At 36.5% G+C, this 144,179-nt stretch overlaps 1 protein-coding gene across 1 annotated transcript; it reads right to left on the bottom strand.

The window, feature by feature from the left end:
- Nucleotides 1-53,041: 53,041 nt before the first annotated feature.
- On the bottom strand, nucleotides 53,042-140,797 carry LOC115435543 (glutamate receptor ionotropic, kainate 3-like). Its single transcript, XM_030158015.1, has 8 exons — nucleotides 140,776-140,797; nucleotides 134,379-134,582; nucleotides 100,378-100,601; nucleotides 87,965-88,083; nucleotides 66,518-66,735; nucleotides 59,303-59,528; nucleotides 56,445-56,695; nucleotides 53,042-53,366 (listed from the first exon to the last, which is right to left on the bottom strand). The coding sequence occupies exons 2-8, from the start codon at nucleotides 134,565-134,567 to the stop codon at nucleotides 53,172-53,174; spliced, it is 1,422 nt and encodes a 473-aa protein (XP_030013875.1). The 5' UTR covers nucleotides 134,568-134,582; nucleotides 140,776-140,797; the 3' UTR covers nucleotides 53,042-53,171.
- Between the last annotated feature and the right edge of the window lie 3,382 nt (nucleotides 140,798-144,179).

The raw sequence follows: 144,179 nt of genomic DNA, 5'->3' as shown, positions 1-144,179 counted from the left end.
CTGGTCCCCACTCTACTGGGAAACATGGAGACTAAAGTTGGGAGAAAACAGTAGAGTCCTGTCTGGGATTTATTTGAATATGACGGTGAAGAAGAGAAAAGATACGACAAAACTACCCCTTTAGCCCTATCAGCCCACCCGCGGGCCTAAAAAATTATATTAATATTCATCTATTATAAAAATATAATAAATCAGGACAATGAATGTTTTTTTCAACATTTGCTCAAAGTTTAGACCCTAATGTTAATAAAAGTACATCAAAAGTGTATTTTAGTGCAAACTTTAATGTTCAAACATGATTTTTAATCTTTGTGGGGGGAAATATACGCTATTAAAAATCTCCAACACGAACAATTAATTTATGCATATCATCGTCAATCCAGCCGAAAAAAAACAGGCAAGGATAAAAAATTCTAATTTCTCTTTTAGTTTGTTACAGTTTACTGAGGCATAGTAATAGATATAATATTTTAGACGATGGGAATAGATTCTGTGAGGTCTCCAAATGTCCATAGACACCAAGAACATCCATATGAACCTTATTATTGTAAAGTATTCTTCATTTACTTTGGGTATGTCTTTTTAGGTGTTTTACCCCTGAAAATATGGTCAGGGTTAAACAGGTTAAAAGTAAAACTAAACTAAAACTAAGCATTTAAAAAAAAATAAAGTAAAAAATAATAATAAAAACTAGCAAACCTGCTCTAAAAACTAATTAAAACTAACTGAATTAGAGAAAAATAGTCAAAACTAAATAAAAATAAACTATAATGAAAAATCCAAAACTATTAGAACCTTGCAGCGCATTTTTTCATTTGCACCATATTCTTCCTCTTTTTTTTTTTTTTTTTTTTTTTACCTCATTTAGACCTGTGTTTGAGTTTGTGAATTTGCATCATTTTTGTACTTGCAGTTGTTTTTTCTAAGTGAGACGCATTGGGCTGTTGCAATGTGTTTGGCCCTTGTCGGACACCGTACTATGTGTCTATAAAATTTTAGTGCTGGGCAGCGATTAAAATTTTTAATCACGATTAATCGCGTGGATTTCTGTGATTAATCACATAGTTATATTGGGGAGGGGGGGTTGCTGGCATCAACAGCCTTTCAGTGATATTTCAGACTCGAAGTACTCCGGTGATAAAAACTATCCACATTGCAGTGCTTATAAACAACTTTGTCCTTCTCAACCCCACCATCTGAAGACATTTAAAATGAAAATGTCCATTTAAAAGACAGCTACTTTTCTCGATGTTTATGTCCACACCAGTTTATTTCTGGTTGTGAGTGATTGACAGGAGTCTTAAACCCGCTAATCAGTACTAATACTAATAAGCCCAATAATATGTGATGTTCAGTTGTTCAAAGCAAGCAAAGGGGGCCCTGAAGTGGTCAGAATAAGTGTCACTAACGCATGTTTTGTCCTTTCGGTATTCCCGTAGCTAGTTCGGACATAAGAAGGAACTAACAGCCACGTTTCTTTCACTCTGTTTGTATGGCCCCAAAAACATTTGCCTGTGAGTATTTTATGTGCAGTTGTTGTAAGAATGAATAGTATAAAATACGTCTGATGTGAACCTTTGTTGCAGGATAAAAAGACGTTGTAAATTTTTAATTAATCTGTAAATGCTAATCGTTAGCGTGTCTATGGATTTTCCCATTCAAGTTAGCATCGAACTAATCACATCATAAATAAGTAAAGGTTAGTTCAAAGGCTGGCATATTATACCTAAACACAACCCATGGATTTACATAAAGTTAGCATGAGCCTGCATAAAGAATTAGCAACCCATCTGCGACTGATGGCATAAACCAATTTGTTTAAACATGTTAATAACACATTGTAATAAACACATCCAAATGTCATAAACATGTTTCTAACGGTACGTTTGCATGTGAAATTATTTAGCAAACAACAGAATGATTGATAACATACAGGCATTGCTTCTGCAGGAGTTACACAAAGTTTGATTCAGCATTTCTCGGAAAGTTCGCACACTTTTCTTCTCTCTGCTACACCGGCACCAGCGTTTGGTTCTAGTGTGTGTGGAGCGCCAAAATAAAAGCATGAGTTTCAAAATAAGAGTCCATATGTATAAATGAAAGGCAGAACGGCATTAACGGGAGATTTAAAAAATTGTCGGCGTTATTTAATTTAATGAATGCGTTAACGCGGTAATAATGTGTTAACTTGCCCAGCCCTATAAAATTTTAATAAAACATAAGCGCAAAAAAAAAAAAAAATGTCAGTTGATAAGTGAATGGAATAATGTAAACACTTCTTACTCTGTTGTTTAAATGTAGAAACCCATGTTGACAAACAGCACCATACTCCAACCTTTTAACCAAAGCTGTGATGCAGAGAGATGGTAGATGGCTGTCTCTGGTAGACATAACCAGACCTGACATGGAGGGTACGTTGAGCGCCGCAGAGAGGTGAGCGTCTTCTCCACTGTCTTGGGTCCACTGATTATGATCAGCCAGCGTCAAGCAGCTCCCAGCACATATCAGCACATTATCTCAGGTTTAGTACAGCCTCTTAATCACACCAGGCACAGAAATCCATTAGTCTCTGTCACTTTCTCCCCAACTCAGGAAGCTAGATCCTAATCTGCCATTTGAATGTTATGGTCCCTCTCTTTCCATTTTCACTCCAGATTTTTTTTTTTTTTTTCTCCCCCCTCCTCATCCTCTATCCTATGAGACCTTTCCAAATACTGTCATACCGTTAATGTTTCTGCATTTGCTGCATACGGTGTATTTCCATTTGCAACTTGGCAGCAATCTTCGCCATTCTATCAGCTTCATCCCCTCAAAACAATATTTCCCCCTCACTCCTCTGTCAAAAAGACATATAGCACCCACGGATTGCAGTTGGAGGGTTGACAAGTTGGTGTCATTGCTAAACCATATTTTATACATTATCCAGGATACGGACAGTAATTCTGGAATATGATTAAAAAAAAAAAAAAAAAAATGTGGTGCCAGGCACAACAAACCCCACCCCTTGCACGTATTGTAGCTTATTTTGGCATCGATCCAGCTGATGTCATCAAATTAATACAAAATTTGACCTTTGACCTACTTTTCCCAAAATGTAATCCCATCTATTCTGGGTCACTGGCAGTCAGTAAACCCAATTTAGAATGAATTTAACCAATAGTTTTGCTGCTACAGACATTTGAAATTTGACCCATTATAAGTCAATGGGGGAAAAAAAATTTTTTAAAAATTCATCAAAAAATTTGAACTTTGACCTACTTTCCCCAAAATTTAATCACATCTATTCTGGGTCACTGGCAGTCGATAACCCAATTTGGTATGAATTCAACCAATAGTTGTGCTGCTACAGACATTTGAAAATTTGGCCATTATAAGTCAATGGGGGAAAAAAAGAATTTAAAAATTCATTAAAAATTTTTTACTTTGACCTAGTTTTTCCAAAATATAATCACATCTATTCTGAGTCACTGGTAATCTATAAACCCAATTTGGCATGAATCCAACAAATAGTTTTGCTGCTACAGATATTAGAAATTCTGCCCATTAAAAGTAAATGGGGATTTTTATTATTTCTTTTTTTTTTTTTAGAAATTCCTAAAAAAAATTGAAACCTTTACCTACGTTTCCCAAAATGTAATCACATCTATTGTGGGTCACTGGCAATCTATAAACCCAATTTGGCATGAATTCAACCAATAGTTGTGCTGCTACAGACATTTGAAATTTTGCTCATTATAAGTAAATGGGGAAAAGAAGAATTTAAAAATTCATAAAAAAAAAAAATTAACTTTAACCTAGTTTTTCCAAAATGTGGTCAGATCTATTCTGAGTCACTGGCAATCTATAAACCCAATTTGATATGAATTCAACCAATAGTTTTGCTGCTACAGGCATTTGAAATTTCGCCCATTATAAGTCAATGGGGGAAAACAAAAGATTTTAAAAATTCATAAAAATTTTGACTTTTGACCTCATTTTCCCAAAAAGTAATTAGATCTATTCTAAGTCACTGGCAATCTATAAACCCATTTTGGTATTATTTTAACCAGTAGTTTTGTTGTTAGAGTGTTAACAAACAAACAAATAAACCGAAACAAAAACAATACCCCTTGCCTCCCCTTTTGGGGCCAGGGTAATAAAAATTTTTTTTAAAAAAAATGCAGTTATCTTAACCCATAAAGACCCAAACAGCCACTGGTGACCAAAAGCATATACAGATCTCATATGTTTAATATCTGTTGATCCACTATTCCTATCAATACATGCAAATAATTGATGTAAAATACCATTTATCATCTTTTTATGGTCATCAGAAGGTCCGTAGTTACCGTGGAAACACTGTCATCTTCTACAACATTGATTCACCAGTAAAACCCATAGAGTTGGATCAATGACAGCGGATGGAAATGCTTGTTTTTATGTTCTGTCATTGATATCTTTGCTTAAAAAGTCACTTTTTCTTCAGTTTTCTCTGTTTCTCATATAATAACCCTCAACGTTAATCTAAGTTTTTATAAACATCTACATGGTCAGTAAATTAAATATAGAAAAATACATGATGTTCACTGAAAAAACACAAAATACAGAGGATAATATTATCATAAATGGCGATAAATCATTTACGAGAGGTTAAATTTATTTGAGAACTACCACAAAAATAGCATTGAGTCTTTATTTGTTAATGTGTATTTCCTGCTTTAGAAGTGTCCGTTTTATACACACTGCAGTTTACAGAGTTACTAGTTCCTTCTCAAACAAACAATAACATTTAAATATTGATCACCTTAAAAAAAAACAAAAAAAACGTGGACATAACCAATATTTTTGTTTATGCCTCTGTGCAGACTATTTTTGCTTATACAAAAATCAATAGAGCTTGAGTTATCAAATCCAACGTGTGTGTTGGAAGAGAGCGCCAAAGGGGAGAGTGAGCGGCAGCAAAATCGATCCTGAGATATTGCCTTATTTAACAGGTGCCATAAATAGCAGCATTATGATGTTAACTATTGCTGAAGTTACAGAGAGGACAAGGAGAGGTCAGACTGGGAGCTACATTCACTTTTTGCCAACTCGACTGCATCCGATGTCTCATCTTATTATACAGTATACTTTGTAACCCAACTTCCCTTCACAGCGCTCTGGTATATTTCCAAAATACTGCAGTGTTCCATGCATCTGATAGCCTAATCATATAGGGGAGACCGGGGATAGTTGTAACACGGGTTAGTTGTAACACTCTCCATTTCTCCAATCTGGAACAAGTTACAAATCACCTGATACATTCTACACATGCTCAGTTTAGTCCTTGTCCCACATGAGAAAAAGTAGCAGCCTGTCTCTCACATAAAAAAATGGTATTGGGAAAAACAAATTTTTAGGTAAGAAAGTTTTTTTTTTTTTTTTTTTTTTTTTTTTTAATTATCTTTGTTATAGCATCACCTGGTTTACAGTTAAATGAATCAAACTTAAATCATGTGTATGTGTGTCTATGTAGATATTATTCATGCAAGTTGTCAGCGCTAATGTTTTAGTTGTTAGCTGTAAGGTAAGCTAGTTCATGACAACAGGGGTCTGGGTTAGTTGGAACTAAGGATGTAACGATATGAAAATTTCATATCATGGTTTTTGTGACCAAATTATCATGGTTATCATTATTATCACAGTATTGTTGAAATGTGGTCAAAATGTTCAAGAAGTGTTTATACACAACCTGAGATAATTTGAAAAAAACAAAACAAAACAAAACAAAAAAACAAATAAAATAATAAGCACAATGTACTTTCTGTTGCAGAAACATTCAAATATTAACATATAAACATCAAACATAAAAATGTGCATTAAAGATATGCATTTATGTGTATTTCTGCGCATCTTTTGTCTACTTTAGCATGTTTTTAGTGTATTTTTGCACATCTTTTGTCGATTTTAGTATGTTCTTACTGTATTTTTGCATATTTTTTGTATACTTTAACATGTTTTTAGTGTATTTTTGCACATCTTTTGTCGATTTTAGTATGTTCTTACTGTATTTTTGCATATTTTTTGTATACTTTAACATGCTTTTAGTGTATTTTTGCACATCTTTTGTCGACTTAAGTATGTTTTTAGTGTATTTTTGCATATTTTTTGCATACTTTAGCATGCTTTTAGTGTATTTTTGCTTACTTTAAGTATACTTTAGTATGTTTTTAGTGAATTTTTGCATATTTTTTTTATTTTAGTGTATTTTTGCATATTTTTAGTGTACTTTAGTATATTTTTAGTGTTTTTTCGCATATTTTTGTATACTTTTTTGTATTTTCAGTGTAATGGAGTGAGAAATATTTGTATTTGTCATTATTTCTAGTTTATTGTGTTCTTATTTGATGGATTGTGATCTACTTTAGCTCGTACTGGTCTAAATGTGGAACCTGAACGAACATGAGTCTAAAACAGTGAATGCCATGCCAAACATACAAATGTGCATTGAAGACGGCACCTTATTGCCATTGTTCGACCATTTTCCATTTAAAGTTCGTGTTAAAAGAGCGGTAATCAAAGACAGTTATCATGATAATTAGGATTTAGATGGTAATACAAACCGTCAGGAATTTTACCGCGGTTTATCATTATACCAGTAATCGTTACATCCCTAGTTGTAACAAAAATGAAAAATGTTACAACCTACCCCAACCAACATTTTAAATGTGCATGTGTATTTTTTAATTGAATTTCAGTATGCCTAGGAGTTGGAAGTAAAAGACTTGACCGGGGGGTGCCTCTCAGCATTTTGGAGAGGGCCTCAAATGATGTGAAGAAGCAGTGAAAGTCAAAAACAGCAGTGGCAAAACTGTATGGCATATGCCATGTCACTCTGTACCAGTGTTTCTCAAACTGTGGGGCGGGCCCCTAGGGGGGGTGCGAAGACTTGCTGGGGGGGGTCATGGGATCACTCCTGGGTGTTTTTTTTTTTCCTTCCAGTTAGGACATGTATCAGGTGGAACTAATGTTTTAGCTTTGGAGCACCCTGGACTCATTTTAGGGACATAAAACAAACCAATCTACTGCCATGGTGATCTGTCACTAGACTAGACAAAGAGTTTAGGTTTGGAGAACGGACAAGGACTGGACTGGAAATGACACGTGGCATGTTTGTGTTTTTGTACAGTTTGTACTTTAATGTTCTGAGATGTTCAATGTAAATGGGCTCATTGTAGCCACTGATATCGTTCAAATGTTTGTCTTTGTTACTAAAATTGGTTTGTTGTTCTAAAAAAAAGCAACTTTATTTTCACAGTTGTAAGATAATTGCACATTTCCTATTTTTATTTAGAAAAATATTGTCTCAGGGAGCAGTCTTGTTGAGTTTATTTGTATTATTCAAGCAAAAAATCTAAGTTATTTTTAACTTGCGCAACAAATTATTGAAGGAAAAGCAAAAAGTTATAGTTACACCACTGCTACAATGTTGTTGGGGTTGAGGGGGGCCTGGAGATTTTTCGTCCTCCAAAGGGGTGCCTGACAGAAAAAGATTGAGAACCACTGGTCTATACAGATTTTGTAAAGAAAGAAAGAAACTAGAAGAGAAGGGATCCAGTGAGCTTCCACGTGTTGGCTACCACAGCGGAAATAAAGTCTTCACCGCAGAGCAAGAAACAGAACTGACAGATTATTTGATGAGGGCTGGTCATTTAAAATACCTGGAACTAAAAATGATTCACAGTAAAAAGAGTGATTGACACACACACACACACACACACACACACACACACACACACACACACACACACACAAGTTATGGTAAACAGGAATGAAAGTGGTCAATAAAAAGCTTTCAAAATCAAGTTTTTGTTATAATACTTATTTAATAATGTTACATCTCACCCTGGAGTGTGTTACAACTAACCCAGACCATGGGGTGGATTGTAACATTTCTCTCCTTGTGTTTGAGACTAAATCATGCCTTTTCTGTCAGTGGTGCAGAGGTAACACCTATGCCATTTTATAGCAAACACTTGTAACTTGTTTGTGTCACATTTTGAACACACTGACTCCCAAGATACAGACAAAAATATCAAAACTGTTACAACTATCCCCAGTCTCCCCTAATATTGTTCCAAACCTAAACTTATTACAGTTGTCAGGGAAACAGAGCTCACTTGCCAGTTTATGATAAGGTAATCTACCGAAATCCCAGACTTGTTGGAAGGGCCCGTTAGTAAAACAGCTCTGACACACGTTCATACACAAATGAATGTACTGGCTAAATAAAGGAGACATTTGTGACAAGATAGTGAAAATTAATCAATGAGGATAATTAGAGGGAACACAAGCAGTTTATAGAAATCAGTCCATCAATAAGAGCAATACATCATTTTGAAGAGGACTGGCAGGGCTAAATGGATTCCATTAGGTAAATAAATGATAATCAAGGTGATTAATTGACAGATGAGGTACAGTAATAGACAAAAACTATTGTAATAAAATGAGATAATGGAGGGCACAAGGGTATTGTTAACTACACGGAGGCGCAAATCACAAATTTATGTGTTGCATAAATGCACTTCAGGACAAAAGCAAATGTGCTTGTTTTAAAAAAATTCTGTTTCATTCATTAACTCCACTTTGGATTCATATTAGCATTGTGGTGAGGCTGCTGTCAGCTACTGCTTTTCTACTAATTAGCACAGGCCTCCATATCCAACGTGTGACTCTGTGGCCATGCTCCAGCAGCATCTGCTGAACCTGCATTGCCACCCTTAGTGCACCCTCTTCCAAATCCTTCCACCTCCTCCCTACATGTCTCTGTGTGTGAGCAATCTTGGCAGAACTACAGAGAAAATAAGATTTATAAGGCTTTTTTTTTTTTTTTTTTTTCTTCGAGTTGCCCAGTACCAACATTGAGGCCTGCTCACAATCTATATACATTTCTCATCTCCTAGAATCAGAAATAGGATTAATAAATATAGACCTTAATAGGATTAAAACAGGAAAATGAAAGTGATGCAAAAGAACCAGTGGAACTCAATACATCCTCATACCGATACAGCTAAGCGGCGAACAGTGTCAAAATGACACATACACGTAATGGATACCACCATGACGACATAGATAATGCTAAAAATAATACACAACTGTAGGATCTATAGGCTGCAACAATACCATAGTTAATGTGTGGTTAAGTTCAGGCATAAAAACAGCTTGGTTAGGGTTAGGCAAAGACATTGGTTAGGGTTAAAGGAATGCTACAAAAGGAATACAGTGTTTACCCTCGGATGAATAGTTTCATAAACCTTTATAGGCCACTCATAGATTTACTCTGAAATTCAACATTCCAATGTCGTGAAAAAATTTACTGCCACAGGTGGGAGATGTCTTTGGTCCCTTTTGGAAGTCTTCCATACTATATTTCAGAAAAAATGTATATCTTTATAGCTTTGTCTAGCTCCGTTGAATAAATGCACACAGAGTCAAGGCAAAAGTCGGAGATCGAGCCGAATTTGAGCCGCATGAAGTGTTTATTCTTACAAACAAACAAACACTGAGTTGACATTTGCAGAAGCAACTGACTTTTTCACCCCGGGAGACCATTTTTATATTATCAGAAGTAGGTTGGGTTTAGCTACAAACCATGCCCGTTTTTTATCATATTTTGAACATTAATCTAGTCACGTTGGAAACCCCCCTTTTTAGCTTGTCTCCGATAGTGTACGGTTTTCTTGGTGTCTATCAGGATTGGTCAGAGAATATACATATGCAGTTGATTCCTAGAAGTAATTTATCATATATTAATATTAAACTTTTTCCCAGAGAATATATATATTATTTCCCAGAATGTCCAGAATTTTCCCTCACGTGTACTTCTCTTGTATACCACGTTCGCCGAAACTTACCATGAGCTCACATGCTCTTTCTTCCCGCCCCATTTTGTAACTTTCCACAACTTCACGTGTTCTTTCGATGGCTTCACGTGTTCGTTTTTTTCGAAGGTCTCCCAGGAAAAAGTCAGCTACTCTAGTACAATCCACACATTACACCAAGAATAACTTCAGGCATGCAAATGAGTATAGGTTGAAAACTTTTTAAACACAGGTTAAATACTTTTGAATACAAACTGAATACTTTTGATTAAAATACAGATTTTTTTTTTGACACCACACCAACCATAGTGTGTTATTGGAGGACAAAAGAATGTATACATTTTATGAAATTTTTCCTTTTTTTTTTTTTTTTTTATTATTGTTGAAAATCAATGTTAATGAAGTTACCATATTTGGTTCCTTACCCATAAGTGGCAAAAAAAAAAAAAAAATCCAAGAAGTACACTACCGGTCAAAAGTTTTAGAACACCCCAATTTTTCCAGGTTTGTATTGAAATTCAAGCAGTTCAAGTCCAATGAACAGCTTGAAATGGTACAAAGGTAAGCGCTGAACTGCCAGAGATAAAAAAAAAAAAAAGGTAAGGTAAGGTTAACCAAAACCGAAAAATAATGTACGTTTCAGAATTATACCAAAAGGCGAACAAGAAATGGGTTAACAACTTAAAGCAGTTCTGCAGCAGTGGAGGTTGATCAAGCCTCCAAAGTTGGTGCTACCCGTTCCTACAGGTGTCCCAACCTGTAGGATGGTGAAGTTTCCTTCACCATCCAAAGGCACTCGGAAACTGGGGGAAATGCTGACAGGAAGAGGTCTGGTAGACCCAAAGACACAACAGAATCAGAAGACAAGGTTCTGACAGTCAACAGCTGGAGTGATAGGAGACTCACAGGACAGCAGCTGAAAGCACAGTGAAGATAGTGGTCGTAGTAAGCAAGTCTCAGTTTACACTGTAAACAGAAGACTGAACAGTTGCAGGTTTGATGGGTCGAGTTGCAGCAGAAAGCCATTGCTGAGACTTCAGAAAAAGAGGCTTGGCTGGGCCATGAAACACCACCAGTGGACTACTGAAGACTGGAAGAAGGTGTTATGGACTGGACGTGTTATGTGTAATGGACGCCAACCCTTTGGTTACTGGATGATCCGCTCTACCTGCTGAGGTTCCTCCTCCACAGCCGCCCTTGTAATGTAGGTGGAAATGACCAAAAATAGTCACTTGCCCGATAAAGGGTTGATCCATCATATCATCTGCAGTGACTTTCTGATAAGGTTTCTCCATGAAATCCCATAACTGGCTTGATCATTATTTTTACCTCTGTCAAGTGTAAGTGTTTGTTTGTTTGACTGTTAGCAGGATAACTCAAAAAGTTATGGACGGATTTTCAGGAAATTTTCAGGAAATGTTGATACTGGCACAAGGAACAAATGGTTACATTTTGGTGGTGTTTGGGGGGGGGGGCTGATCTGCCATGGTGGAGGTCTACGCTCTATGAATGCTTTTCTACTTTCTTTTTATGTTCTTATTCACAAAACCACAAGAGGTTCATTCATTCATTCATTCATTTTCTGAACCTGCTTTATCCTCACTAGGGTCATGGGGGGCACTGGAGCCTATCCCAACTACTTATGGGCGAAGGCAGGGTACACCCTGGACATGTCACACGTCACATCACATGTAAAAACCAGCTACTTAAGCCCCCGAAAATGTAACCAGTATTATTTTTCTGTTGAGGTTGGGCTTTTTTTTTTTTTTCACTTGTAAGAATTAATTAAATATGAATCATTTGTAGTAACAGAAAATACCTCCACTGTAATCTGTCTAGTTCTACTAAATGATAACAACATATGTCTTGCTACATTTTTATGACCAGGCGTAAATTCCTTAGGTGCCAGTTTTGTGACCAGTCTATATTTGGTGCTTTGTAGCCAGAGGTGCTTGAGGCACCTGTGGCACAGTTAGAAACTCAGCGGGTGTAGCAGAAACTAACATTAGTCATTGCAAATCAAATCACTCCTCTATGTAATTTTAAAGCGGTGCAGTGCTTGCCATGGTGCACTGACAGCTCTATAATAGATAGTATGGTGGAGACCTGCTTCTGTGAAGATGAAACTTCTTTTGCATAGTTGCACAGTTTGCAAATATGCACTGCAACAAACTAAATGTAGGGCAGCTAAAACTTGCCACCAATGGCAGATGGTGTCCATTTCTGACTTGAAATTGCATTTCTGGAGGTATATATTTAAGCAACTAAAACATCACAACATCCTTTATATTTATGCGGCTAACCTGTCAAATCCATTTCGCACTATTTATTTATCATAAACATTGCAGCAGTTTGCCCCATAAAGTCTGTTTCTTTTTCCATAAAATGACACAGTCTCAGTTTGCATAACTTGCAGTCTGCTTCCCTTTGAAAATCTCAAACAATGTCACTGCTGATATTACACACACTGCTGCTGCCTAGACTCTGCGCTTTCCCGTATTTTGACATATAAATGAGCTATTCAGTCTGATACAAGGATGCAGTGATTGGGAAACGCTGGCAACAAAAAAACTGAACTCCTAACCTCGAGAATCAACAATATTCACTTGTCAAGATCTTTAGGGATTAAGATATAGATAAAAAATTCTGTACAGATGCACAAATACAAACTCCACGTACCTCTGTCAAGCATATGAATTGCAGCGGTAGTTCTCTGACTGTATGTTCAACCCAGACATTCATAAACCTGAGCAGTATTCCCCAGAAAGACTTTCTAAGTAGGCTGGAAGACATTTTGTTAGTGGCAAGCTGAATTGCACCTGTTTTGTGTTTTAGTGTTTTCTTTATTCAAGTAAGAACAAACAGTAGGATTAAACTGAGGTTCAACAACAAAGACACAGACAGGGAAAAGAAAGAGATATTTCCCACTCTGCTGGTCGTCGTCTTTGAGTTACGGAGGAATAAGAAGAGTCATCTGGGTTACAGGAGCCATGCTGCAAATGTCACACAAATAGATGAGTCTGCGGTGTCTCCTACGGTGAGACGGAGAGGGGGGATACGGGAAGGGTCAACCATGCAATGATGATGAAAACCAATACGGTACTCTGTACAACGCAGGGGGAAATCCAAAATCCTCACACGTTATAGGGAAGGAAATCGGGGATCAGAAGTCATTCATCCACATTTTTTCCTTCAATATCAAAACTAGAAGGTCACACATTCACACACACGCACACACACTTTACCTTTTTTGTTCATGCCTGTGGTTTGACTTTCTTTCATCATGGCAACATCCATGAGATTATCATCTTGAACGCTGCTCATCGGATTTACAATGATCAACATCAAAATATCTCATCGCACTGAAAATAAGATATCATCACCTAAAGAGTAACTTTTCAGTGAGGTATAAGAACTTATTTTTAGACAATAGATCTTGAAAATCTTATTTCAAGAAATCTTACCAAGATAACTTTCATTTGTTCCATTGGCAGAATTTTTTTTGCTTAATTCAATATTTTTGGCTTAATTCAACCCATAAAGACCCCGTGTGACTTTTGCGTCAGTTCCCAAATGAATTTTTCTCTAAATTTAGCCTTTCTTAATTGATTTATCAGCATTTATGGTAATATTATGTTCCTTATTTTGCACTTTTTCCAGTGTAAATCAGGCATTGTCATATATTTAATCCATTGATCATGTAGATGTTCATTAAAGATCAGATTAAAGTTGAGGATTACTGTATCAGAAACTGAGAAAACTGAAGAAAAAGTGACTTTTTCAGTCAAATCTAACCTAAACCCAGTGTGTTCATCCACTGTCATTGATGCAACTCCATGGGTTTTACTGGTGAATCAATGTTGTAGAAGATGATGGTGTTTCCGTGGTAACTACGGAGCCTCTGAATGTCTATATGGGCCATATCTGAAGACCATGAAAAGACAACAATCTGTATTTTACACCAATTATTTGCATGTATTGATAGGATTAATGGATCAACACGTATTAAACAGTTTAAATCAGTTGATGGTTTTGGTCGCCAGTGGATGTTTAGGTCTTTATGGGTTAAGCAAAACAAATCTGCTAATGGAAAATTAACTTGGCAAGATTTGGATTTTTGCAGTGTAGCACTTACCCACAATTACATTAACATTAATAGGAAAGCACACATTTACTCAGGGCACATAGTGTGTAATGTTTAACCCTTAAAGTCCAAAACAGCCACCGGCGACCAAAACCACACTGCAAATTATTGGGTTCTTACCAAGAAAAAAAAAAACAAAAACAAAACAAAAAAAATAGGAAAAGGTTATGTTTTCTGTTCATGGACAACCCAATTTTTTATTTATTTATTTTTTTAAATGTAATCCTTTTGTCTCTACTGTCAACAAGAGTGTCCTGCTGTCTCCTATGTCCTCTTGATGGAGAAATGTGTTGTTAAATTCAGATTCAGAAAACTGTATTTATCCCACAGGGGCAATTCATTTGCAGCTTACCCCAGACATCAGCCCACATCCAAAGTGCAATGTGACAAACATAAATAAATCAGTGCACAAATGCAGGGTTATTGAAAGCAACTACGAATAAATGTATTTAAATAATTAACAATAAATAATCAATAAATACCAATGCAGACTAAAAGACTAAAAGACCCTATTGGTTCCGCTAATATTAAAAAAAAAAAAAAAAATCATATGAAATGACTGAAATGGTTTCTGTCAGAGTTTAAAAGTGTGATAGCTGAAGGAATAAAAGAGTGTTAGTGTACATTAAATAAACTCTCAATCAGCTCTGAGCATTGTAAAGAGAGGTTAACAATATTTTTTTCTTTTTTTTGTTGTTGTTTTGGTTTTTTTGTATGATTTTGCTTTGTTTTGTTAAATAGGTTTGTAGGTTTGTTTTGTTATTTTTTTTTTTTGTATTGTGTTTGTGTGCTTCTTTATGTCTAAGTACATGTTTATGTAAATGTATAATTTAATACAATGAAAAAACAAACAAACTTAGATTTAGAAGTATTGGATAATTTATCTTGTTTTAAGAGTTAATTTCTTATTTTAAGTGTTCATACATCTGTAGACATGCTTATTTCTAATTCAATCTTAATTCAAGAAATCTTGTCAAGTGAAATTATCTTGCAGCATGGACCAATATTTCACTAGTTTTGAGTACCTTTTCCCTCAGATTTAGTGTTTTTATCTTATTTTTAGACACCCCTTTTTTGCAGTGCATCTACTGATCTAAAATGTTAATGTAATAAGTCTTGAGCCAATAATCCTATCGATATATTTTAATAATTCAGGCTGAATGAATTTTCTCAACTTCTCAGATATGACCCATTTCAGTGTGAACACAGAAATTCCATCATCTTCTGCAACACTGACTCACCAGTAAAACCCATGTAGTTTGATAAATGACAGTGGTTGTAGATGCTTGATTTTATGTTGAGTTATTCTTCAGTTTTCTCTTTTCTGATATAATAACCTGTGAATTTATTTAATGAATATCTACATGATCAGTAAATTAAATATAGGAAAATACATGATTTTCACTGAAAAATGCTAAAAGCAGAGGATGATATATATAATAAATGGTGACACAATACTCATTCAAAAGCCAACTCACATCTCACCTCTTCAGATCGTCATTCGAAAACTGACTGCCTGTTCCATCTCATCCACCCTCATCTACCTTCTCACATGTGTTTTCTTTTCCATATCTGTCTCTACCTTTTTGCATGAGTATTTATTCTTTGTTTGCCCTTTAGTATTAACTCCGTATCTGTTTTGCCTGTTTGCTGTGTGTTCATCCCTTGACTGTTAATTGTAAAGCATATTTGAGCACTTAGAAAAGCACTATATAAAACCGATGTATTATTATTAGTAGTAGTAGTAGTAGTAGGAGTAGTAGTATTGGTATTAGTATTAATAACCCTCCAGTATCCCGTCCAGCAAGGCCCTTACTGAGCACCAAGTGTGCCTTTTTGGCACACTTGTGGAATAATGTCCAAAAATTTTTCATACAGTTTGTTTTTAATTCTTTTACACTTTTTTTCTTTTTCATTAATTTGAGCTGTAAATAAAAATACCAAATACTCAATAGTTGTCAGATTTTTTTAACCCTTTAAATGCTGTGTTTGTAATGGAAACAACCCATTTTTTGGATGCAAAAAACACAAAAAAATATTTTTTTTCATTATACTACATAAAATCGGATCACATATTATTTGATTTTTGCAGCCTGGCATATGTCAATGATTAACAGCAACATTGGTTAATTTGCATTATTATTATTTTTGGTGCTAGGTCAAATGCACAAAAATACTAGCATCTGTCACCAAAGTGTGCGTAAAATGCACACCTATAAATCAAACTATTAAATATTATATATTCATTTATTTTTCTGCTCTAATTTGATTTTATTTTTGTAAAACAAGGTCAGCCCTAATCATACATATCAAATAGAAGAAATAGTGCATTTTAGGCACACTTTGGAGACAGATGCTAGTCTGGTAATTTTCTTTTGTTTACAATGTGCACATTTTAGTTGGTGGCCAGAATTTTAAAGATCATGCAAAAATGAACAACTTTGGAATTCTAACCTTATTTAAATTGTGAAAAATAAAACAAAGTTTTTTAAAACAAAGTGCAAAGTGTGCCTAAAAGGCGCACCCAGATACCAGAGGGTTAATATTATTACTTATGAAAGGTTTTATATATATAGAAAGAGAAAAATTCATTTTGAAGTTGCCAAAAACAGATGTAGGTGTTTAAGGGTTAATATGCAGTTGGTGATTTTTGTTCCGATGTAACATTCTGATGTATTCCATGGCTGAGTTCTGGTATACATTTATTTGTGGACTTGGAAATAAACTCAGAACGACTTAATCGTTCCGTTTTATCATGTTTTCAATTCACCTGCCTGTGGGGGGTTGTAAAAAGTTTGTTTGCTTCTTCCTGATTGGCTTAAAGTGCGTCTTCAGCCTCTGTAGACGATGACATGTTTACTGTTGTTTTTTGAAAAACTCATTCCACCAAAAGCATGACAGTGGACTAAATGACAGTCCCTCAGGGATTCACTTGCAACCTTCTCAGTCACTGTCACTGCTGTCACTTTTAAATGTACTGCAGTTCCACCAATTAATGGTTCACAGTAAAGCACTGCTGCGTCTTCCATAGAATACCTCTCATTATTTTGGAGCTGTTTGTTCGGTTACAGCAGAGTCACTGGTGGCTAGAGCTCAACAGATGAGGCCTCTCTCTCTGAGCAGCTGTTACAGGTTATTGATGACCTCATTAGAATGCTGCCTGCGGCACGACGGCTGACTTTGAAGGACTTCCCATATGCAATGGCACAAACCGCCAACGAAGCCTGTGCCACTCGCTTCATGCCAAACAGCATTTCCTAACGGTCTTTTAGTTGAAGGCGAGGAATTTCAATGTGGTGCAGTCGTTTTGGGGGTCCTAAATCCACTCCCTCAACTGCGGCTTTTCATTGCAAAGCATGACTTGAGTTGTTGTGAGAATTCCAATAAGCAGCTTTTTAGCTCCTTTTCCTGTCAAATGTTAACTTGTGTTTCCATCATTAAAGCGATACATAAAATCCGTTGTGTTTACTTTATTCAATTACACATTACATCTTAAATTACCTGCTATACATGAATTTAATTACATAGTTACTAAAGACAAGGTGATTTTCTGTCCCTTTATGCTCGGTCCGCCTACAGGTGCTGTCTTTATCTTTTATATCTGAGGCGCTTGCTTGCATTAACAGAGCTTCATTGAGCAATAATGTGTTGTAATTAAATATGACTTTACATTTGGCCTTACTCATAAACACAGACAACAGCAAGTCATGAAAATAAAATGCAACAGGAAGCATAAATTTATATTTTCAGTGGCTGCATTAACATTTTTGTAGCTTTGCATGGATATTAAAGCCAGTCTTGCACAACGGAAGTGATCTGCCATAAAAACTGGAAGCAAGACACATGTAAATCATGTGCTTTACTGTTACAGACTGTGGCTTTTTTTTTGCACCAGTAGAGTTATTGTTCAGCATAAGGTGATGTTAGTTAATTATAATGATTTGCATCCTGTTACTTAACAGTAGAGGTCACAAAGCCCTTTCATTTCTTAACCCTTTCATGCAGGAATTATGAGAACATTAATCAAGATTTTTTTTCTTTATTCCTCTTTGGACATTAAAAAAACAATGCGATTATTTATTCTTTTTTTTTTTATGAAGCTATTTTTCATGGAGTTGCAAAAATGTCCACTCAGCTGGACACCGTGTGTTTAATTTTTTGAAGCAAAGAAACGTGTATTTACTGATATACTGTGTGAAAACTATGAAATAAAAACATTAAACGCTGCTAATTTGATGTTTTCTCACATTTTAACAAACACGACAAACAAAAAGTTATGGATATTTTTAATTTTTGGGCTATTTTTTTTAGTTGGGATTCTTGCACAATGCTTTTTACTTTTTTGTGTGTGAATTCCATTGAAACACTTTTTTTTTTTAAAATGACCAGACATAGTTTTATTTACAAATGACAAAAATGACAAAAAAAGACAAAAAAAACCCCAAAACATTCTTATCTTTTGTTTGTAGTGTACTCTAATACTAGTCATTACTCACTTCATGGACATAATATGCAAAAAAGAAAACAACTTGTTAACCCTTTCATGCATAGTGGTCACTACAGCGGACAGCAGCTGTTCTTTTGTATACTTATGGATTTTGTTGTTTTAGTTCCATATCAGCCAACACAGTGGACGCTTATGTATCGTCCCATACACTGTAATTCATACCATTACTGTAAATTTGCTGTTCTAGATAAATCTGATCTGCAGTAACATGTTTGACTGTTAAAAAAAAAAAAAAAAAAAAAAAAAAAAGCTAATTGTTATTAAACTGTAATTAACCAGTTTTGTTTTGTTGCATATTATCTATATGCAGGCATTGTTAAAATGTGAGAAAACATCAAATTAGCAGCATTAAAAATAGTTTTACCTCATAGTATATCAGTAAATACATGTTTCTTTGCTTCTAAAAACAAATGCATGATGTCCAGCTGAGTGGACATTTTTGTAATTCCATGAAAAATAGGTTCATTAAAAAAAATTCAATCACGTTGTTTTTTTTTTTTTTTTTTTTTTCATGCCTATAGAGGAATAAAAACACTCAAGAATAAAATCTTGACTGAGGTTCTCATAATTCATGCATGAAAGGGTTAGTTACAGTCTAATAACAATAACAAGGAATTGATTTACACTCAAACATGTCAGATTGGGTTCATCAAAAACAGCAAAGTTACAGTAATGTTTTCAATGGCAGTGTATGGGATGGTGCATAAGCATCCAATGTGTTGACTGATATGAAACTAAAACAACAAAATCCATGAATATACAAGAGAACAACTGTAGAATAGCTGTCCACTGCAGTGACCACTATACTATACATGAAAGGGTTAAATAATGGTCATGTAGTGGAACACAGTTTAGACGTTAGGCTGTGAAAACAAAAGAACAAACAAAACTCACATTAAGTGATGAGTGTCCACTAATCTCAGCTTTTACCAAAAACACATAAGAACCAGGACAAGGTCGACAACAGACAATTAAATGCATAACTGAGTTAAATAAACCGTTTTCTTTTCTCTGTGATATACATACATGCATATTAACTAACATCTTTCAGAAATGTTCATTAATTAGCTCCTTAATTTACACGTAAATCCAAAATGCTACAGAAAAATTAATTAACAGCTACTAAATGTTTAAAATTATTTTCATTAAATGTCTGTAAATATCAACAGTACCAGTTAACTGTTAAATAATGAATGAATGAATTCATCTCATAACTAAATGAGGTCCAGACACATTAATTAACTGTTACATAATGTTTGTTTGTGCATTAATTGTGTGAATGTGAAATCATATAAGACAGTCGCACCGTTTGAAAATAATGACAATAATATTATTCATAGAGTGGTTCTGATTTTGGAAATATTCAAAACCCATTTAGAGATTATACAACAGAAAGCAACATAATAAAAAATAAAATAATATTGCAAGATAAATTTAGTAAATATCTCTGAGTACAATCCCACAAACCTAAAATATTTATGACATATGCTACAAAATGAATAGTGCACAAACATATCATTTATTAAATATATTTTTATTTCAATTCAACTTAAAATCTTTGTAATATTCAAGATAAGAAGAGAAGGTGAAATACTGATTTTAACCCTTTCATGCATAGTGGTCACTACAGTGGACAGCAGCTGTTCTCTTAAATATTTATGGATTTTGTTGTTTTAGTTCCATATCAGCCAACACAGTGGACGCTTATGCCCTGTAATTTATACCATTACTGTAAATTTGCTGTTCCACATTAACCTGATCTGCAGTAGCATGTTTGACTGTAAAAAAAAAAAAAAAAATTGCTAATTGTTATTAACCCTTTCATGCATAGTGGTCAATACAGTGGACAGTTATTCTCCAGCTGTTCTCTTGTAAATTCATGGGTTTTGTTGTTTTAGTTCCATATCAGCCAACACAGTGGACACATCATCCCATGCACTGCAATTTATACAATTACTGCAACTTTACTGTTCTTTATAAACCTGATCTGCACTAACATGTTTTAGTGTATTAGTGTATTAGACTGTAATTAACAGTTTTCTTAAACAAAAAGATTTTTTTTTTTTTTTTGCATATTATCTTCATTAAGTGAGTAATAACTACTGCTAAAGTATGCTAAAATGTGAGAAAACATCAGATTAGCTGCATTAAAAATGTTTTTATCTCATAGTTTTCACACAGTATATCACTTTCTGATGATGGGTTTTAAATATATGTTTCTTTGCTTCAAAAATTAAACGCATGGTGTCCAGCTGAGTGGACATTTTTGTAACTCCATGAGAAATAGGTTCATAAAAAAATTCAATGTCATTGATTTTTTCATGCCTAAAGAGGAATAAAAACACTCAGGAAAAAATCTTGACTAACATTCTTATAATTCATGCATGAAAGGGTTAAACTGTAATTTACAGTTTTGTTTGTTTGTTTGTTTTTAACAATTTGTTGTTGTTGTTGTTTGGTTGTTTTTTTTGCATATTATCTCCATACAGATATGCTTAAAATGTGAGAAAATGTCAGATTAGCAGCATTAAAAATGTTTTCATCCCATAGTTTTCACACAGTGTATCAGTAAATACATGTTTCTTTGCTTCTACAATTAAACGCATGATTTTGTAACTCCATGAAAAATAGATTCATAAAAAAAAAAAAAAACCTCAATCACATTGTTTTTGTTTTTTTTCATGCCTACAGAGGAATAAAAACACTCAGGAAAAAATTAAATCTTGATTAAGGTTCTCATAATTCATGCATGAAAGGGTTTATGTGTGACTTGAGGTGTTTTTTGTTTTTAGTCACCCTCATTATTTTGACACTGCCAAGCACCAACTGGCTCTTAGAAGTCCAAAGCAGCTGTTCCTTAGCTTAACCACCACATATTGGGTTAAACAAAGCGCCCAGCCATCACTTGCAAACCCATTAGAGGTGCCAAAAGCGCATGCCAAGTCCCTCCAACTGTCATTTCCTTATTTAATATTAATGAGCCATTTACGGTGCGTAAATCTATGCCACTACCTTTCAAAATGTCACATAGTATTCAAAAGGAGTTTTGTTTCCTTGGTGATACTGCCCACCCCCCACCAACCGCCACCCTAACGTTCTTTTTGCAGAGCGATAGAGAGAGAGGAAGGTGACATGGTGGTTTTGGATTCCATCTGCAGGCTGCTCAAATTGGCCTTCACAGCCCATAAACTTTCTCCCAGCCAACCAGACACTCTCCAGCACCTTCCCTGTGGACAGGCCATATAACGTCCTCTTATACAAGAGACATGAGAGACAGAGAGAGAGAGAGAGAGAGAGAGAGAGAGAGAGAGACAGAGAGAGTGGCTTCTTCTGTTCTTCTGCTAAGTAAAGGATGCAAAGGCCAAACATCATGGCATACTGGAATTTAGCTTCTGGGATAATGACTTGCTTATTTGCAATAGTAAAACAAAATCGGCTTTAAAGTCAAATAAAGCCTCCATTAAACTTCTCCTGATCATGTCTTTATTGCACATATGCCACACCAGGGCTCCTGCTGTTAGCTCACTTCTGCTCTCCACAGATAAGGCCGGGCAAAGAAACCAGAACAAACCCATTGGCCCATAATGGTCAAGGCTAAGTCAGGCGCTAATGCTAAAGGTTTTCTGTGTTACATCTTGATATTTAAAAAAAAAAAAAAAAAAAAAAAAAATTCACAATGTGGATTTTTTTTAAGGTAAGGTAAAGGCAAATTGAATGAATGAATGAAGTCTTTATTTCGAACATGTAGACAGTGAAATCAAAGCAAAAATCAACCAACAAAATATAAGTACTGGTACATAAATGATTGAGAAGCAAACAAACAATAAAAGATAAATAAATAAATAATAATAGCAATCCTAAATAATAATAATAATAATAATAATAATAATAATAATAATAATAATAATAATAATAATAATAATGAAACAAATGAAATGAAATTATACATGCTCGAAAAGGAGTAGAAAGAAGTAAAAACTTATGTACTCCTACCCCCAAATTTACACAACATAAGATTGTACAAAGACATTCTTGGACCCCTGTAAGACTGAATAGATTCTGTCTAATGAAGAACTCATTGTGTTGGAAATGTCAAAATGATAATGGTACTCTGAAACACTATTTGTGGGAATGTTCAATTATCAGACGTTTCTGGACGGTTGTTGTACATTGCAGAGGACCAAACATAAGGACCAGGACGAAGGTGGTAAAATTAGGAAAAATTATATTTTAATAAAGTTAGAAAATGTTAACACAAGCTCCAAAAAATGTCAATTAACAAAATGAACAAAGACGGGCCCAACTGAGGTCAACTAAACTGAACTGCAACAGAACAAAAACTGACCCAACCAGACAACGACCCAAGGTGGGCTTAAATAGAAAGGGACTAACCCAAATCAAACACAAAGGGGGGGGGGGGGGGGCATTACACTAAGACATTAAACCAAACCATTAACTTTGTCAAAATAACATAAAAAAACAAATAATCATAACTAGACACAAAATACTAACCGTGTAAAACCAATGTGATTTAAACCAAAAATTAAACAAGTAAATTAACACAAAGAACCAAACAGTGTTTCCCCCCCTCAGTCTTGTGGTAGTTGTTCCTTCCCCTGTCTTAAATGCTAGCCAAGCCCCTTTGTCTGGTCTTTTGTCTGCAAACAGAAGAACAATGTGAGTAAATAAATCAAACATAACCAATATGTGTGCACCCACATTAGAATGTTTAAATAAAATACTTAAACTAAACTGTGTTGTAATCATTAACTGTAACTTAAAGGTGCCACATGTAGGATTGTGGCCAAAACTGGTACTGCACTCACATTCAAAATACTGTAGAGCGTGGTATCCACTCCTCCCCCCCCCAAGCTAGGGGGTGCCAGATCCAGCATGAACATATACTACTAGTGTTTCCACTATTCCTTGCCACCACACCATAAATTTCATACAAAAAAATCATCACTGGACTTATTCTACATAAGGCTAATATAGAATAGAACAGGTCAAACGTCCTGCACACTCAAATGAAAGTTTCCAAACATTCAGGAGATAGGGAAAAGGGAAATGAGCCTTAAGTTTCACTTTTACGAAGTACCAGCAGCATGGATGGCTACCGTACCGCCCCCCCCCCCCCCCCCCTCCCCCCCAGCCGAACCACAAATGTGGGACTACTGAACCCCTGCCCCACCTTTTGGACTACACACCACTACATGAAGAGGTCACTTCCACAGAAAACACTGAACTACAAGGAGCTACCATGGCAAGAGACAAGTCCTACACCGGTACCCGGTCTGTTCACCAGTCCTGGACCGGCAGTCTCTTCACCAGGATTGCAGCCCGGCCCCGGGAGAAGACTCCAATGGTCAGGGACCGGGTGAAGAGGCTGCGGCCCTGGCTCTCAGTGGTTCTTACCAGGTGGTCAGACTGGCCGGCGTCGGTCTTCAAATTCTTCTCCGCTTTCAGTCGTCTCCATGTTTCAGAATCATCTCCTATACATCTCCTTGTTTTGTTTCTCACTTTGTCACGACGTATTTGGCAATAATAAGAGGCCTTTTAGGTTTATTAACGTTAGACATTTATGATCAGAAATGTTCCAGCTGCAGCTCAGTGGAACTGGCAACCTGGATGCTGAAAGGCTACTGACTCTGTGATTGGAAGACATTTGATGGGCGGAGCATCAGACATTTTTTTTTTTTTTTTAATCAGTTACTAGATATTTCAGGTGACCCCACATGGAGTCCCGACCCCAAGGTTGAAAAACACCGCTGTAACTAGAATCAAGCACTGTATTCATCCTGATGTCTTATACAGTAAATGTTTTTTTCAGTAATACCATCTAAATTTTAAAAACCTAAAGATTTGACAAAATAATTTTAAAAAGCAATTCAGCTTCAAAGTGTAATTTAAAAATTGTGATTGTGTTCCTTATTTATTTATTTATTTATTTATTTATTTATTTATTTTTATGGTGCAACAGGGTTGGAATGTTCATGGGTTTGGGTATAAAAAACTAAAAACAATGTCTGTATTATGCTGTTCTGTGACTCAGTATGTAATAAAAACACTTTGAACAACAACAAAAAAACTTGAATTCAAAAAAACCAAAACAAAACAAAACTGTTCCTTTGTTGTCGTAAGCAAATTTTGGAGAGGTTTACATGAAAGTGTGTTGCAGAGCGCACTGGCAGCTTCCCAAACTGAAGGATGGAAATGTAAGGATGGAGTTTGATAGAGAATAGCAAATCATCTGATGGTGAACTTCATCCCCCTCTGGAGCAGAACAGAGTCTGGTCCTGGGCCAACATCAAACAGGCTCGCTGTAGGCAGCAAGCAACCTTGGAATAAAACACTGACAGTATCTCCTCAGGTAGAAGCGAGCAAAGAGGTTTGGAATTCCTGTTTGATGAGGAACACAACCGGCCCTACACAACAAATCCAAACCCTCAAAACACTCACAGTAGTGGTTTTATTAAGTCCACCTATAGCTGGTCCCACTTACCCAGGTCCAAAGTGGGTTTTTTTGTAGATATAGAGCCACTCAAGGAACTCACTTGCACTTTTCAAACTGCAGATTCAACACAAATAAACTTGAACGTACAGTCGGTACTACAGTATAACCCCAACACCACCGTAAGACAGACAACACGAGCTGCTGTTCTCTAATGATCTGTTCTGGAGATACATAAAAAAAAAACCCTGCTTTGAATGGAGAACTCCCAAAGCCAGACTGGATTCATCTGGCACGGATTCAAAAAGACGGTGGGAATGTTCAAAGGCATCTCAGATGACTGGAAAGAACGAGCACTCCCGACGTAATTCAGAGAAACATTTACGCAGCTGGTTCTTTGTTCGTTAGCGTTCCGCTGTTTGTGCGGATACTTTGACAAAAAATAAATGGTCCTTTTGTTCATTGTTGAGGCTGCTGGACTCATTTACTTTTCTGAATAAAGGGTCTGAAATCACTACGTTTAATCACACTTAAATTTAGTCTCAGCCCTAGTTTTAAAGGAGTGATATTTTGCTTTTTTTTTTTTTTTTTTTAAATGGAATTATGCATTTTAAACATTTCCCTGTGGTCTACATAAACTGTAAATGCTAAGTTTGGGTCTGAATTCTTCATTAATTCAACTCCATAGGTCCATCTTCAACCCTACTTCTGAGTAATGACACCAGAAAGGTCGTTTTGAGCACTGGCCCTTTAAATGCACATGAGCCACTTCATGCCCCGCCCCTTCCAGGTTTTTGACTGTGTTGCTCTGTCCCTTTCAACCAACAACTGAATATTTGCATGGGTATGTATATGTGCATATATGCATATATGTACATGTATGTATATGTAGGTGTATGTATATATATGTATATGATGGTATATGTCAGGGGTGTCCAATCCTGGTCCTTGAGGGCCGGTATCCTGCATGTTTTAGATGTATCCCTCTTCCAACACACCTGATTCAAATGATAAGCCTATCATCAAGCTCTGCAGAAGCCTGATAACGACAGTCAGGTGTGTTGGAAGAGGGAAACATCTAAAACATGCAGGATACTGGCCCTCAAGGAATATGGTATATGTGGATGTGTATATGTGTATATGTATGCATGTGTACATGTATGTATGTATGTATGTATGTATGTATGTATATATTTATATGGGTGTATGTATGTATGTACGTATGTATGTCTGTATATATGTATGTATATATGTATGTATATATGTATGTATGTATATATGTACATACTGTTGGTTTAGACAAAGGGGTGAAAGCCAATAAGCTATGCTTCTTCTCACTCCTTTTCAACAATGACTTTTTTTTTTCTTTTTCTTTTTGCGTGCATCATTATTTTATGCTTCCTTGAATTTTCATTTCTATATTATGTTGTGCAAAGAAGTCAGTTAGTAGCAACCAGGAAGCTTGTATCATTCCCATATTCAAAATAAATCGATAAAAAAAAATAAATAAATTTGGTAATTGGCTCGAAGTTTGGACATATTTTCAGTATGGACTACAACCGCTGCTGCTGAAAAACAATTATGTCACACTTGGAGAAATGTTCGTCGGAAGTCTTGACCTTATATGTGCAAATCTTGTGATGTAACTAGTAACAAAATGTAACAAATTAAGAAGGATCTCAAACAGGTTGTAGAAATCCACTCGATTTTTGCCAAAATGAATATAAAGATAGCTTTGCAGCACCTGGAGGGTTCACATTCAAACTTTATGAACTATTCGGGTCCAAATACACAAATAAATGAACCAAAGACTAGGACTAGGCGATATGGAAAAAAATCATATCACAATATTTTTTTTCATATCAGACGATATCAATATGTGTCACAATATAAACCAAATCATTATTTTTTTGTCAAGCTTAAATTTTCTGTTACTCATAAGTTAGTTGTGGAGACGTCAGAGAGAGACAGATAGAGAAAAAACATACAAACTTTGTGGTACTTATGGAGAAGTCCCTTTGTCCGCTCTTAGAATTACCCCCCCCCCCCCCGCTGATATCATTTATTAAGCCCTGTTTTATAAGCATCTTACATTTCAGGTTTGCGTTTACTGGTTTTGTGGTAGGCACGGACCACAACACCCCATCCAACCTAACTTCACGTGGCTCTAGCATGATTGGTTTGGTGCAGTGCAACTTAATTATGATTGGCTGTTCTTATGTCTGTCAAAATGTGGATGAATGAATTCTATCAAAATTGTATCGAGCATATCTCATATTTCTATAAAGGAAAAGTTATATTGTGATATATATCGTTAATATTTTATCGCCCAGCCCTACCAAAGACTAAGAAAAGTGGGTTTAGCAAAATATGACCCCTTTAAACGCCTATTACTTTACAGAAAAAAACAAACAAGAAAAAAATATATATATATATTACTATAAATTAAAGTATCTTTTATCAGGAAAATATGACTATTATTTTCCAGTGAAAGCTGCATGAAGTTGCATTATTTAAGGTGGATCCTTTTTTCTTTGTTTACCTACTTATCAGAGCACATTCCAGATAAATAACTGATTTCTGATTCAGTGCTTGAGAATAAAATCACGGGGTAAAAAACCCATAATTATTTTTTCAGCCATTTGTAATAACTGTGTCTGAGTGTAAAGACTTCAACCCCTCTCTGGACTCTGCTTTTTGGGATGTAGCCAAACATTTAGGCTTCTCACACTGCAAAAATCTAAATCTTACCAAGTGTATTTTTCTAATTTCTGGTCAAAATATCTCATCACACTTAAAAAATAAGACATAATCACGTAAAGAGTAACTTTTCAGTGAGATATAAGAACTTATTTTTAGACAATAGATCTTGAAAATCTTATTTCAAGAAATCTTACCAAGATAATTTTCACTTGTTTCATAGGCAGATTTTTTTTGTTGCTTAAATTAAGCAAAAAAAAAAAAAAAAATCTCGAATTAAGCAAAAAAAAAATCTGCCAATGGAACAAGTGAAAATTATCTTGGTAAGATTTCTTGAAATAAGATTTTCAAGATCTTTTGTCTAAAAAGAAGTTCTTATATCTCACCGACAAGTTACTCTTTGTCTTATTTTAAGTGTGATGAGATATTTTGACTAGAAATGAGAAAAATACACTTGGTAAGATTTAGATTTTTTCCAGTGCATGACCATTAAATACATGACTGACACCTGGAAAAGACTCTATGGCAGGGGTGTCAAACTCATTTTCTTCCGGGGGCCACATTCAGCCCAATTTAATCTAAAGTGGGCTGGACCACTAAAATAATAGCATGATAACCAATAAATAATGACAACTCCAAATTGTTTTACTGCAAAAAATAACATTCAATTATGCCAATATTTACACTTAAAAACTATTCAAACAAAAAGGAAAAAATTGAATTTGTTAAGAAATGTAAGTACAATTTTATCAATAGTATGCCTTGATTTATCATTTATACATATGCATTACAGAGACGCAAAGACACAAAACAGGCAGAAAATCGTTAAAATTGCACTTAATTTTCTTCAGACATTTCAGGTTGTTCATATTTGTTCAGGTTATTCACATTTTATTGTTAAAAGGATAGTTTGTTAATGTAAGTATTTTCATAATTTAATGTTTTTTCCACTAAATCAAAGAGGAAAAATTGGTGTTGTCATTATTTATAGGTCATTATGATATTATTTTTGAGTTTAATGCCCTAACTTGCACTTTGCAAATTCATCCCGCGGGCCGGAATGGAACCTTTGGCGGGCTGGTTTTGGCCCCCGGGCCACATGTTTGACACCTGTGCTCTATGGCATGTCACAGGAGTCACTTTTCTACAACTATGTGAACAGTATCAGACTATCCATTTTTTTGTCTTTTGATTTGGACAGAGAGGAGAGAGCTGCAGAAGGAAGATGTCATTGTTTTTCCACCTAATTTCTTATCCTGTAGATTCTAAATTCTGAACTGCCTCTGCTTTGAACTGAAAATTTAGACATTGTTACTCTATTTTCTGATTTGCATGATAATCCAAAATGAAAGATGCATTTGGTATTTAGTCGGTACAAATGACAAAGCCATGTTTTGCATTGAAATGTTTTATTCATACAAAAAGGCAGAAAGATGACCCAGAACACAATCCAGTATCTATACACCACTGTTACATTTTTAGAGGGGGTGGGGATCATTGACAAACCTACCATGTCTTCAAGAATTCACAAAAAAAAAAAAAAAAAAGTCTAATTAAAATGCATGTTTTCAAGGACCAGGCAATTTCAATGTCACCTCGCTAATCATCATAAGGTACGGCCATATGTGTTTGGCACTAAAAGCTGCTAGCTCACGTCCCTTAGTGGTTTAAAAAAATAAAAATAAAAAAGGATTGTTTTCTGAGTGAAAAAGCAATGCGGGAGAAAACCCAATGAATAAAATAGATCATAGTGTTTATTGTCGCTGGTACAGGAACGATCAAAATGTGTTTAGCAGCAGATTCTTAAAGTTCACAAAAGTGATTCTGAAATTATATACTGAAAAAATACTGACAATATATAAAACTACAAAGAAATACTGAAAATATACATACAATACACTAAGGCCAATTCTATAGCATAGATAGAAGAAATATATGCAACATGGAAATGATTTTGATTAGGTTAGATTAGATTAGACTATATTAGATTAGATTAGAATAGATTAGACTAGATTAGATTATATTTGATTAGATCAGACTAGATTAGATTAGACTTGATTAGATTAGATTGGATTAGATTAGACTAGATTAGATACGACTTGATTAGATCAGACTATATTAGATTAGACTTGATTATATTTGATTAGATCAGATTATATTAGACTTGATTAGATTAGACTATATTAGATTAGATTGGATTAGATTAGATACAACTTGATTAGATTAGACTAGATTATGTTTGATTAGATCAGACTAGATTAGATTAGACTTGATTAGATTAGACTATATTAGATTAAATTGGATTAGATACAACTTGATTAGATTAGACTATATTAGATTAGACTAGATTAGACTTGATTGGATTCGATTCGATTAGACTATATTAGATTAGATTAGACTCGATTGGATTATATTAGACTAGATTAGATTAGATTAGATAAAATTAGATTAGACTAGATTAGATTTGATTGGATTAGATTCGATTAGACTATATTAGATTAGATTAGACTAGATTAGATTTGATTTGATTTGACTATATTAGATTAGATTACATTAGACTTGATTAGATTAGACTATATTCGATTGGATTGGATTGGATTATATTAGACTAGATTAGATTAGATAATATTTGATTCAATTTGATTAGACTATATTAGATTAGACTTGATTGGATTATATTAGACTAGATAAAATTAGATTAGACTAGATTAGAGTTGATTGGATTAGAGTCAATTAGACTATATTAGATTAGTTTAGACTAGGTTAGATTATATTAGATTTGATTCGATTCGATTAGACTTGATTTGATTCGATTAGATTAGATTAGATTAGACTTTAGTGATTCCACAACAGTTCATGGTCAATTCAACGGTCACGGCAGCAACAGAATATATTGCAAGAAAAAAGCGTACATGCATAAAGATTACTGCAACAAACAAGATAGTGCAAAAAAAAAAGAAGAAAAATATATATATACAAGGTTAAATTAAAACTTTGCAAGTATAAGATACTGAATGAATGTTGAGGAAATGCTACATTTGGATTCATAAATGCAGGCCTAGATGAGCAGATCAACATATTTACAGCCCTGGTTTTCTTTTTTAATGTCTCTTTCACTCAAGCAGAATTAGGTTTTTCCAGATATACTCTATATATTTTTATAAGAACAAGTGGACCCTCAGTTGCAAAAGGCACAGACATCCTGGTTTACATCATATTGTTGCTCATCAGTATGTTGCTGGATTTGTGGAACCTGGCAGTTTTTCTCCATCCCACTGCACCAGTTCAGCTGAAACTACTTTGCTGGTTTGACCTAACAACTTTCAGGTTCAGTGAGCAGTGTGTTAATGAGATACTCGCACACACACTCCAGATGTACCATAATACTCTTTGTGTACTGTCTGTCAGCTTGAATGAATCCAGTTATTTTCTGACAACTTCCATGAACAAGGTGTCTCAACACTGCCACTGACGGTGTGTATATTGTCTGCAGAACATTTTCTTAGTAATTTCTCAGACATTGCAGAAACTATCATTCCTTATTATTATTTTTTTTTTCAACTCAACATCACAAAATATAATATTGCATCATGTACACTGTGGATACAAACATTTCCCCCTGCAACAGGGGTGTCAAACATGCGGCCCGGGGGCCAAAAGTGGCCCGCCAAAGGTTCTAATCCGGCCCCTGGGATGTTTTGACCAAGTGCAAAAATTCCAGTCTTGAATTGAATTAAGCAAAAAAAAAGTATATTGAATTAAGGAAAAAAATCTTGAATTAAGCCAAAAAAAAAAAACTTAAATTAAGTAAAAAAAAAAAAAAATCTTGAATTAAGCAAAAAAAAACAAAAAAAAACAAAAAAACCAAACTTCAATTAGGTAAAAAAAAATCTTGAATTAAGCCAAAAAAAAAAAATTCTTCAATTAAGTAAAAAAATCTTGAATTAAGCCAAAAAAAATCTAGAATTAACAACTTAAATTTTGTTTCTTTGTTTTATTTCAAAAAAATTAAATAAAAAACAAAAAAAAGTATATTGAATTAAGGAAAAAAATCTTGAATTAAGCCAAAAAACAAAACTTAAATTAAGTAAAAAAAAAAAAAAAATCTTGAATTAAGCAAAACAAAAAAAACAAACAAACTTCAATTAGGTAAAAAAAAAAAAATCTTGAATTAAGCAAAAAAAAAATTCTTCAATTAAGTAAAAAAATCTTGAATCAAGCCAAAAAAAATCTAGAATTAACAACTTAAATTTTGTTTCTTTGTTTTATTTCAAAAAAATGACATTAAATTATGAAAATATTTACATTTACAAACTATCCTGAAACAATTAAATCTGAATAACCTGAACAAATACGAACAACCTGAAATGTCTAAACAAAATTCAGCACAATTGTAACTATTTTCTTCTGCCTGTTCCTCAGTGTTTAGTGTCTTTGTAGATCTGATCCATAATGCACATGGACAAATGATAAGTTGAGGGAGAATATTGTTAAAATTGCACTAAATATTCTCATGTTTTTTTTAAATTTAAATTTAAGTTTTTTCAATTTTTTTTTTTTTTTAATAGTTTATAAATGTAAGTATTTTCATAATTTAATATTTTGTTGAGTTTTTTTTTTACACTTAAACAAAGACAAAAATTTGGAGTTGTCATTATTTATAGGTTATTCTGTTCTTATTTTACTGGTCCGGCCCACTGGAGATCAAATTTAGCTGAATGTGGCCCCTGAACTAAAATGAGTTTGACACCCCTGCCATACAATATGTTTTATTTCTAGGCTTCATTTACACGTAACTTGTATTATAGCAGTGTAGTTTATTTGCAGGTGTCTATTGAGAATGCATGGTGATTTTAAACTGCAAAAGCGCAATACTGTCTTTACAAAGACTGAGGTACATTAAATGTTCAAGAGCGTTATTTTATGTACACTGGAGAAAATTGCCTTTCATTCAGTCCTTTATTTGTATTCATGAAAGCTTCTATTCCAGTCATTATCAGGGTCAGAGACAGAGTACAAAAAGAGCAAGTCGCTACGGTATTTCATGGGCAATGTCTCCATCAGGCTATTTCACCTAAAGTCAAATGGATAATTCAACATGATGGTGCGAAGATGAAGCTCTGATACTGTGCTGTCCAGTGATTTGCAATAAAAGAGACGAGACCCTGGAATAAACAATGCTTTTTTCTCATTCCGACACTGCCATATGGTGTCTCCCTGTACAAACATGATACATGTAAAGCCAAGCTCATTATGGGAGGTAGAATATGCATGAGTATTCCCTCTGTGGTCCCACTTCATTAGAGCATTGCGGTGTACTGTAATTACACACTCATTAATCGTTCATCAATTTTAATGTTATTGGGATGGACAGTGCTAGTGACCTTCTATTAGTCTTCTATTCAAGCTCCGGTAAACTACCCACATGTTCAAAAATAGTATTAGCATTAATAAACTCCTCAGGTCTAACTTGGGTAAAACAAATACATACGGCGCAATGAGTCTAAAGTTTTCATTCTGCCTGTAATTTGTGTCATTTCTGCATTGACTATGTATAAAACAAGTGTCTAGAGAACACAAACCTCCGCCAGGCACCCCGAACAGTGTGCATGTGTGGATCGACTATTTCTTTTTAAATTAAACAGTTTCCAGGTTGTTCCATACGGCAGAAAAAGTTGAAGCTTAGTACCAGTCATGTGTATGTCAAATTATATTAAATTCCAATGTCCATAGAGTCCACATTCCACAGTGGATGTGGACAATTTTGTGCCAGATACAAGATATTGTTATAAGCTACAGGTCTGGATCAAATTGGAGGCTAATCAGAAGCATTTTGAATTTTTTAGGAATTTTCAAAAATTGCTCAATGATGAGACATAGGAAAATTGTAGATTTTGTGACCTTGCTGTGACCTTGAACTTTGGCCTACTTGGCCCAAAATTTAATGGGTTCGTCCCAGGGCCTAGGCCAGGGGTCAGCGACCCTGGTCCTAGAGAGCCACTATCCTGCATGTTTTAGATGTATCCCTCTTCCGACACACCTGATTCAAATGATCAGCCTATCATCCAGCTCTGCAGAAGCCTGATAATGACCATCAGGTGTGCTGGAAGAGGGAAACATCTAAAACATGCAGGATAGTGGCTCTCTAGGACCAGGGTCGCTGACCCCTGGCCTAGGCCTATCTGTGGGTAAAATTTGGTAAAGATGGTTGGAATAGTTTTCCCGTAAAGTTGCTAACAAACAAACAAACACACAAAGCAAAGTGATCACAATACCTACTGGTGGAGGTAATAATAATTAGGGCTGTCAAAATTAGCGAGTTAACACAGATTAATCCATCATCATGATTAATCTGATTAAAAATTTGAATGCAGTTAAGCCATCTGCAGCATAGATTGACTCTGAACGTCTGTGCCAATACATTTGTGGCAGTTTGTCCAAGTAGAACTAGCATCACACATGAACAAATGGACAGCTGATCCGGTAGTGACAGACAGCAGAACTTCACTGCAAAAATCTAAATCTTACTAAGTGTATTTTTCTCATTTCTAGTCAACATATCTCATCACAATTAAAACTAGAAGCACTCGAAGAGCGCAGACCTCCGCCAAGGCAGATCAGTGCCCCGGATTTGGATGAAAATTTCAGGAAATGTTGATACTGGCACAAGGAACAAATAATTAAATTTTGGTGGTGATCGGGGGTGGGGTGGGGGGGCACTGATCTGCCTTGGCGGAGGTCTGCGCTGTCTTTTCTAGAAAAGCACTCGTAGAGCACAGACCTCAATTTTCCTGTCATGCTTGCCATTTCTATAAATGACAGTTTTGCTGGAAAAGACACACACCTGCAGTGACCAAAACTGGAAAACAAGTGGTGCCAGGCACAACAAACCCTGCCCCTCGCATGTATTTTGCCCATTATAAGTAAATGGGAAGATTTTAAAAAATCAAAAAAAAATTGAACTTTGACCTACTGTTCCCAAAATGTAATCACATCTATTCTGGGTCACTGGCAATCTATAAACCCAATGTGGTATGAATACAACCAATAGTTTTGCTGCTAAAATGTTAACATTCAAACAAAGAAACAAGTGGTGCCAGGCACAAGAAACCCCGCCCCTTGCACTTATTGTAGCTTATTTTGGCATCGATCCAGTTGATGTCATCATATCAAGTGCCTCTGTATATGAGCTAAGTTTGAAGCAAATTTAAACTTTTTTTTGTTTGTTTTTATATACATTTGAAATTTCGCCCAATTGTAAGTAAATGGGAGGAACTTTTTTTTTTTTTTAAAAATTCATAAAAAACTTGAACTTTGACCTACTTTTCCCAAAATGTAGTCACATCTATTCTGGGTCACTGGTAATCTATAAACTCAATTTGGTATGAATTGAACCAACAGTTTTGCTGCTGAAGTGTTAACAAACAAAGAAACAAACCAATACCCCTTGCCTCCTCTTTGGGGGGGGCAGGGTGATAACACTTCAGAAGAGTCATTTAGAATAACAAAGCAGAAAAAACAGACATATTACACTGTTGAATGCACTAAATTAAACTTGTAGAAGTATAGACTATACTTAACTGGCATCATATTATACAACAGGCTACAGAAGTTTTCTCCATATTATTTCGTACCTTCCTGTAATTGAGAGCTGGCTTTTATTTGTTCATGCTGACCTTGACGGCTATAGTTAAGAGACCCGACTTGTAACTGACTCCAGGTTCTTATTTGAGGAAATACAGTATGTACTTTCAATATATCAAATGTTGAAAAGAGTTCACTCTCAGAGCCATGTAATTTTATTCAATCTTAAGGTCGGTTTCATTTGTTTTTTTTTTGGGGGGTGGCATCACGTCCCCTTCTTAGGAACCCACAGTTGAAATGCCACAAATCAATCCATTGTATTTCATTTAATAACAAAAACAGTAATACTGCAATGACTTGGACACAATGCATTTTTTTTTTTACAGATTTGGATGTGTTGCATCAGTTTATATATGTATTTCAGTAACAACAACCAGTGACATAAATAAGTCAAACTAATATATACTGGAATATAATGTTGACAGTGAACGTATCATTTGATGTCACATCATCTAACATTAACCCATAAAGACCCAGTGCTACTTTTGTGGCAGTTCCCAAATGAATTTTTCTCTGTATTTAACCCTTTCATTCATACTGGTCACTGCAGTGGACAGGTATTCTACAGCTGTTGTCATATATAGTCATGGGTTTGGTTGTTTTGGTTCCATATCAGCTGACACAGTGGACGCTCATGCACCATCCCATAATACACTGACACTCATACCATTACTGTAACTTTATGTTCTTGATAAACTTGATCTGCAGTAACATGATTGAGTGTAAACTAATGGCTAGTTGTTGTTAGACTATAATTAACCCTTTCATGCACGAATTATGAGAACCTTAATCAAATTTTTTTCCTGACTATTTTTATTCTTCTTTAGGCATGAAAAAAAACAATGCGATTGAAAATATTCTTCTGAAAAAAAAAAATAAATAAAAAATAATAATAATAAAATATTTTTTTTTAAATGTAAAAATACATAAAAAAAAAAAAAAAAGAAAAAAAAAAATTCTCATGAACCTATTTTTCATGAAGTTGCAAAAATGTCCACTCAGCTGGACACCACACGTTTAATTGTTGATGCACAGAAACATGTATTTACTGATAAATGGCGTGAAAACCATGGGGAGAGCTCGTGATTCTGGGGGTTTATGCTCAGGAGAGATTTACATAATGTTACCAATTCATGTCAGAAAAGATATGTAGTGTCTTAAAACTTTAATAAAGATATGTGTAAAAAAAACAACAAAACCCCCCCCCAAAAAAAACAATGAAAAGAACCACAAAATCCATGAATATACAAGGGAACAGCTGTAGAATAGCTGTCCACTGTAGTGACCAGTGTGCATGAAAGGGTTAACAGTTTTCTTAAACAAAAAGGTTTTTTTTTTTTTAAATATTATCTCCATGAAGTGAGTAAGAACTAGTATTAGATTATGATAAAAAGGTGCATCAAAAATGCTTTTGTTTCATAGATTTCACACAGTTTCACTTTCTGATATTGCGTTTAAATACATGTTTCTTTGCTTCAAAATTTAAACACATGGTGTCCAAATGAGTGGACATTTTTGTAACTCAATGAAAAATAGGTTAATTAAAAAAAAAAAAAAAAAAAAAAATCAATCTCATTGTTTTTTTTCATGCCTAAAGAGGAATAAAAACACTCAGGAAAACAATCATGACTAAGGTTCTCATAAGTCATGCATCAAAGGGTTAACCTTTAAGTGATTTAACACCATTTATTGTAATATTATCTTCTTCGGTGTAAATCATCTGTTGTCCTGTATTTAATTTACTGATCATGCAGATCAGGGGTGGCCAAACCTGGTCCTGGAGAGCCACTATCCTGCATGTTTCAGATGTGTCCCTCTTCCAACACATATGATTCAAATGATAAACCTATCATCAAGCTCTGCAGAAGCCTGATAACAACCGTCAGGAGTGTTGGAAGAGGGAAACATCTAAGAGATGAAGGATAGTGGCTCTCCAGGACCAGGGTTGGCCACCCCTGATGAAGATGTTCATAAAAACTCAGAGTAAAGTTGAGGGATATTTTATCAGAAACAGAGAAAACTGAAGAAAAAAGTGACTTTTTCACCAAATATATCAATAATTGAACATAAACCAAGTGTCTCCATCCTCTGTCATTGAGCCAACTCCATGGGTTTTACTGGTGAATCAATGTTGTAGAAGATGATGATGTTTCCATGATCACCACGGTTACTACTGAGAGGTCACCCAAGGTCAAAAATAATTTTGCTAGGTACAGCTGTGATGAACATTGTAAATCTAACTTTAGAGTAAAATGTAATGTTAACACCTCAAAACTACAAGGAATCAATGTTGTAGAACACGGGTCTCAAACATGCGGCCCGGGGGCCAAATGCGGCCCACCAAAGGTTCCAATGTGGCCCCTGGGATGAATTTGCGAAGTGCAAAAATTCCACAGTCAAGGCTGTTGAACTCATTTTAGTTCAGGTTCCACATACAGACCAATATGATCTACAGTCAAATAATAAAAGAATAACCTACAAGAAATAATGACTCCATATTTTCTTCTCAGTTTGATGTGAAAGAAATATTACATTTTGCCTATAAATAATTCAAACTTTAAATTTTTGTCTTCATTTTAGTGCAAAATATAACATTAAATTATGAAAATATTTACATTTACAAACTCTCCTGTTACAATGAAATGTGAATAACCTGAACAAATATAAACAACCTGAAATGTCGAAAGAAAATTCAGCACAATTTCAACAATTTTCTGCCTGTTACTAAGTGTTTAGTGTCTTTGTAGATCCGATCTGTAATGCACACGTAAAAATGATAAATTGAGCCATAATATTGTTAAAATTGCACTTATTTTTCTAGAGGAATTTCTGGTTTTTCAGGTTATTCACATTTTTTGCGTAGTTTATAGAAGTACGTATTTTTATAATTTAACTGGGTTTTTTAGCCCTAAAACAAAGACAAAAATTTGGAGTTGTCATTATTTATAGGTTATCATGTTATTATTTTACTGGTCCGACCCACTTGAGATCAAATCGGGCTGAATGTGGGCCCTGAAAGAAAATGAGAAGATGATGGTGTTTCCATGGTAACTACGGAGCCTCTGAACGTCCCAACAAGTCATATCTGATGACCACGAAAAGATGACAAACTGCATTTTACACCAATTATTTACATGTATTGATAGGATTAGTGGATCAACAGATGTTCAACATTGTATATCAGTAGATGATTTTGGTCAACAGTGGATGTTTGGCTTTTTATGGGTTAAGCATTTAAGCCTCTATTTTTGTTTTTCTGGGTAAAATAATATCTACTTTCATTCCTTCACAACAATTTTTATTCAGCTGCATCCTTTACAGCTACATATCCTGTGCTTTCTAGTGGGAATTCAGTTTTCTGGGATGATGACATTGCCTATAATAAGGTTCAGCGCACACTGGCCCTCCTATCAAGCCAATCCACTGCTGCAGCTTCAGCTTAGATGGGTCTCTCACCCAGTGGGTCCACAGAGATGGGCATGGTATGGGTCCGGCATTCATTCACCCCCCGGTGGGTCAATGATGCACAGCCGTCGGGCTCCAGTACATCGGCCCGGAGTGTCAAGCAGAACATCACCCACTGACGGCCCTGTCAAGGTCATCAAATAAGAGGACTGGTCTGAACGTGTGCCACCAGAGATAAAAAAAAAACAAAAAAAAAACTGCCATGAGTGTGCATGGTCGATGGACCAAAGCTGCCCCCATAACGGCAAAGACGCTTGAGGTCAGTACTCAGCTTTAGGTTGGACTTTTTTTTTTTTTCCAACTTTATTGAAAACATTTAAGTGTACAGTACAAAAATTTGAACAAACAACAAGATGTCAAAAGGGAAAAAGCATTTGAACATATAAGTTTAAGAAAGTAATGAAAGATACAAAGCATAATATACAAATAATAGTATAAAAAAGTAAGTAAATTAATAAAAATAACAGATCTAACAAATATAAATAAATAAATACAACAGAGAGTTCAGTCAGTATTAAGAAATTGTTTATAAATAGCCAGAGTGTTAGAGCTTTTTTTTTTTTTTTTTTTTTTTATGGATAAATTCTAAAGATTTAATGTAATTTTCAAGTTCCAATAAGAAGATTTTAAAATTTGGGTGTGTTTTAGTATATTTATTTTTATATATATGAAATTTTCCAAATGAGATGAACAAATTTACAACAAATTCTAAATTGTCAATATCATGCTTAAAATATGTAATTACATTTTGGGATGTTGTAGTTATCTTACTATTACTTTTAGATATGATATATTTTTCAACTTTGGACCAGAAATTAAAAGAATGTTCACATGAAAAGAATAAGTGTAGACTAGTTTTGGAGTAAAAATGACAGAAGTTACATATTTCTTCCACATCAGAGAATCGAGACAAAATAACATTGGAGGGATATATGTTATGTAAAATTTTGAGATGTAAAATTCTAATTTGGTTTGTAATACAGTATTTATACGGTAATGTCCATGCTTTTGACCACCCAATTTTAGAGAAGGTTGAATTCCATAATGCTTTACCTCTGGGGGAAATTTTCCTCTTTTCACGCAATGCATTGCGTATATGCTTGTTATTACAGCTTGAGCTAAAAATATTAATCAATAAACAAGGTGTTATCTGTCTGTGATGTTTGAAAACTAAGATGACTTTTCATAAGACAGAAAATACCAGTAGGGATTGCTTTGAATACATAGTTGTATTCTTTATTTGGAATTGGAAACAAATGTATTGTCATAAATAAGGCTACCCATAGCTGCCCGCATCAAATTAAAATCTTTAATCCTAGCCCACAAAATTCTCAGTGGGTCTGCTCCTACCTACTTAGGTGCACTGATAAAAGCTTATGTTGCCCCACGACCACTCCGCTCGTCTGGGGAACGTTGTCTGGTGGTCCCCAGACCTTGTACAAGACAATCCAGGCTCTTTTCATGGGTCGTTCCACATTGGTGGAACGTTCTACCGAGCACTGCGAGAACAGAGGTGTCCCTGCCTATCTTCAAGAAGCTCCTGAAGACCCAGCTCTTCCGAGAGCACCTCCTGTCCTAGCACTTTCAAACATTCCATTTTAAATATTTTGATAAGGTTTTTCCCAGGATTATCACAGATTTTCCCAGGATTATCTCTGGACCTGCTGCGGTGGTCCTGCCTCTCTCCTGCCTTCATCATCACCACTCACTTATCCTCAACTGTCTCCATGTGTCTCCCCCTACTCCCCCCTTCTCCCCCAGTCTCTATCTCTATCACTCTCTCTTTTTCTCTTTCTCTACTCTCTCTCTTTAACCCCAACTGGTCAAGGCAGACGGCCGTCCTCCAGGAGTCTGGGTCTGCTCCAGGTTTCTGCTGTTAAAGGGAAGTTTTTCCTTCCACTGTCACCAGTCACAAGTGTTTGCTCCTGGAGGATTCTGTTGGTTTCTGTAAACTGGCTTAGAGTCTGGTTTTGACCAACTCTATATATAAAGTGTCATGAGATAACTTTTTTGTTGTGATCTGGCGCTATATAAATAAAATTTGATTGACTGAGTGATTTGATTGGTTTTCCCCTGAAAGTCGCTTTGGAAAAAAGCATTTGCCAAACGCATAAACATAAATAAAAAATTCCCATCTTTGGCAAAGAGGTCATTAATGGAAGCTTTAGGTTGGACTTTCTATAAAGGAACCACAATGTGCTGATGTCATCTATTGTTAGTCCCGACATTAGAAACACAGTGTAAAACCACTCTAGATAAATACTTAATGGTTCCACATTAGGCTGATGCCCATTAAAATTAAATCAAATTTAAACTTTGCATCATTAAAAAAAAAAAAAGATATATATATATATATACCTCCTTTTTTCTTAAAAGCTAGTTTAACACAATTAAGCCCGGCCACATACTGCTACCTCAGAATGGAATAATTCTTTTTATTATACTGTATGGTTTATTTTCAAAAGAGGCCCTCTTCTTAAAATAGTCCATATTCATTGACCTACTTCCACAGATTGTTATCCACATTATTGCACCACCAGTCCAGCCCCAGAGTTTTCCAACTAAAACACATACAGTAGCTAATCTTTAAAAGCATGCGCACAAAGTAGCTCAAAGTGTTGTATCAGCCTTCCATATTCTGTTTTATGTTCCCCAAGTCTCCCATAGACATCGTGGCTTCTTTTTTTATCTTGTGTGGTTCAACTCATTATTTGTTCTCCCTTATGTTTCCAAGTTATTGAACTCAAACATTGACTTCCTATATCTTCTGTTCGCTACCTCTTCTTTTTCTTTGTCATCAGCCGACTGTTCTTTTCTCCTCACTATCTTTACACCTCTCAAATCTCTCTGGCTAGTGTCTTCACATCATTCCCTCCTTCTCCTTCTCATTCTCACCCCTGCTTCTTTTCATTTTACCCCTCCGCTCCAGCTCCCTCCACCTCTCCCGTCCTTTCACATCTCTCTGCCTTCATCCGGTTGACTTCCACCCTTCCTCCGTGTCTCTCTTTTACATAGTCCTGATGCACTCCTGCTGGCCCCGGTCTGTCCGAAGGGATTAATTGATAGTGAGAGATAATAAATCTTCCCATTAGGAGTGAAGCCCCTGCTCATCGCTCATTATGCGCCTGCTGCTTCTTAACGCCGTGGCCCGGGGTTTCCCCTGCTTTTTTAACACACACGTCTGCCATCTCAACGGCAGCAAGGTTAATCTTTCCGTATTGCAGTGGAGAGTCTGCCTCACGCCACGGCACACGTTCATTCAACTGTGAACATCATTTGAATCACACGTGTTTATTCCTTTTCCCTCTCTACTATTTAGTGTCTCGTAACACGCACTGATTTGAATTTCTGGACTCCAAAAAACAAAACAAATCTAAAACATCTTGGTGAAAGCTGTGTACGTTTGTGTTTTTCATCCCTATTATCGTGGTGACGGTAAAACAGGATATTCTGTAGAAATGGTTGGCAAATTGAAGTAGGAAAACAGGAAATAACTCCCTCCCTTTGTCACTAGTAACGACAGCAGAGGTGATAATTATTTCATACATACACACACACACATACATATATATATATATATATATATATATATATATATATATATATATATATATAGGCTCTTCATTATCTTTGTTTTTTCAGGAATGAAATGACCATGCATGTTAATTTCTCATTTCCTTTTCTTCAGATACAACAAGAAAATACAGGAAATATATCCACAACCATAAAAGACACACAAAAAAAGACCTAAATGGGTTCTCAAGAAGCAGAACAAACACTTAGAAACATGTGACGTGTTGAATAAAACCTGGTGTAAAACATCAGAAAATAAATGCAACAAATCTCATATTGTCTGAACAAAAGGGTTGAAGACACGTTAAAGGGAAGTCACACTGGATACTACCGCTTTGGTTTATAAAGGCTAGGGATGCACCGATACCACTTTTTTCCAGACCGAGTACGAGTACTTACATTTGAGTACTTGCCAATACCGAGTACCGATACGAGTACTTAATAATCCCATTCCAGTTCTTAGTTCCTTTTGTAAATGTGCTTTATTGTCGTTGTCATTAGTCTGACTGGAACAAAGTGTTGTTACTGACATTTAATGTGTTGGAATGAGTGTTTCTCAATTAATCCACCAGGGGGCGCTGCTCTGAATTAACCATACTGGACAAATACCACGAAGAAGAGGAAAGTTTTATAAGAAGAAGAAGAAGAAAGTCAGTAATAACAAACATGGAGACGACTGAGGTAACACTAATGTGATACTAATATTGCAGCGTTTTCTCTGGTAAGGTTTAAAAGCGAAGCGTCAGGTAGATTAAAAGAGAAATGAGTGAGAAGTTTCATTTTCACTTCTGCTGGCGGCGGTCCACACTGCTCCATACTCCCAGTGGTATTCTCTGTCTGGGTACGCATCTGCCAGCACTTGGAAAATGGATAGAATGTACGCAGAGGACGGACAGAACGCTGCGTCCATATCTGTCTGTGTCTTTAACGGCCATGGCTCAGGTGGTAGAGCGGGTCGTCCAATAACCGAAGGGTTGGCGGTTCGAATCCTGCTCTGTCCTAGTCAGTCCGTTGTGTCCTTGGGCAAGACACTTCACCTTCCTTGCCTCCAGTGCCACTCACACTGGTGTATGAATGTTCGGTGGTGGTCAGAGGGGCTGTAGGCGCGAATTGGCAGCCATGCTTCTGTCAGTCTGCCCCAGGGCAACTGTGGATACAGGTGTAGTTTACCACCACCAGAGGGAGAATGTGAGAGCGAATGAATAATGGATCAATAATGTAAAGCGCTTTGGGTGTCTAGAAAAGCGCTATATAAAATCCAATCCATTATTATTGTTATTTAACGTTACTTGCAGTCAGCGTTACTTTTATCACCGTCATTTATTTAGAAAAATCTCCACACTCTTCACACTCCACACACATTATTCCTCCTCCTCGTACCTGCTGCACTGAACTGTGAATGTCACACGGCTGTAAGTGGTATCGGTGCATTTGTATGGGATGTCTTTTACGAGTACGAATACAGGTACACACACTGAGTATCGGAGCCGATGCCTGATACTCGTATCGGTATCAGTGCATCCCTAATAAAGGCTGTTCTCTTCCCTGTGACTTTTGTTTTTTTATTGCTTCTGCAACTTTTTTACTGCTACTGCTTCCCTTATAATCAGATTGGATCTAAATACAGAGACTGAGAAATGCATGTGGTCATTAGAACTTTACTAAACCTAAAAACTAGTACTGCCAAAATTAACGCGTTAATGCAGATTAATCCATCATCATGATTAATCGGATTAAAAATGTTACCGCAATTAACTCATTTGCAGCGTAGAATGACTGTGAACGTCTCTGGCAACACATTTTGTTCAGTTTGTCCAAGTAGAGTTACTGTCGTGCATGAACAAATGGTCAGTTGATCCGGTAGTGACAGGCAGCAGAACCAAGACATAAAGATGGAAGACTCTAAACAGCACGTTGGCCCTCTGGGTGGAAATATGAGGACAAAAAAACCCAAGACGGAACAATTGTTTCAAGTTGTTTTGGTGAAACTGTTGAAGGTGTTTAATAAACATGATCCAGTAGTGACAGGCAGCAGAACCACACTGAAAAAATCCAAATGTTACCAAGTGTATTTTTCTCATTTCTAGTCCAGATATCTCATCACACTTAAAATAAGACATAATCACCTTAGGAGTAGCTTTTCAGTGAGATATAAGAACTTGTTTTTAGACAATAGATCTTGAAAATCTTATTTCAAGAAATGTTACCAAGATAAGTTTAATTTGTTCCATTGGCAGATTTTTTTTTTTTTTGCTTGAATATAGCAAAAAAATCTTGAATTAAGCAACAAAAAAAAAAAATCTGCCAATGGAACAAATTAAACTTATCTTGGTAACATTTCTTGAAATAAGATTTTCAAGATCTATTGTCTAAAAACAAGTTCTTATATCTCACTGAAAAGTTCCTCTTTAGGTGATTATGTCTTATTTTAAGTGTGATGAGATATTTTGACTAGAAATGAGAAAAATACACTTGGTAAGATTTAGATTTTTGCAGTGCAATGCATAAAGATGGAAGACGCTAAACAGCACGATGGCCCTCTGGATGGAAATATAAGTACGAAAAACCCAAGACAGAACAGTCGATCGACATAAAGTACTATACATGCTCTACAGGAAAGTGTTTTCTTTTCAGCGAAGCATTTCCATCTTAAAATACCACATAAACATGAAGCATACGATAGTCTGGGATTTTGCTAGCACTTCAGCTAACACGTCACCCAGCTTGCGACAAACACTTTATTTGCATATATATTCCCGTTTTTCTTGAGTCTGTTTACTCATGCAAAATGAAATGTGATTAATATAGATTAAAAATGAATGATATTTAATCGCGATTAATCAAAATTAGTCCACAGCAACCCTGTTATTAATCTGATTACAAATTGAAATTGTTTGACATGACTACAGGAAAACCCAATGTTGGCATGAGACTGTATATATTTTATAAATACAGAATTTCAAGTGATTTTATGAAGAACTTTGTCAGTTGAATGAGAGTGAATGAGTTCAGTAAGATACACACATACTTCAGTAACAAAAGTAGAAAAACCTGATCAAATTTGGGTAAAAAAAAATCAATCAAAAGGATTCATTGGCTGTAGTTTTCAAGACGGTACTAAATTCTATGAATAAGAAGAAAATGCGTATTACTCTTAAGGAATGTTTGTCTCTGAGCTACAACAGTTCTACTTCAACACACTGTCTGTACATTAGAATTCAATCACTTCTCAGATTCCTTGTGATATAAGATTTATAAATGTATTACTATTACTATGTGTTATGACTGCATATGTAGAGGCTAAAATGTGCTTAGAGGTCTTATTTATGTCTTTGCGCATAAGAAATCAATATAAGTGAATCCCCAAAGGAACTTTGTGTTGGTAAATACAACTTATGCAAATTTACAGGATTTCAGTTCTGTTGCAACATGTTGATGGTCATATGAACTATGTTTTCAGGTCAAAAATGTCCAATTTCATCACAATTAATGCTATATTTTCATGTCACAAATGGCCAAGTTATATTTTTACTGAATTTACCTGAAAAACAAATATTCTATTCTTTTAGATTCCCCAATTTTTCTTACAATATTATATACTACATATCACGTTTTATTTTTACAGGTTGCAATATGGAGTATGGTGCTGATCCATCCTGCTTATGTTACGCCAATACATACATTAAGAATGTCACACGTCACTTTTTAAATCAACAGTTTTCTAATAATAAACATTTTTATAAAGAAATAACAGTTCTATATTGTTATTTACTCTTTAGTATGATGATAAACTATACAATAAATAATTCTGATCCTAGTTTTTGCACAGGGATCGTTTGTGGAAACGGTGACATGGCTGCCGAGCATCAGTATGATGGGATCTGTAACAACCATGTCACATCCGTCCACTGCCACATTTTGTGTTTTTGTGTCAGCTGTTATTGTTTTAGATCCACAATACTAACATTTATGAATAAGAGGAGAATTAGCAATAGTAAGTATATAAGTTTATTACTAATAAAGTACTGGTACTGACCAGATCATCATGGGTAATGTCACGTCCGTCCACCAGCAAAAGTTTTCACATACACGTGCTATTCAAAATCCAATATTTCTGAAAATATAGCTTCCACTGTCAAATAATATCAGTAGTCTGTGCACAAATGTATTAGCATTATTTCAAGACAGTTCTATGCATTTCTTACAACTTTTTTTTTTTTTTTTGACAAAAATGGCCACTCATTTGACCCCCTAAGTACATGTTTGCCGACAAGCCATGATAACTTTCACAGAACCTTTAATAGTATTTACACATGAATAAAACTGTGAAACGTTTTTAGTAAAAAAAAAATACAAACCCAGTCAAGAGGAGTTCACCAGGAGATGTAAGTAGTTTGTCTTTTTTATTTAAAACTTCATATAACCCATACAGCAAACTGTACAATTGAATTATTCACAGTGTGTTAAAAAGAAAATATTTCAATAGCTTTTCTATAATATTTTGAATTTCCCCATGTTTTACTCAGATGTTGGTTATTCTAATGTTCTCTTAACACATACAGTTACTAGGAAAACAAAGTATTTTTTTTCTTCTTTTTTTTACAAAACCTTACAAAAACTATATTCATAGAAATTCTGCATGTCCACAAAGAAAACCCTGGTTGGCACCAACATATTTATCATATTGTTTGAGAGGTTTTCTGCCATATGATAGAAGCTGTGCAACTTAAAACAAAAGGTATACATAAAAAGGCATACCGTTGTGACTGCTGGAAAATCAAAACTCATATCACACACTGCTAATGGAACACAGGTTATGTAGCTTACATGTTGCATTACTTTTCTCTCACATTTCATACAATTTTTGTGTAAAATGACATTATTATTCACATTAATTCATAAAAAAGATGTATATATTCAGTAACCAAACTGACGGAATCAGCCAAATCGGGAAACCCTGTTGCAATTCCAACTAATTTTGATTCTTATGACTTTTTTTTTTAAATTACTTTTCACGTTACAGAAGGGAAATACAAGCAAACGTGAGTCTTCAAATCACCTGCATGAAAAGCTACAGTACACATGAGGGAAACAGTAGAGTATAACCACGCATCTGACGCAGTCATACTTTAGATCAGGTCCTAACTGGGTTTTCAACAGGGACTAAGAACCAGTTGAAGTGGATCAACCCTACGCTAAGGGAGTGTCCCCTAAATACTTGGGGAAGCTCAATATTTCCATTTCATATTCACCTTGTAGAAATATATTTACCATCTCAAAAGAAGATTTACATACATTTTCCCATCTGAAAGATAGTAATCCAGTATACCATAATATAATGCATTTCCATTAAATAAACAGACACGGTTTGGGGCTGTGGAACTGGGATAAAGTGAGGAAGTAGGTTAAAGTGACCTCTCTAAGGAAATAAATATCATCTATAACATATTTGAATGTGAACAGAATTCATTTATAACGGTATAAATTTAGCAAAATACATTTTCTCCCGCTGATCTTATCTACATACTCTACTTTTCAGAAGGGATTCAATAAACAATTCTACAATTAAACTCTACTAAACCGACGCTAAATTTTACAGACTGGAGTTCCTTTGAATCGTACATAGTTTGGATTTTTGATCAACGGAAACCTCACAGAGGTTTGACGTTCACTTAGCTCCCAGATGACAGCAGCTCCTTGGATCCTAATATGGCATTTCACTCGCTGAAGACACAGTAGAACCTCCTCTATAGGCGTTAAAGTCAAACAGGAACACACAATATCATCACCTGTCTTCTGTCAATTCATATTATTGTCTTTTTAGCTCCTTCAGACTCTTTAACTTGGAACGCATCTGATATTTCAACGGGGAACATGTGTCTAAGGCTACGTTCAGACAGCAGGTCTTACCGCACAATTCGGATTTTATGGGTGGAATCCGATTTTTTTGTGTGCTTGTTCATATTACACATTATATGCGACTTCTGTCAGTTTGGAGTATGAACTGAATGCGACCTTGAAGTGACCCGCATGCGCAAAAGAGGTCCTGATGTAATACGAGACCAGTAAATACGTTTTTCCTGCCACTCCTCCTCCTGTGACGTAGAATTTTGACGTTTGTTGCATTACAATGACCTTGAGGTCGGATAAATGCCACCTGGCCTTTCAAACTGAAGTCACATTGCTAAAAATATCAGAAACGTATCGGATTTAGGACCACATGTGAAAGTAGCCTGGGTCGGATTTGAAAAAATCGGATTTGTGCCATTCAAACTGTCTTTAATAGGTCAGATACAGGTCAAATAGCGGCAAAAAATCGGATTTGGGCCACATTTGAAGGTTTGTGTTGTCCAAACTGTCTTTATCAAATCGGATACAGGTCACATACAAGCAAAAAAATCGGATTTGGGCCACATTTGCCTGTAGTCTGGACGTAGCCTCAGTCGCTTTTTCCCATTTAGATCTGCACTGCATCATAGTCTAAGGCTACGTTCAGACAGCAGGTCTTGGCACACAATTCGGATTTTTTTGTGAAATTCGATTTTTTTCTGTGCTTGTTCATATTACACATTAACTGTGACTTCTGTCAGTTTTGAGCATGAACTGAATGCGACCCTGAAGTGACCCACATGCGCAAAAGAGGTGTTTTTCCAGCCACTTCTCCTCAGACACAGAATTGTAATGTTTGTCGCATTTCAATGACGTAAAGGTCGGATAAATGCGACCTGGCCGTTCAAACTGAAGTCGTACTGCAAAATATTGGATATGTATTGGATTTAGGACCACATGTGAAAGTGGCCTGGGTCGGATTTGTGTTGTTCAAACTGTCTTTAACAGATCGGATACAGGTCACATACGAGCAAAAAAAATCGCATTTGGGCCACATTTGCCTGCAGTCTGAACATAGCCTAAGTCGTTTTTTCCCATTTACATCTGCACTGCATCATAGTCTAAGGCTACGTTCAGACAGCAGGTCTAAGCGCAAAATTCTGATTTTTTTGGTGAAACCCGATTTTTTTTGTGTGCTTGTTCACATTACACATTATTTCCGACTTCTGTCAGTTTTGAGTATGAACTGAATGTGACCCTGACGTGACCCACATGCACAAAAGAGGTGTTTTTCCCACCACTTCTCCTCCTGTGACATAGAATTTTGATGTTTGTCGCATTTCAATGACGTAAAGGTCGGATAAATGCGACCTGGCCGTTCAAACTGAAGTCGCACTGCAAAATATTGGATATGTATTGGATTTAGGACCACATGTGAAAGTGGCCTGGGTCAGATTTATGCCGTCCAAACTGTCTTTAACAGATCGGATACAGGTCACATACAAGCAAAAAAAAAATCCGATTTGGGCCACATTTGCCGTCCGTCTAAACATAGCCTAAGACGCTTTTTTCCCATTTACATCTGCACTGCATCATTGTCTAAGGCTTCGTTCAGACAGCAGGTCTTGGCACACAATTCGGATTTTTTTGTGAAATCCGATTTTTTGTGTGCTCGTTCATATTGCAAATTAAATGCGACTTCTATCAGTTCTCAGTATGAACTGAATGTGACCCTGAAGTGACCCAGATGCGCAAAAGAGGTCCTGATGAAATACGTGACCCCACAGCACACACTGTGTTCATGAAAATAACACTCCTGGGACACAGAATTGTAATGTTTGTTGCATTTCAATTACGTAAAGGTCGGATAAATGCGACCTGGCCGTTCAAACTGAAGTTGCACTGCAAAATATTGGATATGTATCGGATTTAGGACCACATGTGAAAGTGGCCTGGGTCGGATTCGTGCTGTCCAAACTGTCTTTAACAGATCGGATACAGGTCACATACACGCAAAAAAAAATCGGATTTGGGCCACATTTGCCCGCGGTCTGAACATAGCCTAAGTCGCTTTTTTCCATTTAGATCTGCACTGCATCATTGTCTAAGGCTTCGTTCAGACAGCAGATCTTGGCACACAATTCGGATTTTTTTGTAAAATCCGATTTTTTGTGTGTTCGTTCATACTGGAAATTAAATGTGACTTCTATCAGTTCTCAGTATGAACTGAATGCGACCCTGAAGTGACCCACATGCACAAAAGAGATGTTTTTCACACCGCTTCTCCTCAGACACAGAATTGTAATGTTTGTCGCATTTCAATGACGTAAAGGTCGGATAAATGCAACCTGGCCGTTCAAACTGAAGCCGCATTGCAAAACATTGGATACGTATTGGATTTAGGACCACATATGAAAGTGGACTGTGTTAGATTTGTGCAGTCTTTAACAGATCGGATACAGGTCACATATGGACAAAAAAAATCGGATTTGGGTCACATTTGCCTGCAGTCTGAATGTAGCCTAAGTCGTTTTTTCTCATTTCGATTTGCACTGAATCATCGTCTAAGGCTACGTTCAGACAGCAGGTCTTAATGCACAATTCGGATTTTTTTGTGAAATCCGATTTTTTGTGTGCTCGTTCATATTACAAATTAAATGCAACTTATCGGCATGTATCGTCTTCTCTACTCCCTCCACTGCCCACTTTCCATTCCGTCCTCTGCCATGGCTGTTGTTTTTCGCACTGCTGCTCCTCCTTGGACGCAGAATTGTGATGTTTGTCGCATTTCAATGACGTAAAGGTCGGATAAATGCAACCTGGTCATTCAGACTGATGTCGCATTGCAAAATATCCGATATGTATCGGATTTAGGACCACATATGAAAGTGGTCTGGGTCGGATTTGAAAAAATTGGATTTGTGCCATTCAAACTGTCTTTAACAGGTCAAATAGCAGCAAAAAAAATCGGATTTGGGCCACATTTGGCTGCAGTCTGAACGTAGCCTTATTAATGCAAAAATAATCCGTTTCTTAAGAGCCTCCAGGTTACACCAGTTGTGTGTTCAGATAATACACGGGACATTCGTTGGCCACACATGGACATGAAGACCGGCATGGACTTGAATGGATGCGTCACACTCAACATATGCACATTAGTTTTTTGAAGGTCACAGTCTTTCCCTTTTGTCTCTGTGACTCACATTTCATTACTAAGCTAACATAAAAAAAAAAGAAATGCCTGGCCTAGTGCCCTCTGGCCCATTCTACAGATTATGTTTTACCTTCAAAATAGATTAGAAGTGAGCATAAACTTCAGAAACTGGTTGATTGATACAGGCAAAGGCATCGGATCATGAGATTTATCCATTTGATTATTGTCGGATCATGATTGTTTCACATTTACAGTAGTCGCTTTTCCATTGGACATCTGCGCAAAACTTTACCGATATTTACTAAATGTCGAAAAAACAAGTGCGTAATGTCGGTTTTTCCATTAAATCACAAATGCGATGATTTGTTTATTTATTATCACGAGATGACACGAGAAGTCATTTCATAAACATGGCAACCAACATAAATGGTGTTGATTTACAGATATATTCATTATTATTATATGTTACCCCTCTATCTCGTACTAAATTAAAAAATAATTGGGTTTCCTAGTGTGTCCACACATACTGCGACATGTTCCTGCTTCTTCTTCACTTGTTGTAAAGTATGTCAACATCCGGTTTTTTAATTCACCTGACTCTAGTTGCGAAAAAAGGTCTTTCCATCGCAGTTTTGCGTGATATACCATTTGCCCAAAAAAACACCTCTTGCCAGCGCAAAAACTCTTAATCGAAAAATGAGACTTTTGGCAAAATTGTCGTTTTTTCCATTAGGCATATTTTAATGCGCAAGTTGTATTTGCACAATTTGAGGGTCAATGGAAAAGCGTCTATTGTTAACAGCAGTTGAAGTGGTTTGAACAAGTCCAAGACTGTGCCAAATACAATTGACTTCTGATACTTTTTACCCTGCACGACTGGAAAAAGAACCCTTTATGGTCTTATTTAAGCCGCTCCAATTTATTTCGAATTTGTACACGAGACGTAAGTGAACAGCATTGACCCATACGGTACTGTGTGTATACTTGTGTTGAACGGTCAGATCTTTGGCAATCGATATTTCAACGGACTTAAAAGTCGATCACGTACAAAATTACTCGGACATAAAATGGTGTTTCTGCTCAAATAAATCTAATCCCAGAACAATATGATCAAACGGTCCACGGCGGTCGTTTTCGACGTTGGCGTCACCTGTTCTATGTCGACTTCGATGATTAATTGCTTGCGTGTAACGGTATAGTTAATTCCACATCACGAACTTCAACAAATGTATATTTAATGTCGAACAGCTGTATCTATCCCCCCCCCCACCCCACCCCCCGGTTAACAATACCGCACACACTGATTGCGCATTCTTACAGGTTATCATATCCTGCAGCTTGTGACTTCTAGATAATCATTCAAGGCCTAGACAACACGTTTGAGGTAACATTATTTTCTGTCGTCAAAAGCCGTTCAGGAGTTTTGAGTATATCAACAAGAAACTTTTTAAATGTGACGACACTGATCTCCGCTGTGTCCTGGTTTGTATTTGTATCTGTCTTTTATTGCCATTCTCAACACAGTCCTCCCTCTGACTACGAGTCTGTTAAAATTCCCAGTCGCCGATTCAGGATTCCTCGAACGAGTATTTTCTTGTGATTTTTGTGTTTTGCGCACATAAACATCAGACTTGAGACTGATTAGTTGGGTACGATGTCTTCCTTTGTTTTTGAATATAGTAGTGAATGTTGTCATACCTGTGTGGCTGATGCTGCCATTTTGAGTTGCCCGTGTTTTGTTAGTGTCCCTATGTCACTGTGGTTAATGGTGAATCTGGTGATCCCGTCTATGCCATTGTCTCTAGTCTCTGGCACCGCTCCCGATACGTTACTCAGGAGGCTCTTGCCCTGGGGGGAACACATTGTCACGGGAACACGGGGGTCATCCCAGTGCTGCAGCTCATGTTGTCCTTTCCCGGGAGTCGTCGGTCGTTGTAGGCGTGCATGTTGATCACCGCATCCGTCTTCACCATGACCGGAGGCTGAGGCTTGTGTTTCACCCGCCTCTCGCAGGTGAACGACAGTCTGATCTCGTCCACCATGGCACTGCACAAAGACCTCTGGGCGAAAAGGGAGAGATGGAGGGGAGGGGAGTAAGAAGGAGACGAGGGGAGAGAGGGACGGGGGGTAAATGCCTTAGCTTTAAATTGTTCTGACAGCAGAAAGTGTTGACAGACTAAAGAGCACAAAACGCATTTAGAACGCAACATTCATGTCGGGTTAGCGTAGTGTGTATGTGCGTGCACGTCTGTAGCCGTCAGCAAAGTCAAATCTCACCATCACCACATGCAGCCTGTACGCACTTCATTATGGCTGCTGTGTCGGAAACAGTAAACTAATATGGTTCATAAGTACGCATGCGACTACTCACTTAGCGAATTAGTGATTTACAACAGTGAAAGGTTCATGCTAGTCTGACATCAGCAATGACTAATAATGGATTAATTCTCTATGCTCCAATTTGCAATTATGCCTGTTAAAATAAGTAAATGTTGTGGTGTTATGGCCAAGTATTCCTAGGGATTAGCCCAAGGCATGCAAATCCTTTTATATCATGTTTAAACTAAAAGCCATGACTATAGCAGAGATTTGTTTACAGGCTAAGTGAAATAAGTATCCTGGAAAAGTAGGCACAGGCACCAACTGTGGGCTCAAAGTGCACTAGTACAAACAAATGGAGTCATTTATAACGGAATTTGTGTTAAAGAAGTTAAAACATAGCATAATATGAAACTGAAAATTAAGTTATGATACCAATGATAAGGTTTGGTTGATGCCATTTGAAAAGTATGGATATAAAAGCTGAAATAAACACCTGTGATGTGCCAAATGTGGGTGGGTTTTTGTTTAGTGAGTAAAGTGCAATAAACCGTATCCCTATCCAACCTGTGGAATGAGCAGCATGTGTGCACAGCTGTAAATAGTATTTTATATATATATATATATATATATATATATATATATATATATATATATATATATATATATATATATATATATATATATGTGTGTGTGTGTGTGTGTGTGTGTGTGTGTGTCTTTATTTTGATTTTGCACTTCTTTTGCTCTTGTGCGCTTTTATACTTTACTGCTGTAAACCTGGAATCTCCCCTTGTGGGATTAATAAGGCACATCTTATCATATCTTATCTTCTTATCTTATCTTATCTTATCTTATCTTATCTTATCTTATCTTAACTTAAATTATCTTATCTTAACTTATCTTAACCTTATTTAACTTAACTTGTCTTACCTTATCGTATCTTATCTTGACTTTAATTATCTTAACTTATCTTAACTTATCTTATCTTAACCTAACTTATCTTAACTCATCTTATCCTTATTTAACTTAACTCATCTAACCTTATTGTATCTAATCTTAACTTAAATTATCTTAACTTATCTTAACTTATCTTTCTAAACTTAAATTATCTTAACTTATCTTAACTTAAATTAAATTATCTTAACTGATCTTAACTTATCTTTCTAAACTTAAATTATCTTAACTTATCTTAACTTATCTTTCTAAACTTAAATGATCTTAACTCATGTTATCTTAACCTTATTTAACTTAACTTATCTTACCTTACCGTATCTTATCTTAACTTTAATTATCTTATCTTAACTTGGATTCTCATTCCGTTCCCATGAATTAATGTCTTTTAAAATGAAACTAAAAATGATATCAGTTTAATTTTTTTCTAACAAATTTTTAAATGTGCGTTTTTAAAGTTGTTTAGTGTAGTTATTATGGTAGTATTTTACTGGTCTAAGCCACCAGTATGTGAAATCTGAAATAAAATGATTGTTAATATATTCAGTGTCATTTTTGCGTTTCACAAATTCTATGAAGTAAATCTCTCTCATCAGATTTTGAATTATAAAGGCTACTGAATTTCTACCACTGAAATTTTTGCGCTGAAATTAAGTATCTGAATTTGTTTTTGCACTGAAATTAAGTATCTGAATTGGTTTTTGCACTGAAATTAAGTGTCTGATTTTTTTTTTTGCACTGAAATTAAGTATCTGAATATTTTTTTGCACTGAAATTAAGTATCTGAACTTTTTTAGCACTGAAATTAAGTATCTGAATTTTTTTGTCTCTGAATTCAACTATGCTTATAAATTTAGAATTTAAAAAAATTCAGATGCAAAAAATTCAAAAGCAAAACATTCAGATGCAAAAAAATTCAGATCACACGTGTCTTCTTGCATCGGCGTCACATGACCAACCTCAAGTAACTTGATTGGCTGGCTGTCGGTTCGATCTGAGATAGAATTGATTGCTTATCCTTGGTGTCCCGGATGTGTGATCGGAATTTTTTGCATCTGAATTTTTTTGCATGGCATAGTATTGCTAAAATTGCAGTCGATTTTCTTAAGATGTTTCCAGTTGTTCATTTTATTCAGATTTTTGTCAATGTAAATATTATCATAATTGAATTTGACTTTTTTCACTGTTATTATTTTACTGGTCCGGCCCACTCGAGATCATATTAGGCTGAAAGTGGCCCCTGAACTAAAATGAGTTTGACACTCCTGATCTAAATAATATTTAATATTCTTTTTTGTAGATGTAAATTATCTGTAAATAGAAATAAAATGTCTGTAAAGCCTTTTTGATGATAAAATCTCAGATCTCAAATAATCTCAAATAAATGTATTGCACCTTTAAAATAAAGTAATATAACATACGACAACAAAGTATGGCTGAGCAATAAAACCCAACATCATTTTTCCCTTGTATTGTGATCATTTTTCATGACGGTCAGTGGCTGTTAATCACAAATACTCAGATTGCACTCATTTTCTTCTTATTAATATATAAATAAAAATGAGCAATATCCACAAAAACAAAAACAAAAAAAAAATCAATATCTATGGCATTGTACTGACAAAAACAGTGCTTTTAGGCATTCCATGTTTTCTTTTCTGTCTGTTTTAGTCACATGACACACACAGGAGTTAGTACTTGATTGCATAACCATTGTTTTTGATGACTTTTGATGGTTTAATTATTTTTTCCACCACTGTATATTTCTATCCATACACAACTTATTGGCTAAAACCATCCATCCAAATCATAGAGTCAAATGATTAAACAAAAAGGGGTATATGTGAATTTGTGGGGATATATACCTGCTCGCGCTCTGCAGTCTTCCTCAGCTTGTAGATGAATTCAGCAATCGCCACAAAAACAGACAGCACTAGGCCAGACGCCAGCACAATGAATATGCCACCCAGGTTCTGGATACCCATGGGGCCTGTCTCACGACGCTCTTCATCCGAGCAGCTGCTCCCACTCCACCACTTCTCCTTCAGCATGTGTAGGCGCCCGTCCTCTATGATGCTGAGGATCGCTATGGTGATTTTGTCTCTGTATGGGGAGCCTGGAAGGAATAGAAGGTCTGTTTTACTTTGGAGGAAACGCCAGCTGGATTCTGTGATAATAAGGCTCATAAACGCGCTGTGGCATACTGTCTGACTAAACAAACTTTATGTGCCACTGCACTGTCGAAAAAACACAATCCCCTTCCCTCTGTCCATTAAAAGGCAACACATGCACTGTAAGCCTGGACTTTGGATTTACTAAAATGTTTTATTTACAATGTATTTAAATGATTTAAGTTTTATTCCATTACTGTAAAATGTTCAGTGTATTCTACTAATTTGTAGAAATAGTCGAAAGTACGAAAAAGTTCAAGTTGAATGGATTTAAATCACTAAGTTTTAGTCATGACCACACCTTTTTTTTATCTCTGCATTGCATTATGGGTATTGGGCATGTTTTTGAAAATGTGTTATTTTTACGTGCAGGGGTTCAGTAGCGTTGTTGGCAATGCTTATTGGCCTTTTTGTGTTTGTTTTTGTATTTTTGTAGAGCTGCACCATGAATGAGAGCCACACGCCGAACAATGGCTTTACTGTTCAGATATGATCATTCTTTTTTATGTGAATCTTTATGCTTTGCCAAATTAAAAGCACTTCCTGTACTGGCAAATTACACTGAACTGACTTCTATAACTTCCATCCACGCTACAATATATTAAGTTGAATAATTTCATAAAGCAATTTATATTGCAAAAGATTTTAATTTAAATCAACTTGGAACTGAGTAAAATGAACTGATATTAAGTCTAATGATAATACAAAGCAACTGACATTACAGCAAATTTTAAGTTAAATTAACTTGGCATTTAGTGTGTTGTACTTAAAATAGCAATTCTATTCAAATCAAGCATTGAAGTTTAATACACTCAAGTTTTCATTACTCATTACTTACATTTTTTTTAGACAACTGGTTTACTCAAATTTTTTAAGTAAACTCAAATTATCCGGTCTGAAATGCTTTAATTACAGCGTATTTAAATGATTTAAGTTTTATTCCATTACTATAAAATGTTCAGTATATTCTACCAATTTGTAGACATAGTTGAAAGTACAAAAACAGTTTAAGTTGAATGGATTTAAATCACTAAGTTTTAGTCATGACCATGCCTTTTTTTTTTTAAATCTCTGCATTGCATTATGGGTATTGGGCATGTTATTGAAAATGTGTTATTTTTCTGTGCAGGGGTTCAGTGGGGTGGTGGTGTTAGTGTTAATTTAGACTTAATCTGTGTATGGCAGTGTTTATTGGTCTTTTTGTGTTTGTTTTTGTATTTTTGCAGAGCTGCACCATGAGTCAGAGCCATTGGACGAACAATGGCTTTACTTTTCATCTCTTATTATTCTTTCCCAAAGTGAATCTTTATGCTTTGCAAAATTAAAAGCACTTCCTGTACTAACAAATTACATTGAACTAACTTCTGTAACTTCTATCCACGCTACAATATATTAAGTTGAATATTTTCATCAAGCAATTTCTATTGTAAAAGATTTAAATTTTAATAAACTTGGAATTGAGTACAATGAACTGATGACATTAAGTGTAATAATTATACAAAGCAATTGACATTGCAACAAATTTTAAGTTAAATTAACTTGGCATTTAGTATGTTGTACTTAAAATAGCAATTCCATACAAATCAATCATTTAAGTTTAACCCTTTCATGCATGAATTATGAGAACCTTAATCAGATTTTTTTCCTGAGTGTTTTTATTCATCAGTAGGCATGAAAAAATAGCGTGATTGATTTTTTTTTTTATTTATTTTTTTTTAATGAACCTATTTTTCATGGCGCTACAAAAATGTCCACTCAGCTGAACACCATTTGTTTAATTTTTGAAGTAAAGAAACATGCATTTACTGACATACTGTGTGAAAACTATGAAATAAAAGCATTTTTAACCTCCTGAGACCCAGCAATGCATTTGTGTTCTCTGTAGGGAACAAACGTTTCACAGTTTTACTTGCTGTCCATTGCAGAGGACATTCCATTAAAAAAAAAAATAATAATAATAATAAAAATAATTAAAAATAAATGTATCTGGAAAAAACAAAACAAAACAAGGAAAACTGTTGCATTATGTAGTTTCCAATCAAGACAATTGTTTAATGGAAAAAAGCTAAAAATTTTCATTTCCCTGGGTCTCAGGAGGTTAATGCTGCTAATCTGATGTTTTCTCACATTTTAACAAACTATAATACTAGTTATTACTCACTCAGATAATATGAAAAAACCCTTTTTGTTTTTTGTTTTTTTAAAAACAACAACTCTAAATTACAGTCTAATAACAATTAGCAATTAATTGAGGTAAAAGAACAGGAAAGTTACAGTAATGGTATGAATGTCAGTGTATGGGATGATGCATAAGTGTATACTGTGTTGGTTAATATGGAAATAAATCAACAAAATCCATGAATATACAAGAGAACAGCTGTAGAATTACTGTCCACTGTAGTGACCACTATGCATGAAAAGGTTAATACACTCAAGTTTTCATTACTCATTACTCAACTTATTTAAGTAAACTCAATCTATCCGGTCTTACAGTGTGCAAGGTGGAATTTTTCTATTACTTGAAGAGCTTGGGGTTTTTCAGCGGGTCTTACCCAGGGGAGTTCCGATTCCGTAGCCTTTGCTGTCGATGAGTCCTCCCACCTGTGTCAGGTTACAGTTCCGTCTGGTGATGTAATCGATAGTGGTGGACTCCATAATGAGGGCATAGTCTGACTTTAGCACCCTCTGAATTCCATCTTCAATAGACTTCACCAGTGATGTGCTTGGCTTGCTACTCATAAAGGCCCACATCTTCTCAAAAGTGGAAACCTTGGATTTCTGCAAAGAAAGGAAAGAGCCCCGCTTTGAACATCATTTTTTGAACAGTCTCCCTTGCTGCAGGTGAGTGAAAAGTTGAAAATATATATACAATGCTTTCACAACTGAAAGGGGTGAGCCTGAACAAAATAGCTTTCAAATCGTATAGCCCAAGGTGTTAACGCTGAAAAAACTACCCACCATGAAGTCCTCCTAGTCGCTCTCTCTGAATAACTTTAGACCCACTGGGATTCATTTGATGTCCAATATGACACTCAGAGTATTTAACAGTATATAGGATCATATACAGATTTTGTGGCTAGTAACCAAATAGATTTATGCGATTACAGATCTTCAGTGTCACGGGATTAAAGCACAATAATAAAAGCTTTGCACACATCTATTCTCCTAAGTGCCACCGAAGCAGCAGTAATAGAATGCCGTTCCATTAGTCTTGCATCAGGCTATGTGGTATTTCATGCAATTTTATATGGGGTCACATTTATGCCATGTCTAATCCTAGATAATTACTGTCTAAAGACTATAAGCCATTTCAAATTGTGAAAAGTACTACTGGAAGAAGCCCTCTATTATATGTAACACAGTCAGAGGCAAAGTCCTGTTCGAAAAAGTAGGAAATGATAGTTTGATACAAAAACATAAAGGTAGCAATTACAGGGTACTGCATACGTTGTTACACCTTCATATATTTCTTTTTTTTTTTTTTTTAACTTTCTGATGAGTAGGTGTAGCCAGTAAGAAGCAAAGACCATATGGTGTCTGAGTACAACTGATGCTGTTAGTTCAGTAAGGTCGCATAATAAACGTGTTGTTTATTCAAAGAACAGCGCTTCATAAGAGGGATTTCAGCTCATGTGACGACCTCTGTGGCGGCTTCAGAACAATAGCGGTCGGAAACTTTGATAAAATATTAAAAGCAACATCTTTACAACATGACGCTGCATGTTTGATGCGATTTAGATCAACTATGTGTCAAAGAAACGATGCACGTAGAAAACAAAATTGTGACCGGAAATATGTTTGGCCAATGCATGAGGGGTCATATTTTGCTAAACCCACTTTTATTAGTCTTATTAGTCTTACTCTCTATATTCATTCCGACAAAAATCGAGTAGATTTCAACCTGTTTCCTTTTTAATTTGTTACGTCTATAACTAGTTACGACATTTGCACATATAAGGTCAAGACTTCCGACAAACATTTCTCTGAGTACGTCATAATTGTTCATCAGCAGCAGTGGTTGTAGTCCATACTGAAACTAGAAAAGCAGTGGGAGAGTGCAGACCTCCGCCAAGGCAGATCTGCCCCCCCCATTACCACCAAAATGTAATGATTTGTGCCTTGTGCCAGTATCAACATTTCCTGAAAATGTCATGAAAATCCATCCATAACTTTTTGAGTTATCTTGCTAACCGACCAACCAACCATCCATCCAACCAACCAACCATCCATCCATCCATCCATCCATCCATTCATCCAATCAACCAACCAACCAAAAAAACCAACCAACCAACCAACCAACCCTGGCAAAAACATAACCTCCTTGAGAGGTAAATATGTCCAAACTTCGATCCAGTTACCTAAACTGTTCAGTTGTTGGTTGTATTAACAAACACAAGTGGTTGAACGGGACAGAGCAGCACAGCCAACAACCTGGAGGGGGTGGGGCCTGAAGTTGCTTATTTGGATTTAAAGGGCCAGCGCTCAAAATGACCTTTCTGGTGTCATTACTCAGAAATAGGGATGAAGATGGACCTGTGGAGTTGAATTAATGAAGAATTCGGACCCAAGAACAGCATTTATAGTTTATGTAGACCACAGAGAAATGTTTTAAAATGAATTTCATCTTTAAAAAAAAAAAAGCAAAACACCACTCCTTTAAGAAATATCGCCTTATGAGCTAAAATCCTGTTTTGTATACAGGGTACTTGCTCTTTATCCAAATAAAATTCCAGACTTTTTCAAACTGCAATTTTTTTCCCCCCAAGACCTTGACTTTATGTACTTTTATACTTGCATGCCTACTTTTTTGGTTGAAACTCTACCTGTTTGTAATAGAAAAAGTTCATTTTCATAAATGTATGAATGAATGAATGGAAAATTCACAGTAAATTATGTTTTCCAGACAGAAACATTTTCAAAACCTATAAAAATCACAAAAGTGCATGAATATCAAACAAACAAGCTTCACTAGAATCATTCCAGTACTGACCAGTTAGTGAAATCATATCTAGTTTTTTTTTTTTTTTTTTTTTTTTTTTTTTTTTTTTATGCTTTTCTCATGTATTTCTTATCTTATAAGATTATGTGACTTTGATCATACTCTCAATTTCAACTATGAGAGAATTTTTTTCCATACTTTATAAAGACTTTCGCACAAAATTCCAGACCTTTCAAGGTCTGGAAAACAGTGAAAAATTAAAAGTTGAAATTCAATACTTTTAAAGACTTTCAAGACCTGCACATGCACCCTGTGTATATAATGTTTTAAACGTTTGGGTCCAGCTAAATGACACAAGTGTTTACTTTAACCACAGCCCACTATACTATCTGATATAAAAGCCCTTTTGTAGTTCTGCCTTTGGACAGTCAACTCAGAAAAACAGCGCAGCATTCCCAACATCAAGAGCTGAACCTCTCTATCAGTGCAACACAGGGCCATTGTTTTTTTCTGAAGATATTTTCTGTTTTCTCATCTTTACACAGTGTATACTAGGCTTCAGCTATTGGAGAACAAACCCACAAAGTGAGCGAGTTATTGCAGAAAACTAATCCATGTCTCCTATATATATATATATATCTCCTATATAGACACCAGTTTACAGGATATCATAATGGATTTACACAACCAAACAATAGTGAACTCAGAAAGTTTCCTTAAAAAACAGTACAGATACAAAATAAATCTTACATAGTGAACCTTTTACCAAACTCCAATCTTCTTCTAACCCCAGACTAATGCCCCTTTTCCACTGCATGGAACCAGCTCGACTCAACTTGACTCTACACAGTTTGGTACAGTACCAATGCTTTTCCACTGCAATCGGTATCACCTCGACGCAAATAAGATGGGTGTGGTTAGCGGAGTCGAAACTTTCGTGACGTCGTTTTTAGGTGACATAAGTCTAACTCAGTATAGTAAACAGTAACAACAATGGATGACATTGAGGTGATGCTGAACTTGTTGCTTGATCTGTGGCTTTTTGTCCAATGAATAAGAGCTGCCAAGAGATGATGTCTGATGGTAAGCTAATGCCTTGTATACAATAGATGTTGCATTTGTGTTGCGGTCTATGCAGACCAAGTCGCGAGTAAAATGACAGAGAAAAGTGTTTTTCATCAATATACAGACTGATCTCATGAAATTGCGCTGTATGTGACACCAGTTTATTGCATTTGGTGTGTAATATGTACCTATTTTCATCCTTTAGTGTATTATTTAACGCCATTTGATGGCACGTAAATGCGCTAGCTGCTAATCACGCTAGCCACTAATCGCACTAATCGCTAACCCTAACCGCTAATTGTGCTAGCCGCTAATCGCACTAATGGCGTGCTATTTTACACGGTGTAAATATACATGGATAACTCGCCAGTTAAAAGTGATGTGTTATCTGTACGCAATTCATGATACTTCATTGTAATATAGGCTATCGGAAGATCTTCTCTGCTACAATTCTTGTCGTGTTTGTCGCACGTGTAACAACACTTCCTCTGACTAATCAGTGGCTGGCAGTGAAATTTCAGTGCCGACTCAGCCCAGATAGAACCTCATTGGAGGTGGTATGAAAAAAATGTACGGTTATCAGGTACAACCCCCAGTGGAAAAGCGCTAAAACCGTGTAGAGTCAAGCCGAGTTGTGCTGGAAAAAGGGAATAAGTGCCATTATGACCTAAATCTATGGGAATTGAGAAACCTTAACTCAAAAACTTTACTAGATTTGCAATTTATCTATCTAATGCAGTTTTTTCTCATTGGCTTTTAATCAATGAGTGAGATGTTTCTTTTTTGTTTTTTGGGGTTATTTTTATATTTCTTATGCTGTTTTTTTTTTAATCAGATTTTTATTTGTCTTCATTTTTATGATGGTTGTATTTTGTTGTTCTTAGCCCGCTTTGCACCCCGTGTTATCACTGTTTTTACTTATTTACTTATTTATTCCCTTGTTTTATGTACGGCACTTTGGCCAGCTGTAAAGTTCTTAAAGTGTTTTATAAATAAAGTTGGTATGGTATGGTATTTAGTTGTATATAAATATAATTTCTTTTGAGACAGTCAAATAATGTTTAACTAGTACTGTGCAGAGTGACTGATCAGTCATCATCCACTTCTACAAGCAGTGATGTAACTATCACCAGTTTGAAGTAAATGTTTGTTATATCTAATAAAATGTGGAATTAACCCATAAAGACCCAGTGTTATTTTTGTTCAGTTTCCAAATGAATTTTTCTCTCTTTTTAACTTTTCTTAAGTTATTTATCACCATTCATTATAATATTATCCTCTGTATTTTGTGTTTCTTCAATAAAAATCACATATTTTCCCATATTTAATTTATTAAGCATGTAGATGTTCAGAAAACCTCAGATTAAAGTTTATTGTCATAATATCTGGAATGGAAAAATGAAGAAAATGTGACTTTTTCACCAAATATATCATTAGCTGAACAGAAACCCTGTGTCTCCATCCACTGTCATTGATCCAACTCCATGGATTTTACTGGTGAATCAATGTTGTAGAAGATGCGGTGTTTCCACGGTAACTACGGAGCCTCTGAACATCCAAACGGGTCATATCTGATGACCATGAAAAGATAAACTGTATTTTGCACAAATTATTTACATGGATTGATAGGATTAGTGGACCATAAGTTATTAAACATTTTATATTGGTAGATCATTTTGGTCGCCAGTGGTGGTTTGGGTCTGTATGGGTTAAATTATTCTTGAGGATCTTGTTACACAGTAGGAGTTCTGATAAAAAAAAAAAAAAAGATACAACAAATGTGCCCATAAAACTGGCTTTGTGCAGATCCATGACCGATACATGCAATAGTTGTCTAAAACATCATTGTTGTTTCAGATTACAGAACCACATCTGGCTCGATGAGACGAGTATTTGGCTCCAAGTGGGACATTATCATTACCACAGATTGTTTCCTGCTCTTCTCATGCTATTAGTTATTGTGGTTTAAAGCAGATTCCAGGGCTAAAGCAAAAGGCAGATAAGTACATAAGCGTGGCGTAAGTTTAGAGCCAAATTCTTCCAGCTACAAGCATCTCCACAGCGTTTATCTATTCCTGGCTCTCCTTAGTACTTTTCATGCCTCTCTCCATCATCCAGTCAACATCATTAGGCGGTTCTATAAGAGCATGAGTAGAGGCCACTTAAGCCTTGTAACTCTGATGAGGTAATTAGACACCTGTGTCTCCTTCTATTTATGACGCTACAATCATATCTGTGATTTATCAAAGTAGAAGGACTGAACCGAAATAACTTCACTGATGGGTCAACGAGCTGAGATTCTGCTCTTGGTGTCTTTAGATGGCATTTTATATTCATGAAATTCAGCGCAATAAGTAAGCAGTGTTATAATATATAGCCGTGATTAGAAACACAATGCTTTTCTGAATAAATGCAGTGGGGTTCAATTCTAGGACAACACATTTGTTTTAAATGTACAAGGTATCAGCAAAAATGTGGATTTGCATTACATAATCACAACAAGGGGATCCAGTATAAACACCATTCAGCACATTCAATAATGAAACGTACAGTATTTACGCACTACTCAACTATGAACTTTCGGGTGCATAAAAACTAGGGCAGACTGATGCCCTGGTAGACTCATTTTTCTTACTCACAATTGAATGTCACAAACTGGTGGACTGTGTTTTCAATAGAAATGTGCAGTGTTTTCATTTTCTCCCTCGGAGAAACTGTAACTCTGTTACATGTGTTATTCTGCACCAAGGCAGCAGCAGCAGCAGCAGCAGCGGCATCTAAAAGCACGGCTCAAAATAATAAAATAAAGTCAAAGACCCTGCAGGCAAACGCCGAAACTTTGGAATAAAAAAATCATTATGGATGAACACATCAAACAGTACGCAGAAGTGGAGAAGCTGAAGAATTTGCCTTTGCTGTGGGAATTAAGATCTTACTGGAATGAGAATATATGAATGGTATTGATATTTTTTTCCTTCGGAAATGTAGGCCTACTATATATATATATATATATATTTTATATATATATATATATATATATATATATATATATATATATATATATATATATATAAAGTAAACTAGAAACTCAAAATCCAACAGCTTACTTTAATTTGTACATAAAATACATGAATTTTTCAAGATGGTTCCACTGTGGGTTTGTGTTCATTGTGCACCACGGCTACTCTCAGACTGTGACATGAATGAAGTTTATGACCTTTTTCAGGGTCTATGTTAAGGTGAACATTTTTAATGATTCCATGCTTGGTTCAATCCACCTACATTATGTACAACATGGATTTTTTTTAAACATTTATTTATTTATTTATTTTGTATTATTAACTTTTTATTTTGTTTTTGAGAAAACCATAACACAAATACTTACACTAACAAAACAATACAAAACAAACAAACAGGGGGGAGGGTCCAGCCGTAGAGCAGCATCTAGTCCACACATACATACATCACACACGTATCAATATACTCGTACACCCATATGATTGATTGATTTCTCCTTTACAATAAAGTTTGAGGGTCCTTTGAGATTCTACAAAGTCTGGTCTCACAGTTATAAGTGAGCCACTTTGACCAATTTTCTGTAAAAATATCAGTTTTACATCTTGAATTAAATGTGATTCTCTCCATGACATATATATTGTACACTACATCAGTCCAGTCATTTATAGAGGGTATATCTCTTTTCAGCCGTTTTCTTATTTATTTGTTTTTTAAACTATGGCTAAGACACATTTTTCTAACGTACCTTGAAGAAAGACATAGTTGCACCATCCTTGACGACACCGTATTCAATCTTGGTCTGTTTGGCAATGTCGTCAGCCGAGTCCACGGGTGAGTCCATTCTCTCCACAGTGAGGAAAGCGGCTAAATTAGCTGTGTAGGACGAGATGATGATGAGGGTGAAGAACCACCAGATCCCACCAATGATCCTGGTCGACAGAGCTTTGGGCATCAGCTCTGAGCCTGTGTGAACACAAAGTAATGAAGAATTACAGACATTAATTATGTAAAACTCTACCTGTTATTGAACCCATCCTATACAGAGACCTGGTCTATTGCAGGGGTGTCCCACTCATTTTAGTTCAGGGGAAACATACAGCCTAATGTGGCCGAAGCAGGAAAATACCATAAATAATAAAAGAAGAACCTATAAATAATGTCAACTCCAAAGTTTTCTCTATGCTTTAGAGTGAAAAAGTAAAATTCCAGTATGAAAATGTATACACTACAAACTGCACCTGAACATAACATGAACGACTAGAAGCACCCCTGCTCTATATTTTGTGGTTTTTTTTTTTCTTTCAATGAAAACCATGTATTTTTTTGTATTTAATTCACAGATTATGTAGATGTTCATAGAAACTCAGATTAAAGTTGAGGGTTATTATATCAGAAAGAAAGAAAACTGAAGAAAAACTGACATTTTCATCAAAATATATCAATAAATGAACATAAAACAAGTGTGTCCATCCACTGTCACTGATCCAACTCCATGGGTTTTGCTGATTTACTGATTTATCACCATATATTATGATATTATCCTCTGTATTTTGTGTTTCTTCCATAAAAATCATGTATTTTCCTGTATTTTCACTAATTATGTAGATGGACATAAAACCTCAGATTTGTCATATCAGAAACAGAAAACTGAAGAAAAAGTGACTTTTTCACCAAATCTATCAATAATTGAACATAAACCAAGTGTCTCCATCCACTGTCACTAATCAAACTCTATAGGATTTACTGGTAAATCAATGTTGTAGAAGATGACAGTGTTTCCATGTTCACTACGGAGCCTCTGAAGGTCCAAATGGGTCATATCTGATGACCGTGAAAAGACGAAATTCTGCATTTTACACCAATTATTTACATGGATTGATAGGATTAGTGGTTCAGAAATTATTTAATATTTCAGATCAGTAGATGGTTTTTGGTCGCCAGTTGCTGTTTGGGTCTTTATGTGTTAATCTGAGCTTTTATGAACATCTACATGACCAGTAAATTTGATATGAGAAAATACCTGATTTTTATTGAAGAAATGTAAAATACAACGGATAATATTATAATAAATCATGATAAATCACTTAAGAAAGGTTAAATAGAGAGAAAAAGTGCAGCAAAAATCACACTGGGTCTTTATGGGTTAATCACATGGTGGGATCGTGTGCAATCGAATCATTGGTCCAGTTTTCTTCAATGAGAGATCAATTATTGTGAATTTTTACCTTTGACCTTTTGAATGAATACCTGTCACCACAACTGGATGACCTTCAACCAACCATCCTTTTCCAGGTAGATGGTGCACCACCATGTTGGGGACTGTATGTTGGTGGGTTCCTAAATCAAACACTTCCAGACCAGTGGATTGGAAGGGATGGTCCAATTCCCTGGACACTGTCACCAGATATCACTGCACTGGATTTCTTTATATGGGGTTATGTTAAAGATATCGTGTATCGAACAAAGATACGGGACATCAACGACTTGAAGTAAAAGACCACTGATGTCATTGACACCACTGATGAGTCTATGATACAGCCAACATGGAAACAAATCCAGTACAATCTGGATGTGCTTCATGTAACTAATGGTCCCATATAGAAGTGAATTAACCCTATAACATCAAAAGTAGCATATTTGATGCATGAGATTTGAAGCCCTCTACATGATCGGTGTGATTTTTTCTTCCTGAAAAACCTGATGTATACAATTAGATACATGCAATACACAGATAATCCACCAGAGGGGAGGAATTCTTTCACCAGAGGCCTTTCCAGTGACACTACAAAATTGTCATTAATGAGGAAGGAGGAAGAACTTTGCCAGTTTTGAAAAGAAATTACCAGTTTGTTAGACATGTTTGTGTAATATTATGTTTTTGTTTGTTCAAAAATAATAATATTTGAGCATTGAGACCTGATATATCAAATATGATACAAAATTTAAATTAAAAAAAAAAAAGTTTTTTGGTTGTTCGGAAGGACCAATAAAGGCTTCAGTTTCAAAGACCTGGAATTTTCGATCAATGATTTAATGGTTCAGGCTTTACAGGGTTAAATACGACAACAGAAATTTAAATATCTACTTTTCATTTTGTGCACAGATTGGATGAGTCTGGGATACAGCCAACATGGAAACAAATCCAGTACTGTCTGGATATGCTTCATGTAACTAATGGTAGTGTTCTGACCATTACTGGTATGGGCTGTTCTTTACCATTAGTGATACTGTAGTTTGTTTTGTTTCTTTTTTAGCATTGTATGAAATTATTATTATAATGCAAAATAAAGGTTAGCTGTTACCCATGGTAACACCAACATGAATGTACTTTTTTTCTATTTTTCACACATATTTTGGTTAAATAATGTAAATACTGTTGAATGACTTTGTTATAATTTGGTACAGGCTTATTTTGTTCATTGTCTCGGTTTGAAGTTTAAAGACAGGAGTGAGTACTTGAAACAATGTTAATTATTGATGAAAAATGGAGGTGGGATTAAATACGTTTTCTTCTTCCCACTCCTTTTTGAGCATAAATGAATGTATTTGAAGTATTGTACCTGCATGTATTCTATTGATTGTTTTGTTGTATGCAGGTTATTTGTGTTGTAAATGCTTACTCACTCAAATAAATGAATAAATAAATGAATGAATGAATGAATTAATCAGGGGTGTCAAATTTATTTTAGTTCAGGGGTCACATTCAGCCTAATATGATCTAAAGTGGGCCGGACCAGTAAAATAACATACTGTAAATAATAGAATAAGAACTTTTGAGTGAGTAAATTCTATTACAATGAAAATGTTTAAATCTACGAATTGTACTTGAACATACCATGAACAAATATGAACAACCTGAAAATTCTTTAGTAAAATAAGTGCAATGTTAACAATATTACACCTCAGTTTATCATTTATACATGTGAATCACAACTTAGAGATCACAGTGGATCTAAAAATACACAAAATATTAAATAACAGGCAGAATATTGATAAAATTCCACATACTTCTCTTAAGACATTTCAGATATATTAATATTTTTTGTAAAAGACTAGTCTGTAAATGTCAACATTTTTGTGTAATTTTACTTTTTTTTAATACTAAAACAGAGACAAATTTACAGTTTTCAATATTTATAGGTTATTATGATAGTATTTTACTGGTCTGATCCACTTTAGACTGAAACTACCTAAAATGATTTTAACATCCTTGATTATTAATATCTTCAGTAATTTTTTCATTTCACAAATTCATCCCAGGGGCCGGATTGAACTCTTTAGCGGGCCGGATTTGGCCACATGTTTGACACCTATGGAATAACTGAATGAATGAAAGAATGAATGAAACTAATGGTGGCCATATAGAGTTGTATTAAATGAGGCAAAAAAAAAAAAAAAAAATCAACATCTACTTTTCATTTTATAATAATTTCCACTGATTTGTCTTTTCATTTGCTTTGGTAATAAATTTGTTAAATTTTAAAGAGACTGTATGGACACTCTGTCAGATGCCTGTCATGTTTTGCAAAATAACCCATAAGATCTAAAAAAAAAAAAAAAAAAATCAAGATGTCATAACCAGCTGGAGTGACAGCACACCTCTGCATCAGCCTTGACATTGAGTGGTCCTCTGCTGAGTAATACTATGTTTACAATGGCTCACTGACTGGTGTTAAAGTTACTTTATATCTCATCTCTGACAACCTTTAAAATACCCTTGTGCTTTGTGCACTCTGTTACTTTACTGGGAAGATTTATGAGGGCAATTCTGAAGAGTAACAAGCCCACAGAAGGGGGGCAGAGTGGTCAGCTCTTTAACCTCTTCTACCAAATTTGATTGGATTTGTCCTTTGTGGTTTGACAAAGACTCTACATGGTTACAAACAAGGCAAGACAGTACAATCCCTTAATTCGCTGTGACTTCAGAGAGGAGAGATCCAGACGCATTCTCTGCTTGCACTAAAAATGAAGTGAAGCAACGGGTAACTCAATTGGATTCCACACTATAAAGCCCTGTTGTCAGCAGGGAACAGTATATGGCACCAGCATCAGAACACTCTAATAAATACAAAACGTAGATCAGTCATAGGGTGCCAGGGAAATAAAAACCATGTCAATATGACGTACATTTCCTTGAAGACGGACTCATATCTTGTAAACCACGGAAACATAAATGCTCTTTCAGGGAAGACAACACTGATACCCTTTCAGTAACCAAAACGTCACATCTGTCTCAATCTGAGCAGCAGTAAACGACCCCCTACGAATACACATAGCACGACTTAAACTACAAATATGTGATTCGTGCAAAACAAAACAGTTTGAACATTTAGTTAAGGGTCAGTATGTGAGACTTGTGCATTCTGGTGGTATGTTGTGCTGGAAGCCAGATGCTCCAGAGTAACAAACTAACAAATGTGCAACACTGGAAGTTTGTTAACAAATCGACTAACAATCTTATACATCAGGAGTCTCAAACTCATTTTCTTTCAGGGTCCACATTCAGCCTGATTTAATCTCAAGTGGGCCGGACCAGTAAAATAATAGCATTATAACCTATAAATAATGACAACTCCAAATTTTTGTCTTTGTTTTAGTGCAAAAAAAAAAATTAAATTATGAAAATACTTACTTTTATAAACTATCCAAATAAAAAAGATGTGAATAACCTGAAAAAAAAAAGAAATTTCTTAAGAAAATTAAGTGCAATGTTAACAATATTCCGCCTCAATTTATCATTTCTACATGTGTATTATGGATCAGATCTACAAAGACACTAAACACTGAGTAACAGGCAGAAAATAGTTAAAATTGTGCTTCATTTTCTTTAGACATTTCAGGTTGTTCATATTTGTTTAGGTCAGTGGTTCTTAACCTTGTTGGCGGTACTGAACCCCACCAGTTTCATATGCGCAGTCACCGAACCCTTCTTTATTAAAAAATACAATATGATTTTTTTCAAATTCAAGACACCGGCATATGTTTTACTGGTGCACAAAATGAACCGTGCATTAACATCACTGTGCTCAAAGAACAAAACCAATACAGTGCATGAACTTACAACAAATTACATACCTTTTCACAAAGACATGATCTTTTTTAATACTACCACACTGAAATGGTTTTAATTTTTAACCTTATGTATTCCAATAATGAACTTATTGTATTTATGCTATTTATCATTTTTAACATTTTAACACACACCCATCACCTAATTTCCATCAAGCTACAATAATAATGACTATTTACTGCAAATCAGTGTGACTTCTGCTGTTGTGTATATGTATGTGTAGGCCGTCAGGTCAACCCGGTTTTCATTTCATCTCGCTCCAAACTTTCCGAACTAACACACCCGACTAATGAGTCGAGTGTGTGTCTTGACCTCCGCCGAACCCCTGAGACTGACTCACCGAACCCCTAGGGTTCGATCGAACCCAGGTTAAGAACCACTGGTTTAGGTTATTCACATTTTATTGTTTCAGGATAGTTTGTTAATGTAAATATTTTCAGAATTTAATGTTATTTTTTTGCACTAAAACAAAGACAAAAATTAGAAGATGTCATTATTTATAGACATAATGTAATATTTTTTTCCACATCAAACCGAGAAGAAAATATGGAGTCAATATTTTTTGTAGGTTATTCTGCTGTTATTATTTGACTGTAGATCAGATTGGTCTGTATGTGGAACCTGAACTAAAATGAGTCTGACAGCCTTGACTGTGGAATTTTTGCACTTTGCAAATTCATCTCACAGGTCGGATTGGAACCTTTGGTGGGCCGCATTTGGCCCCCGGGCCGCATGTTTGAGACCCCAGTTACACATGAACCAAGAGGTAGAGCCAATTTGTTGGGTTGCAGACAGTGAGTCCATTTACATGCACACCAATACTCCAATCAGTATCTGATTTCTGGAGTTATCAGATTATTCAAGTGATCATGTAAACAGGCTTTTATCTGATAACAGCAGTAATCTGATTAGGAGAAATCGGATTAAAACATCTACATTTCTCCACGATATTCTGATGTCTTTACACGTATACAGGTTAATGTGATTTCTTTCATTATTTTTTTTTTACATCTACGTATGTATAAATTTTTTTTTATATAAACGGAAGTTACGCAGCAATAACATAAGCCTAGGGAAATAGGTAAACAAACAGTAGCCACTTTTTTCTTCGGAGCCTGAAGTGACCACATTTATGCCCTGTTCACACTAATACAGATATTTCCACCCTCCATCATTAAAAATTAAAAAAATCTGTCCATGTGACTTTTATTTAAACATCCCACTAAAATGCAAAAATGTTAACAAAGCGGTGCAGAAGTCTGAGCAAAACTTCAAACTTTGGGCACTGCAGATCTTCACATGAGTGTTTAAGTGTTGATACGGGTTGTTGAAATGTTTTTTTTTATATTTTGTAGATTTTACCAAAGCACTAGTACATGCTTTTGTGTACAAAATGTGTCCATGTTTCCTCAATGTACTGTGGGTAACACATTGCTTTATGGCCTATATTTGATGTTTCAGGTACAGGTTCATGACATAAGACAACAACAGGTATGTACACACAAAAAAAGAAAATCTGGAAAGCATAGTGCAGAAATCTATTTTTGCATCTTAAAATGCAGTTTACGTGTGGACAAAATCCCAAACACAAATGTGTTTTTTTTCCCTAGATATATGTATTAATGTAACTGGGGCATTGGACAGTAGACCAACAATCTTATACATCAGGGACTAAACTGAATCAAATACTCACATAACGAAGTCATTGAACAGTCTTGTTAGTATCACTAATTGCCCTCAGTTGAAAAATAACGTTTTATTCATCAGACTGAAGCGCCAAAGGTCTGGCACTGGCAGGAGAGCAAGTAGTCAATTGAAATATTATGTTTGACCCAAAATCTTATTAAATACTATTTTTTTTAAACGGTCAGCCAGAACATTTGATTCCAATTGAGACAAAAATGACCTCTGGGAAAAACAAACAAAAAATGACTGACTTTCTATTTTTAGAGAGAAGTTGCCGGGGCTTTTTCCATGCATCATCTAGTGGCCATAAGCGGTATTACACTTCAAAAACATTATCACCTTTACTTCACTATGGAAACACGGCCTTGTTTTACTGTACTGTGATCTGTTTTTCTTGCCATGTTATCTTGAAGACATCTTTGAAGTGTTGAAATTGCAGCAAAAAATGCAGATCAATGAAACATGAAACAGAACCGACTGTAGAAACGTATGTTAAAAAGACGACTTCTTACTCAAGGGCCAAGTAAAACTGACTGCTGCAGTTTTAATTTAGTTGATTTTTTTTTTTTTTTTTTTTTTTGGGGCTTTGATTTATTTTCGTATGCAGTGTTATGATTTATATATCAAGGTGAACATGGAGCTTTTATGCTTTCGATTTCCATTCTGTGATTCTACAGTTTCTCTGTAGTGCATAAATATCCGTCATTAACCAGCACTAAAAGGATGTGTCAGTGTTTTTACAGTTCATGTTGAATGAAAAAAAAAAAAGTAGCCTGTTCATGTCTTACATGTGATTTTAGCTGCAGTATCTGTAAATAGTTAATAGAGAAGTCTGATTAATAATGCATTCATGTAGTACTATGAGATACATGAGAAGATCATAAAGTAGTCGCTCTGACAGTGTTATTCTCCTTTGAATGAATGAGCGCAATGTTTTGCATTTAATGACGCTTTTTGAATTGTCAGACGAGGCAAAAAAAAAGAAAAAAACCTTTTCTCTGTGGAATCAGCAGTGCATTGTGCTGCACATGATGCCCTGGTTTTCTGGAGCATTTCTCCCCAGTAGCAATGCCTCACCTTAACATGAGAAAACCAGGCTTTCCCATGAGAATGATTACCTGCACTTAGTATTCTCGCTGTGAAGTCACCACAAAAAAAAAAACAAAAAAAAAAAAACTCCCTTTCAGAGCTGGTGGCTTTTACTTGCCGTTAATTGCTTTTAAATAATGACACTTGTAAATGGAAATGTTTATTCAGTTACAACCCAATCTTGATCCGAATCTCAAAAAGGGCCACAGTTACAACTACAGTTTCTTTTTAACAACAAGCGAAATGCCTCCGCTGATTAGTTCGAACATAAAGTACCACTTATATAATAGAATGCATTGGGCTCTAATTACACTTGTGCATTATTTGTCAAAGAAATGTATTTTAGAAAATGAAGGAGTAGTGACACTGAGTAGGAATAAACTGGAAATAAGCCAACTGCTAAATCAAACATAGTTTCAGAAATAATTTTTTTATGGGGAAACCAATTTTCGGGAAAGGATCCGACATATGTTTGTTGTGAGCGAAAGCCTACAGAGACCCCCAGGAATGCATTTGAAGTACAAAAAAAAAAAGTGTTTGCTTTTGCACCTCTTCATATTTTGTGTTCTTTGTGTTGTCTATGACACCTCCCTCCCACAGACAAGCTGCTAGTTTTTTTTTTTTTTTTTTTGGATCTCCTCAAACACGTCCATTTGCATTTTAAACATGTCAACGAAATGGCTTCCATCTCAGCTGCTGTCACCGTGTTTGGCAGACAAGCATGGGATGTCTGTTTATATGACACAGACAAATTCTGCCGCCGTGCAGCATGTGTTACAAGGTGCTGTAGCACGAGAGGGCGTCGCAGGAAGTCACAACCAGGCGTTGTCGTACGGACTATATGTTCAAAAATACTGCCAAGATGCTTTTGCCAGTATTTAACTGAAAAAAAGTGTAAACAGCACTGCAGAATATACAGTAAGAGCATGTACTGTTAATGTTTACAGCCTTTGCATGGCAGAGGCTCAATTCATAGTGATTAACAGTGTGTGTGGGCCAGGAGGTAGAGTGGGTCATCCAGTAACCACAGAGTTGGTGGTTCAAATCCAGCTCTATCTTTGTCATGTGCCGTTGTGTCCTTAGGCAAGACACTCCACCCACCTTGACTCCAGTGTCACTCACTGTATGACTGTATGTGTATTAGAGCCCGACCGATTAATCGGCCGATTACAGCGTATCACCAGTTAATCAACATCGGCCAATATGTAGTCGATATTAACTTTTTTTGCTGTGCAGAGATTCTGTCGCTCGCTGCTCCCTTGTGTGTGTGTGATGTGCTGCCCGGAGAATAAGAGGAACTTTAAAGCGAGTTAGTTTCACTTTCACTCCTGCTCAGACAATGACACTATCAACCCCCCCCCCACACACACACACACACACACACACACAATCACATAATCACGGAGCTACACCCCCCACCCCACCCCCACGCGCTCTGACAAGGATGGACTGCTTATCCGACCCCCCACCCTGGCGAAAATCACCGACCGCTACCGCGCGCTCTGACAAGGTTGGACCGCTAAACCCCCGGCCCCCTGCTCCGAACATCACGGACCCCCCCACCCCCCCTTGTCTTATGAAGTATTCACCCCCCCACACAGACCCATGTCCGTCCACTTCCTGTCTACCTCACAGTTTCATTCTGCAGGCAGGCCTGGGTGTTAATAGTGTAGGGGAGACCGGGGACAGTTGTAACACGGGTCAGTTATAACTCTTGCAATTGCTCCAATCAGGAACAACTTAGGACAAACTTAAACAAAGATTTATGCAACTGTTTATCCACCTGTCCACAATTATCTAAAATAGGATTATTATATCCTGTGTAGATCAGTGTTCTTATTTCATATATCGGCCAATCTTGGATATCGGCCGATATATCGGATATCAGCTTTTTTTCAGCCCCCAATATCGATATCGGCATCGGCCCCCAAAATCCCATATCGGTCGGGCTCTAATGTCTATGAATGTCATCTTAGTGTTTGGCACTACAGATGTAGTTTACCACCAGCAGTGAGTGAAGAATGGATCGAAAATGGAAAGCACTGTAGAAATCCATTATTATTATAATAGTTATTATTACATATTTATATAGCACACCACATATTCAACAGTTAACACACACATTGGCACCATGTTATTATAAACCACCTATTATTGCCTTATATTGCACAATTATGTTCTGCAACTACTAGACCCAATGACTACATTTTCCTTTTTTTTTTTTTTTTTTTTAGGAAATCATGCACTTCATAAATAAAATATATAAATCTCAAGGTCTTTGAAAGGATTAATTGTAAAACAAATGATAAAAGTCCTGCTTTTGATGTGATATGACACAATACTGTATCCACAGCCAGCTACTGCTGTCCATATACTATTATAGTATATAGTACAGACATGCTTAGATTAGGAAGATTATTTCTGTTATTAATTGTATAAGGAGAAGGGGTGGGAGTTTATAAGTTATGCTGCTTCTGACTCCTTTTTGAATATGTATTATATATCTTATGTCTAAGTTTCTGTTTATTTATTTTCTTCTGTTTTGACATTCATATTTGAAATCTATCTATCTATCTATCTATCTATCTATCTATCTATCTATCTATCTATCTATCTATCTATCTATCTATCTATCTATCTATCTATCTATCTATCTATCTATCTATCTATCTATCTATCTATCTATCTATCTATCTATCTATCTATCTATCTATCTAAAAACAAAGTAGTTGATGGTGTTACTCTGTATTAGAGTGTGTTCATAAATCTGAATGAAGTCTTTCTGAATGTTCAGAAGTGAGGTCTTGCATGCAACTTATTTAGAAAATATAGCTGGGAAAAATGTTGTTGCTCTATGTTTCTACAAACCACAGATATGTAGTCCTGTACTGTTTGTGTAACATTTAGAAAGCAACATTTTATATTCACATTTTAAGGAATTTAACTTTTTTCATAAACATAAATATCACATACTCTACCAGTCAGAAGTTTGGACTCAGCTGGTTTTTCTTCATTTTCATGACTATTTACATTGTAGATTTTCACTGAAAGCATCAAAACTATGAATGAACATATATGGCATTATGTAGTTTAAGAAAGTGTGACATAACTCAAAGCGTGTTTAATATTTTAGATTCTTCAGAATAGCCACATTTTGCTTTTATTACTGCTTTGCACATTCTTGGCATTCTCTGGATGAGCTTCATGAGGTAGTCACCTGAAATGTTTTCCAACAGTCTGGAAGGAGTTCCCAGTGATGCTGAACACTTGTTGTCCATCTGTGGTCCATCTCATGTCATTTAAATGAGAAGGAGAATCCAAACTTTTGATGGGTAGTGTATGAACACAACTTCTGCACACCATGATCAGTTCAAACACTATAATGTCCAGTACATATGTATCTGTGGTTAGCAGAAGCATATTAACCCTTTCATGCATACTGGTCATTACAGTGGATGGCTATTCTACAGCTGTTCTCTTGTGTATTCATGGATTTTATTTATTTTTTTTACACATATCTTTATTAAAGTTTTAAGACACTAATTGGTAACCTTGTGTAGAGCTCCCCTGAGCATAAACCCCCAGAATCACAAGTTTTCACACAATTTATCAGTAAATACATGTTTTGTTGCTTCAAAAATTAAACGCATGGTGTCCAGCTGATAATAATAATAATAATAATAATAATAATAATAATTATTATTATTATTATTATTATTATTATTATTATTATTATTATTATTATTATTTATTTATTTTTTAAATGTTTTTTGTTTTACTTTTTATTTATATTATCTGTTTATTTATTTATTATTTTTTTATAAGAATTTTTTCAATCACATTGTTTTTTTCATGTTTAAAGAGAAATGAAAACACTCAGGGAAAAAAATCTTGATTAAGGTTCTCATAATTTGTGCATGAAAGGGTTAATGTCCACACTCCTGCTAAAGGGAATATTAATTAGTACTAATGAATCTGCTGATTTTGACTATTTTTACTAAGTCCAATTAACTATTATTACTGTTATGGTTCAAGTGTAACCTTTCACTACTGATAAGCAGTTATTTGCAGGTTACTAAGGGAAAACTCTTAGTTATTGTCCAGATTAAAGTATTAATATTTGCTTTTCAATCGCTAATGACTCATCCATATGTCTAGTAATAAGCAGGTAGTTAAAAGTTAATGCTGGTAACATTAGCAGTCAGCAAAATCTGCACCAGCATATTGTAGAGCAGCATATTTTTATGGTCTTCCTAAACACGAGAAAGGAGCTTGAGCACTGACAGATAACACCGGAAGGCATGCTTCAAATTCTAATGAATTCTCCCCTGTTTAGTTTCATAATAAAGGCTACTAACTAGCTCATTTCATTCTGATTCCCTCCCTCCCTCCTCCTCTCTTTCTCTCTCTCGGCACACTGGTTTAGCCTTCTGCCTGCACCGGTAAATTGGCAGAGTTGCTATGCAGTTTCACAAGAGCGCTGCCGTGCTTCTGTGCTTAATGAAATGCTGAATGTGTTTGCTATCCTTACAGGCAAAGATCCACTGCCGACTCTCACTAAGCCTCCTTGATTTGTCTTGTTACATTGAGGTTAAACATTTTATTACTTGGGTCTTTTCCTCCACACTTGACTTCATTATGTTATTTCTGGGCCTTCATTTGCTTACCTATCGCTTTAAGGGACACTTTGCAAATGAAAATCTATTTGTATCTTGTTGCGTTTATAGACTAAAGGTAAAATTAAATCTGTGCTTCGGGATTTAGTACGACATGGTGAGTACTTATGTTGAAAGAACAGCAAAAGGCGGAAAATCTATTCTTCTTCTTTTATCGCCTGTTTGAAACCCAGTGTTGTGCCAGTTACTTCCAAACTGTAATACATTACAGATTACTTTTACTGTTATTTAAAAGTAATTCCTTACCATACAACAGAGGTTCCCAACCTTTTTTGGCTTGTGACCCCATTTTAACATCACAAATTTCTAGCGACCCCAGACATTCAAAATGGAGACATCTTTCTCTTTCAGACGTCTTTGAAAAGCGCTATGTAAATCTAATCCATTATTATTATTATTATTATTATTATTATTATTATTATTATTATCATTATTATCATTATTATTATTATTATTATTATTATTATTATCATCATCATCATCATCATCATCATCATCATCATCATTATTATTATTATTATTATTATTATTATTAGTGGGGCCAGGCAGGCGAAGAAATCTTTCCATTCTCTGTTCGTCCTTGTTTTCTGACTGCGACTGTGTCCGGGCAGGTTGAAGCGTAGTAACACACGTGGTCACATGATCAGGTCAATCAAGATATGCCCTCTCAGATATTATATCCTGCATTTTATTTGAACTTGATTTTTAGTAGGAAAAATGTGTGGTGTTTTAATTATAAGGAAAAATATATTGAATCATTAAAAAATATTTTTTATTAGTAATTTTTATTTTTTTGTTTTATCAATTACTAGTAATTTCAGGCGACCCCATTTGAATTCCAGGTGACCCCACATAGGGTCCTGACCCCAAGGTTGCCATACAATATTACTGTATCAGAACTGTAATGCATTACTTTTGAGTTATGTACAGGGTGAGTCAGAAAAAACGCTCTTTTCATTTAAAGAAATTGTACCACTGAAATGGAAATGCTTATTTTTCTTTTGATTATACAGTCATATTGATGTGGTTATTGAGCATGTCTGGCGATTGAATCATTGATTTATGGCATAGCATAACAGAGGGAATGTCCATTGTTTATTGTGCACCGAAATATCTGCCAACACAGTTTATGCCACCGTGAATGAAATTGAAATTGTCAACCGTTACAGCATGTTTACTCGCCATCAAAATGTTTTGTCTCAACGAAGTCGTCTGGCACGACCTTCAACCTGGCTACCATTCAGATTGATGCAAATCTGTGCTCGTTGTCGCATCTCTAACACAGCTCTTCTCGCCATTCGTGTTCGTCGTAGGGCTTGGATTTCAGCCGTGATGCGATTTCAGAGTTCCTGAAGAGTTTGTGGAACAGTCTGATACACACGGTTTTTAAGATACCCCCACAAGAAAAAATCAAGGGGGGTCAAGTCCGGGGATCTAGGTGGCCACTCTCTCTCCTGACCCAAACAGACAACTCGATGAGGAAATAATACCTGCAATCGCTGTGGTCTTGCCATGATGAAAACTCCCTGAGCACTGTCATGTAGGCCTATGTCCTGAGTGTGAAAGCAAAGTCCCGACTCCTGTAATTGTTGTCAATTTCAAGTTTGTTCACTGTGGCATACATTGTGTTGGCAGGTATTTCAGTGCCCAATAAACAATGGACCTTCTCTCTCTTATGCAATGCAATAAATCTATGACTACATCACCAGACATGCTCAATAACCACATCAATATGACTGTATGGTCAAAAGAAAAATCAGTGTTTCCGTTTTAGCAGTACAATTTCTTTAAATGGAAAGAGCGTTTTTTCTGACTCACCCTGTACAGACCCTCGTCATAAATGTCTCTTTTCCATTTTCGTAAAGTATGGTGAATTGCCCTGTGTATGAATTGTGCTATACAAATAAATTAGCCTTGCCTTGCCTAAATAGCGCCCCCCCATACAAGTGATAGGAGGGCCTTGGGATGCATAAATTTGCACCGCGAAGTATATGTGGATGGATAGCTCAGTAAGTAACGCTACGGTCTACGATATTTGAATCCCAACAGGAATGCTTGCATTTTTTTCAACATTTTACATGTTGAAATGGGGGGCGCCGGTAGATAAATCTGCAACTGATGAAGAATTCGAACTAGTCATAGAAACGTTAGCTTACCTTGTCATTGCTGATCACAGGGATCACGCTAACTAGCTTTTGTAAAGCAGCGTTAGAGTTAGTAATGAACATACGTCCATGTGGACAATGGACTGTCTTCTGCCGTCTTCACTCATTGGCTGAACACCAACAGGAAATAGAACTGGAATGCAAAAAATCTAAATCTTACCAAGTGTAGTTTTGTCATTTCTAATCGAAATATCTCATCACACGTAAAATAAGACATAATCACTTAAAGAGTAACTTTTCAGTGAGATATAAGAACTTATTTTTAGTTTAGTTTATTTCAAGAAATCTTACCAAGATAATTTTCACTTGTTCCATTGGCAGATTTTTTTTTTGCTTGAATATAGCAAAAAAAAAAAAAAAATCTTGAGTTAAGCAAAAAAAAATTATGACTTAAGCAAAAAAAAAATCCTGAATTAAGGCAAAAAAAACAAAAAACAAAACCTTGACTTAAGCGAAAAAAAAAAAAAAAAAAAGAAAAAAAAAAAAAAAAGAAAAAATCTTGAATTAAGCAAAAAAAAAAAAAAAAAAAAAAAATCTTGAGTTAAGCCCAAAAAAAAATCTGCCAATGGAACAAGTGAAAATAATCTTGATATGATTTCTTGAAATAAGATTCTATTTAATTTTTTTTTTTTTTTTAAATTTAATTTATTTGCACAAAATAAAAACAGCAATAGAAAAAACAACAACATTCAAACAAGTAACAAAATTGTGCAGGAGAGGTTAGAAGCCAAAAAGAAGGCTTATATGAATACCTCCCCCGAAATGAACACTACACAAAAACAAATAAAAAAAAAAGAATTAAAAAATACAATACAATTCTCAAGATCTATAGTCTAAAAATAAGTTCTTATCTCACTTACAAGTTACTCTTTTGGTGATTATGTCTTACTTTACATGTGATGAGATATTTTGACTAGAAATGAGAAAAATACACTTGGTAAGATTTTAATTTTTGCAGTGAAGTTCTATTTCCTGTTGGTGTTCAGCCAATGGGGGAAGACGGCAGAAGACAGTCCATTGTCCACATGGACGTATGCTCATTACTAACCCTAACCTTGCTTTACAGGAGCTAGTTAGCATTAGCATGATCCCTGTGATCAGCTATGACAAGGTAAGCTAACACTTCTATGACTAGTACGATGAGATATTTTGACTAGAAATGAGAAAAAACACACTCGGTAAGATTTAGATTTTTGCAGTGTTTACAGACGTATTTTTGATTCTTTAAGGCAGGGGTGTTAAACTCATTTTAGTTCTGGGGCCACATTCACCCCAGTAAGATCTCAAGTGGGCCGGACCACTAAAATAATAACAGTAAAAAAAGTCAAATTAACCCTTTCATGCATAGTGGTTACTACAGTGGACAGCAGTTCTTCAGCTGTACTCTTATATATTCATGGGCTTTGTTGTTTAAGTTCAGGGGTGTCCAATCCTGGTCCTCGAGGGCCGCTATCCTACATGTTTTAGATGTTTCCCCCCCTTTCAGCACAACTGAAGGTCATTATCAGGCTTCTGCAGAGCTTGATCATCGGCTTATTATTTGAATCAGGTGTGTTGGAGGAGGGATTCATCTAAAACATGCAGGATAGCGGCCTTCGAGGACCGGATCTGGACACCCCTGTTTTAGTTCCATATCAGCCAACACAGTGGACACAGTTATGCATCGTCCTATACACTGCAATTCATACCATTAACCCTTTCATGCATAGTGGTCACTACAGTGGACAGCTATTCTACAGCTGTTCTCTTGTATATTCATAGGTTTTGTTGTTTTAGTTCCATATCAGACAACACAGTGGACGCTTACGCTTCATCCCATACACTGACATTCATACTTTTAGTGTAATTTTGCTGTTCTTGATAAACCTGATCTGTAGTAACATGCTTTAAATCAGTTGCTAATTGTTATTAGACTATAATTAACAGTTTTCGTAATCAAAAAGGTTTTGTTTTTTTTTGTTTTTTTTGCATATTATCTCCATGAAGTTAGTAATAACTAGTATTGGAGTATGTTAAAATGTGAGAAAACACCAGATTATTTGCATGAAAAATGTTTTTGTTTCATAGTTTTTCTTCTTCCAACTCCTTTTCGAGTGTAGATGAATGATTTTGGAATTTTAAATTTGCATGTATTCTGTAAATGCTCAAAATAAACAAAAATAATGAATGAATGAACAGTTTTCACACAGTATATGATGGGTGGGTTTTAAATACATGTTTCTTTGCCTCAAAAATTAAATGCATGGTGTCCAGTTGAGTGGACGTGTTTGTAACTCCATGAAAAACAGGTTCATAAAAAAAATAAAATAAATCAATTGCATGTTTTTTTTTAGCCTAAAGAGGAATAAAAACACTCAGGAGAAAAATCTTGACTAAGGTTTTTATAATTCGTGCATGAAAGGGTTAATATAATTTAGCTGTTCTTGATAAACCTGACCTGCAGTAACATGTTTTAGTGTAAATCAATTATTATTTGTTAGACAAAAAGGTTTTTTTTTTTTTTTTTTGCATATTATCTCCATGAAGTGAGTAATAACTAGCATTAGAATATGTTAAAATGTGAGAAAACATCAGAGTAGCAGCATTAAAAATGTTTTTATTTCATTGTTAAATTAAATGCATGGACATTTTTGTAACTCCATGAAAAAAAACAACAAACAAAAAAAAAAAAAAAAAAAAAAACTTGATTGCATTGTTTTTTTCATGCCTAAGGGGGAATAAAAAAAAAAATTGACTAAGGTTCTCATGATTCATGCATGAAAGGGTTAAATTCTGATAATGTTAACATCTACAAAAATCTGAATAACATGAACAACTGGAAACATCTTAAGAAAAACAAGTCCAATTTTAACAATATTATGCCTCAGATTATTAGTTTATCCTTTACACATGTGCATTACAACTTACATTACAATTACAAATACACAAAACATTGAATAACAGGCAGAATACTGGTAAAATTGCATTTACTTATCTTAAGACATTTCAGGTTATTCACATTTTTTGTAAAGTAATTTTTTAATATAAACATTTTTATATAATTTTAATTTTTTTAAACTAAAACAAAGATAAAAATGTGCTGTTTTCATTATTTATAGGTTTAATATGATAGTATTTTACTGGTCTGACCTACTTAATGTCTAATTGGTCTGTATGTGGAATCTGAATTAACCCTTTCATGCATGAACTATGACAACCTTCATCAAGACTTTTTTCTTGAGTGTTTTTATTCCTCCTTAGGCATGAAAAAAACAATGTGATTGAGTTTTTTTTTTGTTCTCTTCATGGAGTTACATAATGTCCATGCATTTAATTTTTGAAGTAAAGAAACGTGTTTAAAACCCAATATCAGAAAGTGAGATGAAAACAATGAAATAAAAACATTTTTAATGCTGCTAATCTGATGTTTTCTCGCATTTTAACATATTCTAATGCTAGTTACAGGGTGGGGAAGCAAAATTTACAATATTTTGAGGCAGGGATTGAAAGAAAGTGTATGACCAATTAGTTTTTTGAAAGTCATGAGAATTTATTTGCCACAAGAAAATTGACATAATAGAAAATGTTTTTATTCTATGTGTCCTCCTTCTTTCTCAATAACTCAAATATTCGGGTGACAACTTCTCCCATTCTTCTTTAATAGTATCTTCCAGACTTTCTCGTAATAGTTTTGCTCATAGTCATTCTCTTCTTTCCATTATAAACAGTCTTTATGGACACTCCAACTATTTTTGAAATCTCCTTTGGTGTGACGAGTGCATTCAACAAATCACACACTCTTTGACGTTTGCTTTCTTGATTACTCATATGGGCAAAAGTTTCTGAAAAGGTATGGATAATAGTGTTAGGTATGATTATGACATCAATATATGTTTGGTTTCAAAACAATTGACGTAGTGCCTGCTGAGAAAAAACAACTAAATGTTCATTGTAAATTTTGCTTCCCCACCCTGTATTACTCACTTCATGGAGATAATATGCAAAAAAACAAATTTTTGTCTAACAAATAACAATTGATTTACACTCAAACATGTTACTGCAGATCAGGTTTATCAAGAACAGCAAAGTTACAGTAATGGTATGAATGTCAGTGTATGAGATGATGCATAAGTGTCCACTGTGTTGGCTGATATGAAACTAAAACAACAAAACCCATGAATATACAAGAGAACAGCTGGAGAACAACTGTCCACTGGAGTGACCAATGTGCATGAAAGGGTTAAAATGATTTTGACATCCTAAATTCTTAATATCTTCTGTGTAATTTTTGTATTTCACAAATCCATCCTACGGACCAGATTGGATCCTTTGGCGGGCCGGATTTGGCCCCCGGGCCACATGTTTGACACCTGTGCCTTAAGGTCTCATGCTCTTGTTGTTTTTTTTTTTTCATTTGAGCAATTAAATTATGTTTTTTTGTTTGTTTGTTTGTTTTTTTTTATTGATATTTTGACAGACAGTGCAACATATGCCATCATCAAAAAAAAGAGAAGACATACAGGGTGGGGAAGCAAAATTTACAATGAACATTTAGTTGTTTTTTCTCAGCAGGCACTACGTCAATTGTTTTGAAACCAAACATATATTGATGTCATAATCATATCTAACACTATTATCCATACCTTTTCAGAAACTTTTGCCCATATGAGTAATCAGGAAAGCAAACGTCAAAGAGTGTGTGATTTGCTGAATGCACTCGTCACACCAAAGGAGATTTCAAAAATAGTTGGAGTGTCCATAAAGACTGTTTATAATGGAAAGAAGAGAATGACTATGAGCAAAACTATTACGAGAAAGTCTGGAAGATACTATTAAAGAAGAATGGGAGAAGTTGTCACCCCAATATTTGAGGAACACTTGCGCAAGTTTCAGGAAGCGTGTGAAGGCAGTTATTGAGAAAGAAGGAGGACACATAGAATAAAAACATTTTCTATTATGTACATTTTCTTGTGGCAAATAAATTCTCATGACTTTCAATAAACTAATTGGTCATACACTGTCTTTCAATCCCTGCCCCAAAATATTGTAAATTTTGCTTCCCCACCCTGTAAACATCATTCACACTCTGGTTTTCAAATATGCACTTAAGACAAACACTAACAAACACCAGCAAACAAACTACAAAAACAAAAAAAAAAAACAAAAAAAAAAACACCACTTGTGCCTTACATTTAAGTTCTACATTAGTCCTCTCATTCTACCTCTCAGTCAGTATACTGGATTAGGTCAGACCAGACCCGTCGCCTTACGTTTATATAGACATCCTCTCTATTGACGTCAGAAAGGAGCCCCAGACTTTACTGAAAATATCTACTCTCCCCATTACTCTGTACACTCAAAAAAATGATTCTTGGCTCTAATAGACATGAAGTAATATTTTAAAGTAAAATGTAACTGAAATATATGAAATTTTAAGTTTATTTATCCAAAAAAGTCAAACATAATGTGAATATGCTTAGTATATAGTGAATCTAAACAAATAAAGTAAACTTTTATTTACTAGATCACATAAAAAGGCTGAGCGTCACAGTCAAACACAGTTTATGTAAAAGTTTGCATTAACTAAAGCAAATCTGACTGAAGGTATTTAATTTATTCAGATTGACTCAATATGATAGAAAAAAACATTGTATTAAATGCAACTCTTTACATTAAACTTATGTAATCAAATTACACGGAAAATTTACATGTAATTAAAATACATAAAGTCAACATTTTTGGCCTAATTATTTTTTTGAGTGTATGTGACTCGCTCAAAGGTAGCCATTCTTGTCATCAATTCAATCCATTCCTTAAAACTAAATTATGGGTTATTGAACGCTATTGAACATGTACCGAGTAAAATATTACTGAAAATGGATTAGTAATGCCTTACACTACTGCGTTACAGCAAAAAGTAATCTGTTACTGTAACGCATTACTTTTGTAACATATTACTCCCAACACTGTGTAAACCCGCCTTAGCGTTCGATGCAATCGCAGTGATTTAATTGGCGTGTGACTCGTTGGGCGGTTCTAAATAAGACATATGGATTCTCTACAGCGGGTCAGTCTGAAGCGCCACTTACACAGCGCTACGAACATCACACCAGCTCGCTGTAGCGTGGCTGACAGCTGGCATTTGTCAGACATGTTCCTCAACTTACCCTTTATGTCCCAGCACTCAAAAAAAACTCTTGAGCGGGGCCAGCGACTGCGTTATGGGAAAATAAATGCAGCAATGTTTTCCATCCTTACCTGCCAATCTGTGACAAGTGCCTGGCACCTACTCTTCCTTTCTTAAACAGCAGGTAGGTGACAACAGCCTTTCGTTGTCATGTAAGACTGAGCTCTCCAGTTGTTCTTGACAGGTAAATGTCTTATGAAACAGTCACAGAATGGAAATCATGGAGCTTGTCAGTTAAAGAGGCAGAAAGTGGGAGCTAGCAGTGCACAGGAAAAAAGAAAAAAAAGGTGGTGTGATAATATTGTTTGTGACAGGGAAGGGGAAGTGTGCAGCGCTGTACCTTGTTGCATTAAGGAACCGACTCCAAACCAGAAGCTGTTGAGTAGAGTGAAGTTGTTCTCCACTACATCAGATCCAGGGTTACAGGGGTGGGCGTCGTACCATTCATAGGGGCTGAATCTGCAAAATGAGATGCAAAGTTTAGACTCTGGTTTCTGATTTTTATGTTCAAAGAAACTGGAGGAAAGTCAAGTGTTGTTTTCACCCCGACATAAGAAGACTTGGAGTCATTACACATGTATTGTATGAACCAGTGATTCTCAACCTTGGGGTCGGGCCCCACGTGGGTCGCCTGGAATTCAAATGGGGTCACCTGAAATTTCTGGTAATTGATAAAAAATTCAAACTTACTAAAAAAAATTTACATTATATAGCCTAAAATTAATGTTTATTTGCAACATACGTTAGCAAACTATTACACGATCAAAAACAAATTAATTTTAGCAAATAAAATGTCTCTATTTTGAACGTCTGGGGTCGCCTGAAATTTCTAATAATTTATGAAAAAAAATTAAAAAAATTAAAACTTACTAATAAAAATTTACATTATATAGCCTAAATGTTGCCTAAAATTAATGTTTATTTGCAACATATGATAGCAAACTATTACACGATCAAAAACAAATTAATTTTAGCAAATAAAATGTCTCCATTTTGAACGTCTGGGGTCGCCTGAAATTTCTAATAATTTATGAAAAAAAATTAAAAAATTAAAACTTACTAATAAAAATTTACATTATATAGTCTAAATGTTGACTAAAATTAATGTTTATTTGCAACATATGATAGCAAACTATTACACGATCAAAAACAAATTAATTTTAGCAAATAAAATGTTTCCATTTTGAACGTCTGGGGTCGCCTGAAATTTCTAATAATTTATGAAAAAAAATTAAAAAATTAAAACTTACTAATAAAAATTTACATTATATAGTCTAAATTTTGCCTAAAATTAATGTTTATTTGCAACATATGATAGCAAACTATTACACGATCAAAAACAAATTAATTTTAGCAAATAAAATGTCTCCATTTTGAACGTCTGGGGTCGCCTGAAATTTCTAATAATTTATGAAAAAAAATTTAAAAAATTAAAACTTACTAATAAAAAATTACATTATATAGCCTAAATGTTGCCTAAAATTAATGTTTATTTGCAACATATGATAGCAAACTATTACACGATCAAAAACAAATTAATTTTAGCAAATAAAATGTTTCCATTTTGAACGTCTGGGGTCGCCTGAAATTTCTAATAATTTATGAAAAAAAATTAAAAAATTAAAACTTACTAATAAAAATTTAAATTATATAGTCTAAATTTTGCCTAAAATTAATGTTTATTTGCAACATATGATAGCAAACTATTATACGATCAAAAACAAATTAATTTTAGCAAATAAAATGTCTCCATTTTGAATGTCTGGGGTCGCCTGAAATTTCTAATAATTTATGAAAAAAAAAAAAAATTAATTAAAACTTACTAATAAAAATTTACATTATATAGCCTAAATGTTGCCTAAAATTAATGTTTATTTGCAACATATGATAGCAAACTATTACACGATCAAAAACAAATTAATTTTAGCAAATAAAATGTCTCTATTTTGAACGTCTGGGGTCGCCTGAAATTTCTAATAATTTATGAAAAAAAAATTAAAAAATGAAAACTTACTAATAAAAATGTACATTATATAGTCTAAATTTTGCCTAAAATTAATGTTTATTTGCAACATATGATAGCAAACTATTACATGATCAAAAACAAATTAATTTTAGCAAATAAAATGTCTCCATTTTGAATGTCTGGGGTCGCCTGAAATTTCTAATAATTTATGAAAAAAAATTTAAAAAATTAAAACTTACTAATAAAAATTTACATTATATAGCCTAAATGTTGCCTAAAATTAATGTTTATTTGCAACATATGATAGCAAACTATTACACGATCAAAAACAAATTAATTTTAGCCCCCCCCCCCCCCCCCCCCCCAAAAAAAAAAAAAAAAAAAAAAGTCTCTGTTTTGAACGTCTGGGGTTACCAAAAATTTGTGACGTTAAAATGAGGTCATGAGCCAAAAAAAGGTTGGGAACCACTAGTATAAACTGTCTTGGTTAGTTCTATTGAAGATTTGAGCCCAGTAGTTTTTACTTGTATTTTTTTCTATGTCTGGTTTGCAATTACACAATTATTATTATTTTTTTGTATTTTACTTTTTTAAAATTATTATTCCCAATTATACATTTACATAAACATGTACTTAGACATAAGAAACCACACAGACACAATATATACAAACAAATTATACAACAAACCTACACACCTATTAAAACCCCCCAAAAAAGAAGAAAAAAACCCCAAAAACAAACAAACAAACAAACAAAAAAAACACAACAAAAAAACCAACAAGATAAATAATGTTACCAACTCCTCTTTACAATACTCAGAGCTGATTAAGAGTTAATATAATGTAAACTAACAACACATTTCTACATCAAGAGGAGAAATTACACAATTAGCTTATTTATCTACTCATTTATTTATTTTCATTTATATATTTATATTTGTTTATACATTCATTTTCTTGCTCCTTTTTTTTCTTCTTTCTCTTCTTCTCATTCTATCTTTTAAATCTTATTCTTACTCTAGGAAAGTTAGTGTATTTTTAGAATATGTTGTATTTATTGAATGTATTTCATGTACTTGGATGAAGCCGTTCAATCTGAGCAGACTTTTCTATACCTGTCATGTTTAACAATTTTCTTCTTTGTTATCTAAGTGATGTTTGTTATGGTAGTCGTTTGTCCGGGACAACAGATGGAAATTAGCTTCTCTGCTAAATCTGGTGCATGCATCTTGTTCTTTGTAACTAATGCCAATACACACTGTCCTGTAACTAAATAAATAAATACAAATACAAATTACTAGTAGTGATGCACCAATACCAGTATCGGCTATCGGGGCTGATACTCAGCGTGTGTACTTGTACTCGTAAAAGTACTCCGATACAACCACACCAATACCACTTCCGGCAGCGTGACATTTGCAGTTAAGTGCAGAAGGTATGCAGCGCAGGAGTAATGTTAGCAGTGTGGAGATTTTTCAGAATAAATGATGGTGACAAAAGTAACGCTGACTGCAAGTAACGTTAAAGACACAGACGGATACGGACGGAGTGTTCTGTCTGTCCTCTGCATACATTCCATCCATGACGATGACGATGCAATACAAATCAAAATAAAATACTAGGATATATATCACGATACTAATAAGGCGGTATTTTTACCTCCGCCAAGGAGGTTATGTTTTTGCCAGGGTTTGTTTGTTTGTTTGTTTGTCTGTCTGTCTGTCTGTCTGTCCGTTAGTGTGCAACATAACTCAAAAAGTTATGGACAGATTTGGATGAAATTTTCAGGGTTTGTTGGAAATGGGATAAGGAAGAAATGATTAAATTTTGGTGGTGATCGGGGATGGGGGGCCCACGGGGGGGCCCACTGATCAGCCTTGGTGGAGGACTGTGCTCTCCGAGTGCTTCTCGTTTATAAAAGATTATTTCTTGGAAAACTAACATCTGCTTCTTTCAGATGGCAAAAAGTGCTTTTAAGACGCTTGAAATAACTGTTATTTAACAGAAAACTACATGTATGACCTGCAATATCGCAATAGTACTTTTGTTGTATGCAAAATACTCATGTGAATATAGAAATAAAAGAGCTTCCCAAAAAAACAAAAAACAAACATGAACCTCTGCCCTGTCTGCATTTGAATAAATACCTAAAAATATCGACACAGTATCGTGAAATGAAATATCATGATATTTTCTTACACCCCTGCTAACACTGGTCTACAAGGAAAATGCTTCCAGGATAAAAGTAATGAAATTTTACCACATGAGAGTCACTGATAAAGAAAAATCAAGTCAAAAATGCTGGTTGGCTGAAGTTTACAAGATACAGCCTTGGGTCAAAATGTGAAATTCAAGAATTAACAAGAGAATGGGTTTGACTCAAAAGGAATATTTGTCTCAGAGCTACAAGATCTACTTCAAAACACTGTCTGCACATTAGAATACATTCACTTTACAGGTTCTATTTAGTGGAAGATTTATAAAACTTTTATATGAATGTACATAAACCAATATATGTGTGTAATAACACTTTATCATATACCTTGAAAACATGAGCAAACCGGCACTTTTGTCATTTATTTTCCAATTAATCTTATTAAAATACGTAACATTTAGCACATTTAATGTCTGAAGCAAATCATTTCTAAAAAATTGTAGACCAGTGTAATTAGCCACTTTGATATGCAAATAAAATTCAAATTAATATCATTTCTAACTGGCAAAAACGTTGATAAAGATCATAAATGCAAACAATTTAAAGACTGTATTTTTGTTTGTTTTCTTCCAAAAGAACCACTAACTCAGGTGACAATATCTACTGGTTGTGACCAAACCAGTATTTCTTCCTCACTATACACGTTTTTCTTACCTGAACCTAAACTAGATCTATCATCTATTATCAGGATCAGAACATTTCAAAACGAGCCGATCTGTACCGAGCCATATCTGTCGATGTCTTCTCACCAATTTCTTCTAAGCTTTGTAGTTAAAGGTGACGAATGAAGCACAAAAGTATCATTTCTCAGATGATATAAATGTCATGTTTAAGAATGTGAGGCTGGAAGATGCCTCTTAAAGCCACAAGGAACTATAAAGCGTGCGTCGTTCTAAATCTGTGTGACACCTGCTGAAATCGCTGCACACCATTATTTTTTTTTTTTTAGACAGATCCTGAGATAAAGCACACTAAATGTCACTACTCTCCCTGTTTAAAATGCCTATTATGTGAAAAAATCATGTTCAAGTCCCTAATGCTGGGTGTTCCGCTGAGGAGAACTGGATCCTCAGACTCCAGATAGGATCATCTCCTTGTAAAGTGACATATCTGTAGCTGTGTTTAAGTTCTAATGACTGGAGACATTTAAACGTATTTTTTTCTTAAACTAGATAAGGCCTTAGTGAGAATAATCTGAGACGATTAAATCAGATGGATTTTAGTCTATTTTTTTTTTTTTTTTAGTATTCGACAGATAGAGACACTTTAATTATACGCTGTAGGATATATTCTGATATGTCAGCGCTGTATTTTAATCAGATCTGACAGATGGACGGTTGTGATACAAGTTTATGATGGTTTCCTTCGGGTTTATCTGACCTGACATCTGAACTGATCAATACAAGACGGGAGAGCAGTGGTGTAGTCCAGGGTATGCGGCGGTATTCGGAGTATACCTACTTATTTTTCAGTCATCACTGCGTATATCCACTTCTAATTCCCCCTGATGTGCACCATTCAGTAGTATTTCAGTCAAATTGCCTATGTTTTCCATGACCCGCCCTACTCTGCCTGTAATTGGCTCATACTTGGTACCTTCACTGATTAGATTGGTTAACTTTAGGCATGAGGACTGATGAGCCAATCAGAGGCAGAGTAGGGCGGGTCATGCCGAGGAAAATATTGCTAATTTAGTGCCAGAGCTTAGCGCTGTCCACCTCTGGAACCTGATTGGCCACTTCAGGTGCCAGTGCCACCCCAGTTGATTGACAGGTCACTGCACGTCTCGTTGAAAGATGACGATTATTGGAAAGGCAGAATAAATGTCTTTCAAATGAGTGACACATATTGAAAGAACCGACTTTCATGGAATACATAATTCTGAGGTAAGTTATAAGGTGGTTTCAGAATGAAGTCCCTTTTCCATTGGACATCTGTGCAAAATTTTACCGATATTTACTAAATGTCAAAAAAACTAAAGTGCGGAATGTCGGTTTTTCCATTAAATCACAAATGCGATGATTTGTTTATTATCGTGAGATGACACGAGAAGTCGTTCCATAAACATGGCGACGAAGGTAAATATGGTGTTGATTTACAGATATATTCATTATTATTATATATTACCCCTCTATCTCGTACTAAATTAAAAAATGATTGGGTTTCCTGGTGTGTCCACACATACCGTGACATGTTTCTTCTTCTAGATCAGGGGTCGGCAACCTGCGGCTCCGGAGCCGCATGCGGCTCTTTCATCCTTCTGTTGCGGCTCTGCGTGGCTTGGGAAAATAAATTATAAGTGTCCGATTGAAGTGTATGTTATTTGTCTCAAAAACGTGTATCATGTCTTCTTATTAAGTCAAAGTTTTTAACTTCTTTCTTCACACCTTGTGCAATTTCGGTGATCAGCATTCGCCTTCTTCAGAGACGTTTGACAGCACTTGACGTGTCAGCTGGCAGCCGGCAAGCGCAGAATGCCCTGCGACACCAAAACTGCACAATATCTGAACAAAGTATTTTATTTGTGATTGTTCGTTTGTTTAATTGTAGTTGTAAATTGTAAGATTATTGTGCGCTGTTTCCTCATACGATCTATGGTCGATGCATTTCCCCGTTGAAGCCTGGCTTCTATGGGAGTCTATGGAACCGAGTGGAACCTTTTTTTTCATTGCATCAAAACTGGACGGTAATTGGATAAAGGTTTTCTTTGAGTTCAAATGAAATTATACCCTGTATGTAAATGGGTCTGATATGTGTGAGCTTGCTGTCTTATCTATAGGTTGATTCGTTGTTAATATGATGATTTAAAAACAAAAGACAAAAAACGAGGCAATAAAAGGATAGTAATAAAAGCACATTTTCTCTTTCTTTTTTTTTATCGGTGGATTTTTCGGGGTTTCCTTTGGATTCGTGCCGATACGGGATTGACTTGCTTTTTCGCCGGCTGTGGATTCACGGACTTAAAATGACTTGAAAGACACTTGAAAGTGAACAAATGTTTGTTTTTCGTTAGAGTAGGACTTTTAATTTATTCTTAAAATATAAAGATTAAAAAGAAGTAATTATGTCTGTCGTAATATCATTTTCATTTAACATTACGCACGACGTGCAGTAGGGACGAGATGCCACAGTATTTGGCACCGTGCTGCGGTACCTGGTACCAAGCCGTGGTACTGAGCTGAGCTGTGGTACCGAGCCATGGTGCCATGGCACGACCAAGGTGCCGCGGCACCTCGGGGCCAATGCTAGGTGCTGTGGCACCGCAGTACTATGGTTCGGTGCTGGGTGCCGTTGCACCGCAGTGCCACTGCTCGGTGTCAGGTGCCATGGCACCGCTGTGCCACAACTGGGTGCCACCAGTGCTGCGGCACCACCGGCACCTTGAGCCGAGGCACCACTGCGGTGCCACGGCACCTGGCACCGAGCCATGGTACGGCCGTGCAACGGCACCTAGCGTTGGCCCCGAGGTGCGCCGCGGCACCATGAGCCGAGGTGCGCAGCACCAAGCCATGGTACCGGTAAAATCGTTGTATAAGCCGTGTCGGAGTATAAGCCGCAATGTTTAAAGTGTGGGAAAAAAGTAGCAGCTTATAGTCCGGAATTTACGGTGTATATAGGCTAACATCTTCATTTCAAGTGTCAAAAAGTGTTTGCGGCTCCCAGTGTTGTCTTTTCTGTGGAAACCGGGTCGAAATGGCTCTTTGAGTGTTAAAGGTTGCCGACCCCTGTTCGAGATGATGATGAAATTCTTTATTCAGTCATCACATCCACAACAACTGTCAACACTACAAACATTGCCAACAGGATAGTGACTGAAAAGGCACAGGCAGAAGCAGAATGTTTATTTTAATGCCTGTCCTACATAACAAATTCAGCTACCCAGTGTTCAATATAGGAAAAAGAAAAAATAACATTGCATACAACCAAACAAACAAGCAAAAACATAAAAAAGTGAAACTAAACCAGAAAAATAGAAAACATAACCAACCAAATTAATGGTAATTTAATGTAGAATCGAAAATAAATTATTTACTTATTACTTATTAGCTCTTATCAATTGTATCCTTCAAAAATTGCCCCACATACCATTTTTTTTAAATATCAAAAATGAGCTACACATTCTTAAATCCATGCTGGCCTCATTCCATAGTTTAACTCCAGTAACGGATATACATCTTCTTTTAGTGTCTTTTCTAGCTTTTTGTACAACAAATTTACAAACATCTTGCAAATCATATTTAGATTCGTGTTGAGAAGAACCTTTGTACACAGACAGGGAGTAAATTTAATTTTGCTTTATACATTATTAGCATTATTTTAGAGTAAACCAAATCATAAATTTCATAATATGGGATTTCATAAACAATTCATTGGTATGCTCATAGTAACTGGCCTTATTAATAATTTGCTTATTGTAACATTCTTCAACATCCATTTTTTAATTCACCTGACTCTAGTTGCGAAAAAAGGTCTTTTCATTGCAGTTTTGCGTGATATACCATTTGCGCTATGCCTGAAAAACTACCTCTTGCCAGCGCAAAAACTTTTCATTGAAAAATGAGACTTTTGGCGAAATTGTCGTTTTTCCATTAGGCAAATTTTTATGCACAAGTTATATTTGCGCAATTTGCGGGTCAATGGAAAAGCGACTTCAGTTACTGTTTTAAACTACTGGCCATATGACTGCACATTTAGAGAAGAGATGTTGTTGCCATTAATTTAACTATGTGAGTAGGCTAACATTATGAAAGGCTAATGTTATCCTATGTTTCTAAAACTGTTTCTAAAACGGCGTTTTTCTGGACTACTTGAAAAAAAAAGGAAAAAAAAGGGCAAAAATTGAGTATACTCACTTCTCCAGGGACCACTACACCACTGCGGGAGAGGTTATGCCCGATTAAGTCTTGTGTTTTGTGGATCAAAGTATTATAATAAGCAAGTTTTGTGCCGTTTATAACATCTGCAGACCTACCAGAAAGGCTTCGGACAGCTGCTGTAGACTCAATTTTCTGAAATCCTTCAACCTCATTTTGTTTTTTCTTAAATTGGAAGCCAGGGCCAATAAAATATATGGCAGTGAAAACAAAACAAAAACAAGATTGTACGCTCATCATCATCAGAAAAAATAACTAGAGTGTCTTGTTTTCTTTGCAATTTTGACTGCACTTTGTACACAGAAAATGTAACAGTGCTGATTTAATACCCCTCTGCTTATGGCTAAAAAGGTTGTGCAGGAAAGCAAAGCCACAAGCTTGTTTCAGACTGGCTGCAGAACAACTATATACACAAGTGTCTGCTAAACGCATTATTACCTGTCAGACAAGAGTACATCCTGCACATAAAGAACAGCTTGGCATCCAAACATGACATAAAGCAAATAAAAAGCAACATGTTTGCGTTGCATTCTACTGTATTTGCACTTACTCCATATGAGTGGTTTAACATGTCATATAAGGTTTCAGTGTCCGCCACTCATTAAAATAACATACAGGGTGTCCACAAAGTCTCTTTACAATTTAAAACATTTACTATAAAAGCAATTAGTGAGATATGTTCATCAGATTTGTTCTATGTACTCAGTGGTTATCAAAGTTTTGTACAATCGAATCATTGGTCCATTTTTCGTCAACAATAGATCAATTATTGCAAATGTTTACCTTTGACCTTTTGACTGAATATGTGTCACTACAACTGGATGACCTTCAACCAACCATCATTTTCCAGGTAAATAGTGCACCACCACACTGGGGACTGCATGTTGGTGGGTTCTTAAAGGGGTCATATTTTGCTAAACCCACTTTTATTAGTCATTGGTTCATTTATTTGTGTATTTGGACCCTAATAGTTCAAAAACTTTGAATTTGAACCCTCCAGGTGCTGCAAATATATATATATATATTTTTTTTTTCATTCGAGGAAAAATCGAGTGGATTTCTAGAACCTGTTTCAATTCCTGCTTAATTTGTTACGTTTTTTAAGTAGTTACATCACGACGTTTGCACATATAAGACTCCGGAGAACATTTCTCCGAGTACCCCCTAATTGTTTATCAGCAGCGGTTGTAGTAAAAACTGAAAATATGTCCAAACTTCGAGGCGATTACCTAAAATGTTCAGTTGTTGGTTGTATTAACGAACACAAATGACTGAACGGGACAGAAAGCACGACCAACAACCTGGAGGGGGTGGGGTCTGAAGTGGCTCATGTGTATTTAAAGGGCCAGCGCTCAAAACCACCTTTCTGGTGTCATTACTCAGAAATAGGGTTGAAGATGGACCTGTGGAGTTGAATTAATGAAGAATTCAGACCCAAGCAAAGCATTTACGGTTTATGTAGACCACAGGGAAATGTTTTAAAATGCATAATTCCATTTAAAAAAGAAAAATATCACTCCTTGAATCAAACATTTCCAGACCGGTGGATTGGAAGGGATGGTCCAATTCCCTGGACACCTCGTTCACCAGATATCACTGCCCTGGATTTCTTTCTATGGGGTTATGTTAAAGATATCATGTATCGAACAAAGATACGGGACATTAACGACCTGAAGTAAAAGACCACTGATGTCATTGACACCACTGATGAGGCTATGATACAGCCAACATGGAAACAAATCCAGTTACGTCTGGATGTGCTTCATGTAACTAACGGTCCCATATAGAAGTGAATTAACCTATAACGTCAAAAGTAGCATATTTGATCCATGAGTTTTGAAGCCCTCTACATGATCAGTGTGATATTTTTTTTCTTGAAAAACCTGACGTATACAATTAGATACATGTAATACACAGATAATCCACCAGAGGGGAGGAATTCATTCACCAGAGGTCTTTCCAGTGACACTACAAGATTGTCATTAATGAGGAAGGAGGCAGAACTTTGCCAATTTTGAAAAGGAATTACCAATTTGTTAGACATGTTTGTGTTATATTATGTTTTTGTTTGTTCAAAAATAATAATATTTAAGCATTGAGACCTGATGTATCAAATATGATACAAAATTTAAATTAAAAAAAAAAAAAAAGTTTTTTGGTTGTTCAGAAGGACCAATAAAGGCTCCAGTTTCAAAGACCTGGAATTTTCTGTCTGGTGTTCAGGCTTTACAGGGTTAAATACGACAACAGAAACTTCAATATCTAGTATTCATTTTGTGCACAGATTTGTCTATTCATTTGTTTTTGTAATAAATATGTTAAATTGTAAAGAGACTTTAAGGACTCCTTGTATATCACTGTTTATCTCCTTTATTCTATATGTACATCATCTTATCTGTAGCTTTTCTGCAACTGTGTAAAGATTTTAAAACCACATTAATAGGGAAAAGTGTTCCCAAAGACATAAATCTATGCTGTAAAGCTGTAGGTAGAAAGGACATATAAGAAACTGTTTAAGTACCTGCATATTTTCATGCTCATTCTCTTATTCTCTCTATATCCCCTATGTCAATGCAAAGGTTACGATTAAGACTTAATAAGGGGTAGCTATTTTCCACTGGGATTTAATTTTTTCTCAGGCCTGTAAGGATAATTGTATGTTTTACATGTTGTTTACTGTATATATTTGACGGCTACATCATATCATATAGTCTAATTATTGTGACATGGTTTCCAAAACTATGTACAGTCTTTCAAATATCATGACATCTGCATCCAACATTTAAAATGACCCATTTATGCAGAAGTGGCTCTTATTGTTTACCACTGACTTTATATCCACACCATACAGCTTTTATAGATGCAGCTTTTCAGCTATCTAGGCTGGCCTCCAAAACACTGATGCAACATTTTAAGACGATTTTGTACTTGTGTGAAGCCACTCCAGAATTTCTTTGGGAAAAAAAAAAAAAACCCAGATGAGGATAGAGGAGTGCAGCTGTTTGCTCTCGAGCCCCTGAACTCTTTAACGCCTGCTTTTCTAGAACTTCATCAAGCACCACTTTGCATGATAAGCAGCAGGAAACACTGACAATGACGCTAAAAGGATATTCATCGCATTTGTGATGAAGAAAAAATTTAGAAGGGAGATACTTTTCCGCCAATCAAACAGATTATCCGTAATAATTTGTGACTTTTGAACAGCCAGGGCTTTCATTTTTTATGCAAATGCTGATGATCTTCTATAAATAGCATCGTCTAATGAAATTTCACATCAGGTGTGCGTATTATTTCTTTTCTTTACTCCTCAACATGATGATTACATAAGTTAGTCTCTTTGGTTTAGCAAGTGTTTTATTTCTGTTTCTTTTAAAGGTGTATCATTTGAGGTGGCATTGCCAGTTCCAATAGAAATCACACAGGAAGCGAGAAATTGCACCCTGTATTGGACTTAGCAACTCAAGTGGAGGTTTTTTTGTATTCCTCCTCCCACTGCTGGGTTGCAGAAGGCACATGCAGACATAACTGCCTTGATCACAACCCAGCATCTAACACAGTATGTGAAACCGACTTGAGTACCGTTGTGAATCTCAGCCTGCAACAATAACGGAGTAAATTACTATGTCTATTGAAAGACCACATGGAGGAAAAATATGGAGTGGTTAGAAGGACAAAAAGTGTGCATCTGATGCACTTACCGAGCAATGACAAAGAGGACACAGCTAACACCCAGGTAGGCCAGGAGGATGTAGACCCAAATGTCAGGAGTCATAGGGTTCAGGAAGGAGAAGAAGCCGTTGTTGGTGGCGTTGGGTTTGCGGTACAGGATGCTGATGCCCATGCTCATGAAGGGTTTGGTGAAGTCGATGACTTTTTCACGCATGTAGGTGATGGTGAGAGGTGCCACGGCCAGGTCTGCCCTCTGGAAACAAAGACACACAACAAACTTTTATGTTAATTTATGTTCAATTACCATTCACTGCGTTAACTCGGTGGACATGAAGCACTAAGCAAAATTAAACCTTTATCGGGCAAGTGACTATTTTTGGTTATTTCTGCATTTATTAAAAAGACAGTAGTCGCTTTTCCATTGACCCTCATATTGTGTAAATAGAAGTTGTGCGTAAAGATTTATCTAATGGAAGAACGATAATTTCGCCAAAAAGTCTCATTTTTCGATTAAAAGTTTTTGCGCTGGCAAGAGATTGTTTTTTGGGCGTAGCGCCAAGGTTATTATCATTAACGAAAACTAACGAAATGACGAAAACTAGAATTGAAAAAACATTTTCGCTAACTGAAATAAATAAAAACTATAATTAAAAGAAAAAAGAATAACTAACTGAAACTGTATTGTGTGCTTACAAAACTAACTGAAATGAATAAAAATTATGGATAAAATTCACTTCGTTTTCGTTGCTGTCAATGTCGGATTGATACAAAATCGATTTATTTCACTCGAGCAATTTTAGCTAGCGGCACCATACGGTACTTCACGGTCCGTCACTTGTGGTTTACAGTCGTCTTCTGGTCCCCACGCTACCTGGAAACATGGAGACTAAAGTTGAGAGAAAGCAGCAGAGTCCTGTCTAGGATTTATTTGAATACGACGGAGAAGAAAAGAAAAGATACGACAAAATTAAAACTAAGCATTTAGAAAATAATGAAAACTAATTTTAAAAAAATTGCAAACCTGCTCTAAAAACTAATTAAAACTAACTGAATTAAAGAAAAAAAGTTAAAACTAAATAAAACTAAACTATCATGAAAAATCCAAAACTATTATAACCTTGCGTAGCGCAAATGGTATATCAGGCAAAACTGCAAAGGAAAGACCTTTTTTCACAACTAGAGTCAGGTGAATTAAAATAACGGATGTTGATGGACGTGACAACAAGCGAAAAAGAAGAAGAAACATGTTGCGGTATGTGTGGACACACCAGGAAACCCAATCATTTTTTAATTTAGTACGAAATAGAAGGGTAATACATAATAATAATGATGAATATATCTGTAAATCAACATCATATTTACATTTGTCGTCATGTTTATAGAATGACTTCTCGTGTCATCTCGCGATAATAAATAAACAAATCATCACATTTTTGATTTAATGGAAAAACCGACATTACGCACTTCTGTTTTTTCGACATTTAGTAAATATCGGTAAAGTTTTGCGCAGATGTCCAATAGAAAAGCGACTAGTGACAGCAACAGTTCCAGTGAGGACAGTGAGTCTACAATCTCAGGTCCAATGTGGTCTTCAGGGTCTGTAAGGTCCACCTCTGCATGAACAGTGAGTGTACCTGCTTTGTTAGGTACCATGAAGTAATGGTACTAATGTAAGGAATGATGTTCAAAGGGAGAATGTGGATGTGGACAGGGGTCTGGACCAGCACTTATGTTGGTCTACTGTTCTAAAAATACATGTTCCTTTTACTTTACATGTGCTTTCCTTGTATTTTTATATACAGTGTCCCAAAAAATGTGACATCATTTCATTACCTAAAAATTGTTTGCTCTTTTTGCTCAAAAAAGTGTAATCATTTGTACTGTTCTGCTTTCAGGAATAGACATGCTGTTTACTGCAACAGAAAAGCTGCTCTGTGTACTGAAGTACGCCCAAACTCAGTCAAATTTGAATGGGAAATTGTTAAAAAATTTCATAAACAAGCACCAACAGGAAAGCAGATTTGGACATGGTACAAGAAGTTTCAAGAGAAAGACTGTGTTGGAAAAAAAGACTCCACTACCGACTTGATTTGTGCCGTGTCACAAGTGATGCACACACTGATCATTTGTAATTACTTTGGAACTTTACAAAATTACCACCCCCCAGAATTTTTAGTTAGAAATTCGTAGAATAAAACATTTGATGCCCAAAATAAATCCTATCAAGTATAATTTCTCCTGATCATGTAGTCACTCCGATATGGACATCTCAAATGATGTCAATTTTTTGTGGGCACCTTGTATACTTCTTAGATTTTTTTTTTTCTTTTTTTTTTTTTTTGCCACTTATGCATAAGGATTCAAATATGGTAACTCAATTGACCTTGATTTTCTACATAACAAAAAAAAAAAGTTGAAAAATATCTCAAAAGTTATAAAGTCCTGTTATGTCCTCCAATAACACACTAAGGTTGAAATGTTGTATTTCTGAGGATTTCTATGAGTGACCTATAAAGGGTTAATGTGCTTTGTTCGAGTTTTACCTCAGGCCCCTCACTAAGACGTGATCTTCACCTGAAGTCTGAATTTGTTAGGAAAAAAAACTGTATTTCACAGTTTCATCAGAGAGAAAAACTAAACTATTTCACACAAAAACCAGATATTACTTTACGATCTTTACAAAACCTGTGACTCTTCGTTATTGTTTAAACCAGGGGTGTCAAACTCATTTTAGTTCAGGGGCCACATACTGCCCAATGTGATCTCAAGTGGGCCGGACCAGTACAATAATACGCATAATAACCTTTACCTAATAATTGTAATTTTTCCACTTAATTTAAGTGTGAAAAAAGTCAAATTGCATTATGAAAATATGAAGGACCTGAACAACCATGTGCAATTTTAACAATATTATGCCTCAACTTATCATTTATACATGGACATTACACACAGTGTTACACAAACATTTGGTAACAGGTATAATATTGTTAAAATTTTAGAGTTTGGAACTTAAATAAGAACCATTTCTACAATAATATGTCTCAGCTTATTATTGACACAACTTGCAGATCACAGTGAATCTATTATTTTGTTCAAAATGTAACTATTTTTTCTGAAAACATTTCAGGTTGTTCATATTTGTTCAGCTTATTCACATTTTATTGCAAGGATAATTTATAAATGTAAATTTGACACCCTTGATTGTTAACCCTCCGGTATTTGGGTGCGCCTTTTAGGCACACTTCTTACTTCTTACTTCAACTTCATATTATTTTTCACAATTTAAATGAGGTTAGAATTCAAAAGTTGTTCATTTTTGCATGATCTTTAAAATTCTGGCCACCAACTAAAGTTTGCACATTGTAAACAAAAGAAAATTACAAGACTAGCATCTGTCTCCCAAGTGTGCCTAAAACGCACTATTTCTTCCATTTGATATGTATGATTAGGGCTGACCTTGGTTTACAAAAATAAAATCAAATTAGAGCAGAAAAATAAATCAATATATAATATTTAATAGTTTGATTTATAGGTGTGCATTTTTGGCACACTTGGTGACAGATGCTAGTATTTTTGAACATTTGACCCAGCGCCAAAAATAACAATGCAAATTAACCAATGTTGGAGTTAATCATTCACATATACCAGGCTGAAAAAATCAAATAATATGTGATCCACTTTTTCTGTAGTATATTGAAAAAAAAAAATTTTTTGTTTTTTGCATCCAAAAAAATGGTTTGTTTACATTACAAACACGGCATTTAAAGGGTTAAAAAATGTGACAATTATTGAGTATTTGGTATTTTTATTTATGGTTCAAGTTTATGAAATAGAAAAAAGTGTAAAAGAATTAAAAACAAACTGTATGAAGTTTTTTTTTTTTTTTGACATTATTCCACGTGTGCTAAAAACGCACACTTGGTGCTTAGCTGGATGGGATACTGGAGGGTTAATATCCTCAGCATAATTTTTTTTCATTTTGCAAATTCATCCGTTGGGCCGGATTGGAACCTTTGGCGAGCCGCATTTGACCCCCGGGCCGCATGTTTGACACTCCTGATTTAAACTGACAAACATCATATGTGTAAAAGGTGACACAATCCAGATGGGATCAAAAAATTATTTGTCATTGTATGTTTTTTTTTTTTCCTGAAGTTTCTGGAAGAAGCATACTTCGCCTCTCTACAGTTTTATTGTACGATTTGTCATTTCTTTGAGGTACTATAATACATCGCTGGCTGCCGTTCTGTTTAAATTGCACTGTCCACCTGAAAAATACATTTCTGTCAATATGATGTTGTGTGTTGGTAAAAAGTAGACACTTCAATTCCAATGTATCAGAGGAAATCAAATGTGGTCCCATCCAAAAAGCCATTATCTAGCGCCACCAGAATGACATACGACACCATACGGCATTATGCAACGGACACGGGTGAGCATGACGGATAACTCGCAGTCTCCTATTATATGCATATGACTGCATATTCAGAAGGTTACCATTTATATTAGCGGCCTCCACAACTCCCCTGCACAATGGCTGGACAGGAGGTTAATGAAACCAGCTGCTTGGTTCACGCTTGGATACCTCTTTCCTCTAAAAAACGACACAACACACAATGGAAGGCTTTCTTTACTTGCTGCCTACTGAGGGATGGGAGAGGAATGGGCCTTTTCATACGGACATTGTCCCTATAGCATTTTCACTCCTGAAATGAAATCCTATGTTTCCGAGATGGGATGCCACAGAGTTTATGTGGATTTCATTTTTGTGGTTGTAGAGTTATATACACAATACAAACAAACAAACAATAAATAAATAAATAAAATACGCAATTTGATCATGAATTGCCTCATTTCTTCCAACAGCCCACAGAGCCACACCAAGGTTCCCATTATTAATTTATTTATACTGACATACATGGTGTAGTTTTATTCCATTTGTTTATTTTTACATTAATCTGACAGCATCATGCTATGTTATTTCTGCCCTCTCCACTACGATACATTCAAATTTAGTCATGTTTTCGTATTTGCTGTACTTATCTTTTTTATTGTCTAGTGTTGTTTTTTATGTTTTTATTCTGCTGTTGTGCACTTTTGCTTTGTCTGTCAAAGCACCTTGTATATTCAGTTTTTAAGGTGCTATATAAATAAAGTTATTATTATTATTATTATTATTATTATTATTATTATTATTATTATTATTATTAGGCAAGTGACTATTTTTGGTAATTTCCACAAACCTCAGTGAGGTCAAGAAGCATGTTGTTTTTATAACATTATACAGTGATTCAGAGAGATTTTATAGACATTTTGAGGCTGCAAATAGTGAATATGAGTGATTTTTGTCAGTTTATGACCTTATGGCAGTTGTTTTGTTGCATGTTTTTACTTTTTATCCAGTGCTGCAGGGATGTTTTATGGTAAGAGGAGGGAGACTGTTGTCACAGCAACCGACGAGGAGGTAGATGACCATGTCCAATTACACACTAAGGTTGAAATTTTGAATTTCAGAGTATTTTAATGAGTGTCCTGTAAAGGGTTAGGAATAAAGTAGAATAAAATAAGTAATTTGATCATGAATTACCTCATTTCTCCCAACAGCCCACAGAGCCACACCAAGATTTCCATTATTAACCCTTAGGGTTAGGGTTCAGGCAAGTGACTATTTTTGGTAATTTCTGCAAACATTAAACATGGGACCAGTCCCATGTCTTAGTGAGGTCAAGAAGCATGTTGGTTTTTTCTAACACTATACAGTGATTCAGAGAGATTTTATAGATATTTTGAAGCTGTAAATAGTGAATATGAGTGATTTTTGTCAGTTTATGACCTTATGGCAGTTGTTTTATTACTTGTTTTTACTTTTTAGCAAGTGCTGCAGGGATGTTTTATGGTAAGAGGAGGGAGACTGTTGTCACGCCAAATGTCAAGGAGGTAGCCAACTATGTCCAATAACACACTAAGGTTGAAATTTTGAATTTCAGAGTATTTTAATGAGTGTCCTGTAAAAGGTTAAGATTAAAACTAAAATAAAATAAGTAATTTGATCATGAATTACCTCATTTTTCCCAACAGCCCACAGAGCCACACCAAGATTTCCATTATTAACCCTTAGGGTTAGGGTTCAGGCAAGTGACTATTTTTGGTAATTTCCGCTAACATTAAATATGAGGCCAATCCTTTGTCTTAGTGAGGTCAAGAAGGATGTAGTTTTTTATAACACTACATAGTGATTCAGAGATTTTATAGAAATTTGAAGCTGTAAATAGTGAAAATGAGTGATTTTTGTCAGTTTATGACCTTATAACAGTTATTTTATTGCATGTTTTTACTTTTTAGCAAGTGCTGCTTGGATGTTTTATGGTAAGAGGAGGGAGACTGTTGTCATGGCAATCGGCGAGGAGGTAGATAAAGATGTCCGATAACACACTAAGGTATTTCAATGAGTGTCCTATAAAGGGTTAAGAATAAAACTACCAACAATTCAATTATTTCACTGGCACTGTGCTAATGGGATAGCTGGTGTTGAATAATGTAAAAAAAATAAAGAACTTTTTTATTTTTTTCTTCACTTTGTAATTCACATTTTCATGACATGAGTTTTTTCACAGCACGAATGGAAGCCGATAGGTCAGGTTCAGGTCGACCTATTTGTCTGCTTGCTGTCTTCCATGTACAAATACATGCAGATAAAACAACAGACTGCACTCTTCAGAATATGTTGTTTACGACCTGTGACCTTGTCCTTATTAGCGTGGAACAGTTTCAACGGCAGGAATAATTCTTCTCTGCTTCTTCCTATTCGATAGGATCATTACACACTGCCTTTACACCACAATCTGATCTAAGATTTACCTACCAAATAGTGTATAAATACTGTGAAGACAGGAAAGGCTTCTGGATTAGGACTCTTCTATAGTCTCTGAGCTCATATTCCAGTAAATACTTCTGTGTAAATCCATCTTAGTCTTCCGAAACCTCATCAGTATTCAGCATCTACCTACACCTGCTCACCAGCATTTCCATAACAATATTTGATGTCATGCATTCTTGCATCCTACTTTTTTCAGCTTGTATAAATCAAGGCTTTCCTCATAATAACCAGAAAAAATACATAGAAAATAGTCAGAATGGCTTGAATAAAACTACTAAAATCAGTAAAGCTCAAATAAAAAAAAACTGTAGCTAAAGGAAAATAGAAATTAATGAAAATGTCCATGCTTTCAGAGATAGTTTTAAGGTTTTTTTTCCATAAATAGATGCTCATTTCTTAGAACCTGAGGCAGTTCTTAGCATGACTATAGCTCTTCTGTGGTTTTTGACAGTTCTTTTCTCAGATTTATGTGATAACACACCAGTAAGTAACACAACAGGTCAGACAGAAAACATTTCCTATTTGCATGCATGACTGTGGATTAGATGCTCTCGCCGTCAGACCCACGGTGGCTAAATAAACGGTGGCCCACTGTAGCGATGCAAAGACGGGAGAGGCCGTGCGTCCTGCCGTGCATCTGCCGCCTTTCTTTGACTATTCCCATTTTCACATCACATTCTGCTTCCTCTGTTCTCCCTCTGCCAACTGCAGCTTTGAACCGACCTGCCACTCAGCCGGAAGATCAACCAGCATGCAATTCAACACATCCCTATGGTGAGCTAATATACATGCGACACGTCCTTGTTCTCCTTGTTGCTTAGGCACATAAACCGGGCAACAAGCAAGATATAACCTGATAGTGCCCTGCTGCGTGCCACATGTCTTGGTGTTATCTGGGTTTGCAGATGGTGGGGCTTAGCGGTTGTTCTCCCTCTGGACCTCCTCACCCAATGACACCCTGAAGGTTTCATCAAGTTACTGACATGAGGCACACATTTCAAGTCCACTGAACTCACTTAAATGGTAAGTTTAGGTCAGTATTCACAATCTTAGAACATTACCCACAGTGGATGGTGAGTGGACAAGAACACTCACACCAATGTTAAACAGTGTTCGGTTGATTCTGACAGTTCTGGATCAGTGTCTTAAAAACCACCACACTCCATTGACTGTTTAGTTTAATTGACTTCATTAGCCCAGCAGAAAACAACGAGGTAAATGAGTGAAAATACCCTAAATATACCATACAATTACACTGGGTTACAGAAAAATGTTTTTTGCAAGTTGTCTAGGTTTTTTCAACTGAATTAGGACCATTTTGCACCGCTAAATCCAAAAATGACATCTGTTTTTCTCAGTCAGGTCAGGTTTTTTTTTGCTAATTTGGTTTAGAAAAATTTGATCTTCTCACAAAATTGATTATATTTTTGTGACTTTATCAGTTGATCACCCAAACTAGGTTTTAAGAGAAAAAAAAATCATTTTCTAACAGGATTCCTGTTAGGTACAATGGTGTATTCACCGCAGATGTAGCAGAATACGTCAGGCTTATTTTTGCAAGATCTTCTAGTCGAAGCCATTTCATTCACCTGTAATATTTAAAAAAAAAAACATTAATCATAAATTGGCAAAAGTAAAATCTTCAGAACTCGTTTATTGCAAGAAATACGAAATAATTTTGTATCATATGATGTGAAAATGCCCATAAATGTAAGCAAAAATGTTAAAAAGCCAATATGCAGCATAGTTCAGAAAGTTGACCTGATTGAGCAAAATGAATGTGATTTTTGGATTCAGCACACCAAAATGATCCTAAATCAGCTCAAAAAACTTAAACAATAAATTTGTTGTTGACCAGTGTTATCTATGTTTCCTACTCCTTAGAGCAGGGGTCTCAAACATGCAGCCGTGGGATGAATTTGCAAAGTGCAAAAATTCCACAGTCAAGGCTGTCAAACTTATTTTAGTTCAGGTTCCACAAACAGATCGATATGATCTACAGTAAAATAATAACATAATAATCTACAAAAAATAATGACTCCATATTTTCTGCTCGGTTTGATGTGAAAAAAATTATATTACACTATGCCTATAAATAATGACAACTCCAAAATTTTGTCTTTGTTGTAGTGCAAAAAATAACATTAAATTATGAAAACATTTAGATTTATAAATTATCCTGTAACAATAAAATGTGAATAACCTGAACAAATAGGAACAACCTAAAATGTCTAAAGAAAACTAAGCACAATTTTAACAATTTGTGTTTAGTGTCTTTGTAGATCCGATCCATAATGCACATGTATAATTTATAAGTTGAGGCATAATATAGTTAAATTTGCACTTATTTTTCTTAAGAAATTTCAGTTTTTTCAGGTTATTTACATTTTTTTTGTTTGGAGAGTTTATAAAAGTAAGTACTTTCATAATTTAATGTTTTTTTTGGGGGGGGTTTGCACTAAAACAAAGACAAAAATTTGGAGTTGTCATTATTTCTAGATAAGGATGCTATTATTTTACTGGTCTGGCCCACTCGAGATCAAATCAGGTTGAATGTGGACCCTGAAAGAAAATGAGTTTGAGACCCCTGCCTTAGAGAAAAATATTCATTTTAACCCATAAAGACCCAAACATCCATCATCAACCAAAAGCATCCACTGATCTAAACTGTTTAATACCTGTTGAGCCATTCATTCTATCAATATATGTAAATAATTGTCACCGTCATCTTCTATAATAGTGATTCACCAATAAAACCCATGGAGTTGGATCAATGACAGTGGATGGAAATGTTTGGTTTATGTTCAGTTACTGATATATTTTACCAAAAAAGTCACTTTTTTCCTCAGTTTTCTCTGTTTCTGATATTATAACCCTCAACTTTAATCTGAGATTTATGACCATCTTCATGATCAGTGAATTAAATACAGGAAAATACCTGATTTATCCTGATAAAATGCAAAATACAGAGGACAATATTATAAATAAATGGTGATAAATCACTTAAGAAAGATTAGATATAAAGGAAATATCATTTTGGAACTGACCTAAAAGTAGTGGTGGGTCTTTATGGGTTAAGGAGCTGTTGGGTCTACTGATGATTGATTAGCTTGTTAGCTTGTCAGTGTAGATCAAGGGGCAGTGACTGACTACAAAATGAAGTCAATGTGGAAGTATTTTACAGTGTAATACCACTAGCACAGTGTTTCTAACCTTTTCTGAGCAAACACCCCTTTACGTTATCATGACCCTCCTGCCGCCCCCATCTGAAAAAGAAATTGCGATGGGGGGGATACATTGTCGAGCGTGAAGAGTGGGTCTGATCAGCTTATATACGTTGCATAGGTAATGCCCCCCTAGCATCCAGGGGAGGTGATGGACATTACCACCAAAGACGGGGGGGGGGGGGGGGGGGGGGGGCTTCTTGTGAAGGACTGGGGGGGCACATGGTGATTTGACATTGACGTAACAAGCAGCTTGATATTGATACTTATACAGACTGATGTCCCCATTTTGGTCTCAGCGCCCCCTTTTTAGCTTTCTTCTTCCAAATGCCCCCCAACAGTCATTGACAATGTACCACCCCTGTTGACAAACATTGCACTAGCACCAGAACACCTAGCTCCCATAGACTTACACTGAATTTCTTTCAAATACCAATGTTTTTCCAGGAGCCATTCTGGTCTTGTTCCATTTAGAACTGAACCATCTTTTGGTTTTTTTCTCCCTTAAACAGATCTCAGGTGAAATAGGAGGCTTTCACTGACAGATCTGTACGGTTACTTGCTCGTCTGCTGAGGTGGAGATTCTGTTTATTACCTCCGCCAAGGAGGTTATGTTTTTGCCAGGGTTTGTTTGTTTGTCTGTCCGTTAGTGTGCAACATAACTCAAAAAGTTATGGACAGATTTGGATGAAATTTTCAGGGTTTGTTGGAAATGGGATAAGGAAGAAATGATTAAATTTTGGTGGTGATCGGGGGTGGGGGGGCCCACGGGGGGCGCCACTAATCAGCCTTGGCGGAGGTCTGCGCTCTCCGAGTGCTTCAAGTTTAATAAGATGCATTTGACTGATAGACTCTTTCACTCTACAGGATGTATCAAAAAAAAAACAAAAACAACTATGCATTATGAAAAATTACCCCCAGTTCTGCATTTGATAATTTTTGGAATTTTCTTTTATGGACATCAGTAGGTAGGGGATTGGTGGATATTTGTCCAGATTTACAGCCCCAGGTTTTGCGCAAGCTGCGCAATCCAAGTTAAAACTGGTTTGCTCAAAGTAGCAGTGGGATTTAAATCCAATCAAAGGTCATGGGAGGGGACAATGGGCATCCATCTTGTTTTCCTCAAAATTGCCAGGTTACAGCATTAACACTTTGGCCACCATGCCAATTTCATTTCTTTACCCATGGCAGCTGTTCCTGCCTTTCAAAGTTAATTCAACTTGTTTAGGCCTGAAAATGTCACTGAGGACAGGCCAAGGTAGGGTTAGGGTTAGGGTTAGGGTTAGGGTTAGGGTTAGGGTTAGGGTTGGGCATCCAAAATGGTTGCCCATTGTCCCCACCCATGACCTTTGATTGGATTTAAATCCCACCGCTACTTTGAGCAAACCAGTTTTAACTTGGATTGCGCAATTTGCCCCTGCTCACTCATGCATGAAAACCTGGGTCTGTAAATTTGGACAAATATCCACCAATCCCCTACCTACTGATGTCCATAAAAGAAAATTCCAAAAATTATCAAATGCGGAACTGGGGGTAATTTTTCAAAATGTATCGCTTTTTTTTTATACACCCTGTAGGAAAGTAGTATTTAGCATAATCTCAACCACAACTTCTCACACTGCTGCTCTGCCCCTTTTGTCCAAATATAGTCATTTCCAGCTCCTAAGCCATAAAGTGGTCATAACAAAATTACAAACTTCTGTCTTCAAAATTGTAGATGTGGAAGAGCAATGGTCTGTCCAATAATTATACACAGTCTGTGGTCAAGATTCAAAGCACCAGACTCATATAATAACACAAACAAAATTACAAAAACCAGTAGTAGATGAACACCACACCAAACTGTTGTGTAAGGTAAAATTGTTCTTACTTTCAAAAGAGTGTTAGGGCCTCATTAGTAAAGGGCAGGGATTTGATAAGATAATAAGTAGGGATAGGAATCGAGAACCAGTTCTTTTTTGAGAACTGGTTCCCAGTAGCTCGATTCCTTGGAATCATTTGCCTGCTTGCTTAACGATTCTGCTTATCGATTCCGCCTTCGTTGTGCATGCGCGATGACGTCACACGTACGCTGCATTGTTTTGGTCAGAACGTAGCTAACATGGCGTTGGGGCAGAAATGGACTAAAAAGACGACACCAGGTCCACTTACTTGGAACACTGTCAAAGCTTCCATGTCTTCAGAAGGGTGGAATCCCTCCAATATCCTCAAACATTTATCCACAGCATGTGAATCATTTACAGGAATGTCACGTATTTGGTACACTACTTGGCGGCGCTTGTGAATGTAGCAGAAGAGTGAATGCCGGCCGGTTCCGGTTCCGCTGTGGGCAACAAATGTCACAACTCCTCAAATACAAGTTTCCGAAGGTAAGAAGGGAAAGGAAATGAGGTGCACAACAACGGGAGACAAGCTGAGCTGAGTCGAACAGGTTCCACGTAGTAGAAATGTGGCAATAGAGGAATTAGTAAAGCATCTTTAGTTTCACTTTCACTGCACCTCCCCCCCGAACCAGGCCCGGCGTCATCTGTTATTATTATTTGTACATACTGTATATGTTATATTTTCTGTGCACAGATGGAAATATAAAAGACAGTTAATGCAAACACACCTGTTTGTACTCTTTTATTCCCTCACCCAATGAGAATCGATAAGGAATCGGATTGATAAGCAATATCAATAATGGAATCGGAATCGTTAAATTCTTAACGATTCCCATCCCTAATAATAAGATTGAACTGATATTAGTTGTTTTAGGTGGCTATGGTATGTTTTGTTGTTGTTGCTTCTCCACAATGGGGGTGTGCCATCTGTGACCTACTGGCTCCAGATGGGTACCTCATACAACTAGTAAAACCACTTTGGAATGTGTAGACTAAACCTTTAACAATAATAGTGTGAGCTTTTTCTATGTGAATTCCAGACAACATAAGACTCAACTCCCAACATAAACTAATTACATACTGCTTACAACCGAGTCTGTCTGTCTCTCAGCCAATATTTGCATATTCTTCTGTGCCGACTGTATACATCACAAGGCATGCAATTACATTCCTGATCTAGATATATGGGGATTGTACAATGTTGTTGTGTTGCTTTTGTTCTTTTTTTATGTGGAATAGGCAGAAGTGCAAATTTTGCTTCAGTGGAATGTCTGTAATTGCAGAAACACTTTGCTGAACCACGCAACGTTTAGTGCAGAAAACAGACAGCAATTTTTGCTGTAGGGATGCTGACAGTGTATAAAAATGCATGATTGGCTAGTTGTCCGGCTATTTGCAAAACCCCCGGTGATGAATGAATGCACAGTACGATGTTTAAGTACAGACAATAGGGTGAAGATATGCTTGAACTGTGTTGTAGTCTTCTGTATCAAATTAAACAAAGGGCTCGGTGTGTAATCAAGACTATTGCTTTGCATGAGCAGCAGCTTCGGTTTGCTGACCTGGAACGGCGAGTTACTCAAGGGGGCTTTGGGAAGGACGTGTTTGCTGTTGTGGCAGTTGCACTCTCTGCCCTTCCAGCTATGGGTCAACCACACTCACCACCAGGTCATCCTGCTGCCTCAGATCAAAATCAAAGTCACATATGTCCGTCTATTTAGGCATGCGATGCTACTAACCTCATTAACAACAAATCCTTAAGATTGGCGTTTCTCCCTTCAGTAGACTTCGTAAATTTGTAGAATCAATACCATGGTCTGTTGAATTTGATCCCAGGGTGTGTGTGTGGTAGCCTAACAACTCACTAACACAATTTATGACGGTTTTTCCATCAAAAATCCTCCAATTTGTAGATAGATAGATAGATAGATAGATAGATAGATAGATAGATAGATAGATAGATAGATAGATAGATAGATAGATAGATAGATAGATAGATAGATAGATAATTTATTTATTTCAAACATGCAAAGAAACAAAATAAAACAAAACGAAGCAAATTAAGACAATAACAAAATAACATTTAAATGAACAGAATCTATCTTCAAGTACCTACAAGTCTGAATTTTGCATGGTCGAAAAGGAGCAGGAAGAGGTATAAACTTATTAATCCTACCCCTCAAGTGTTTTTACACCTTTAACACTAACTTAATACAACAATCAAACAATACATTTTTTCTAATTTTAGCATCGAACCACAACAAATACATAATGCAGTAATTAAATTAGACACAACAATATGATCATGGCAGTACAGTTGTACCAACAGACTCAACAATTCAACAATTTTATTCAATAATTATAGATAGATAGATAGATAGATAGATAGATTCAGCAGCTTTGCATACAGCACAAGAAGACAAAAAACAGACATGCCAAAAACAAAACAAAACAGTGGGTTAATAACCAGGTTGTTTAGTTCAAATGTATATAAAAATTCACATATATGCACACACACACACACACACATATATATATATATATATATATATATATATATATATATATATATATATATACATATATATAATGTATATAAATTAGCATTATTTGTTTGTAAAGCCTGGAAAAAGCAACTGATGTGTTTGTTTAAATAGGTCAGCATATTGTCTTGTTAATATCTATTGTGCCTGTTGTCTGGTATTTGGTTTTTAGTTTGTATTTTTGGTGTCTTATAAGCCCATGTAAGGGCTGGGCATATCCTTATGCAGGACACAATAATGAAATCTCATTCATTCATTCATTCATATACTCTGAAAGACACTTGCTAAAGAACTACCTCTAAAAGAGCTTCCTGTATAATACTGTAAATAAAGACTTCTCATAGATATCAACCCCTCACAGGTTTCCTTTATCTCTGACCAAATCCATGTTTTCAACAAAAATAATTAATTATCCAAATTCATGAGTTGCCGAACCAAAACTAAGCTTCTCAAGGCACATGGGTTGTGCAGAAAGTTCTGAATCAGTGATAACTTAAACCATCAGAACAAACCTTTGCGACAAAAATTCATTATGCAGAAGTGAGATCACAAATTACAAATATAGACTCTGAGATTGGGCTCTGGGCAGTGGTTCTCAAACTTTTTACAGTGGAATAGCCCCTGAAATATGTTTTCTTTTTTTAAGTCAAGTACCCCCAACTCTGGATTCAGCATTTTTGATTTTAAAAAATTAGGCAAAATTTGTTCCTGTGCCAAAGGTGTCTGTTTTGTTATTTTCTAAACTCTGTAAAAAAAAAACAAACAAACAAACAAAAAAAACCCATATGTTTCACTTTAATGTATTAAAAATAACAAATCTTTATAGGTCAATATTGTGCAAAATATAAACTGATAAGGGCCCTCTGTCATTGATCAGAAAATAAAATTAAATAGTCATTAATGAATAACTGAACCTTTCATCGACAAGAAATAATGATTTAATTAGTCAAATAAACTCATCTTGAATAATTTAGAATAGAAATGTTCCTAAAATGTTACCGAAGCTAAAACAAGATGACAATAATAATATTAAAAAAATCAAAATATTGGAATTAAATAAGGTCAGTGGTACCAATTTTATTTATGAATGTATATATTATGTTTCATATTTCAGCATTAATTCTCATTATCTATTTTGTATTCAGTACATGATGACTTATTTAATATATTTTTCCCCCAAAAAATTTCAAGTACCCTCTGGGCTTTTGCCAAGTACCCCTGAGGGTACATGTACCCCCATTTGAGAAAGACTGGTTCAGGGTAAAACAGTCTAAGTGTTCACATATTCTCTCAGAGCTACATGTGTGCGTAGACAAAGGGATCGTGAGCTGCCTAGAATCTTCTAGTGTGTCTGTCGAAGCAAAGATTAATTGGCATGACAGAAACAAATGATGTGCTAAGCACGCTATTAACATTTGCATCACAGCATGATTAAAGTGATCATCTATTGTGACTAAATCAAGTTTAACAAGGCCTGTTGCATCATTTAGCACCTTCCAAACAATGCCCTTTGGCACGGCAGCGAGCTTTGTGACTGCACACAGGAAAATAAAAAGCTGTATGTCCCACATTGCAATGGTTGGCGACGCTGCCGTTTGTCATACCGAAGCATTAATTGCACCGGAGTAAAGTACGCAACACTGTCATGTCACTGAAACACATAAAAAGCCCAACGTACACATACACACTAATAACTGAGCGTTACTCAATTTCTGTCACATCTCCTTTTCTGTGTGACAAAGCTTGATGAACTACACAGATGAATAAAGAGCTACAACTGATTTTAATCAACCCCAGTCTTGTTCTTTTAAAAAGATGTCAGTCAAACAGTTTGTGTAATTTTGTAAAGGAGCTGTGATTTATGAGGGTAGAAGAGCCTCGTGTTTCAGCACCATTTTATCACCGCAAACCAACTGTTTTCCACCTCAGACCTTATCTAACTCCCTGACCCTTTTTTTTTTTAAGTAATAGCACCGATCCCAAGTAAACATCTTATCTATCTGTATTACAAAGAGTGGCCGGTGGGTTTGTAGGAGGTTAATAGAAAGCAGTTATGAATACAAATTGACCTGATAGAACTATAGCAGTGGCCATTTAGCTTTCACCTCTTTATCTCTGGCTTTTTATGTGCCCAATAAATACCATTCACACCAACTGTATGTTTCGCAAATAGCATTTTTATAAAAACATACCATATATATATTTATACAAGCTGATTTCCATATCAAATAAAATGGGAGATTAAAATTGTAGAAGAAATTCAGCCAAAGCGTCTAAATGCGGCGGAGGAGATACAGTAGTTTGTGGAATCTGTAACTGTACCGGCCTCTATAAACATTCCTAGCTCACATCTCTTGAGCTCTCCTTAAAGTTTATGTTTCAGGTCTGCTGCATCACGACCAGCTTATCCATACAAGGCTAAGAAAAGCACTAGACCACAAAATGGAACCGACTAAAAATCCACAAAGTCATGCATCCTTGGTTGTGTGATAAGCAGCAGTAAAGGCAATAGCTAGCAGTGGAGATCCTAATCTCCTCATCGGCTGTTATTTACAAAGGTAATAGACCTAAAAAAATAAAGAAAATATATATTTGCATTCTAAAAATTCATTTGTCGATGTTAAAGGGGTCATACTTTGCTAAACCCAGTTTTATTAGTCTTTGGCGTATTTATTTGTGTATTTGGACCCTAATAGTTCATAAAGTTTGAATTTGAACCTTCCAGGTGCTGCAAAGCTATCTTTATATTCATTTTGGCAAAACTGAGTGGATTTCTACAACCTGTTTTAATTCCTGCTTAATTTGTTATGTCACGACTTTTGCATATATAAGGTCAAGATTTCCGACGAACACATCTCAGAGTACGCCGTAATTGTTTGTCAGCAGCAGAGGTTGTGGTCCATACTAATCCATGTATCATTCGTTCTTTTCATATTCAATTGAGAATCCAAAATCAGAAAACAAAAAAAAAGGTCTCATTATTTCATTATTCATGTACGAATCAAAAATAAAAGAAAATAGTTGTTTTTCATTCTTTCAATTCGATTTCGATTCGCACAAATTACAAATTGGAAATAAGCAAATGGACCAAATGTCGGGTTTCATGTTGACATTTTTACTATCCGGTTATGACCTGGAAGTTACTGACTTCTTCGTGTATTGAGGTGGACAATCGTGGGTTTGCTAGTTTTCTGTCTAATTCATTTTAAAGGAGAAGTTCGTGTTATTCAGTGGCAGCAAACACGTTACTCTAAAGGAGGACGATGTGACAACTGAAAAAATCGTCAGGATCTCCCACGTATTGTTGTTTTGTCTAATACAATACGGCCGTAGTAGACGATCTAAGTAGAAGCCACTTCGCGAAACACATGAAGAAGTCAGTAACTTACGGGTCATACCGAATCGGTAATCAAAAATATTGAATTTGGTCCATTTGCTTGGTTCCAATTTTTATTATGTGCGCACAATCAAAAGAAGACAACTTTCTGATTTTTATTTGTCAAATGAAAAAACAAGTAATTTTTTCATTTTCTGATTGTGGATTCTCAATTGAATATGAAAAGAATGAATGATGCCCTGATTAATACTGAAAATATGTCCAAACTTTGAGCTGATTACCTAAAATATTCAGTTGTTGGTTGTATTAACGAACATAACTGACTGAACGGAACAGAAACTATGGTCAACAACCTGGACGAGGTGGAGCATGAAGTGGCTCATTTGCATTTAAAGGGCCAGCACTCAAAATGACCTTTCTGGTGTCATTACTCAGAAATAGGGTTGAAGATGGACCTGTGGAGTTGAATTAATGAAGAATTCAGACCCAAGCAAAGCATTTACAGTTTATGTAGACCACAGGGAAATGTTTTAAAATGCATAATTCCATTTAAAAAAAGCTAAATATCACTCCTTTAATTTATAATCTCCTTCCTTCTAAATGCATGCCACCAAACACATCTGCTCCCTGTATAAGCAAGCTCTAAAAATCAAGGACAAAAAACCAGTCAGGAATCACCACTGCCCTATCCTCAAAAAATACAAGTTGCTAAGCTTCGAAAGCTTTAGTGATCTCTGTTTTCTGAAGTTTCAAATGTACAAACAACGTAGCGCCTGAACCACTCAGTCAATTTCTTGAGAGACAAAACAGCAACAGTCACCAGAAGCTCCTGAAAAGCTTAAATTACAAAATCCCATTCTGTAGGACAACTTCCAGACAGTCATCCTTCTCCTGTAAGAGTATTAAACTCTGGAACTCACTGCCATCTAAAATAAAATCCATCTCAGAGTTTAAGATGTTGACCACCAGAACCAAAACCTGGTAAACCCTTAAGGGTGTGAGCCTATTTTGGCTGTTTTGGGGTACTTTTGATTTTGCCTTTATATCCTATATAAAGAAATGTTTATTATACCCATGTTTGGTATCGTTTTTTCCGGCACAATGTCATCTATCTCATCCGCCTATTATTTTTTTCATTTTAACCTACTATATCAACATAAAAGGCCAAAAAACATGAAAAATAGAAAATCCGATTTGAAAAATGTATATAATTTATTGCATAAATAACACAAAGATGCTTAACAAACCTTTCAAAGACTTTAAAAGTGAATACTGATTGTAAATATTAGTCATATATAAAGAATAACTGTAATAAATTAAAACTATACTCAGACATAAAAGCATAGACATAAAAGCATGTCTTTACATAGGCGTTTCTCCAGCCCCCCCCCCGGTCCTCCTAGTTTCCACATCCAGTTCAGGTGGGGGTCATCCTCACCCTTACCTGTAATGCTAAGGCAGTCTGTGGATTAGAATCCACAGATTTGGCCAGTTTTTTCCATTTTGAAAAAGGACAAAAAATGACTAAGATATGGTCAGAAATCTAACACCCCCCCCCCCACCTCATTTTCATACTTTTATTCACGTTTGTTTGCTCCGGTTTCAAACCGTCATATCTCTGCTTGTATTTGCTCTATCAACATCAAATAAAACGTGATGAGTGTTTTAAGTCCACACTTTCGAATGCAGTTGTCCCCAGTGGTCTATGTGACCGACTTCCAACGCTATGACGTGTTGAAAATGTCATGTGATTGAGTCACAGGGCCGTGACTGTGGACCCCTAAGGGTTAAAAACAAAACACAACTGTTCTCATCTGTAAATATTGTGTATATTGTGTGGAAGAGTGAGTGAGTAAATGAATGCCCCATATATAAATGCAACACTGGATTATCCAATTGTATGGTATGACCGTTTTAAATGATGTATATTTTATACTTGTACTGCAATCAGGGGCGTAGAATTGCTAGGAACACGTCCCTACCAATCTCCAGCCACTACTGTGTTGTTCCTATCAATCCAACCGCTGTCCATAGTGTTTAGTCAATGATTATGGCACACAAAGGGTTAACAGTCAGTCTCTGCTAGAAGTCCTGCCTCTAATGTAAATGTCGCTCTCCGATTGGCTCTTTGGTTTTGCTAACGTACATGTGATTGGCCGTCCCCGCTGTCACTCCATCTACTTGTAAAAGGAACCTGCTAGTTGGACCGCTAATGTAAGTTTTCAATATGTTTGTATTTGTTCTGTCTGGGTTGTATTAGCGAAACAGATTTGAATATCAGTGATGTCATTTACATGTACATTTGTACACGTGTTTGTTTGCGTGTGCGCACATGCCCGTGCTTGTGTGCTCGGTAATTAGGATTTGAAGAATGTCAAAGAAAAGAAAACTGGACATAAGACACTTCTATAGGAGTCAAAGTGTAAGTTAGTTCAAGGGTACAGAACTGCAGAGGCTCAACACAGATACTGAATAAAAGACGCTATTTAATGCCAAACAGAAACACTTTTTAAAAGTTACTTTACTTATTATTTTAATACATTTCTATAGAAGAAAGAAAATTTGTGGGGAAAATACAATAAAACCTCAGATTGTAAATGTAATTCCAGATGTCATCTTATCCATATTTTTTGGGAATAAATTACATGTAATAATTGAAACTAAAAGCCTTTTTTGCTTAGGCAATAACTGTACCATCAAACTCTATGATCACTGTATCCCTAATCTTTTCATATGTTATGAATCAATACATTTATGTCAGGTGACAGACAGTGGAGAGGCAGGAGGAGGTAGAATAGGAGAGACTGAAAATTCATAGGTGAGGTTAAATAATAATGCATATGTTAGTCATGAGAATAACTTTGCAGAATGCATAAAATTCTTGTATTGTTTTAGATATTCAGATATGCATTATAAACATGTCAATTACTGAAATTTTTTTTCTGACTATGATTGTTTACTTGTTTGATCAGCTCTACATGACGTGAAATTATGATTGCAAATGCAAAAAAAAAAAAAACTTCCAGAGTGCTGCCTTGGAGCACTTTTGTGTCCACACCAATGTCAAAATCAAACCTACTCCCTTAACTGTGATGTTGTGGAAGAGCCCAACCGGAGACTGGAGTTGAGAATTAGCACTAGCTATAAACTCTAAATCACAGGTGTCAACATGCGGCCCCGGGGGCCAAATCCGGCCCGCCAAGGGTTTGTCTGGCCCCTGAGATGAATTTGTGAAAATTACACCTAAGATGATTAACAATCAAGGAAGTTAACAGGTCAATTCAATCCAAAGTGGATCACACAAGTTAAATACTATCATAATAACCTATAAATAATGAAAACTGTAAATTTTTTCTCTCTGTTTTAGTGTAAAAAAAAGTTACATTATACACAAATATTTACATTTACAGATTAGCCTTTTAGAAAAAAAATGTGAATAACCTAAAATCTCTTAAGTATGTGGAATTGTAATAATATTCTCCCTGTTATTAAATGTTTTGTGTATTTGTAGATAACTCTGATCTCTAAGTTGTGATTCACATGTTTAAACGATAAACTAAGGCGTAATATTGTTAACATTGCACTTATTTTTCTTAAGAATTTACAGGTTGTTCATATTTGTCTGAGTACAATTCATAGATAGAAACATTTTCCTTACAGCAATTTAAATTTTTTTCACTCAAAGTTATAATTATCATCCTATTATTTATATTATTTTACTGGTCCGGCCCACTTTATGCCATATTAGGCTGTATGTAGCCCCCTGAACTAAAATGAGTTTGACAGTCCTGCTCTAAATGCATCACATCAGCTGCAAACTTGTAACTATGTTTGACTGCATTGTCCCTGGTCAAATGAATAAATTCTTAAATGCTATACATCTAGGCATGTGCTGCATCTTCACAAACACATGCAACCCTTATATCACAAATCATTTTTTTGTTATCTGTGAGATACAATATCCGACTATCTCTCTGCACTGCCTCTTTTAAACCTGAAACACATACAAAGAGCATATGCTGTTTAATGGATGGAGTCATGCATCTCCATTTTGTGCCAGCATTCTGCGCCTTTAGTAATCCATTTGTTCCACTCAAGGTTATTGTTATCAACATAGATCTAGCAAAAAGCTTGGATGAGAGAAATAAAGTGCTGCAGTGGTAGCCCACCTTTCCCAAACCTTTCAGCACCAAGCCATTGACTCCTGCCATACGATTCCCTGCACTAAATGCCACTTAAGCTATTACAAGTTTCAGCTGAGTACAGCGCTGACCTGATGGGGCTGAGGACAAAGAGGGAGCACTGACAGGGACACTTATGAAATGCCAGCGGAGAATTGCCACCATCACTTGGATGTGAGACGGTTTCATGGTCGTTAAAGCTTTAGGTCCGACTCAGACGGCTGCGACTGCCCACAGTGCCGTCAGTGAGATGATTGCCGACACGTCCTCTTGTATCCTTACACTATATATGCAGTATAACTTCCCATATGTGTGGTTTATCTGCCAATGGGAGTGGAGTATCTTACTGATACGGTATGAATGAAAGTTTAGACAACCTTGACAGAATCGTCTCATAAATGCAACTGACAGCTTCGCAGGCTCCACGCGTCCGTACTCAATCTTATGTACGTCACTGTCCACATGAAGGACACGACCTTCATTTCATTTCAATGGCGTGATTTTGTTAGTTTGTGATTACAGGGTTCCTACAGGTTTCCTACAAGTTAAATTGCAGACTTTTTAAGATTTTTTAGGGCTACTTAGAACAAAATTTAATGCTATTTCATGGCCATACTGGCAAAAATTTGTGACTCCTAGAATTTAGGAAATGTATTTTATTGCTCCAACGCCTTGATTCCCACTGTTCTGAGGCCTGCGAAGTTAGCAAGAACTTGTTGGTAATTTTACTATAAATTGTCAGGTTGTAATGGATGGAAATGAGTCGACTAATGTTTCTTTCTTTGTGTGGTACATTTCCCAGACACATTTAAACACAACACAACGAACAAGTTATGGCAACATAACTTAAGACCTACCACATCAAATTTATACATTTTAAAGACTTTGTTAAGATAATAATGGCAGATTTGCAAATTCAAGACTTTTACAGGGTTCCTACAGGTTTCTACAAGTTAAATTTAAGACTTTTAAGACTGCTTAGACCAGACTCTAATGCCCATTTCACAGCCTATTTCACGGCCATACTGGCAAAAAATGTGTGACTTTTGTGACTTGTTATATTTATTACTCCAATGCCTTAATTCCCACTGTTCTGAGTCATTTATTACCGGGGTCTGCAAAATTAGCGATAACTGGTTCGAATTTTACTATAAATTGTCAGGTTGTAATGGATGGAATGAGTCGACTATGTTACTTTCTTTGCTTGTACATTCCCAGACACTTTAAACACAACACAACGAACAAAGTTTATGGCAACAAAACTGAGGACCTACCATATCAAATTTAGTACCTTTTAAAGACTTATTTTTAAGCTATAATGGCAGATTTGTAAATTCAAGACTTTTCGGGTTCGTACAGGTTTCTACAATTAAATTTCAGACTTTTTAAGATGTTTTTAGGGCTACTTAGAACAAAATTTAATGCCTATTTCATGGCCATACTGGCAAAAATTGTGACTCCTAGAAATTTAGGAAAATGTATTTATTTGCTCCAACGCCTTGATTCCCACTGTTCGAGTCTGCGAAGTTAGCAAGAACTTGTTGGTAATTTTACTATAAATTTGTCAGGTTGTAATGGATGGAATGAGTCGACTAATGTTTCTTTCTTTGTGTGTACATTTCCCAGACACATTTAAACACAACACAACAAACAAGTTTATGGCAACATAACTTAAGACCTACCACATCAAATTTATACATTTAAAGACTTTTTTTAAGATAATAATGGCAGATTTGCAAATTCAAGACTTTTACAGGGTTCCTACAGGTTTCTACAAGTTAAATTTAAGACTTTTTAAGACTGCTTAGACCAGAATCTAATGCCCATTTCACAGCCTATTTCACGGCCATACTGGCAAAAAATGTGTGACTTTTTGTGACTTGTTATATTTATTTACTCCAATGCCTTAATTCCCACTGTTCTGGTCATTATTACCGGGGGTCTGCAAAATTAGCGATACTGGTTCGTAATTTTACTATAAATTGTCAGGTTGTAATGGATGGAAATGAGTCGACTAATGTTACTTTCTTTGCTTGTACATTTCCCAGACACATTTAAACACAACACAATGAACAAGTTTATGGCAACAAAACTGAGGACCTACCATATCAAATTTAGTACCTTTTAAAGACTTATTTTTAAAGATATTAATGGCAGATTTGTAAATTCAAGACTTTTCAGGGTTCCTACAGGTTTCTACAAGTTAAATTTAAGATTTTTAAGATGTTTTTAGGGCTACTTAGAACAAAATTTAATGCCTATTTCATGGCCATACTGGCAAAAATTTGTGACTCCTAGAATTTAGGAAAATGTATTTATTTGCTCCAACGCCTTGATTCCCACTGTTCTGAGTCTGCGAAGTTAGCAAGAACTTGTTGGTAATTTTATATAATTTCAGGTTGTAATGGATGGAAATGAGTCGACTAATGTTTCTTTTTTGTGTGTACATTTCCCAGACACATTTAAACAAACACAACAAACAAGTTTATGGCAACATAACTTAAGACCTACCACATCAAATTTAATACATTTTAAAGACTTTTTTAAGATAATAATGGCAGATTTGCAAATTCAAGACTTTTACAGGGTTCCTACAGGTTTCTACAAGTTAAATTTAAGACTTTTTAAGACTGCTTAGACCAGAATCTAATGCCCATTTCACAGCCTATTTCACGGCCATACTGGCAAAAATGTGTGACTTTTTGTGACTTGTTATATTATTTACTCCAATGCCTTAATTCCCACTGTTCTGAGTCATTTATTACCGGGGTCTGCAAAATTAGCGATAACTGGTTCGTAATTTTACTATAAATTGTCAGGTTGTAATGGATGGAAATGAGTCGACTAATGTTTCTTTCTTTGTGTGTACATTTCCCAGACACATTTAAACACAACACAATGAACAAGTTTATGGCAACAAAACTGAGGACCTACCATATCAAATTTAGTACCTTTTAAAGACTTATTTTTAAAGATATTAATGGCAGATTTGTAAATTCAAGACTTTTCAGGGTTCCTACAGGTTTCTACAAGTTAAATTTCAGACTTTTTAAGATGTTTTTAGGGCTACTTAGAACAAAATTTAATGCCTATTTCATGGCCATACTGGCAAAAATTTGTGACTCCTAGAATTTAGGAAAATGTATTTATTTGCTCCAACGCCTTGATTCCCACTGTTCTGAGTCTGCGAAGTTAGCAAGAACTTGTTGGTAATTTTACTATAAATTGTCAGGTTGTAATGGATGGAAATGAGTCGACTAATGTTTCTTTCTTTGTGTGTACATTTCCCAGACACATTTAAACACAACACAACAAACAAGTTTATGGCAACATAACTTAAGACCTACCACATCAAATTTAATACATTTTAAAGACTTTTTTAAGATAATAATGGCAGATTTGCAAATTCAAGACTTTTACAGGGTTCCTACAGGTTTCTACAAGTTAAATTTAAGACTTTTTAAGACTGCTTAGACCAGAATCTAATGCCCATTTCACAGCCTATTTCACGGCCATACTGGCAAAAATGTGTGACTTTTTGTGACTTGTTATATTTATTTACTCCAATGCCTTAATTCCCACTGTTCTGAGTCATTTATTACCGGGGTCTGCAAAATTAGCGATAACTGGTTCGTAATTTTACTATAAATTGTCAGGTTGTAATGGATGGAAATGAGTCGACTAATGTTACTTTCTTTGCTTGTACATTTCCCAGACACATTTAAACACAACACAACGAACAAGTTATGGCAACAAAACTGAGGACCTACCATATCAAATTTAGTACCTTTTAAAGACTTATTTTTAAAGATTAATGGCAGATTTGTAAATTCAAGACTTTTCAGGGTTCCTACAGGTTTCTACAAGTTAAATTTAAGACTTTTTAAGACTACTTAGAATTTAATGCCCATTTCACAGCCTATGTCACAGCCATACTGGCAAAAATTTGTGACTTTTCATGACCTGTGATATTTATTTGCTCCAACCTTGATTCCCACTGTTCTGAGTCCTTTCTCAGTGGGGGCTGCAAAGTTAGCGATATCTGGTTCCTAATTTTACTATAAGTAATCAGGTTGTAACAGGTTGAACTGAGTAGACTAACGCTACTTTTTTTGCTTGTAATTTCCCAGACACATTTAAACACAACACAATAAAAAGTTCATGACAACATAACTTAAGAACCATATGAAATTAAATACTTTTCAATACTTTTTTACGGTATTAATGGCAGATTTGTAAATTCAAGACTTTTCAGGGTTCCTACAGGTTTCTACAAGTTAAATTTAAGACTTTTTAGTACTACTTAGAACAGAATCTAATGCCCATTCACAGCCTATTTCACGGCCATACTGGCAACAGTTTGTGACTCCTACAATTTAGGGAAACAATTGTAGCGACTGGGAATTGTGATGTTAAAAACGGACTGTTCCACTTAAGAGATGTCCCAGAATGCACTGATGTTTAGGGAAGTGTGCGGGAGTTTTGTTTTTGTTAGATGTTACCGACTGTGTGTGTGTGAGTGTTCTTCTCTGCCGACCAGTTTTCCTACATGTGCTGTTTCTGTTTCCGCCATGAGTTTAAGTGTATCTACCGTTGTTCTAACTAGTTAATACTGTACGTTTGCAGAACCCATGTTTGTGAAGGAGTAATTAAAAAGAAACAGTAGAACGAGAAAATCCGTCCTACCTCTCTCTGTGTTGCCGGCTTCGCCACAATTGGTGTCAGAAGTGGGATCAGCTAAGCTAAGCTAACGTTCCCACTACAGAGAGATGGAACAGGAACACAGAATTATCACGGAGCTCCTCGCACATCTCGACAAGCAGTGCGGACTCAAAGAGCATATCCCCGGTGGAGCCCGCTTGCCTGTCCTGGATGGCGCCAGCACTCCGCGTCGCTCCACATCCGCACCGAGAAGCATCCTCTCCGCTCATCACTCCGAGGACGGCCCGGCTGCGCCACACACGGTGACTGCGACGGGAGGGGCCATTCCCCGCCGCAGGATGGAGAGCTCATCGGCCGGGCATGGCCCGACGTCGGAGGTGAGAGGTGCTGTTCCCACACCGTTGCCACACCCCCGTCACAGAACACCTACAAGCTGCCGCGATATGCAGGTATCACACCACTAGAACCCTACCTTGCTCAGGTTGAGATGGCAGCGCTAATGAACAGATGGAATGCTGCTGAAACAGCCGCCCATATCGTTCTGGCCTTAGAGGGAAAAGCACTGCAGGTGTTAATGGATGTAGCACCAGGGGAGCTAAATGACTATGTAACCCTTACTATGGCTCTGAAACGGCGCTTTGGAAAACGCACCTCAACCGATCAGATGAGAGACCAGTTGGCTCATAGACACCGAGCCGAAGGTGAAGCATTGGGTGCCTATGCAGCAGATGTGCGTTTCTACACTGAACAGGGCTACCCCACTTTCGATCCATCAGCACGTGATTAGCTAGCCCTGAGCGCCTTCATCCGAGGTCTCACACTTGAAAAGCTGAGAGAACACCTCCGCCTCAGTGCACCCACAACCCTGCAGGCTGCGCTGGAGGAAGCAGAACGGGTCGAGACTGTGTTATCACCCCGCCGTATGGTGAGACCCCAGGTACGAAAAGTGGAGACCAGTGATGATGATGAGGAGGTGGTGGTCTGCCAGGCTCAACCTTCCCCAGCTCCAACAAGTCAACGACAGCTACCAAAGAGGCCACGGGCACGCCGACCCCAAAGTGGCTGTCACCGGTGTGGAGAAATGGGGCACTTTGCTCGTGACTGCCCTGCACCTGCACCCCGGCACCCCATTTCCCACCATTCGGAAAACTAGAGCTGGGGGGCACTGTGGGGAACCTGCCCCCCAGCCAGCCAACTGAATCCCCCAACGAGAACATTAACCAGATCGGCAGGTTGGGTCGTGCCCATGGCCTATACCTACTCTGCTACCTCAATGGACACGCCTGCAGGGCCCTGGTAGACTCAGGGTCCGTTATCTCTCTGGTGCGCCCAGGGGTGCTACCGGAGACTAGTGATGGGGAGTCGTCCGGGTGGGCACCCACCTCCAACAAGATCAGGACTGTGACGGGGGGGCTCTCAGAAATGCTTGGGAAACGAAGCCTGAGGGCACGGGCTGGGAGGACTGAAACAGAGCAAGAGTTCTGTTGGCTGACATCCTGGACCCCTGTATTATCGGCCTCGACCTGTTGGAACATTGGGGAGCTGTGGTGGATGTGTCAAAGAGACTCATCCACATCGGGACGGAGACCCTGCCTCTCCAATGTCGATGGGATAGGAAGAGGGTAAGACGCACACACACACACAAGCACCTCAGCAGCAGCGTTCCAGTGAGCGTGGTGCAGCAACTATGGACCCACAACAGCAGTCTAGGGTTAACAGTGGATCAGCAGCTGCGATCCAGCAGCAATACGAGGCACCAATGCGGCATGGACAACATCATCAGCCCACCCCTGAGACTGTCCAAGCTGTCCAAGAACTCGCACAGCGGAGCAGTGAGCAGCTGGACCCGCAACAGAGTGCACAGTTGGGGGACCTGCTTCAAGAGTTCTTGGACATCTTTGCTGCTAGAGATGAGGAGTGCACTCGGACAGGGCTGGTGCAGCACACCATCAACACAGGTACAGCTGCGCCCATCCGTCTACGCCCTTATCGGCTTCCGCTTGCTAAGCGGGAGGCTGCTGAGCGGTTGATCCAGGCCATGGCCACAGCGGGGGTGATAGAGCCATCCAACAGTCCTTGGGCCTTCCCTGTTGTCTTAGTGCAAAAGAAAGACGGCACATGGAGGTTCTGTGTGGACTATCGGCGTCTGAACGCAGTGACCCGTAAGGACTCTTATCCATTACCCCGCATTGACGATGCCCTGGACCACATCGTAGGGTCACGATGGTTCAGCTCCCTGGATTTGAGAAGCGGCTACTGGCAGGTAGAGCTAGCACCAGAGGACCGTCCCAAGACGGCTTTCACCGTCGGTCAAGGACTCTGGCAATTCAAAGTGATGCCGTTTGGTCTATGCAATGCTCCTGCCACGTTTGAGAGGCTGATGGAGAGGGTGCTGGCCCACATTCCACGGAGCCAGTGTGTGGTCTATCTCGATGACCTGCTGGTTCACGCCACTGACTTCGAGCAGGCGCTGGCAAACCTGCGCCAGGTTTTCAGTGCCATCCGTGAAGCAGGCCTACGGTTGCACCCTAAAAAGTGCAACCTTCTGCAACAGGAAACCAAGTTCCTGGGACATGTAGTGGGGGCTGATGGTGTTGCCACCGACCCAGCAAAGGTGGAGGCTGTCCGGAACTGGCGGGTCCCCAGAAATGTCAGCGAGGTGCGCAGCTTCCTGGGACTTGCCTCATACTACCGGCGTTTTGTGCGTAACTTCGCATCGCCAGCCCACTACACCGTCTCACTGACAAAGGGCGGAAGTTTGAGTGGAATGAGAGTTGTGAGGCTGCCTTCATCCAACTGCGTGAAGCCTTGACCACCGCCCCCATCCTGGCACTCCCTGACCCAGGGTGCCGTTTCATCGTTGACACAGACGCCAGTGACACGGGACTGGGGGCTGTTCTTTCACAGGAGAGAGAGGGGGGAGAAAGAGTGGTGGCTTACTACAGCCGCGCCCTGCATCGTGCTGAGCGAAACTACTGCGTTACCCGGCGCGGATTGTTGGCAGTCATCACAGCGCTTCACCACTTTCGACCATACCTCTATGGCCGGCCCTTCCTTCTGCGGACAGATCATGCCTCCCTGGCATGGCTCCTCACCTTCCGTGAACCAGAAGGACAACTGGCAAGGTGGATTGAAGCCCTGCAGAATTACGACTTTGGGTCCAGCATCGGGCCGGGCGACTTCACTGCAATGCCGACGCTCTCCCGACGGCCCTGCGAGGCAACGGATTGCAGGCATTGTTGGCGGAAAGAAGAACGAGACCATTCGACTCTTCCGGTGGCCGTAGCGCAACAGGTTCAGGGAGTGGAGGAGGGGCTGGTAGCAGTAGAGCGGCAGGAATGGCAGTCTGCGCAGGAAGCTGATCCCATCCTATCCAAGGTGGGGCAGTGGGTTGATGCAGGAGCACGCCCTTCCTGGCAGGCGGTCTCGGCACTGTCAGTGGAAGCCAAGGCCTACTACTCCCAGTGGGCCACACTGAACCGGCGGGATGGACTGCTCTACCGTGTCTGGCAGGCGCCAGGCCGAGGGGGGGTGGTTTGGCAGCTGCTGGTGCCAAAGGACCGGCGCCAGCAGGTGCTACAGGCTGTCCACGGCTCAGTGGGGGCAGGGCACTTTGGGGTGTCAAAGACTTTGAACAGACTGCGACAGGGGTTTTACTGGGCTGGTTGCAGGCAGGACACTGAACTGTTCGTGCATTGCTGTGATGCCTGCACCGCCCAGAAGGGCCCCACCCAACGCTCCCATGCTCCGTTACAGCGTTACCAAGTGGGGGCTCCCATGGAACGCGTGGGCGTGGACATCCTTGGGCCGTTTCCCCTCACTGAGGATGGGAACCGTTACGTCCTAGTGGCCATGGACTATTTTACTAAGTGGCCAGAAGCGTATGCGGTTCCCGACCAGAGTGCCACAACCACAGCTGAGAGACTGGTGTGCGAGATGTTCTGCCGATTCGGTGTGCCTGAGGAGCTGCACAGTGATCAGGGGCCGAACTTTGAAGCGCAGGTGTTCACTGAGGTCTGCAAGCGCATGGGGGTGACGAAGACCCGGACAACCCCCCTTCACCCCCAGAGTGACGGACTGGTGGAGCGCTTCAACCGGACGTTGTCCACACAGTTGGCAATCGTGGTTGAGCGACATCAGCGCGATTGGGACCGTCACCTGCCCCTGATCATGATGGCGTACCGATCGGCAGTACAAGAGAGCACTGGGTGTACACCAGCCACTCTCATGTTTGGGAGGGAGCTTCGGACTCCTGTGGACTTAGCCTTTGGCCGACCCCTAGCACCGACCTTCCTGAACAGCCTGGCATGGAGTACCTACACAGCCTTCGGCAGCGGCTGGCGGAGGCTCATGACTTTGCCCGTCGGTGCCAGGATCAGGCTGGGGGGAAACAGAAACGGGCTTATGACGTCCACTGCCGGGGCCGCCCCTTCTCGCCTGGGGAGAAAGTGTGGGTCTACAACCCCGCCCGGAAGAAAGGGGTTTCACCTAAACTGGCTAGTAAGTGGGTGGGCCCCTGTGAGGTGCTAGGGCAGCTCTCCGATGTGGTATACCGGGTGAGGATGTCTGCCCGAGGTCGGGTGGTGGTGCTACACCAGGACCGTCTGGCACCCTATCGGCCCCATGTAAAATCAGGCGAAAGTAACATTCTCGTCTCACCCGGGGCCTCTTCTTCCCCGCAAATTCACCCTGCCCTGCAGATGGTGAGATGAACAGTGGGGGGGGGGGCCTGTGCGAAGAAGGACTGGGCGGCGGCAGAGGCTGCCTCCCCGTCGCTATGTGGACTATGTGTTGAGCTTGTAGTCGCCGGGACGGGCGACACGCTGGTGGGGGCAATGTAGCGACTGGGAATTGTGATGTTAAAAACGGACTGTTCCACTTTAAGAGATGTCCCAGAATGCACTGATGTTTAGGGAAGTGTGCGGGAGTTTTGTTTTGTTAGATGTTACCGACTGTGTGTGTGTGAGTGTTCTTCTCTGCCGACCAGTTTTCCTACATGTGCTGTTTCTGTTTCCGCCATGAGTTAAGTGTTATCTACCGTTGTTCTAACTAGTTAATACTGTACGTTTGCAGAACCCATGTTTGTGAAGGAGTAATTAAAAAGAAACAGTAGAACGAGAAAATCCGTCCTACCTCTCTCTGTGTTGCCGGCTTCGCCACAATATTTATTTACTCCAGTACCTTGATTCCCACTGTTCTGAGTCATTTCTCATCGAGGTCTGCAAAGTTAGCAATAACTGGTTCCTAATTTTGCTATAAATTGTCAGGTTGTAATGGGTGGAACTGAGTCGACTGTTACTTTCTTTGCTTGTACATTTCCCAGACACATTTACAGCGAACAAGTTCATGGCAACACAACTTAAGACCTACCATATCAAATTTAATACCTTTCAAAGACTTTTTTAAGATATTAATGGCAGATATTTAAAGTCAAGACTTTTCAGGGTCCCTACAGGTTTCTACAAGTTAAATTTAAGACTTTTTAAGACTACTTAGAACAGAATTTAATGCCGATTTCATATCACATTTCACAGCCATACTGGCAACAATTTGTGACTTTTCGTGACTTGTGATATTTATTTACTCCATTGCATCGATTCCTAACTGTTCTGAGTCATTTCTCACCGGGGTCTGCAAAGTTAGCGATACCTGGTTCCTAATTTTACTTTAAATTGTCAGGTTTTAATGGGTGGAACTGAGTAGACTAATGCTACTTTCTTTGCTTGTACAATTCCCAGACACATTTACAGCGAACAAGTTTATGGCAAAACAACTTAAGACCTACCATATCAAATTTAATACCTTTTAAAGACTTAAGGTATTAACGGCAGACTTGCAAATTCAAGACTTTAACAGGGTTCCTACAAGTCAAATTTAAGACTTTTTAAAACCTTTTTAAGACTACTTAGAACAGAATTTAATGCCCATTTCACAGCCATACTGGCAAAAATTTGTGACTTTCCAGACTCATGATATTTATTTACTCCAATGCCTTGATTCGCACTGTTCCGTGTCCTTTCTCACCGGGGTCTGCAAAGTTAGCAATATCTGGTTTGTAATTTTACTATGAATTGTCAGGTTGTAACAGGTGGAACTGCGTAGACTAATGTTACTTTCAAATTTACTTTCAATGTTACTTTCACATTTAATACATTTTAAAGACTTTTTTAAGGTATTAATGGCAGATTTGTAAATTCAAGACTTTTACAGGGTTCCTATAGGTTTCTACAAGTTACATTTAAGACTTCTTAAGACCTTTTAAGACTAATTAGAACAGAATTTATATCCCATTTCACAGCCGTTCCTCTCCACTCATGTCAACCAGGTCGGGATTGATCTTTTCTACCAACCAGACATTATTAAATTTACACTTCCTCATGCTTACTTTTCACTTCCCAGCCGTCCCTTAAAGTCAAAGTCAGCTTTCTCGGGTGGCTAACGGCTACACATTTTCCTGGGTGTTTGTTGTTCTGTAATTATTGTCACTGGGGGCTGCAAAGTTAGCGATAATTGGTTCCTAATTTCACTATAAATTGTCGAGTTGAAACATGTGGAACTGAGTAGGCTAACGTTACTTTCCGTCTAGCTTAGACATTTCCCAGACACTTCTGAAACACAACACAATGAACAAGTTTATGGGAACATAATTTAAGACCTACCATATCAAATGTAATACCTTTTAAAGACTTTTTAAAGATATTATTGGTAGATTTTTAAATTTAAGACTTTTACAGGGTTCCTACAGGTTTTGACAAGTTCAATTTAAGACATTTAAAGACCTTTTAAGACTACTTAGAACAGAATTTAATGCCCATTTCACAGCCATTTCTCTCAACCCTTGTCAACCAGGTCGAGAATGATTTTCTCCAATGAGACATTATTAAATTTACACTTCCTCATACTCACTTCTCACTTGTGAACTGTCCCGAAAATCAAAGCCAGCTTCCTCGGGTGACTAACGGCGACACGTTTATTGGGCTAAATGTTCTGTGATTATTTTCCACCAGGGGCTGCAGAGTTAGCGATAATTAGTTCCTAATTTCAACAAATTGTCGAGTTGAAACATGTGGAACTGAGTAGGCTAGCGTTACTTGCTTTCTAGCTTGGACATTTAACAGACATATTTAAACACAATACAGCCAGCAAGTTCATGGCAACATAACTTAAGACCTACCATATCAAATTTAATACATTTTAAAAGCTTTTTAAAGATATTAATGGCAGATTTGTAAATTCAAGACTTACAAGATTTTCTAAGAAACCTTGGATTATAACATCATACAAATGTAGAAGTGATCCAACGCAAAGAAAGCAATAACTCACATGTTCGATAAGTTCCCTGATCATGCCGTTCCACTGGCCCTTCTCATCCGGAGAGCCATATTTCCCATCAGGCACTAGACGGATCTCATATGAGAAGCCCAGGATGTTGGCCAGCTCTTTGAGCAAGTCGATGCAGAAGCCTTCGAAGCGATCGTTCCCAACCAGCGCCTTGTCAGACTTCTTAAGCATGACATATGGCTCCTCCTGCAAAGACCCAAAAGATCAAATGAAAAGCAATGGTGAGGTCAGCTTTTTCAATTTGTCTCAGCACATGCACCTAATTGAACCAAAGTGATCTGAGCTGAGAGTCGCTGTAGCATTTAACAGGCAGTGACAGGCAGCGAGGCAAGTTCAGTGTGCAGATAGAGCGAGTGTTAAAATATGAAAGAAGGCTGACTCTTTTTTATCCTCATTAAAAGAGACCTGACTTAATATGAGACTGTGGAGTAACTCTGTGTGTTTTCAATAGCAGACCACTCACCACAGTTTTCTGTATTATAGCAGTGCAAGAATGAATCTATGGACACTTACTGAAATATTATGTTCAAGTACAAACTTCAGGTACTTTTATTTCTAGATTTTTATGTTTTATTTTGTACTTTTAGTTTTCCCCATTTGTTTGACAGCTTTACAGTTTAGATTTGACAGAAAAGGCAACACATTAAAGATTAAACCACCACTTTTGTACTATTTTAGGTTTCTAATGTGTCACATGAAGCAGCGTGTATTTAGGTTCAGATTTCAGAGGCCTTGTTAACAAAGGGTAAGGACCTCAGTTCCAGAATGAAGCCAATGAGAAAGTATCTTAACCCATAGAGACCCAAACAGTCATTATCAACCAAAACCATTTACTGATGTAACTGTTTGACTGATATACAGGGTGTATCAAAAAAAAAAACTATACATTTTTAAAAATTACCCCCAGTTCCGCATTTGATAATTTTTGGAATTTTCTTTTATGGATGTCAGTAGGTAGGGGATTGGTGGATATTTGCCCAAATTTACAGACCCAGGTTTTCATGCATGAGTGAGCAGGGGCAAATTGCACAATCCAAGTTAAAACTGGTTTGCACGAAGTAGCGGTGGGATTTAAATGCAATCCAAGGTCATGGGAGGGGACAACAGGCATCCATTTTGTTTTCCACAAAATTACCAGGTTACAGCATTAACACTTTGGCCACCATGTCAATTTCATTTCTTTACCCATGGCAGCTGTTCCTGCCTTTCAAAGTTAATTCAACTTGTTTTGGCCTGAAAATGTCACTGAGGACAGGCCAAGTTAGGGTTAGGGTTAACCTCCCATGACCTTTGATTGGATTTAAATCCCACTGCTACTTCGCGCAAACCAGTTTTAACTTGGATTGCGCAATTTGCCCCTGCTCACTCATGCATGAAAACCTGGGTCTGTAAATTTGGATAAATATCCACCAATCCCCTACCTACTGACATCCATAAAAGAAAATTCCAAAAATTATCAAATGCGGAACTGGGGGTAATTTTAAAAATGTATTTTTTTTTTTTTGATACACCCTGTATATCAGTCAAACATACCAAACTAAGAACTAACTCAGCTGCTGCCTCCTTACTGTTTATGCTTTTTACAGCTTGCAATGCAGTATTTACATAGTTATATTGGTATTTTACTTTACTAAATGTTCTGAAAACTGTTTAAAAAAAGCAGAATACTTGTACCACCACTGTGCTGTAGTGATATGAATGCATGCAGAGAGAATGTTTGTATAATCAGTGTACCTGCAGTGTTAAGTGTTATGCTAACTCAACGTAGCTAGTGTCTGCGCCACACCGCTGGTGTTGACCTATATAGCTGGTGCACGGGTCGGTTCATTTTATGGTCAGGTAGCTGACAGTCTTTACTGGCCTGTAATATCCTGCTTGGGTGCTCATAATTTGGGCTGTATAAAAGCTTGATTAGGAACAGAATGCAGCAGTGAAACGGAACATGCCCACAACGTTGCCTTCATCAGTTGTCACCAAACCTCCAGGTGGAGTGGGGGTAGGGGGGGCGACTGAGCTGATGCCTGCAGTTACAATGACTAACACAGAAAAGCTCATAAATGATTTCCTTTATTTTGTGCCTGTTACTATTTCCCAGGCAGATAGACTTGCATGTCCCGCTGTGCATTTCAAAACATGTTGGCCATTTATGCAAGGGTCGTAATACAATTTATTGCCACCAGTGCCCAGATGTATAATTTACAAACTGAGCTCAGAAGCAGAGTAATTGATTCTCTAGTGAAGGTGACCCTTTGCTTTGTGTTTTTTTTTTTGTTTTTTTTCCTTCAACTGGAGCTCATGTGGTGCAAAATAAAAAAAGGTACAGTCAAAGAGGAGAAAATAGGAAGCTAAAACTCTTTATTCCCTTAGGAAATTGTTTTTCATGGGGTAAAGTAGAGGTGGAGAAGGTGGAAGTGTGATGGCAAGTAAAATAACATCAAGTACAGCATGTGGACAACAGTTGCACTCTTCTTTTTACTATTTACCCTGAAAGGTGCGGGGCATATTTATTTCATAACTTATATTATAACAATTAAAAGTGCAAAGAAAAACACAGTAAATGATAAACCTCTTTAATTGTTGGCTATCAAATATGCGGCCACACGGACATTACAATTAGAATGGCCTCTTAAATAAATAATAAGATATGAATACTTGATGACAATGCATTTAGAGAGCAAGCGCTTATAGCTGCAAACTTTGCTCAAGTTGTCCAATTAACTTGATCAAAAAGTTTGCATGTTAAGGGAAAAAAAAAAAAAAAAAAAAGTCATTACCATCTGTTTCTAGCCCTCCAATTCTTGCAATTCCCCAAGGTTTGGACTCAACTCAAAGTGTTTATAACCGTTCTACCCTCACACTCGCAGCATGGGCGTGCATAACAGAAAAAGGAGGGAGGGGGCCTGAGTAGAAACATTACAGGCAATGGAGTGCAAACAATTAATGTAAGGGGGAGAAAACACATTAAGAGCTTTAATCTCTCTAACAAAGTTATCACTATAAAGCTGTCAGACGTCCTGTTCATGCATCACTGGAACCAGTTTGATGCAATGTCATTACGCTAAAAGGGGAGATTGATATTAAAGTTGAAAGTCTCTTCGGCGATACAAAAGTAGGCAGTTTTATGATCTCAAACTAATGAATCCCAATGAAATAGCAAATCAAGGAACGTGTCAGAAATGTTCAAATGCATTTCTAAATTATCACTGTTTTTTTTTTTTAGGAAACTCAAATTGCACTTGGAACTATTCATCTAACACCACTCTAACTACAACATAAAATCAGCAATCAGTGGCACTTCTTAGTACAGTGGTTTAACATTATAACACTTGAACCCTCACCCATTTCTCTTCTCCGAGATAGAATTAAACATAGATGGCAACTGATAGGCATTAATTATGCCTCGCCTTGACCTCCCCTGTCATAATTACAGCCTTATGGTCCAATACAAGGATAATGATAATGATTATCATTGTATTGTTGTATCACAGCTTGAGGATTTGTCCTAAAAATGTACACGGGGATATTAGCATTTTCCAACTAGCTCCACAAAGAACCCAATATGCTGTGACAGTGTTAAGGGCATACAGCAGTGAATCCATAGGCCAAATAAAAACGCAGAAATGGGGGTGGGCTACTTAGTTTGTTCTGTTTGAACATGCGATTAAGGAATGGTTCATTGTGTCTCAGTGCCTTTATATTTTTACTATGCATATTTATTATTATGACATGACCTTAGAGCAGGGGTGTCAAACTCATTTTCGTTCAGGAGCCACCTTAAGCCAAATGTGATCTGAAGTGGGCCGGACCAGTGAAATACTAGCACAATAGCTTTAAATAATTACAACTCCAAACTTTTTGTTTCTTTTTGTTTTAGTGCAAAAAAACACATTACATAATGAAAATATTTATATTTACAGACTATCTGAACAAAAAAGACATGGATACCCTGGAAAAACTGAAATTTCTAAAGAAAAATAAGTGCAATTTTCCACAATATTCTGCCTCAACTTCTCATTTATACGTGTGTGTTACAGAGCAGAGCTACAAAGGCACAACACATTTAGTAACAGGCAAAATATTGTTGAAATTGGGCTTAATTTTCTTTAGAAACTTCACGTTGTTCATATTAGTTCAGGTTATTCACATTTCACCATCAGATAGTTTGTAAATGTACACATTTTCTTAATTCAATATTATTTACTGTACTACAACAAATTAAAAAAAAACAAAACAAAACTGAAGTTGTCATTATTTATAGGTACAATATAATATTATTTTTTCACATTAAACCAAAACGAATATTTGGAGTCATTATTTTTAGGTTATTATGCTATTATTTTACTTGCAAATTCATCCCACGGGCCAGACTGGAAGCTTTTGCGGGACGCATGTTTGACACCTGTGCCTTAGAGTCTCAGCTGAACCTCTGGCGATAAGAATAAGAATAAGAATATCCCATTAAGACCCAAACATCCACAATCTACTGATCTAAAATGTTTAGTACCTGTTGATCCACTAAACCTATCAATACATGAAAATAATTGATGTAAAATACAGTTTCATGGTCATCAGATATGACCCATTTGGACATCCAGAAGCTCCATAGTCAACGTGGAAACACCGTCATCTTCTAACATTGATTTACCAGTAAAACTCATGGAGTTGGATCAATGACAGTGGGTGGACACACTCGCTTTATGTTGAGTAATGATATACTTTGATGAAAATGTCACTTTTTCTTCAGTTTTCTTGGATTCTGACATAAAAACCCTCAACTTTAATTTGAGCTTATATAAACTTCTACATGATCAGTAAATTAAATATAGGAAAATACTGATTTTAACTGAAAAAAACACCAATACAGTAGATAATATTATAATAAATGGTGATAAATCAATTAATAAAGATTAAAATATAGAGTTATACTGCTGAAATTAATTTGGGAACTGACTACGAAAGTAGCTCTGGGTCTTTATGCAATAAGAATAAGAATAAGAATAATATAGTATTGCTATTTAAAGAAACTCAAACACCACCGATTCTTCTAATATGGTTTAACCTCAAGTGGGCCTGATTCTGGTAAGAGATAAGGACCTAATTAACTGACACTGATTCACCAGTAAAACCCATGGAGTTGGATCAGTGACAGTGGATGGAGACACGTGGTTTATGTTCAGTTAATGATATTTGTTGAAAAAGTCAATTTTTTTCTTCCGTTTTTCTGTTTCTGATATAAAAACCCTAAACTTTACTCTGAGCTTTTATGAACATCTACATGATCAGTAAATTAAATACAGGAAAATACTTGATTTTCACTGAAAAACACCAAATACAGTGGATAATATATAATAAATGATGATAAATCAATTAATAAAGGTAAAAAATAAAGTTATACTGCAGAAATTAATTTGGGAACTGACACAAAAGTAGCTCTAGGTCTTATGGAATAAGAATAAGAATAAGAATAATACAGTATTGCTATTTAAAGAACGTTAAATAAACGGATTGTTTTAATATGGTTTAGACTAGGGATGTAACGATATGACATTTGATATCAGGGTTATTGTGACCAAAATTATCACGGTATTGTTGAAATTGTGCTCAAAATGTTCAAAAAGTACTTATACACACACTGAAATAATTTAACCAAGTTGTATTTTTAAAAAAAAAAGCAACAACAAAAAAAAACAATGAAATAATTGGCACAATGTACCTTCTGTTGCAGAAACATTCAAATATTAACCCTTAGTGGTCTGAACCTATTTTGTCCGTTTTTCAGTACTTTTGATTTTGCCTATATATACTAAAAAAACAAATGTTTACTATACCCATGTTTGGTGTCTTTTTTCAGCACAACTCATTTATATCATCTGTTCTATTATTTTTTTCACTTTAACCTACTATATCAACATAAAAGGACGGAAAACACAAAAAAAATTAAATCCGATTTGAAAATGTATATAATTTATTGCATAAATAACACACAGATGCTTAACGAACCTTTTCAAAGACTTTAAAAGTGAATATTGGTTCCAAATATTAGGAATATAAAATTAAAATTGTATAAATTAAAACTATACTCAAATATTTGACATTAAAGCAGATCTTTACATAGGCGTTTTTTCCCCTAAAAGTGTGGTAATCAAACACGGTTATCATGATAATTAGAATTTAAATGGTAATACTAACTGTCTGCAATTTTACCGCGGTTTATTGTTATACCGGTAATCGTTACATCCCTAGTTTAGACTCAAGTGTGCCTGATTCTTCTAGATGGTAAGAGATAAAAATAAGACCTAACTGTCAAGCTGAGTTTCAGTGTACAGTTTGGAAGAAACTACAGAGACGTGGAGGACATTTTTAACAGAGGATGACCTACCAGGATGGTGGTAATGACGAGGGAGCGGATTAGCCAGCGGAATCAGTGATGTTCATTCCCTTTTCGCTTCGGCACTTCTGTGATGTTAAGCCCTCCGGACGCACTCCACTTCCCCACCTGCACAAGATGAAGAAAAGTATGTGTGGTTAAGTGTTCTGTGTGTGTGTGTGTGTGTGTGTGTGTGTGTGTGTGTGATGGTGGGCTATGACCCCAGAAAACTCTTCCCTCCCCTTCAGAAGAAAAGGGAGGGGAGGCCAACCAAGTCTCCTACATTAGTGCCAGGTTGAACATATCTCTTTGGCAGCATTAGATGATTGGCTGTGTCACCTTTGTATCGGGAGGCCAGGATGTTGTAGGAAGCAGATGTACGCCTTGAAAGAAGATAGGCAGCTGGGATATATTAAAAAAGTAAATAATAAAATATATTGAAGATGGCAATTAAATTAGCATAGTGTGTCTACAAGAATCTGACATTGTGATTGCATGATTTTTATTCTTTTTTTAATCATATTCCAGATTTTTTGACCAAATTTAAGAACGCTTTTGGGGGAAATTATATTTTTCTTTATTCAAGCATTACATAAAGGTGTAAAGCACAGGTGTCAAACATGCGGCCCGGGGGCCAAAACCGGCCCGCCAAAGGGTCCAATCCCTTTGGCGGGCCGGGTAGGATGAATTTGTGAATGCAAAAATTACACTCAAGATATTAACAGTCAATGGTTTTACTTTAGGGTCATAAAAAGCCCTACTTTAGTCTCAAGTGGGTCAGATCAGTAAAATACTACCATAAAAACCTACAAATAATGACAATTTCAAATTTACCTCTGTTTTAGTGCAAAAAAAAAAAAGTGAATTACATGAAAATGTGTAACTTTACAAACTAGCCTTTCACAAAATAAGAAAAACTAGAAATGTGTTAAGAGAAGTAAATGCAATTTTACTAATATTCTGCCCGTTACTAAAATATTTTGTAAATTGCAGATCCATTGTGATTTGTAAGTTGTAATAGCACATGTACAAATGATAAGCAGAGGCAAAAATATAGTTAAAATTGCACTTATTTTTCTTAATAAATGTCAGTTTTTTCATGGTTGTCATGTTATTCACATTTCTAAAGGACAGTTTATAGATGTAAACGTTGCATAATGTAATTTTAATTTTTTCACTATAAAACACATTGAACTGTTGGAGTTGGAATATTTATATATTATTATTGTTATTTAATTCACTGGTCCAGCCCACTTCAGATCATACTGGAGGATGTGGCCCCTGAACTAAAATGAATTTGACACCCTGGTGTAAAGGAATACATATACAGCTCTTTACTATGTGGAATGTGGAGTTATTACCCCACCCCCGAAGAGGAGGCAAGGAGTATTGTTTTTGGTTCGGTTTGTTTGTTAACACTCTAGCAGCCAAACTATTGGTTGAATTCATACCAACTTTGGTTTATAGATTGCCAGTGACCCAGAATAGACCTGATTACATTTTTGGAACAGTAGGTCAAAGGTTAAATTTTTTAATTAATTTTTATACCACCACCCCCCACCCCCCCCATTTACTTACAATTGGTAAATTTTCAAATGTCTGTAGCAGCAAAACTGTTAGTTGAATTCACACCAAATTTGGTTATAGATTGTCAGTGAACCAGAATAGATGTGGTTACATTTTGGGAAAAGTAAGTTAAAGTTAAAATTTTTTATGAATTTTTTAAATCTCTTTTTTTTCCCATTTACTTATAATGGGCAACATTTCAAACGTCTATAAAAACATCAATTTTGTTTCAGTTTACTTCAAACTTTGCACATATATAGAGGCAATTGATATGCTGACATTACCACATGCATAGACATGATGACATCAGCTGGATCGATGCCAAAATAAGCTACAATATGTGCGAGGGTGGGGTTTGTTGTGCCTGGCACCACTTGTTATATTTTGAACTAAAACAAAACAAAACAAAGTAAATACTAGGGTTTTTTTTTCTCCTGGCCACCATAGTGGAGGGTGGAGGGTACCCATACGTTTTCAATCTGCAAATTCTCCACTAACTATCACTACAGATTACACATTTTAGCATTTATTTGATAGATAAATCACATTACACAAACTTAGGGGATCATACATTCTAATTCTTGCTGTCTTTAAGAGCTGTAGATGCCCTAAAAATCGGTATTTTAAAAGCAAAGTAAAGTAGACCAATGACGAAGGGAATTTATTCAAGACATAAATGCATCAAATTCAAATTACATTAAAAGTGTGTAATTCAGTGTGTAAGATTTAGCACTATCTAGTGGTGGTGTTGTCAACTCATACTTCTTTTAACAGTAGTGTTTTGTCCCTTCTGGGCTCCTGTAGAAACATACTATTGCTGCGTTTCCATTATGTGGTACCGGCTTAACTCGACTCGGCCTTTTTGCATTTCCATTAGGAAAAAGGACCTGGAGTCTGGTTCCCGGTACTGTTTTTGGTATCCCACCACTGAGGTTCCAGGGACTGGGGACCAGATACCTAAAACGTGACATGTAAACACTGCAGACCACTGATTGGTCAGACAGTTTCTCGTAACCGCCGTTTTACAAAAAAAAGATGCGGAAGTAGACAGTAAATATAGCCGGTACATTAATCACATGAGAAACAGCCCAAAACTACATCATGGTCGGTCGAGGAGATTCATTCTTTGGTGGCCGACATAAAATTCAGTCGAGACAACACGCAACGAGCGAGTTTTTCAGCAACCTCTGAGCAGACGACCGGAAATAATGCACCACATCGCTATGACGACAAGTACTGTAAAGTCAGTAGTATCCTGTAATGGAAACGGTCTCCAGGAATACCGAGTCAAGCCGAGCGGTCGAGCTGGTTCCACGTAGTGGAAACGCAGCATTATGCGCGTTTTGACTACGTGAAACTGGCTCAACTCGCTCGGCTTGACTCCACTCAGGTACCAGGTCCTATTCCTGGAGACCGTTTCCATTACAGGATACTACAGACTTTACAGTACCTGGTCGTCATAGCGATGCACAGTACCTGGTCGTCATAGCGATGCGGCGCGTTACTTCTGTGTGTCTGCTCAGAGAGTTGGTTGATATACTCGCTCGTTGCATGTTGTCTCGTCAAGCTCATGCTGAATTTTACGTCAGCCACCAACGACTGAATCTCCTTGACCGACCATGGTGTAGTTTTGCGGGCTGTCATCGTGTGGATTAACCTGCCGCTGTATTTACTGTCAACTTCCGCAACTGTTTTTTGTAAAACGGCGGGTCACAGAGACAACTAACACTGACCAATCAGTGATCTGCGGTGATTACATGTCATGTTTTACTATCTGTTCCCCAGTCTTGGAACCTTGGTGGAGGTGATACCAAAAAACTAGTACTGGGTACCAGATTCCAGGTCCTTTT

The sequence above is a fragment of the Sphaeramia orbicularis genome, chromosome 16, assembly GCF_902148855.1.
Source record: "Sphaeramia orbicularis chromosome 16, fSphaOr1.1, whole genome shotgun sequence".
Classification (NCBI taxonomy): Eukaryota; Metazoa; Chordata; class Actinopteri; order Kurtiformes; family Apogonidae; genus Sphaeramia; species Sphaeramia orbicularis.
This window is presented reverse-complemented; position numbering and strand designations above follow the sequence as displayed.

Coding starts and splice junctions, on each gene's coding strand:
- LOC115435543 (XM_030158015.1), bottom strand. CDS start 134,567: ATGCTTAAGAAGTCTGACAAGGCGCTGGTTGGGAACGATCGCTTCGAA. Junction 56,696..59,302: donor CGGAATCGGAACTCCCCTGG/GTAAGACCCGCT, acceptor TATTCCTTCCAG/GCTCCCCATACAGAGACAAA. Junction 53,367..56,444: donor AGACTGCAGAGCGCGAGCAG/GTATATATCCCC, acceptor CTTTTCGCCCAG/AGGTCTTTGTGCAGTGCCAT.